General features: G+C 39.9%; 3 protein-coding genes across 5 annotated transcripts; 1 reads left to right on the top strand and 2 right to left on the bottom strand.

Annotated features, from left to right (window-relative positions):
• Positions 1–26,492: 26,492 nt before the first annotated feature.
• Positions 26,493–77,506, bottom strand: PPP4R2 (protein phosphatase 4 regulatory subunit 2). Its single transcript, XM_031605761.2, has 11 exons — positions 77,309–77,506; positions 76,669–76,750; positions 61,673–61,843; positions 57,075–57,168; positions 55,648–55,685; positions 55,294–55,368; positions 54,720–54,863; positions 53,886–54,154; positions 49,998–53,487; positions 27,573–27,659; positions 26,493–27,011 (listed from the first exon to the last, which is right to left on the bottom strand). Exons 1-9 carry the CDS (start codon positions 77,340–77,342, stop codon positions 53,174–53,176), a joined length of 1,221 nt encoding a protein of 406 aa, XP_031461621.1. The 5' UTR covers positions 77,343–77,506; the 3' UTR covers positions 26,493–27,011; positions 27,573–27,659; positions 49,998–53,173.
• A 5,917-nt stretch (positions 77,507–83,423) lies between these two features.
• GXYLT2 (glucoside xylosyltransferase 2) lies at positions 83,424–104,136 on the bottom strand. The gene is made up of 7 exons (XM_031605775.2): positions 103,907–104,136; positions 97,391–97,580; positions 97,059–97,190; positions 90,201–90,452; positions 89,059–89,182; positions 86,800–86,972; positions 83,424–86,209 (listed from the first exon to the last, which is right to left on the bottom strand). Exons 1-7 carry the CDS (start codon positions 104,119–104,121, stop codon positions 86,027–86,029), a joined length of 1,269 nt encoding a protein of 422 aa, XP_031461635.1. The 5' UTR covers positions 104,122–104,136; the 3' UTR covers positions 83,424–86,026.
• A 145-nt stretch (positions 104,137–104,281) lies between these two features.
• Positions 104,282–143,893, top strand: SHQ1 (SHQ1, H/ACA ribonucleoprotein assembly factor). 3 transcript variants are annotated; one of them, XM_090148447.1, is made up of 12 exons: positions 104,282–104,394; positions 105,873–106,056; positions 106,941–107,005; positions 107,781–107,903; positions 109,135–109,286; positions 110,217–110,329; positions 111,267–111,394; positions 118,929–119,083; positions 120,761–120,814; positions 122,640–122,763; positions 124,774–124,894; positions 142,711–143,893. In XM_090148447.1, the coding sequence occupies exons 2-12, from the start codon at positions 105,914–105,916 to the stop codon at positions 143,360–143,362; spliced, it is 1,830 nt and encodes a 609-aa protein (XP_090004573.1). In that variant the 5' UTR covers positions 104,282–104,394; positions 105,873–105,913; the 3' UTR covers positions 143,363–143,893. The 3 variants fall into 3 exon arrangements, with proteins under 3 accessions (XP_090004573.1, XP_031461651.2, XP_090004571.1); XM_031605791.2 differs by lacking the exon at positions 104,282–104,394 and adding an exon at positions 105,240–105,377; XM_090148445.1 differs by lacking the exon at positions 104,282–104,394 and adding an exon at positions 105,422–105,627.
• Positions 143,894–144,179: the final 286 nt, after the last annotated feature.

The raw sequence follows: 144,179 nt of genomic DNA, 5'->3' as shown, positions 1-144,179 counted from the left end.
CAAAGTGTGAAGGATAGGGAAGGAAGGTTAAATATACAAGATGCTAAGATTAGATTTGCTCTTATGTGAATAGTGAGAGAACGACTGATACTGCCTAATAGTTGTATCTAAATCTGTGCGCTTTTTTTTATATGCTTTTATGGCTGTCTGCTTCGTGCCAGTATGAGCTACAAACCATAACTTTAATAGCTTCAACCAAAGAGTTATGATAATATCAGATACTGTGGATGATGAGCAAATAACAGCAAAACTGTAATGAAAAGTATGTATTTATGTCCTTGCTATTAAACCCAAAGCTATAAACATTGACAGCCCTAAGAGTAGCAGTTTCTATTGTCATTGATTAATGCCTTGTTTTGAAGAACAAGGAGAAGGTGAAATGAGAAAGGAATAAAGAGGGCTTTTCTTCTCTAAATCTGAAAGAATTACACTGGCTATTTTAGGTGGAACATGCTTTTCTGGAACATTTTCATATAAGGCAAAATGTCTAGCAGCAGAAATACAGTCAGAGAGAGACCTTCTAAGGGCTTTGAACTATACTACTGTGCGTGTTAGCACACTAGTTAACCAATGACCATGCTCACTAACGTACATGCTTCACATTTGTTTCTTATATCCTTTCCATTAGTATAATTCTCAGCTGACAGTGTAGTCATATCCATCATGTATTCACTGCAAAGTAGAGTTTCTTTTAACACTTAAATAACTTCTGCCTCAAAAATCCTGGAGAAAAAGTCAATCCAGTGCCTTCCAAGCAAATCAAGGCAAAAAATAATAATAATAAAAATAAAAAAATTAATGAAATACATCACAATAACTACTGATGCAAAAAAAAAAAAAAAGTATAAGATGGCAACAGAGATGTAGATGACAGCTTAAAACTTAATCAGAGAACATTCTTATGTCTGCCACAACTAGAAAACAATGGCTCAGCACCTGGCTCCATTCACTGTAATGCTGTGTTCTCCCTTTCTCCCCAGCCACATGTTCAGAGGATTACGTTTTGCAGTACAAGCCTTATCCCCACATCTGCTTCTGAATGGGAAAAAAAAGGGTCACATACTCTTATTCCTGTAATGCTACCACCTTCCTCCAATCTGATAAGAAAGAAGATCCACTTCTGCTTTTTCTGCTCTGACGAAATGTTCATACAAACATATGCTGAGAGAGCACAAAAGATTTGTGCAATTCTTCCCTCCAGCACTGCTACTGAACTTGTCTTTTAACCTTGTCTTTCCCTCTCACCATACAAACATAACACCCAATAACCACATGGCAAATCCAAAATATATCCTCTTGAGATTTCCAGCACATAAGAGCCTAAAGGTTCTTTTTTCAATCATTTTAGATTTAAAAAAAAAAAAAAATGAAATGCAGAAAGAAAGGAAAGGAAGAGCTAACTAAATCTTATTATATGGCAAGTCTGAGACTCACATAAAGAGGTGAGTTTGCACCTTTTCCTGGGGACAGTCACCATGCTCTTAAAACACAGTACATGGTACTGCCTCAGTGCTACACACAGCATATTACATTGGCAGTTCATCAATTCTCCTGCCAGCCCACTGACCCTCTCCCATTAAAAAGGCATCAGCTGCTCCCTCTATTGACATTCCTCTTTCTCAAGCCTTGAAGCCCATCAGTTAGGGTTACACATATCCAGACCCACATCATAACTCACTGCAATTTTCCAGGTAGCCACGATGGGAATTAGTCTGACACTGTAATTCCACAGGTTCTCTCAACAATTACTCCAACAAGCTCAGCAGAGAATTAATTTTGCTACATTAGCAAGGGTAGAGAAGATGACCTTTGTGGTCACAAGCATCATATTTTTCCATAACTGAAAAAGCTGAAAGATAACCTATTTCTCCTGAACATCCAAACTCATAATCATGCAAAACTTGTATATTGTTATTTACATGCACTGTTCTTTCAGTGGAAGGAAAGATGCGCCATCCTATGAGCCTTCACTATGGACCTATGACTTTGTGCTACTCCTTAAGGGAATCATTGTGTGATGTTTGCTTTTTTTTTTTTTTTTAATAACCCAGATTGTTATTATTATTGCTGCTGTAGTTGCTAAAGAGCTCTAGGGGGAGATGTAGAAATAGCCTATTCCCTTGTGTAATGCCTGAAATCAAACCAGAATACATCCGCCTGACACTACGTGCCTGTTATTGCTTTAAAGCTGGTTATTAAAAACAAACAAAAACAATTGCTGTGGCACATCGGATTCCACCTCCTCCAAAATGGAAGGACAATTTAATCCACTAGTGAAATACACCTATTAGGATCGGGACTTCTTCACTATGTTATGACTCAGGCAAGTCAAGATAACCACATGTATTTATATCCTAACTTCTTTGTGATATAAGAAATACAAAGAGTTCCTAGCTCAAATGAATCCCACTTTCTTATGCAGTTCTGTATCCGTGCTGTTTGCACTGGAGAATGGTGCTTTTTATAGAACATAACAAAGCACAAAGACATCAGTGACACAGGTCAGTAGCCTCACAAAGAAGCAGGTGACTAAGACAGTGACAGCCAGTAACTAGCTGAGACATATGTCTGCAGTTTGGTGCTACACTCCTCCCAGAAATGCTGGGCAGGTCCAATAATCACCTGGAGGGAAAATTTCTGCTTCCTCTGTGAGCAAATGAGGACACTTAGCAGAGGGCAGCAGGACAGGCTGCAGGGAGTTTCCTGTCAGGAGCTCCAGGGCTTTGCTGATGATTTCAGAGGAATTGCACAGATTAACCTTGCTGGCTACTATTGCACCATAATCCATCTCCTTCTGAAAGGGAAGAGATAGACAGTGAGAACAGGGGAGAAGGTATGTTCTGAGGAGAACGAGATTTGAAAAGCCAGAAAATAAGCAGTTTTCTTGCTTACAGAAAGAAATCAAGCATGAAGTCAGTTTTAAATACTTTGAACACACTAGCAACTCCATGAGCATGCGATACAGTTAGGCTGGCAGTAAGTGAAGTGAACAAGAAAGAGAATATAAATAAATAACCAAGTGAAGTACTAAGGATAATAGCAAATCTCTACAAACTTTAAAGAGATTGCTTCTCTTGAAGCACACATAAAGCACACAAAGCTAATCAGCCATTTAACGGACATTCCTATAAATTAAGGGACTATGGAAAGCTGGTGTTTGGAGATAAATGGATTTTCTTTCCTTTAACTGTTTGTACATTCAGGAAAGATGCAGCTGGTCTTTGTTTTCTTGAAAATAAATCATTTGGAGACATACTACTCTTCTACCAGCAGTGAAATTTAGAGGAAAACACGAGCAAATAAAGCCTGGTAAATACAAGTATGCTAACTGCAGTTTAGGAGGGTTTAGTCTAGGGGCCGGCCTTTTCAAGCACTTTCTTTCAGACCAACTTTTCATAAGTTTTGACTGCTAAAATAATGTGTCAAAAGGCTCATTGCATCTGTGCTATTATACATACTGCAAATCTGTTTAATTTATACTTTGCGTGCATTATAAATCTTACAGACAAACTGTGCTTTTACACCGTGACTATAGAAATCCTACTCTACGTTACTCTTAACAGCATTCTTACTAACAGTAATACTAATCCCAGTTGTGCTAGCTCTCTAATGTTGCTGTAGTTTTGACAGACACTTTTGATTTATCTTCTGTTCTTTTGGAGGTCTGATTGTTATTTTTAAAACAGAAAAATATAGCTTGCCACATTCTCTTTTTCTGTAAATTTGTTATTATAATACATGGTGAAGAACATTTCACAAATAAAAGTACACTGCTTCCTGTGACAACAGCTAAAGGACAATCATCCTCGCAAAGAATGCTACTGTTTAAGTGGTAGTTGAAGAATTAAGTAACACAAAACATCTTAAGGAAACACGCATACAAATTCTTAGACAAGAATAGTTAAAGAAATGTAATTTCTGAGCTTTGAAACATGCTTTCAAGCCAGTCACAGTAAAAATCTCCTTTAGTATCACATGTTGTATAACATGCTTTAAACATCTGAAAGCATCTTGCAAAAGTTGAAGTTCAGACTCCAAATCCAGTGTTGCAATTACTTGTGCACTGCTGAGAAAATGGCAAGCTCACCTCAGGTTTCCTGTCCTCACTCTCCTCTGCTTTTGGAATAGTCTCAAGCACCTCAGCTAAGAATGTGTTCCTAAGAATTGTACGAGAATGAACTGAACAGCTGCTATTTTCTTACTTCACAGCCATCTGTCTTCATGCATTTTTAATGAATCATTTTCGTTATTCATTCACAGAAAAGTTGCACTTAATTTGTTATTTGTAGATTACCCCATTATCAGTCAACATATTCACTGCTGGGAGGATAACCAACACGACAAGATCTTTAATGCAGCATGTATGCTCTATTTCACACGTGAGGAAGTAATACCAAGACTTTTTGGTGGAAAGAAGGACCAACTTTTTACAACTGCATTATCTTTCCCAGCAGTTTGATTTCACAGACCTAAGTAAATCTCTCCAGAGACCATCAAAATAGACTCAAAGACATTTACAACTACATATGAGGACAGCAGAATTCTTGTTATTTACACACATTTTTACCCCATTAATCATCTCTAGAAGTTCACATACATGCAAATTCAGGACAGGATCAACCCCCACTGAGCAATGCAGGCTGAAAAATGAATTCACTTTGGTGATTCACATTTTAATTACAGAGAGGTTTTTGTGTCACAAATGCTCACTTCATCAAATTTTAAAACTAGTGGAAGCCTTAAGCAGTGAGAGGCATAGAGCAGGTAGAGACTGAAAAAGATAGAGACAGAAAAAGAGGAGACTCAGATGAGAGTGAAGGCTCAAATCATACATGAAATCAAAAGAACTTAGAGACTGAAGAAGCGGCAGGTCTATAGGAACCAGCAGGAAAAGCGTGCATGCTTTTTTAATCTCCCAAGGTACAACGAGGAGTGGAAGTCAAAAAAGGATGGGAGCCCCAGTGGAGAGTAGAGGCCAAGAAGAGGATTGAGGCCCATTGGGAAGTGGAGGCAAAAGTTAAAAGGCCAAAAAAAAAAAAGTGGAAGGCTGAGTGGGGCAGGAGGTTCAAAAGTGGTGGGATACCCAGTGGCTGAAACAGTGGGGCAGTGGCAAAAAGGGTGGGAACTTCTGAGTGAGTGGAAGCTAAAAATAGTGGGAGGCCAAGAAGAGTGGAGGCTCAAAGAGCAGGAGGACCAGGGAGCAGTAGAGTCTGAAAACAGAGTAATTGTTCTTGGTGTAATCAAGCCAGCTTTGGTGGACTAGTATTTACAGATTTATAATTCATGAGTTTAAATGTATAATATCAGACAAATTTCCACGTAATTTCTTCCCATGACAGAGCCCCTATTTTAATCACGAATTCTAAGATAGGAGAGCGGAAAATGGCAAACACATCAATGTGATATATCAAAACTTTACTTGTGCAATAACAGCCATGGGTTTATGAACCATTGGCTAAAACAAACAACAGAAAAATTAGATCGTTTGGCTGTGGATGCTGGAATGTAATAGATGGCTCCTGAGCTGGGGTAACTGAGCACAGGCTGCAGTGATTAATGATTGAATGCATTAAAAAGCTTGATGGTGTAAAAACTATTGAACAGAAGAGAGCAATATGGCATACAAGCAGAACTAAAACCACCATAAATAACATAGGCACCCTTAAAAAGATTTACAAATATTTATTTTGCATATAAATCTCTTTGCAGTAATATCAGAAAGAGAACTTGCATTTCCTTAGCTTAATCATACAGAACAGAATGGAAATACCACTCCAGAAAGAGGAAAGCACCACTTTTTCCAATCCACACAAGATGACATATAACAGCATCTTGGCTAAATGTTTCTGAAAACTTAGTAAAATTAAATTCATTGGCACTTGTATAGTTTATTTACAGGGTCGCAACTAATAAAATAATGGAGGAAGAAAAACATAGAAATGAGTCTCATTCATAGCTTCAGAGGGTACTGTTCTCTTAAATGTCACAGCATTTAAGGCCATGCCTACATTGCAGGTTAGAAGTTTTTCCACAGGAAATGTTTCATGTGCTGAGCAGTAAGCAATATGGGGATTCTCACAGTCAGAAGAATACAGTTTGACATCTACTCCTAAGAAATGAATATGAGATTTTTGCATTCTGGCAAGTCCAATTTTACCAGCAGTTTTCAGTCAGGCAAGAAATAGTTACTTCTTCATTGTTCAGCTTCATCCTAGGACAGAACTTGCTGTAGGATGCCTTCCACTAACATGATAATACCTGCTGTTTTCCGTTCCAGTCTAGTAGCCAAACAGAACAGCTAAATAGGGAAGTACTGGGCCAAATCTTCCTGTCAATGCTCTAGAGATTAAATCAAAGGCTGTGAAAATTTGTCTAGCAGTTAAACACAATTGAATGCATTTTTCCAGCCCTATGTGTCACTGCCAAGCACCACGTATTCCTTAATTTGATTTTAAATTTTAAAATCTTTAGAATCTTGACATGAATCAATCCATGAGCTGAAGTGCTGAAGGCATATCACAGCTTTCTCTATATGCTCTAAGTTTGCTCTGTGAAAGTCAGGCCAACTTCAAAACAAATAATCAGAAAAGAGCATGAGTGGAGCTGAACCTTATGCTGCTACATCACTTGTAACATGGAGAATCTGAGAAAAGCAGAGAATTCAGGATATGGCACATCACAAAGCAAAGCATAACACTCCCCTAGCTCAAGTTACACACTGAGGGCACATCCTCTTTGCTGGGATCTGTGGCCAGTGATGTGGTTTTTGGCTGCTAGACATCACAGGAGGCTACAGTTAAAAGCCACAAGGCAACATTAAGACCACACTTGGCCAGTATCATAAGAGCAGCTAGGAAGGTAGAATTCTGTATGAAGACTTTATATATTTGCCCTGTCTATCCACATCAGGTACTCTGTAATTTCACCACTAACAAATAATGCCTTAAGCCCAAATTCTATGGAGTCCTAGTGCTTCCATATATTTGTAGAGTTCACAGCTGTTTCTGAAAACAAAAGGGGCCAAAGTCTCGCTTGAAGCCTAAAGATTTGGCTCATAAATACAAAGCCACATCAGAATAAAGCCTCAGGATTTTTGCTCATTTTATTGCTGCAAATGCTAAGAACAGTTTAAAATTAATATCAACCAGAGTAAAGTGGGAGAAGAAATAAAAGAAACATTTACTGCCTTAGATACAAGTCTATGCCCCTGACATTTCCATATCAAGGCAGTGTTGTCTCTGCTTTAGTAGCAGGCAAGCATAAAACATCCTCTTATTGGAAACACCATGAATTTTTCTGTCCTTTTAAACTTAGCTGTGGAAGGTTGCATAATATAAAAAAAAATAGAGAAAGAGAATTGAAGACTTTCATTCTACATAAAGCAATTACCATGGCTGTCAGCAAGAACAAGATTTACCTACATGGAAAGGGTAAAGAGAAAGGAATGTTCCAAGCAGTTCTGAGAGAAAAAAAAGACAAAGTTGCAGTACTTTCTGAATCCCAAATTTAATAGAGGTCATAGAGATGTAGAGTAGCCTACATTACCCCAGTTACCCCATAAGTCTCTTTCTGTACAGGCAATCTCATCAACATTAGGACAGCAACCCAGGGATGTATAACTCTTCAGAAGATGCATGTCTGGCAGAAACTGTGTGACCACAGAAACAGATCAATTCTCCTCCAGGACAAGGGGAAATGGTTTTAAGTTTAGGGGGGAGATTTAGGTTGGACATCAGGGGGAAATTCTTTACAGAGAGAGTGGTGAGGTACTGGAACAGGCTGCCCAGAGAGGTTGTGGATGCCCCTTCCCTGGAAGCGTTCAAGACCAAGTTGGATGGGGCCCTGGGCAGCCTGGTCTAGCATTAAATGGGGAGGTTGGTGGCTCTGCCTGTGGCAGGGGGGTTGGAGATTCATGATCCTTGAGGTCCCTTCCGACCCTGGCCATTCTGTGATTCTGCAATTGTGATCGATATGCAATTCTGAGGTTATCCCAAATAGTCAATTGCAAAACTGGAAGCTGTTACAGGAAGTCTTGGAAAGAGACTTCTCAGAAAGTTGTACTAAATCTATACACTCCAGGAGGTGAGCCACAAGTTTCTCCAGTGTTGCCACCATGCTACTAAGGTTTACCAGACAGCCCAGGTAAAGCAGATCACAAGCAGTGTGTTCTTATGCAGTGTTATTACTGGATATCAAAGGAGATCAAAGGGAAACTATTACTCTAACTCATTCAAAGCACTTTTAATTCTGGATGACTGAAAAAAAAAAAAATCGATTCCTACATCACAGCCTGAAAACTTTAAAATATCCATAGACCATACTTTGAAGTAACACTATTTACAAGATAAGCTCTTTCTATGGTTTTAATCATGGCACTAATATAACTAATAATCAAACAGTCTCATTCAAATCTTACTGCACTTGAAATTTAGGTATAACTAATAACATGAAATAAAGGTAATTGCTGGAAAGATTCCTTATGTTTGTAAAACACTCCTGGCTGGAGAAAGTGTCTTCCAGGGTGTTTCTCAGCCAGTTTAAACTGCAGCACCCATACTGGACAGCTGCTGAGGCTCTACCTGACAAACCCCTATGTAATCACTAGGTTTTCACAATGTAAGACTTTCTTAGTAGTTTCTTAGACTTTAATAAGTCTATTAAAGACCTTAAGATGATCTTCAAAATGGTGAGAGAAAAAAGTACTGAAAAAAACACCGCAGTTCTTACATGAAAAGACAATCAGCATTACCAGCCTGCAGAGAGCAGAGCAAACAAAACAGTAAGCCAAAGGCCCTTGACAAACTCTCAAAGTAGGCAAATGCAATGGAAGTCTCAGCCTAACAAACTGCTTGCTAAGAGTGAAAAAAAGAACAGTTAGGAATTCATTCCATGTAGCATGCAAGTTGTATGAGTCCTTAACTCTGAATTGTTAATTATTGCAGTGGTTGCTGATATCCATAATTTCAAATTCACAGCTAACCTAGACAACAGATCCCTGAACACAAACTAATTCTTATCACAAAACATACCCAGTGCCTGTACAGCCAGCAGGAACAGTTAGTTTCTGAAGTAGAAATGCAGGAGTTAAGATAAAACCACTTTTAAATTGCTAAGCTACTGTTATAAGAGATTGCACTTAAATATTAACGCCTCTACTGAGCATTTGTATTTCATATTCCCGCTTGAAGCAAGTTTTTATTGCTCAGTTGTAATTGCCTGAAATTAGCACCTTTCCCTAAAAATGCTGACAGATCATTCATTGTAGCAGTGCTGCCAGGCACAAAACACAGCTATAACACTCATACCAGTCTGTTTAAACAGAAAATGAAAGGAAAATAGAGATCTGGATATTAGTATCAGCCAGCAAGCCCTACAGCAGTCTGTCCCCTTTACCGGCCTATGAACCTCACTATGTTGATCAGTTCAGCTGCCAAAGGAGGGCAATGAGCCCATCAGCTTACACTGCCTGAAAAGCTATCTGCCATGGCTTGCATTGCTACTGTGTGCCTGTTCCTGATCTGTGGAACCAGTGTTGCTGTCAGAGGACAGCAGGTCAGCAAAAGGCCAGAATTCAACTGGATGCCACAGATGAATCAAACATCCTACCAAGAACAATTCCACTGACTGCTTTCATTTTTCAGGAAAGATAATAACACAAAGCAACACGATCATCTTGGTCTGCTACCAGCAGATTATTTTGTAAGTGTTCATTCCTTTCTCCTTGATTCATGACACAAAAGCAGCCAACATGAGGCATCTCTTGTCCCAAAATAAACAGAAGGATGAAAGGAACTAAGAAAAGGAAGGAGATGGTATTGGATGCTAAGCTATTTCAGTTTTTTGTCATGGTTTCAGCTGGGATAGAGTTAATTTTCTTTGTAGAAGCTTGTATGATGTTATGTTTTGGATTTTTGATGAAAATAAGGGTGATGGCAATAACAAAAACATCTGTGTGCTAAGTGGTACTTATGCAGAGCCAAGGATTTTTCTACTTCTCGTGCTGCCCTGCCAACGAGCAGGGTGGGGGTGCACAAAGAGCTGGGAGGGGACACAGCCAGGACCCAGACTGACTCAAGATGCAGCCCGTACCATATGGCATCATGCTCAGCAACAAAAGCTGTAGTAAAGAAGGAGGAAGTGAGGAAGATGATATTCAGAGTGATGGCATTTGTCTTCCAAAGAAACCATTACCTATGATGAGCTCCTTTTTCCTAGAAGCAGTTGAACACCTGCCTGCTGATGGGAATTCCTAGTGAATGAATTGCTAGTTGTGCTTTGCTTGTGCATGCTTTTGCTTCACCAAGTAAACTGTCTCCATCTCACCAACCCATGAGCTCTCACTTTTGCCTTTCTTATTCACTCCTCCATTCCACCTGAGGAGAGCAAAATGTTGTGTGGTGCTGAGCTGCCTACTGGATTAAAAAGCCTTTATAGTTCTCACCTTCTCTAATTCCAAATTTTACTTGTATTTCCTTCTAAAAAAAATTACAGCAGAAATATAAAAAAAATGAAGTTTCAAATGCACTGATATATATATATATATTAAAAAACATACCTTTATGTGCAGAAAAATCCTTGACTCTGTGATTGCCCCCTAAAACCCAAGATATTTCAAGCAGACAACTTTGTAAAGTTAGAGACATAGCATTTATTTCTTCTGCAACATAATGTCCTTAAAGTCCAAACAGAGGGACCTCCAGCAGAGTCCCCTTGCCTCCACTGCCAACCCTTAAATGAGGTCTGGGAAGATGTGGATCCTGGCTCCACCCCTTCCATCACTCAGGTACATTGCACACACCTGAGCTCCCCCAGGTTGGCCCTGCCTTCCCACCAGGTGTTCAATCACCATTCCAAACGATAACTCAGCATTTCCACTACAGTCTGGTAACATATTTACTCCACTGTTTGGAGAGTCAATTAAAATAATTGCATACATTTTCTTGAGAAGCACCAAAACTAGAACAATTTGTCTGCTCTGACTGCTACCATGATCTGCAATACTAGCATGCTACTCTGTGGCACACTACCCAACCACAAGTTCCCAAGCTACCCATCTGTTATATAGCACAATGTCTCTTTTTTCAAAGGTGGCCAGAGGCACAAGGAACTCAGCAGTGAGGTTTTCAAAAGGCTCATAGCACTGACCTAACTCCAGCTCCTTTTGATTTCAAGGGGAGCAGAATTATGTCAGTGTTTAGAGTTACTTTGGTAATCCAGGCCTGAACTCAGCAAGTACTGGCAAACTCAGTAGGATCTTGACAACTGTGAATCTTTTTTGTTGTTGTTTTTTTTTTTTTTTTTTCAAAAAGTAATAACATGCAGAAGAACTTTTTTATTCTCAATGGGTCATTCTGCATCATTTTTTATGAATGCTTGGATTAACCTCCTGATTGGTTCTAATCCAATTGCAGGCCAGAACGCAACATATAACCCTGTACACACAGCATTGTTTTATAAGGAACAGACTTCCTGATCAGTAATCTTAAAGTTCAACATCTGCTTTTAACAAAACTTTGTGTAAAATATCTGGTGAAAAAAGCCTCTACTTCAGCTCATCAATTTGCTTTTCAGCCACACTGGAGTTTAGTATCAGGGTTCATCTGATTTTTCAGCTTTCAAAAGAATGAAGGAAAAGCTTAAAATCTCAGTGAAATGCATAATCCATCCTTTGCCTAAACCCTTCAAGTTACAACATGCTCACCACCTGCTTTACTTGTACACAGGCAGCCTGGGCTCAGCAGGGAACAGTCTGTTGTAGGGAGGATTTCAATACAATTGCAAGGAAAAATGCTACAACTCAATCTAAAGTGGAAAGCGGGAAATATAAACAAGACCTTCTGAGAATCAAGTTTATAGCCTTTATCAACATATTGCATGTACATGCACCTGTGTGCTTGCACACCTGAAGTGCTCATGGACTTGCCTTGTGGCACTGGTTGTAACTGAGGGGAATTAGCCTATTAGCACGACTCTTCAACATACTTCTGCAGAGCTGGGAACAAAACAAACCTATGTATTATATAATAGTACAGTAATTGTATATGATATAATATTAGATATTGTTAAAGGCACACAACACTGCCTCACTGCCCAGTATTTTGCTAATAACCCAATGAAAAATTGTGTAATCACAGAGTGACAAAATCCAAACCATGAAGGTCTGAAAAACATTGGCAAGTACTGACCTTCCCTCATGTTCCTCCCTAACCAGTGGCAGATAATCCACGCTGTAGTTATTAACAAAGACAGCCTTATAAGCTTGATAGGGTCAGATGATTTAGCACCTCCAGGTAAAACCTTTATACTGCATCTGAATTTACTACCCAGTAGTGACTCCACTTTTTTTTTTTTATCAGTTGGAAGAGGATAAATTAGATCTTCCATGTAAATTTTATGTTTTGTCACCTAGATTTATGATCTTAGATGCACCTACTGCATTCAATGAGGAAAAGCTGTTTTAAGTGCTGTCTTCTTACAAGGTATGATGCTGGAGAACACTGCCCTTTGGCAAAGCACCAAGTACTAGAGAATGCAATCAGCCAGAACACAGGCAAGGTTTGTAGAAGTCCAGAAGGCAAATAAGAGGCACATTACAACAGCAAGATTCAAACAGACCCTACCACAGTCCTAAGAGCTGGTCAGAAAATTTCTACCAAGATATCAACTCATTTCACATTACACAAACAGAGAGTAAAGGGCCAGCCTGCTTCCAGCAACTAGTAATTTATCTCTGAACAACAGCACAAGTGCAGGTGGGTCTGAGGTAAAGACACTGCCACACAGGACTACCTGGAACTAAAAGAGGAATTATTTCCTTACCATAAGACAGTTCCTGTAGGGTGGATAGGAACGAAGAAGAAGAGGCCTTGTGTTTTATTTTGTTTGTCTTAAAGACCTTAATACTAACAATCTACAATTGGTTGAGGCAAAGACTTGAACCTCTCTCATGCATCAGGGGACTACCCTAATCGCGAGGCACATCCCTATTTATTAATTGCTCTTGCTAATGCCATATTTATATATGCAGATCATCAGCTTGGCAACTGTGCAATATTGATGCAGTGAAACTACTGTGTTCCTGTTTGGGTTTACTTACACAGAACACTTCAGACACACTGAGTAGGTCCTGCAGGAACACAGGCAGGACTTAGAAATATCCACAAATCCCAGTGCATGTAAAAATCATATATCCCAATTCAGGCCAGAGAAAACTTCTGGATGGCTAAATAGAGCGTACCTGAGGAAACCCTGATACATTGCTATAGCAATCAAGTTCACATGGAAGAAACTGCCTTATCACAAATGGTGTTTGTATTTCAGGCTGGCATGAGTCCAAACAATCATTTTTCATTAAGGAGAAAACAGCTTGACATTAAATATCATTTTTAATAAAACTAATCATATAAGTACACGGCCCCTCGACTCAATTAGGAACAATAGCACTGAGTCTCATAAGTTTTAGTCTACAGAAGCACTGGAAATAAAACATTGCAGAAATACAGACTGCAAGATTTGTATATGAAGAACTCTGCTATTGAGAGTGAAAGTGACTAGGTTAAAAATCACATACTGTGTCTCCCTAAGCAGGCACTTAAGTATTGCATTTTAAAGAGCCTAATACAGATGCTGATGCATTTGTAAATATGGTGACTGTAACAACTTTAACCACCATTAAAGCATGAAACCAAACTATCTTTCATTTCAGAATATTACCTGCATATCTTCTTCCACAGCCCCGCATTTGTGAAGATTCCCAAAGCAGGGTATTTTGATCAGCTGGCTGGCACACCTACTAACAGGTTAATAAAAGGATTAGCACATGGCTTTTTCTAATTCCCCTTGCATTGCAGTGCCAACATTTTCCATATAAGGAATAAAAATTGGGACAAGTGACAGTTGTAATGGGATGGACGGGTGTCTGATTATAGATAATATTGCCATTGTTTACTAAGTCACATCTGAGCTTCCTACAAATGAGAAGGTAAAAAAAAAAAAAACAGCTAAGCTCTTTGTAATTTAGAAAGACAGATCCTTGTTAAAAGAGAACTCTTACCTCTACATTTAACCAGGATGGATTATGAATAGTAGGGCAGTTTAGCGTGCAGTGTGTTATCAATCTTATATCAAATAAGCTCTCAGAACTTTCTCCTAAAATCACTATTTATACATAAGATTTTCAGAAATTGAATAAAGAAAAAACTTGCTTAAAAATGAGTTACATGAAACATGAACTGAAGCATCAACTATTATACACACACTTAACATATGAGGACTAATCTGAACATAATGCCTCCTTCTTTATTATCTGCCTTGACATCATGGGCCAGCATATCGATGGTATGGCAGCTGACATGGAAGTACACATGAAGCAAATGTGTGTCGCTGAATTTCCTACATGTGACAAAAATGGTACCTGCTGACATTCACCGATGCTTGCTGAAGGTTTGTGGTGACCAAACAGAGGATGTTAGCACAGTGAGGCAGCGAGTAACTCATTTCAGCAGTGGCAACAGCAGATCACATCTGCTGGTACAGATCTTTATTTATTTTACAAGCATAGTATACAGTTTCTCTCTCGTTGCTGGTGAAAGTGCACAGCTAATGGTGGTGATTATGTTGAAAAACAGTGTTTGCTCTATCCAATAGTGCTATTGCACTCTAAATTTGTTGTCATTTCCATGGGAATAAATAGAAGACAACTTTCAGAGCAACCTACAAATAATACACCAAAAGCATATATTAGCAACACAGATGTGATGGATCAACATTTTACATCTGTAAATGACAAGTGAAAGAAATGTCATATGAGGTTTTGAGTAATGAGGTATAATTAAGTGAGAATATCTTAAAAGTTATCCACTTGCCATCCAATTGTTTAAAATCAAAACCATAGCATTTGTTTTATTTGGAAAACCAGTACCACTCCAAGTAGAAACATCATCATAACCTAATTCCAGAGCTGTACTCTTGTTTCGATGGATATGCTTCTTGAAATTGCCAGCATCCCAAACACTGCAGAGTAATGAGTTGTATTTGATTTCACTCAGAAGGGAGATTTGTGTATATCACTCTCCTGACCAGACAGAAATAAATTAACTTATCACAGTACCTGGGAGTTCACAAAACTAGCTTCTGTAAAGCTGCTGATTCCCCATGTAAGCATTGGATATATCTATTCCAAATTAAAGTGCATTATACAGTCAGCCAGCTCTGCACCAAAGCAGTGCAATCTCATCAGAAAGCGCTGAGGCTGGAGAGCAATAGATGAAGTACAGGCATATGCTGTCAGCCTGGAGCCCTTGAGTCTTTTTTTTTTTTGTCTTCTCAGGTGGATACTGATGGTCTCTGCATCCCATGCCTGCACAGAGCACCAAATCAGCAGTGACCATAACTCACATGCCACTATCTTGTGCATCAGAGCTACAGCCAGAGGTAGAATAATTCATTGATCTCAACCAAAATACTGCCTCAGTATGTCTGTACAACTCCTCAAGTAATGCTAATCAACTCCAACTGAAGGAAAATACATATGCATACACAGAGAAGTGCTAAAGGTAGTGCACAAGCCAGTTTCTTGACTGGTTTCAATTATAGTTCTGAATAAAGTCAGAAAAAAATCCCTGCCATATGAATCAGGAAGAACCCTTGGCAAATATCTACTCCATTTTGATTTTTCCTGCAACATTATCCTACTGTAACACCACACCTCACCACAAGCAATATGTAACAAGCTATCCCACGATACCATTATTCTAATCTAACTTCATACAATTACATGGCCACTTTCTTATTAAAAATTACTTTTAAAGTGAACTCACAGAATCACAGAATCATAGGGGTTGGAAGGGACCTCCAGAGATCGAGTCCAACCCCCCTGCCAAAGCAGGCTCCCTACACCAGGTCGCACAGGTAGGCATCCAGGCGGGTCTTGAATATCTCCAGAGAAGGAGACTCCACAACCTCCCTGGGCAGCCTGTTCCAGTGCTCCGTCACCCTCACCGTAAAGAAGTTCTTGCGCACATTGGTGCAGAACTTCCTATGCTCCAGTATGCTCAGGTATTGAGATAAGCAGCATTTTACTATAGCAATTCTTATACAATTGTATAGATGCAGAATTGCTAGTAACACATGAAATGTCATTGGAAACATACAATCCTGTGCCACCAACTTGATGAACAAGAAGTGCTGTCTGAAGTGTGAGAGCTTAGTAGATCATTTGATCTTTCTTTCACCCCTTCATGGAGACTCCCAGCTCTGATATCACAGGCCATTCTGCTTTTTGCTCTGCCAGCATCTTCTAGGGACCAAACTCCAGTCATTAGCTTATTGTATAAATACATTGGAAATGGAGCATTTCAGTTATTACTCACCAGGATCACAACTCAAGTGAAAGAAAAATCTTCTAATTTCTTTGCCAACTGCCAGAGATATCAAGGTCCTTTTTCACACATTGATTTTTTGATGTTATTTACTTTACAATAGTAGGAATATCCCTTTTGCATGTTCCAAATATAAGGAAGCTAAAGAAGTAATCTATAAGAGTGTAAGATAGGATATTGAACTAGATTCCCTGAAGCAGAAGTCACTGGCATAGAGGTAATATTTCAAAAGGATGTTATTGATTTCTGACCCACACTTCAGCATTCCATATTCATGAGAGTTCATACTGGATGAAAACAAGTCGATACAAGAGGCATATGAGATTTAAAAGGCTACAAAGTACAGTAGGATAACAATGGATAATTTACACATGATGCTTAATAAGCAACTACAGATTGCTTTTTTTTTTTTTTGCCTATGCCCAGTGCAGCTTTTCCTTTTCCTTAGAGTTAAAAAGTAAGCTTTGAGACTGTATATAAAGTTAAGTCAGGCCACTATCTAATACTCAAGCAAAAATCTCTGGTTTTAAGGAGATTGTAAGCTTCCTAGCAGGACACTATATTTATTCTTACATTTTATTAGCCAATAACAATATCAGCTAAAGGGTTTCCAAGTAAAAATATGTAAAGCTCGCTTTTGTTAATTCAAGCAGTTTAGGATAGTTCAGATGGCTTGTTTGACAGAAATGGGATGCACTTCTTTCACTTGAAGTGTAGCCATTTAGAAAACAAATGCTCCCATGTCCATATAGAAGAGTTCCAGGGAAGTCATGCATAAGGTGATGCTTTCTTGAACTGAGCAGTGTGGTTTAGTGTGAGAGAATACATGCTGAGAACAGTACTATGAGATATTTTATTACTTTCTGCAGTACTGAATACCACTTTCTGGTCCTGTTTCTTCCTCACTAAATCTTGATCAGTGACAGCCTTTTCAATTTTATCTCAGTCTCAGGATTTATAAGCAACTGAAAAAGGAAATCTGGCCTACTTACCTTTGTTTGATTTGCCAAAATAAGCAAAATGGCTCATAAAAATCTAAGTAATAAGACTCTTTCATGTAACTTCCATTGCTATTCAGCACAAACAAGTTACCTAAAATCAAATGCCAATCTGACAAAAAACCCTCAAACCTTCATTTTACCTCTTTAAGTAAGCCTACATACTAACAACACCATGTATTGCCAGATTAAAATACGAGACAAATTAACTCTCATTAAGAAAATGCACCTGCAACACAGCCTACCAACTGTGAAAAGCAACTGTTCACTAGATTTGCATTTGTATTGTCTTCACCACTCATTAACCAGCCCTACTGACTTTTGCTGATCAGTCGCTAGCTGCTGTGTTCAGCAGGAGACATCTTTGGAATTATGACAATTCTGAAAAATCAAATGATTTTTGCTAAAAAAGGAGTTCTAGTCTTTTAAAAATCATTCCCTTTCACCCTTTAAAAAATTGTTACACAAAATGACTGTTTAGCTGTAGTAAATGTTTTGAGAATTGCAATCTACTTTCTAGATTTTTTTTAGGATTTATTTTTGATGAAGATATTTATATATGGCAAGGAAAACAAAAGTATCCCTAAAATACAAGCTGGAAGCATCACAACAACGTGACATAAGAGGCTGAAAATGAAAACCGGCTTCAAACTCCAGATCTAATCCAGGCAAAAGCGTTTTCAAGCTGCTCACAAAAAATAACATAAAACTTCATTTTGGATTAAATGTTGCCCTGCACAGCAATTGTTTTCATCAGTTTCTGAAGGCATGAAGTACAAATAAAGTAATAAGATCAAAGGTTAAACAGCCCAGTCTTTGTTTCTCACTCAAACTGGGGAGCTTGCAGCATAAAAAAGTCTATCAAACCATTTAAACACTTTCAACTACAATAATCTTAATGACACCAAGTTACCATTAATAAATTTTAACTAAAATAACTTCGATAGATTTCTACTACATATTGTACATACTGAAAGCACCAAATTTTAATTGAGAAACCTAAAATCAGGATCAAATCAAGAAACAGGGATATCAGACAATGTAGTAATGGGTAATAGAAAAAAATTATTGAAAAGAAGCTCAGCCAGCTTAAGTTGCATTATCCAGCAATTCTTTTCACAGAAAAAAAGAAATATGTAATTGTTATAAAAGTCTCAACCCATTGCATGTTACATACATAACTTAAAGCACAGGAAACCATTCCTCTTCAGTGAACATTGAAATAAACTTCATATTTAATTCAGAGCTTTTAAGACAGTTTTTTTGTGCATTCCTTCCCCTCATCATCCTTTTCAACATTACCATATAGTTTAAGTGCCACTTTTGTCTGCTTGAGGCACTTGCAAGTAAGAAACATTTACAACCTCTTTCAATAAAAAAATATGATTATGTGATGAATAAATGTATAGCAACATTTGAAACATCTACAAAAAATGGCAGCCAGTCCAGAAGTTCTGAGCCACGCACTGAAAGCATCTGCAAACAGGTGAAATAGCAGGGACAAGAAATAAGAAGAGGCTTGGCTATGATGTTCACACCTCACCTGTTCCAATAGTCCAGCCTAACTCAAGTAACTGGCTTGTGTCAGAGTTCTGCAGGCAGAGAGCTTTCTGGATCTGACCCATAACACTCCTATTTCATTTTTGTCAAATATCCAGCCAAAAAATTCTGTTTTCTTCAACCAAACTCAGAGAGCACAGCTCAGTTGTACTGATTATTCTCAAGAGACTTGCTCCTTAAATCCGAGCCCACCAAAACATTCAGCTTATATTTTTGAAAGACAAACACAGGCATCCCTTCCTCTAGGAGGAGTATTCTACCTTGTCCATCAGCTTTTGTTTACAGACATTGAAGTGACATAAACACACGACGTGTGTAGTGATATTTCTCATAACCACAACTCAGGTACACCAGACCCAAACTTTGTACTTTGCAGCCCACCACACATTTTTGTTCTGTGCCTTCCACACGTCATATCTAACACAAAGTTGGCTTTTGGATGCTTACTGCTAAACATCTCCATACACTTGCAAGCACACATACCTATGCACTTTGACAAACACTTTGAAGAGAGCTCCTTCACAGATGGCAAATGGAAAACTAATGCCTCATGGACTTCATTTAATTTCTCTGTGTGCACTTTCCCCCTGCAACTCATAGCATAATTAAGTTGAAAGATTTAATACTCGTGGATCATTGGGTGGGGAGGGAAAAATCAGAGTAGAGATTTCAACTTATTCAACAAACCCTGCTCGCTCTACATTCATGCATCAACCAAATGGTTATGTTATACATTATCTGAAACAAAGAAAAATTCTTATGTAACGCTCTATCAAGTTCTATATCTCCGTAATTTTCAGATGTATTATTCATGCACATCTCACAGTGGACTCGCAAAGATAATGCATCAGGCATGAAAAATACATCACTGTCTATGAGATGCATCTACATTGGAATCAAATGTGAGTTGTCTTTAAATAAAAGATGTTACACGGATATTTTATACCTTTATAGCCATATTGAGATCTATCCATATAGCCAAAAACTGATAGGACTGCTGTTGCCATGTATTAGGCCTTTGCAAATAACTTGTGGTAATTTCTGTTCCAGGCTTGTGACTTACAACAGATACGTTATTTAGAAAAGCTGTTCATGGGAGGATTTCAGATCAGGACAAGTCACCCAATAGTCTGTGTTCAATTACCTGTGTTATTACACGTGTTTTTTGACATGATTTACCACACTATCTACATACTAGACTAAGACCACATTTTTCTCCAAAGATGAATGAGATGCAAATTTATTTTCATATTTCTAGATGATTATTTTTGCAAAACCAGTTGCCACCAGGAGATATAACAGCTTGCACTTCAAACACAAGGTGAACATCCTTGGTAGAACTTACAATACAGAGTAGACCGCACCCATGAGAAAGAACAATGTGGCACAACTCCAGAAAAGAACAAGAGCTACAACAGTCATAAAGCAATAAGAAACTACTGCAAAGCACATGGTATTAGCACAGGTAAAATTAACAGCAGAGGCCACACATGCACATGGTTGTCCTGGCCAAAACAAAGGTGCAATGAAGACTGCCAAAGAGCAGAGGGCTAAGAAGTAAGACAATCAAAGACAAGAATTATTCAAAGAGAATGTAAAAGATGTAAACAGAAACAGACTCAGACCTCTGAACGAAGGCAAAAAGGGTTCTATGTAACCTACCTTTAGAAATAAAAAAAACAGTTCAGCTATTGAGAAAATGAAATTAGAGGTTGGACAAGTAGCTTAGTACAGGAGAAATTCACAGCTAATGGAATATACACCCTGGTGTCATGACTCAAAGGACACTGTTCAAAGCCTGATTTTTGTTTGAGATCCTGATTTTACTGCAAAAGCAGTAAAAGGCACACTATAGCTAAGTACCTGCTGCTGGGTACAATTAGATATTTCACAGCTTTTCAAAATGCTATAATGGTGATCTCACTAACTCTACCCTTTGTTTCACAGCACCTTTGGCATGCAACCCTGCAATAAGTGGGAAATACTTGGAAAAAGTGTTAAGATAACAGAAAAGGCAATAAAAGCATTCATTTCACTCTCTTAACATCCACGATGACACAATGCATGTGAACAACTTGAATGTTTCCTGTCCCACTACTGGAAAAACATGAGATAAAAGCTGTTCTTCTGCCTTTACAGGAGCACAAATGGCTGATGTCATTTTTGTTTATTCCAGAACTAGTGTCCTTTTTTATTTTATTTACTAATAAATAGTTGGACTGGATGATCTTATAGGACTTTTCCAACCTTAGTGATTATGTGATTAATTCTCCTCCAAGACTCCATTTGAAACTGTGCAATTCCACCTTTCTGAAACATCTTTTGATGCCAGAAATCAAGTAATTGTATTGTTACCTGTGAACATACACCTACGCAGAACTTGATTACCAGAACAAAAATACAAGATGCAACCTGAACCCTTCATTCTCCTGTTGTGATGGCAGATCTGTTCACCTTGCATTTGCAGTTGTATCAGAAATGAAGCAAAATACGTAGGTACCTGAATGAACTGGAGCTGTTCAGAGAAATGAGTTTTTCTAGCCTCTCATGAGCTGCAACAAACTTGATTCCCAAAAAACAGCACATTAACATAAGTGTTCTTGTGTTCTTCTATATCTAAAAGACACAGGTTTCTCCATTATTTCACATGCAGAAGGTATTATCCACAGGTAGTTTTAAAAATGAAATACATTCAGACTTTGGAATGGGTGAAACCTCACAGTGTTTTCTTTAGGTTTAAGTTACTACTCTTTAAAAGGAAATTCAATACAAACATCCTTAATTACTTGAGAATTAGTCTTATATAAATATTAGACTGTAAATTAGGCTGTTCAAAAGTAATTATTCTGCTTCCTGAGGTGTACTGAGGAATAAATTACACTAAAGCAGCAGTGTGCCTTCATATTTTACCATTTGAAAGAATGAAAGATTTTAATGCTTTAAGTTCTCCTTGAAATTCAAAATCATGGGAAAGACCACCATATATAGACAAATACATGAACCCTTATGTACTGGTAGCTGTCCTGTTGCTTTCAGAGCACTATTTTACTACGATTTTAAAAACTCACAAGCAGAGGATTCTCTCTCCAACTACCAGTATTTTCAGGTAGGTTCTAAATTTAGGAAGCCAAAAGAGTTGTGACAAGTTCTAGACGGGTCAGAACAGATTCAGATCCTTGTTATTTCAGATGTGCCAGTTAATAACTACTGAAGCATCAGTGACAGATGGAACAAGCTGCATCAAGAGAGTAGCAACTGAACTGCCAGTCTCCAGGGGGATATTTAGCTACAGATGGGCACATATGTAGAGGAAGACTTCAAGTACCATTTGTGCCATGACATGCATCTTCAACTTGTAAGGGATCTTAACAGAACTGCCTCTTGGCATCACACCACTCTGAAGACCTGGGTGTTCCCTCAAAAGGCGCTATCAGAATCCAGTAAGGGAAGAATATATTTAGTAATTGATCTCTACTAGCATAATATTGACTACTAGCAAACTGCAAATGTTGAAGATTGATCAAAACAGCTGCCTTTTTGACAGGTGTGTTTGCACATGGATAGCCTAACCAACAATAGTCCAAATAAGTCCTTAACACCACAGATCTGCTTTAGGCTCGGATGATTGATAACAGTTAAAAATGTGCAGCTGTGCCTTTACCTCCCCACCACTACCAATTTATCTGAAATATTTCAATCTTTAAGTACATACATGGAAAAAAAAAATCATATGTAGTCATTACTTCACAGATAACACGTAGATAGACTGAAAGATGACCTGCTCTCATCCCTGATACTGCCAAGTTGTTTCTACATCCTGCAGTGCAAAGTGCCATGGCATTCTAACTGGAGTTCCTTTGGTGACTGTTTCTACGGCACAAGCAACCTTCGATTGGCAGAAAGGTACAAGTTCAGTAGGAATTGGTCTTATATATTCAGTAAACATACCATGTAATAATGCTGTTAACCTTGATTTTCCCTATAAGGACTGAATAAGATTGGTTATTTAATCAGTATCATAAATCATAGATTATTACAAATTAATGAATGTGCATGATTATTCTTCACTCCCACCTCCATGCAGAACTGTGCTTGTCTTGCAGGCATCTCCTTTATCTATACAAGAAAGCAATCCCATTCAATATTTTTAATAAAAATCCCTACAATATCTTCCAAGATCTCTCCGTGAACAAACATGAGCTGTGATTATTTCTATCTCCTTGTAACTGAAGTTGTGTGCTTAAGTCATGATGACACCAAGTTTTATCTAACAGTGTCTCATTAAAAGAAATGAAGGTTAAGAAGGTAGTTAAAAGCACCCCTTTACAGCTCATCATCAAACCACTGCCAGTTATTTTAATCACAGTTAATGTCATCTGCTGTCAGGAGAGATTTTTATAATACATTGTCACCAAGATTAAAAGTGTAGCATCAATTCTATATTCATTTTTAGACTGTGGAAAAAAACATATGAAAATAATTTGATAAAAGGACAGTCTCTGTAATGCCCAACAGAGAAAAGCCTATCAAATAAAAATATCCAAGAAAATTACTAGCTTGTGTGTTTGTGCTTACAAATGAGTTAAATAGTATATTCTTCATTTTCAACTGGGAATACAGTTGCATATTTTTGTAGATTTCAATTAAAATATCATGTCTAAGTGATATCTAATACACGCTTTGTACAAATAGCCTGGGTGTCTCAACCAAATCTTGTTTGGGGATTAGAGGCATAGCAGTTAAAGTGAGGCACAACAGCATCTGTGCACCTGCATTCTTAACAAAAACCTTTGTGCTGGAGGAGAGAAAAGCTCCAGTGCTTTTCAGTACTTCATCTATGCAGTCCTGCAAAAAGCAGCAAGCAAGTGCATGTGGGAATTCCTACACACTGAGAAGTGAGGATTTACTGTTTTTGTTTATTTTGTTTTTCCCCAAGATCCCTTCCAGAAAACTATTTTTATTTAGCTGGATTGGCTGTAAAAATCCCTGGGCAAAGATACTTCCACTGTTTGGAAGCAGCAGTCACATGCTGTCACATCATATTGATGATAAAATGCAGAGTGCATTGTGGGAATAAAAGGCATAGCATCTCAGATTCTGCTGCGACAAGGTTTATCATGTTCTAGCAAGTGAACAGATGTTTGCTAATCATTTGCCTTGGTCAAACAGTAACATCAGTATTGGCCTTACCACAAATGGTAGAGGAATACTGAGTTCACTGTAAGCTGGAATTTTATTTTGTGCTGATCTCACTAATTTTCAAACTTACTCTCAATAGCAGAAGTAGGATCATGAAGGTATTTGCAGCATCTGGAGAGTAGACTAAAGTCATGGGGTAGGGGTTGTTTTTTTTTTTTTAATTAAGTGTTTGAACAGTGCAATGAAGCCTCAATTAAGATCTCTAGAGGCTACAACCATCCAAGTAATAAAGCCTCAATGGTGATGTAGCTTGCCACGTGTATTTGGCAGATTAGATCCCAGCACACCAGTTAATTATTTTGATTTACAAGAACACACATGCTCACTATTAAGGAGTGCTTTGAGCTGCTCTTATTCAATGGATGCTAGTCTCAGCACACTACAGACTATGACAATATTCAAGTCAGATTTCAAGTGAATTATCATACACGAGCACTTGGTCTGGCTTCCCTTCGCCATTCGCACTTTCTCCCATACTCTATGCTGTATTTAGTGGAATGTAATGAAGCTCTCTTCTGGTCAAGCATCACACATTTTCACTGTGTTACAAACCTGACGCTCAAGTCATGGTCACTCTGATCTCTGGTTCATAAATCTGAGTAAACTATTGCTACATTTCAAAGAAATATGAATTAAAGCTGTCCTGAAATTTCAATACTAGAGAAGATTGTTTTGAGTAGATGGCATATAACTGAGACAGAAGACATGCAGTTTTTGACCCAGCATGTTTTACTAAATTTCAGTTCAGATAAAACTTTAAGCCTAAAAATAGGAGTCTGGAACAGGATAACCAAGACCAGAGGAAAAATACCTTTCCTCAGATCAGACTTCTGAAGATCCAGTTTCACAAAGCCCCATTAAACATATTAGGGTAGAAACTAACAAAACGCTGCTGGGTAAATTGCTGCTGACAGTTGGAGCTTTTCCAATGAAAACGTCTTATAAGCAATAGGGACATCTCAAATGAGAAGGTTATTGGAAATCCTGCTCTGAAACAGCTGCTATTTCTCAGGTTATCACCCACTTGGGAACTCATGTCCTTGCACAAAATGAAATTTTGCATGGGTAAGGCATGGAGCTGATTCTAGAATGCTCGTAACTGTACAAGGTTACTCTCAATCTAGTCTCAGATGTGATCCATTTGGTTTCCTCCAAAAACACACATGCCAGACAAGGTTTTGGCATGAAGCTGCCCACAGCCTGTCGAATACACTGTAATGATTTACGATGAACATGTAACAGGATAAGTTCCTACATGCCATCCATCATCTTTGCTTCTGTGCACAACAGATTTGGGATAACAAGATCATAGCAGCCTTCGAACAGCATATAGAATTTTTTCTTCCCTGAGGAAGTAACCACTATAAATACTAGCATGTGCTTACGTCCATCATCTTGTAGACAACTTTCAAAATCAAGCATGAAGATTTCTGTGGCTGGATTTTATATTTTGTCCTCTGTGATTGAAGTATTTTTTTCTATGCTTTCATGGGTTAGCAGCATAGGAAACTGCATATTTAGCTGTTCAGTTTCTCTTACAGCTTAAACACAATTAACTTTCATTTGATGCATTCTTCCTGTCAGCACTCATAATGCTCCCTCAGGAAACAAGAACCAATAAGTCCTACACAAGAGTAGAAAAGTAGGGTACTGACCAAATATTGTATAATACTGTATTATAGGCCTATGGGAAAAAAGTTAATTAAAGACCACAGCTATCCTTTGGGAAAATGTTTAATATATTAAGCTCCTGCAGCAGAACACACCACAACATAAACAAACCCTCTCTCTTCAGGAACTCTGAGTATATCACACATTGAGGGGAAAAAAACAATCAAAACCTGACACTATTTCATTGGTCTTAAGCTACAAATATGTTAAATAAAATATGCAAAGAACAGTCTTAAAAATACCACCTTCAAGAACTGCTGTGGAGTAATATATTACAACCTGAGTTAGGAACCACTTTGTCTATTTCAGGTGCTGAAATTCCAGAAATTCAACAACAATTAACAAGCATTTCTACATGGTTTCTAGTGCTCAGTAAGCACAGCAACCCAGCTATCACTGCTCAGTAGGTCAGTAGCTAAGTCTGACACAAAGGGACCCAGGCAGGGAAAAAAAAATAAAAACTACATAGCCAAAAGCAGGAGATGCAGCAGAGATGTGTGAGATTACAGTGAAATGCGTCTGTTTCTTAGGGAAGGCACACAACACAGGAGTCATTTAGAACATTCACTTTTCAACATCTTTTTTAAAAATCCGAGCCAAAAACATTGACAATTGATCTGGAAGTTGAACTCTGAACTTGTGTGTTTAGCACAAGTGAAGAATAAAAACACTTGAAGAACAGCTCCATACACACAGCTGAACTGTGACTTTTTTTTAATTCACACCAACATTTTGAAAAATCACACAACATGCAGCTTGCAGTTCTTAGCTAGGACATCTGGCATTTTTTTTTCTAACCTTGCCATAAAAATTAAGTGATGCTTGCAGCTTCCATCCCAAATACATACTTTAACCAATATATAGATAGATGTATAGATACTTATTTGAATGGATATTTCAAAATAGGGTGAATTAAGATGTGGTCCATTGGGCTACTACTAAATCTGTCACATCTGCCAAAATCATAAGTCAGGGCTGTATCCCAGAGGCAATGCTGCTAGCTCAAATAAAGAGGTCAGCCCCCTGCCCAGGGTGCTCAAGGGACTAACAGCAATGACAGTCTGGTCACCTTAAAAGAATGTCCTTCTTGGAATTTGTTTGGAAACTTCTTTTCAAACAACTACCCACACACAAACGCTTTAACTGTACATGCCTTATTTTTCTGGTTTCTTCTACATACATCTGCAACTGGGCCACCCACAATCTGAAACAAGAGACATTTGTCTAGCAGTTTGAGAGGAATATATAGCAAGAAAGGCACAGTTTCTGTACTAAAAGTACGTATATTCAATAAGTTTGAAGTTTTAACCCAGCTCCTCTCTGAATAGAGCTATTATACCTATGATTTATCAGCAACATATTGTGTTTACTCTTATAATTACAAGGAACTTTCCCCACAAACACTCAGAGGATTGTTTCTTAAAAACAACCTCTCATGAAAGAAAGGTTAAGCACAAGATGTTGTTTCATTAAGACCACTGAAAAATTTTGCTAGATGTTCCATCAAATTTAACTAGCATCTTTAGTATATACATGTGCATACATATAATCTGTGTCAGATTTGTCAGCTTTTGATGGATGTTTTTGCTATCACAGTGTTATCATTGCTCCTATATAGTAATACTGGCAGAAGGGACCTGTAGTTTATTAGGCCTTGTATTGCATCTGTCACAATGCCCTGGGGCTTAAATATACTCATCTAATCCAAATATTATTCCTTGCAATTATACTTCATTGTTAACTGTATATATTCAGTACCACTTACATTTAACTGTTGCTGTTCTGAGGTTTTCTTCAGATGGGTCATGTTTGGGCTCCCAGGAAGTTGGTGGTATAAATCAGGTAATTAGAACTGAAATGCAAAGTTAAAATGATATATTAATATAGCTACAACTGGATTAAAGCATCAATAACAGTACAGAAAACAGCATGATTTTGAAACCTTTGGGTCATATGTTTTAAAAGCAGAAGGTTTAAAACTTAACTTGGAACCACATGGTAATACCACCCCAGCACTGCTGTGTCAGTTTAGCTGCACTCTATGCTATGCAACCATTCCATACACTCAGGCTACACGTATTCCACCATCCCTCCCAGAGACAGCCATCATTCCCCTTCACCCCAGAAATTCTTTACAACAGAATAAAAGTCTAATGAGATCAAGCCTGAGATTTTCAGTAACATGAGATGTCAAATGTGTGTTTACACAGATGTGTTCAAGTATGAGTTGAAAGAAAAAGGGATAAGGTCTGTCATTCACCTCTGAGGTGACAAACCTCCAAGACTCTACCAGTAAAGACAGAATAATTTGATTCTCTTGGTTGCTGTGTCACTGCCAATTTATACCAGAAATCCAGCTTCTAAGAGAAGAACCTACCCTAATTGTCTCTTGGACTCAAGAACAAGGAGCACAAAACTAATTTACCAAATGTTAGCACAAGCCACAGCACAAAAGCTGCACACTGAGGTTCTTTGGGAAGTAAACCATGGTAAGAGCACCCATTGCTCCTCAGTACAATTATCTTCATTTTGCAGAGTAAATGAAATAACCAAAAAGGAAAGCAAGTCCATCCAGAGCATTTGAATGGAAGCTGTGGAGCTGCTTTGCAGAAGCATTTCACTAAGTCACCACTAAATCTGGCTGCTCAGCCTGAAAGTGTAAGAACACAGCTTTATGCAAACTATATACTACTTCAGACTTGCGATTTCACATTCTTTTATTTGCAGCTAAGAGACAGCATGCAAACCAAAAGGCAGGAATAAAAAAAAAAGAGGGGAACTTAGTGACAACATTTGCTTTAATTACCAAGTCAGAAAACTCTTTGCCACAAACTACATAAGCCTCTGCCTCAGGAACAGTAAAGAATCAACGAAAGCCCAAGACATGAAAACAAGCATTTGCCACTACCAAATTATTTTGTCAAGTTACGCTTAAGGGATGATTGATGCACTTTAACATGAAATAACATTAAGTTTGGAAGCTCCCTGAGATGCAGAGTCATCATTCATCGGCAAAGCTTAAATTTTCCTCTCAATCAGTGTGAGAAAAATTAATTTGAAAGCTGTCAAGAATTCTTTGTATAATTACCATTCTGTAGCAACTAGGAAGTAAGGTTACATTATTTATTAAAAGACACACCATTGCTAAACTTGTTACATATAATAAGTTTCCTTTCACAATTTGTTAATTTAATAAGCACTTACATAGGCATGTTTACTCATGCAGCATATTCACTCATGCAAATATTCGCATTTTTCTGAACAGTCTTGCCTAACTCAATACAATGAGTTACACAGTTTGATTTTATATTCAGAAAAAAGTACTTTCTAGTAGTGCCAGCAGGATCACTGTTTTATCGTAAAAATAGACTAATTAAATAATTAGTAGTACCAACAGACAAGCAAAGATTATCTAAAAAATATCAAAAGACTGAAAGCATAAATCACAATTACAACTCAAATAATCTTTGACCTACACACAAGCTATAAGGGTCAAAGGTGGCATTAGATTATGTATTTATTGCTTGACTAAGCCATTATTCACCAGTCTTCATTTTAAGAGGTGGGGATGATGGGAGTCTTGTATGGAGAAAAATATATCCTGCAATCTTCCATACACAGGATGGTACAGCTAATTTATCTTTTGTTGCTCTCTTCCCAATTTATGGCATGACAACTTTTTACAACAAGAAGATTCACAATGTAACGCAAGAATTGAGCAGAGTACAGCAGTGATGAAGTTTCCTATAAATTTGTAAGAAATCCATGAATCCAAAGTGATTTGGACCTGCACTGCACTGTTTTCACCCATTTCTTCCAGAGTTCCTAAGTTCTCAAAGGTCTGTGTGCAGACCCTCTGTACAGAGGAACTGCACATTTGTCAGGTATTTAAGAAAGCAGAGATCAAGACTGGATCTTCACAGCTTTCATACAGATTGAGAAAGACAGGAACTCCATTAGATACAACAGTTCTAGAGAACAGCTTCAGGGTCCAGTTGACACAATCCTTTTCAAGGTTGTGATGATAGAACAGAGCAAAAGCCTTTTGTGCATCTCCTATGAAAGAAATTTACTAGTCTGAATTATTCTAAGAAAAGAAGACAGCCAGCATCACTTAGAAGCATTCAACCCTAAAACAAAGCCAATTATAATGTGTAAACATTAAACCATGGCATGACTATATTCTAGTTAGAAACAAATTTAAAAATCTGGGTTCTTGTCTTTGTTAGCAACCAGCTGAACAGCTCATTCTTTCTGGTTTCAAGTGAAGTTGATACTCCTGAAGCATTCAAAAAACATGTTTTCTTATTTCATTCTGTATTTATGGCTCAATCAAACAGCATTACGCAGTCTCATCCTCTTCCTGTTCTAAAGGAAGGCTTTCAATTCCTGTCGAAGGCATACCTGAATCCCTGCAAGTATTTTGCTTTTATTCTACTGAGGATTACCACAGAAAGCCTGTGGGGAAACAGCTGCAACAGGTAACAGAGTCCAGCAAAGAAGGGGTAAAGTAAAATTGATCAGAAAGGCAAAAATCATTAGACTGGTGCCACAAGAAAATGCTCAGGAAAAACAATTCCTTTAAGTATTAATTGCCTCCAGTCAAAATAAGAAAATCTAAGTAATGTATCTTTTTTATTGAGAATTCACAAAATCCCTGGGGTGATGTTTGCACATTTTAGTTGACAAGCATCAGGTTGAATATGAAAGCCCAACTTCATATAAACTAAATTACACTACTGTTCCCACTTTTCACATTTCCTACTGGCTAAATGCCCTTGAAGGCCTGAAATGGGCTCAACCTATGGCTACACACTGTGCTGAGGGGAAACTAAACAGCAGTTGAAGGTGGTAATACTGTGCATCTTGAACAAGCAGGGAGTAAGCAAACAAGAATTACAGGGAGAAAATTTGGAGAGAACCACTCATGCATTGCAGGCAACTTCCCACATCAACACAAGGCTCTGGTGCCCCCAGAGAAAACAGACATCATCTGTCAGGAAGGATCACAGTGCTCTGAGTCTTCTAATTACTAATAATTTGAGTCTCTAGGACTAAGTCTTGGAGCCCATTTTTTCTCCCTTTAAGCATGTTCAGAAATTTTGCATTAACTGCTCAAAGTTGTTTGAAAGAAATATCAGTCTGGTGACACATTGCAGGGAAAATCCTATTGAGATTCATTAAATCTCAAATCAAAGGGTCAAGTATGCTAAGTGCAACCACTTGTTCCAAAGTTTCTCAAAGGGAATTGTCTGTGCTCCTGAAAGTTGACAGAAGCACTATATTCAGCTTCTGCTATATTTGAAGTGCGATCTTATTCTGGTGGGATCTGTGGAGCCCTTAAAGGGCATGGTTTGTTTCTTATGAAACTTATGAAATGGAAAAATAAGCTTTCCTTCACTCCTTTAAGTTAGATTCTAATTACTCTTGTGCTGATATTCTACTCTTTCCAAGAAGAAATCTGTATGCCAGACACCTTAATACAAAACATTCATGAAGAATGAAAAAATACAACTTATGTATGAGCGTGCATTCAGTTTCCTTTGTATTCAACTCCAACAGAGAGAAGCAGCAATTTCTGTAAAAATCATTTTTGCTTCATGGTTCCAAGTGTAGTTATCTAGCACACCCTCAGGCAGTTATTTGCAGTATTTACATTTTTTAACAACTTATCAAGAGAAAATCCAATTGTTCCTAATCACAGTGACTCTGCGTGTCTCCTATTCTCATATATGGAAAAGTGTTTATTACCCATTTGTAGTAATTAAGGCACCGTTATATAGCTCCACAAAACCAACTTCCTTCAGCAAACAAAGGCTTTTTCTCCCAAATTTACAGCAGCAAAAATACTCATCTAAAAATAAAAGCTGAATTATAACATATAGCATACTTTGAAGAATAAACTAACATTGAGATTAAAAAGAACCTTAGAATTGCAAAACTACAATACATTCTGTAAAATAATTGGTTTTACAGCATTGACAAGGAAGTAAAATATTTAACAAGCTGACAATGACATTGTGATATATTTGACAACGTCTGTGTTTGAGCTTCTTTGTTATGAAATGGTTAAGTAAACTTTTTACAACTACATACAGTTAGGAACTGAATGACTCCACCAAGTCAAGCAATTTGTTTGGAAAACCCAGTGAAGTAATAGAAAGTGCCAAACCAAAAAACCTGATACAGAATACTTAAAGGTTAGGTTTCATTATTCCTCTCTATTTACCCCACAAGCTCCACTGGTCACTCAGAGCATCTTACAACCTTGACTGATTCTGTAGTACTCACATAATACTGTGCATTGCTTTATTTGTGGACAAGCAGTGCTATAGGAACATCATCAGCAAAACTCATCCTACAATAACAGAGCCTCAGTTGTTCATCCTCCCTAATTACAGCACTAAATGAGATATCAGAGTTAGGTGAAATACCATAGTGGGAATCGAGTAGCTGCATTAGCCAACTGTAATTATACACACGGAAGCCAGTGAGACCAGCTGAAAAATCAATGTAGTCACATCTAAGTTAGCTATCAGGTCAAGACCTGAAATCCCCACAAATAGGACTCTCACCTCTACCACACTACATCTGTCAGGACTTCAGAGGACTAATGGTATTCAAACAATCACTACAGGATCAGAAATGCCGGGGGGAAATTCCAAATCCATTTAAGTCCATAGGAACATCTGCATCAAGCTTTGGGTTCCTTCCACATATTCATTCTCTGTAGAATCACTGCACAACCACAGAACATCCATTTGTAAGTCTTCTTACTCCTGTGGAATGACCCCCAGATCACAGGCATTTCTCCAAAAGAAAAACAGCATAGCATTTCTTGAAACGCTATCCTGCTCTACATCAAATCCTATTGTATTTTCCTCTCTTGGCAGCGTTATATCTATGAACTGTAACACATGAAATCAGAACTGCAATACTTCATAAGTGTTTTCATCTTCCAGCCATGAGGTAAAACAAACTTTGTTCCTTTGTAAAAACCCCTGCTGTAAGCTCACATACAAATCCAGCCACCACAATGTCCACAGTGACTTTCTCCTGGAGAACTGTGGAAAGAGGGAGTCCAAGTTTACTCATGGCATAGAGCTTAAATGAAATGTTTGAAAGAAGTGTCTCACTCAAGCTGTACAAAGGTTTTGTAGAGATGCCCAAATCCTAACAAGTTTAAATCTCAATATAATATGTGAGACCTGGACTGTGTTTTTGAGGTTAGTAAACCCCCCAGGCAATCCTGCGCTTCAGTTCAAGCAGACCTGTACTGACTTATACTTTATTTCAAATGATGCCCAAAACTATAATTAAGAATTTTCACCAAAACTAACTGCATCTCAATCGAGCGCTCTTATATTTTCCAGTGAGATGAGTCCTAATCCATTCACTCAGTAAAAAGAGCAAAGGTGAAGAGAGCTTTCTCTTCTCATATTGAGATAACCAAGAAGAGACTCCAAAGACAAAAGTAATGCAGCACACAGCCCAAGTACCAAAAAGGACACAAAAACAGCTTTCCTTACATTTCTCCTGATTCCAATTATAGAGAAGTACACATTTCAGCCTTCAGCACAGTGAGAACGAAATATTTGGTAAGGGGAAAGCAATTTCCTGGCAACATTTCTATTTTGTTTTTCCTCCTTTGTTTGCAAGAGTACACAAAACCAGGTGCTCAGCAAGAACAAGTCAATAGAACACTGAGGTGAGCACTAACCTAAACCAATGGAGAACTGTTGAGGAGGAGTAAACCCACCTCCACAGCAGGGGTGAACATTTTCTGACAGCCTCTCCAACCTTCAGTTACTGTCACAGTAGAACAAACTTAGAGGTGTTGTGACTTTCATTTGGGTAATGAAGACAGTCCCTCCAAGGCTCTGAAGGTCCCTCCAGACTGAATGAGATCAGGTGGGATCAGGTCAAGGTGTGCTGTCAAAACTGTTACACACTGTCTCCTATGCAAATTTTACTTTAGTAGCTTTAGTAATACTCCATCTTTTATCCCCAGATTCAACCTGATGGATCCAGATACCACACAGAACAATGACAGAAATAAAAATGTCATCCTGCTTTCATGTTTGATTTTAGTATATGAGTTATAGCTAATCACATGCTAGAAGTGTCCAGTAAACATCCCAAAGGAGGTAGTAAATTTTAAGGGTGACATATATAACAATTTTAGGGACAGCTCCAGTCTTTATCGAAAAAGAAAAAAGCCTCCAGCATGAGGGACTTTATGTCTAAGGTGTACTGTCTTTGTTACTTCTCAAATATCAAAATCCACTTAGCAGTTTAATATCATAATGTAAAACATAGCAGAAGTTAAATTACTAATGATTTCATTTATACAGAATTTTATCTCTGTGAAAAAGGCTATTTGCATATATATAAGTACAGTCAGCATTTAAAACTGCAGTAAGTTTACATATTAATGTTCTGTAATGAAGAACATAAGCATATAGGGCAAAAGAGACCTGTAATAGCTAAAATAACAGGTTCATTCTTATCAGTCTGTAAACACATTAAATGTAGATAAATAATAGTTACAAGATGTCATTAATGTATTCCAACTTCACATTTAAAAGAACTTTGTTATAATGAAGCAGGAATTCATCTGATTAAGTAAAGTTCATCTACAGAAGACATTCACTCCAAAGCAAGATGGACCATACAGTGTGAACTGCTTCACACAGACTCACTACGAAAAATCAGACTGTGTACCTAAATATTGAACATCTTAGTGCATTGTACCAACAATGCATACCTAAGCACCACACGTAGGTAAATGATATTGATTACTCTTACACAAAAGACTAGGGAAGTTAACCTCAACAACCAAACTGATGCATAACAATATACTTAATACACATGTAGTCCCCATCTGTCTCCAACAGCCTCCCCTCTGTCCCTGGAAAAGTGATGGAACAGCTTGTGCTGGATACCATCTCCAGGCAACTGGAAGTAAAGGAGGTTATAGGAGTAGTCAGCATGGGTTCACCAGGGGGAGGTCATGCTTGACCAACCTGGTAGCCTTCCACGATGTTGTCACTGGCTGGGTGGTTGTGGGGAGAGCAGTGGATGTGGCCTACCTTGATTTCAGCAAGGCGTTTGATACTGTCTCCCACGACATCCTTATAACAAAGCTGAGGAAGTGTGGGATAGATGAGTGGACAGGGAGGTGGGTTGACAATTGGCTGACTGGCAGAGCATAGAGGGTCATCATTGGCAGTGCAGAGTCCGTTTGGAGACCTGTAACCAGCAGTGTTCCTCAGGGGTCAGTGCTGGGTCCGGTCTTATTCAACACCTTCATCAATGATCTTGATGAGGGGATGGTGGCCACCCTCAGCAAGTTCACTGATTATGCGAAGTTGGGAGGATTGGCTGACATGCCTGAAGGCTGTGCTGCCATTCAGCGAGACCTGGACAGGCTGGAGAGCTTGGCAAAAATAAACCAGATGAGGTTTAACAAAGGCAAGTGTAGAGTCTTGCATCTGGGGAGGAATAATTGCATGCACCGGTACAGGTTGGGGGATGACCTGCTGGAGAGGAGCTCTGCAGAGAGGGACCTGGATGTCCTGGTGGACGAGAAGTTGGCCATGAGCCAGCAGTGTGCCCTTGTGGCCAAAAAGGCCAATGGCATTCTGGGGTGCATTAAAAAGAGCGTGGCCAGCAGGTCAAGGGAGGTGATCCTCCCCCTCTACTCTGCCCTGGTAAGGCCTCATCTGGAGTACTGAGTCCAGTTCTGGGCTCCCCAGTACAAAAAAGACAGGGATCTCTTGGAAAGAGTCCAGCTGAGGGCCACAAAGATGGTGAAGGGCCTGGAGCATCTCCCCTGTGAAGAAAAGCTAAGTGAACTGGGTCTGTTTAGCCTTGAGAAAAGACGACTGAGAGGGAACCTGACCCAGGTCCATGAATATCTAAGGTGTGGGGGGCAGAGTGGTGAGGCCAGACTCTTCAGCAGTGTGTGGAGTCAGGACAAGGGGAAATGGCCAGAAGCTGGAGCATAGGAAGTTCCACACCAATGTGTGCAAGAACTTCTTTACGGTGACGGTGACAGAGCACTGGAACAGGCTGCCCAGGGAGGTTGTGGAGTCTCCTTCTCTGGAGATATTCAAGACCTGCCTGGACACCTACTTATGCAACCTGGTGTAGGGAACCTGCTGTGGCAGGGGAGTTGGACTCCACCCCTACCCCTACAGTTCTGTGATTCTGTGAAACCTGGTCCTGGACAAAGGGATGCAAACATGGGAGAAAACCACACAGCACAGAAGGCAGGGGAATCAAAAATGCGTTCCTCTCTCTACACTGTTAGTGGCAAACCTGTGGAACACATGTGCTGGGCAATAAGTACCTAAATAAGTCATATTTTGGATAGGAGGGTGTCTCAGCAAGCAGAACAAAAAGCATCTGTCACTGCAACTCACAACTTCAGTGCTAAAGGAGTTGCAGTTCCAATCAAGAGTTTCTGGAGAATATAGTAAGAATCATAGATTTGTTCCTTCAAAATCTCATCATCTCTGCAGGTGAGCGAAGCTTGCAGTGCAAAACAAAATACACATCAGAATCAATTTTATCAAAGATGTTAAGATATATCCAATATAAAATAAGCATTTCATCTTCACTGCCTCCTAGAAAGCAGTGAGAGGTTACTGCAGAGAAAAATCAGTACTGTGGCTCTATGACTAAGATGTCAGTGCACTCAAACTTCTAGACTTCAGCAAAACAGGAAGAAAAGTTGTGTTTCCACCTGTTCACATTCCTCAGTGTGGACAAGCCCCTTCACAAAAGCCTTAGCAGCTCACATTCATATTAGCAACACACTACCATGCAGCCATTATCCATGCCACCTATCTTAGTGACATCCTAGGGTCACACTGTTCTCACATGAAAAAGAGATGGAAGCTTTATGTCATCATCTTTCTCCCTTTACAAACAGAAAAAAGGTGTCTTAAAAGCATAACACAAGCTACACTGAAATCAGAGGACAGCCCCCAGTTAGGAGACTTTCAGTCAAGACTTGACCTTAAATTCACACCAAGTAAGGATAAAGTTGTTTATTCTGTTTTCAGCAGACCTCCTTTCAATTTTATTTTTTTGCAAAGGAGATAATATTAGAGAAACTATTTTACAATATGTACCCTAATTTTTTAAACCAACCTTCACTTATTTACATAGTGGGTCCTTACTGAGTCATAGCCTTGTCAAATGAAAAAAACAATCTAATTCTTAAACCAGAGATAAAAACCACACCTGCTTTGCCTGAAATGCTCAGCATGGTATTTCCAGTAACAGTTCTTAGGAACATAACTGCTCAAATTATTTGCTATAATGGTGCCACACTATGGCTCCCAGCAGAATTGGAATTGCTGGATGCTAGTCGCCACAAGGAAGGAAAGGGTAGCATGGTGCTTATGTGAAAATTCACTAGTTTTCTGCTATCAAGGGAACAATTTTCTCCTGTGATAATGCTAAACATAAACACATTGAGTTTTAAGACTACTGAAAATAAAATTGAGTTGAATAAATGATTATTCACATAAAAATGCACAGCCAGGGCTGCTATCATTTCTCCACTTTGCTGTAGCAGGCTAACAGAAACTACTGCCCACCTGATGTTGGCTTGTTGTATTTGTCCACATATGGACCTTTATCATATAGAAGGACCACTGCCTGAGCAGTGTTTGTATTTCATTTTTTAGGGGAAAGCGAGTTATAGCTCACTCCTAAAGCAGACATATTTCCAGTATGTGCAGCAAGACCAGCTCCACTCCCTGAAACATCATTCGTTTTACTTTTGCCTTTGAATAGTACATTCCTCAGTCATTACTTGCATCATTACCAAGAATTTAGAACAAAGAGAACACACTGCAGCAGAAAAGGGATTTATTTTAATTTTCCTTCTTTAAGTGGCCTCTCATGCAAGTCCTTGCAAATTCCCATCCTCATTTTAAATAGCCTCTTCTTTAACTGAAAACTCTTCAGAGGTAATACCATGCTGGAGATGCTACAGATGTTATGAGGCAATCTATTCTGGGAATACAAGGTTAAGTTTTATACAAGTGCTAATGACACAGACTGTTCCTTTAACATTACACAAGAGTTTTATACTAGTTCCAATAAAGGTTTGGTTTCCTGTTATTTTCTAAAAAAGTACTATCAATTCTAAAAGCATAAACAGGAAAATGACTTTTGCTTAACTTGGGGTCCACAGCTGAAACACATTATTGGAACTTTTCTGCAAGTCAGGAGTTGCTATCAGAAAATATACAGAAGTTTCTGGAAGGCTTAAGCTTAGTGTGACAGTTACAGGAATAGACATAAAATACTTCTGACAAGCTACTCTCCTAGACTTTGATTCAGCAAAGCACTTCAGCATATGTTCTTGAGCTTTGCTGAAACAGAGCCCAGAAGTGACACCCCTTCTGACAGCTTCCTCATAACCACTGCAAGTTAACCCTCTTATGGGAAGCTCTTCCCTCCCTCCATCAGGATGGAGCAGACATATGGTGCAACAGCCCCGCAGTGCTGTGGGACTTGCACCTTACTGGAGGACAGCATCTACTTGCAAATGGAACAAGAGTTGGTGCACATGGCTCTTCTGCTTTGTTTTAAGCAGCGCAGTTTGATCTGGCACAAACAGATGAAAACACAAGTCTTACTAGAACTAGCTATATAAACAAGAACTAGCTATGTAAAATAGCCCCATAAACAACTGCCTTAAAAATCAAAGTTAATTCTTTCTTGACAGCATTTCAGTAACACCATTACTGACTTGCCTACCCCACTGCCTGTTAACAAGATGATTATTTTGACAAGCAAAAAGAGAAACTTCAACTAACTGCCTACTGGCTTCTATTATTTGTATTCTCCATTGTGCTATCTACTGTTAGATACTGAGCTCCCAGCAGCACGCTGGGCCTTGGTTTGCACTACAGGCTGGCAGCATCTTCCTCAGGCCTGACATCCACTGCATGATTCAGGACACCCTGAGGGTCAGGAAACCTGGCACATTGCAGACCTAAAAATTTGCTTTTAACAGAATTCAGAAAGAAAGTAATGATTGAGAACCCACCTTCCCTTCTTTTATTTTGATACCAAGCATCTCCCTTCCATGCAGCTCAACATTGACTGGGGTCAATATGTTAGCAACAGGAAAGGCTTATTTGTTCTGGGGCCAGATCTACTAAGCAGTCAGGATTTCTTGAGGAACACAGAGGTCTCCTGCAGCCTCTCCTTCTTTCCTGAGAATTACTAAACTTGCATACCCCACTGAAAAAAATTAAAGCCTGCACTGGGCAGCATCTCTGCACATTTCCTTAGGCAGGTGTTCTTCTCTACAGTTCATTAGGGAGATGCATGCAAGTCAGGTTAATTCAGGAGGAGTCAGGAAGCCCAACACCAAACTAATGAGAAGCCTATCAGCAGCCTGATACCAGCATCACTAGGAGCATTTTCTTCCTCAGATGCAATGCTCTGAAGCAGCTGATACCATCTGCACTTCTCTAGAAGTACTCCATAAAAAAGTTAACAACCTTATTTCTTCCTTGCTGTTGTCCCAGTCCCCAAGTAGCCTCAGAAACCCACAATAATTCAATGACTATAAGCATCATTTCCATCTACAGAAACATGGGAAAAGCTAGGAAGAGGGTGCCCATTCTTTTTGATTTCAGGATTAGAAATGTTTAGTCTAGACTGACACAGAGTTTGTAAGTGACAGAAATTAGGGTCTGCTTCCCAAAGAGAAAAAAACAAGGCTGTTGGACATGTGTTACATTCCCTGAAGCAAGATTTAAAAATCTCTATCGATCCAATAGTTAACCAGCAAATATTACACTCTACACTCTAAGGAGGTGATTTACAAGAGACCTAAAGAAACTATAAAAGGAAATAATACCATGACCTATTGCTTAACACTTGCAAGTCAACACACATAATACTTCTTTAAATCCCCAGTTCATTCAATTCCTGACAGTCACCTTTATTGAGTGGTTGAAGACTTCATGTACAAACTAGATTTTCATTCCCCACCACTATCCCTTAATACCTGTCCAGATATAATACTCTTTGTGCTAGCATTTTAATTGAATACTAAAAAATAATAGTTCACTGAATGCAAGATTTACTATAACACATAAAAATAAAATGACAATAAAGTCATACATATAAATTAAGCTAGAAGCCCTGTAATCTAGTCTGTATCAATGCTATATTTTCTCTCCTGTCAATGTCTCATTCTTCATCTCCTTTGTAGCGTAATAAATTATACCATTATTGGTAAATATTTATATTCAGTTCTGTAGCATCAAGATAGTGACAGTTCATGCAAGTCTCCCAAAAGAATGAGACCACACAAATATTTATCACATTTGCCTTTCTAGGGTTTATGCCTTTTGGGGGATGACTTCTAGGATCATCTTTATTCTTGTCTCAGCAATTTTTAGCTAAGAAAACTAAAACAAATTAGGACTTTGGTAGCCACATGCATACTAGCTAAAATCAATAGCTTTAATTTCCACATTTAAACCTACAATTTTCATCTGACAGGCTCAGCAGGTTTTAATGCACACAGCAATTTACTTTTACTGTTTTAATTGTTTTTAGTCAATCACTTTTATTGCTTCTCTGCATCTGACTAAACAAATTAATAGAGCTATGTTCATAAATGATTACTCTGTGAAATGGCTTGATAGATATATTTGCCAGTTTCACCTCCAATTACTGCCAACATTAGTAATATTTATACCAAAAGGTACATTTATTCAGGTCCTATAATTAAGTGAGCAACAGGAATAAAAATAGCCAGAAAATCTATTTTGTGAGCCCCACAGTAGCAAGTCTTGTCCTTCTACCAGCATTCTCTCCAAGACAGATAAAAAACCACAAGACCTGCCTGCATAGCGGGCTGAAAAACATCTGTATCACAGGAAGACTCCCGCTTGTATTCTTGCATGACTTCTTGAGAAAAAAAACAGTGCATATGTCTGCTGAAGTAGAAGAGCCTGATTCACTAAATGAAGCCCAGTGTTATTCCATAAACCTTCAGCTCTTCCATCCCTTGAAGAAAGAGAACACAGCCTTCCCACACACAAGAAGCAAATTACCCCACTATCTGGAAGGACCTTCACCTGAGATGCTCAAATCCATACCTCTAGAACTTTCATTTTTAAAATATAATGGGAGAAAAAGCTGAAGCCAAAGTATCTTTCATCAATAGTTCCAGAGTCACCCTCCCTCTAGCAGGAGACTCTTCAGTGCGTTTCTTCACTGTGTTTCAAGAGGCAGGCTGCAGACTACCTCTGCTACAGCCTCCAGCCAGCACTCGGGTCTTTTACTAGCAGTATCAGGGACTGAACACCTTTAAAGTTGAAGATTATAATTTTCCCCTACTTTTTGGATATCTAATCAAATCTAACCACTAAAACAGCTTGAAACTTCCATGAAAAACACTCTTCTTGAAAGAGGCAGCTTTGGGCTTGATACAATCAGGTAGAGAATGCCTGAATTTATTTTTTCCCACCTTCTTTCCATCTCTGAGAAGCAAACCACCTTGAAGATCTCCCCTCTTCTTCCACAGCCTACATTCAACTAAGGAGAAATGAAGCACATGGCAGAGCAAGGCCACAAACTCCAAGTAGGAGAGGGTATTTCTTCTTGCTTTCTGGACTTAAGCAGCAAGGAAGAGGAGATCCAATGGCCTCCCTGGCCTCAGCACAGCACTGTGAGTTAACGTACAGCAGGGTGCTGGAGCACACCAGACTCAGCCCAAATAATGTGCTTGGCTCTCCAGAAATACCTAGACATGCTCCTCTAGAGGATAACTAAATGCTTCATCTGTAATTAACACATCAAGTTTTCCTTCAACCCACACCTACTTTATCTTCACACTTGTGGTGTACTATAGATTAGGCAAATATACCTTTGGGAAGAGTACGTCCTTCCCTGTCACTATGCTTCTCAAACATCTTCCCTTGTGAGTGCAGAAATACTTGGTCACAAAGCTCCCCTCCCCACATGTACTGAATGTGTTTTTTCTGAGTGGCCCCTAGAGTACTTAACCAGCTGCTGCTTTTGTAGAAAAGCTAAAGTGATTCTACATTGGTCGAAACTGCTGACATCAAATTAGTTTTTCATTTGATATTTCTGCATACGATCACTCGCATTTGATTTAAACCTTCAGTGAACACAAGCCCTTGGAAAGATTCTGGGCTGTAAGCTGTAGGAAACTGATAAACTACATAGGCTGGTTGAAAGGCTTTTTACCTTTCTTTTAGAAACCTGCATAAAATGTTATATGAAAGAACCTGGATTGCTAGCTGAGGCTGCTAGAATATAACCTCATGAATATAAGCCAAATATATCAATTTTTCAGTCCGTAAGCTATCAAGCCTACCCTCTACTGCAATAACGAGAAAAACATTAAAGTATGTACCACATCAGAAAGGTGACTTACCACACGTGTAAACTGCAAAAAATGAATCTTTCTTGTTGAGGTTCATGCAAAAATATAATTTGGATTTTTTTCAGGGTTTTCCATTGACTAAAAAACCAATTCAAGGTCTAAGTAGATACCATTTTTATTTTACATTTCTTGGGATTAAACAGATACTTAACCCACATGCAGTCTGTACAAACCCATCCTCCACTGCCCTTCCCACAGGGAGGCAATACAGCTGCTCTATAATCCCATTTTTTTTTTTTATCATCAGGCAGGACAGCACTCACTGAAATGTCAAACTGAGAGCAACCAGTTTGTTCGGATGACATATCCCAGAATATGCCCATCTTCAGGACACTTCAATAAAAACCTAAGTCTAATAGAGAGCTAACTAAAGAAATCATCCATCACAGATTACCTGAGTTGCTGCTACTCTTAGCAGAGATTGCAGGAAGAACAAATAAAGCCAGAGGTGGTAACAGCATATCCAATCACAGCCAAACATGTCCCCTTTGATCATACAAAGTCAGCTCCTTCCCACCAGTGTTTTACAGCAGAGGCAAGTGATGAACAGAACAGCAGTCACAACAAAGCCTGGGCACATCTGTATTCCTGTGGAAAAGAACTAGCATGATCTTCTTAACTCTGTGCCCCGTGAGGCAGCTCAGCAAGGCAGCAGCCTCAGCTCAATTGTAAACCTCCCTTGAAATGGTAACAAGCTGCAAAAATACCCAGACATTTTTCTACAGGCCAACACTGTGGGACATCAGCCCACAGAAGCCTTTGCAGAATGATTAAAACATTATCCCAGAGTGAATTATTTTGTACAAAATGCACATATGCACTGCTGGGCTGCCTCATTAGCACAGAAAATCTGTTGAGATGCTGTTCTTGATCACTTGTTCTCAAATGTCAGAAGATCTCAAACAAAATCAGCCCTACAGCAGGAGCCATACCATGCAGAAGAGCCTTTACATCCTTGTCAATCCACTCTAAATTAACCGGACCGGTAAGTAGGAGTTAAAAAATAACTTGTCCTAAGTCACATACGAAGTCTACAGCAGAATGAAGAAGCAGGTACAGATGTTGATTTCTCATCTTGTATGTTTAATACAACCCCTTCAAACCCCAAAGAAGGAAAACAAATATGAAGTAAGGCATCAGCCTACAACATTACTGTAACTGTTACTCTCTTGGGAAGTATATGTACACCAAAGACAGCACAATCTGTATTTTGGAGCAGGGGACAGAAACAAACACTAAAACTTGTTCAAGCTTTCAACAAGTTCGCTGCTTGGCAAGGTCCTTCCAGCTCTTCTACCTGAAATGGAAAAGACTTGATACAATGCCCAGAACATTCAATAAACTTTTACAGAGACATTACATGGTGTATTTCCAACACATATATAATTGTATTAAGAAAGCATTTTCTTACGCCCTCCAAACTCTCTTTAGCATAGGAACTTATACAGAGCTCACTTTAATGAGCCAAAAAACCACCCAAAAATAAAAATATCAAGATCAGGAGATCAGTACATTGCAATTAAACACATTCCAAATTCTAAATCCAAGAAAACAGACTTTGTAGTGATACAATTGCTGACTGTATCTACCAAAAACACTACTGCTGCCCTTCAGACGTGCTCTTCCATTTCTAAAGAAGTTACTTTACTGCCAATACCTCTACTGATGGCACATTTTATTGACAAAATACAGCCAAGCCACCTAAAGCAATTTCAGCTACAGAATAACCTTTCACACAAGAAGCTAACCAGTTCTCCCATCCACTTGCAGTAGATTTTGATTAGCAAACATCCAGACGCATTCAGATACTTTGAAGTCTCTTGTCAATTGACAGTTAAGGACAGGGTAACACTATTACAGTACTTTATCCTTTGCGTGCTGGGAAGCAGAGCTTTCTTTCCTCAGACTGAAGGGGTCTGGATTCCCCCTCTGCCACTGTTTGATCCATCTATGCCTTTTCACTCTCTTCTCCAATTTCCCCTTCCCTTTGTCTCACTGCTTTCTTGAATTGAGTTTCTCATTACAGTTCTTCAAAAATTCTCCTAGAATATCTAATGCCACTTAAAATCTGCAGTCTTTCCACTCCTAGAAAGTGCCAGATCCATACAAGTCCATTAAGAGTTTGAGTACTGACTTGGAACTGCTGCACCTAACAACTAACCAGCAAAAAGCAAACTGTAGAGCCACAAGCAGACAAGTTCCCCATTGCATAAATACTACCACTTCTAAAAATGGCATGCTCCAACATAACATTATATTTCTCTTAATTGCAGTTGTATAAAGGAAGAAAATATTTGCTCTAATATTCATGGAAGAAATCACAGATCTTAATGCATGCCAAGCCTTGGAGCTACACATTAGACAAACTTTCTAGGAAGTGTTTTAGAAGCTACTTTTATTAGGCTTAATCCTGCACTCCTGTTTAGTCTGTCCAATCAAAGATCTTATAGTTAGCCTCTCAGATTTTGTCCATAGATCACTCTAAGTGCTTGTTTACTACCAGCTGCTTCTTCCATCTATCCAGTGCTAATTGTCATGCTCTCTCCAGCTTAACGTGCTGAATAATTCCAGGGCTTGATGGGAAAGGGGGAGAAGCCATACAGCAGCACATTACCCCCCCTCCACTTCTATCACACACCCTATCAGGCAGGTTGATGAAAGATGCATTCCTTAACATACCTGTACTAGTTTAATCCCCAAGCAGAGACTGCTACAGGAGAAGTAGAGCAGAACAGTGCCTGGCATCACTCTGCAAGAAACAGGAGATATCCATGGATGCAAATACCTACCACACGAGAACATCCATGGCCTTGCATGACCACATCACACTGTTCAGCTCCACTGTTAGGCTGAGGGCACACACAAGTGCTGGACACAGCAGCTAGCAGTCTGTCACTAGTTGCAGAAGAAATATAAGTCTGCAACAGATATTTATCCCTGTAAGAAGGTGCCATATGGGAAAGTCATTTTAGCCAACCATTTTAGGAAGTCGGCTGACTTTTCTCAGACTTTTCAATAAACTCCATGAAAAAGACTTCAGAACTCACATTCAAGACCCTTCTAGGGTTTGTAGATCAAACCCAGCTTTTTTTGGGATGTACACACAAGTTGAAGCAGTTACCATCCCAGATGAGCTGCTTTTTTTCACAGCCCAGTTGGAGCAAGAAAAATCTGGTTATGTATTCCTTCAGGCTGGGAACTGACAAAGTCACAGGTAAAAAATAATACCAAAATCAAAGCCAGATCTAATGGCAAAATACTACATAAACACTCAATCAATATAGTATTTACCAGGTCAGGATGCACACAGAGCAAGAGAACAGTGTGCCTACAGGACACGTATGTCGTGCTATCACACCTGGTAGCCTGGCAGCACGTTTCTCCTCCCTACACAGCTAGTCCAGGTCACTAACAGAGAGCTCAGACACTTGCTGCACAGCTGTTCTGGAGAGCACAGATGTATCAGACAGCCTGGAACAGAACTCATCTGTTTTTCCACCTATATTTCTCAGTTCAGCTACATAATATCGAACCAAAACAATTACTTCATGCTCCACAGTAACCACTTGGTTCATACTTTTTATTTATTTATTTATTTTCACACTTCACTTCCCTAAAGAAATGACTTGGTTGCTTTCTGTATAACCCAGTGGTAACACAACAATCCTGCAATGATCTTAAGACTACAGAAATGCTCGCTAACACCTCATGAAGAGAATATACTTCTATGTGGAAGTGAGTGTATTGTTGTGCTGCTTCTCTTGTTCAGAAAAGAACATCAAATCCATACTGCTCACTAAAGATGCTGCACTCCATAACATTGCAGTTTCCTAGAACACAACATCAGCATAAACCCAGACAGCCAATACATGGTATACATTCCTCCTTTCATCCATTTTCAGATCCTTCTGAGAGGGGGGCTATTTCCATGAGTAGAAGGTCTGGAAAGACCAGAATTACTTAGCTTAAGCTCAGTTGGAGCTATTTCAGATCTGTAGCTCTTCCCTCCTTTCTCCTTTAGAATGGGCTACACTTCCCAAAGCCACTGAAGAGTAGCATCACATCATACTATGCCCAGAGTCCTTCCATCAGATTTCCTAAAGTGTGCCACCTAACAAGAGAGCTAAGTTAAAAACCACCACTTTGTCACAAGGCATCTGATTCTCTAGACCAGAATTATAAAAGTCAGAACTCTCATCCCTCCTTCCAAATCCACATCCTTCATTTGCCACATTAGTGCCCCAGCCATTTTATTAATGCATCAGATCTTAATACATTTGTAATGCAACAGAAAGCACAGCAGCAAGGTCCAACGCTACAGCAAGTGAGAACACATTTAAATGCAACAACCATAGGCACAGAAATAAAGGAAAGCATCTGCTTACCTTCAGAAGGCCTCAGGCACACAGGGACCTCCAGCAAAACCCTCTTGCCTCCACTGCTAACCCTTAAATGAGGTCTGGGAAGGGGTGGATCCTGGCTCCACCCCTTCCATCACTCCGGTACATTGCACGCACCTGAGCTCCCCTGGGTTGGCTCTGCCTTCCCACCAGGTGCTCAATCACCATTCCAAACCATGATTTAGCATTTCTGCTACATCACATCACTTTACTTCAGCAGAAACAGAAAAAGCAAGTTTTTTTGAATTAAAAATAGTTTTTGTTTGTTTGTTTGTTTTTAAATAAAGGTCAAGCCCGAAAGAAGACATAATCAGCCTTGCCGATACAGAAACAGCAAAAATTCCACTGTATTCAAAAATTCAAACACTGTAGAAGTCCAGCCTCTTTCTGTTCTATTCCAGCACTGCTAGACTGATGAATTTCTCCTGCTACCAGCTAACAGACATACTCTTAGACAAAATAAATGAGATACTAACAGGAAAGATCCTCACTATACACTCATGTGTACAGAAGGGTTGCTTTCAAAGTCCACAGTTTCCAAGGTCCAAAGAAGTTTGAATCATTTTTGAATTTCTGTTTTTACTTGGGTTACTGTAGAAAGCTGTGACTGATCTGTGGCTGCAGCCTTATTGCTAGGCACTACAAAAGGCATGCCTACATGCTGCCCCTTTTACAAAGAGGTTGAGAAAAATGCAAAGATTAGGTTAATGTTTTTTCATTCAGTTTCTAAATTGAAAGTTCATTTTAGTAATTAAAAATTATGCAAGAACTTAATAATCTATAAAGGTGATCCTTCACTGTAAACATTTTAAATTGGCAGAACAAAAATATTTATGTTCAAAAGGTGGTAACTTAGCAACTAGAATGATTTAGCTCTCAAACTTCATAATTCTCCAAGTTCACACACAGATAGACGAGACAGCTCCAAGTGCTTATGGAGGGTATTTCCTCTGAGTGAGAAAGCCTGCCTAAGGACTCTGTGAATTCTCTTGCACAGTAATGCAGAACTTCTGTGCTTCGAGAACAAACCCTTTAAGGTCACATAGCCAAGTTTTCTATTTTAGCAGTGCAAATGCCACAGCTCTAAACAGAGACTCTGCTCTGTGTCCTAGTCCTTGCCACACGCAGATCCCTCTGAGTGCCTGTATCTAAACAAGACAGCCAAGACCTGCAGTTAGAAAGAGAGATCTGAAGAGGAAGGCCTTTGGTACATGAAGCACAGCTCTTTGACTGAGTTGAAAGTCAAAGAGAATGTAGAAAGGAATAAATAATCAAAAGAACAGAAGTAAAAAGAAACTGATAAGACTCTGAGAGGTACAGATGTATTCTGAGATTCCTAGAGCACACACACACAAAAACCAACAAACAATGCTTTTCTTGTTGTTGTTTAAAGTAGATTTTGTTCTAAGTTACAGCATTGTACAGAAAGAAATGCATCATAATAAGAGAAGCTATGTATTGTCTGCAAGATTTTACTTTACTCCCTGCAGAAACAGAGTCCAAGTTGTATGGATTCAGGAAAAAATGAAGAGCAAGTTTGGGCATTACCCAAAAACCCAGCAATCAGAGCACTTGTGTTGGTAGGGAAAAGATACATGTCAGCAACCTACTCCAAGGAGTTTATTAGAATCACTGAACATGCAGTGCAGTCATTTACCTGGGACTGCTGAATGAGGACACCTCAGCATCATAACATGTAGGCAAGATCCTGGGTGTGGTAACTGCACGGAGTGAGGCCCATGTAAACACGGACAGTCATTCCTTGTTAAGATTCCCAAGGAGATAACTGACGCCAGTGGAAAGTGGGAGTCTGTCTCACAAATAGTTATTTACCCTGATGGAGAACCTATTGTGTCTCTTTAGCATCTTTATAAGTTATTAATTAAATGCCACACAGGGCTGAAAGTTCAGAAAAGAGCACTGGGACTGATTTGTAAGCAAAGATATATGTAAATAATATGAAAAAAAACTATGAAACAAGTGATGGGAGTGGCTCCAAAGGAAGAGATCTTAATACCAAAGCTACTCATCTTTCACTTGGGATAAAGGTAGAGGTTAAAAGAGAAGTTTATAATGCATGAACCTAAAAGGGACAAGATTTAAAATGTTAAGAGAATCCCACGTTTGTTAAGTTAAAAACAAAGGCAAAACAAAACAAATTTGGAAGCTGATATCCCGACGTGGAAGAAACCAGTTTAATTTCTCAGTAGTAAAGAGCACGGGTTTTGGCAGCATTGCGGTTGCAGCACAGTTCAGCGTCTCAGCAGAGCGCAGTGGGCTGAAGAGCGAGGCGAGGCTCAGCAGCGCTCGGTCGGCGCGGAAGGCGGCTCCGGCTGCGGTGCGTTCCCGGGCCTATGGCGCCCCCTGCCGGCCACCCCGCGCAGCGCCGCGCTGCCCATCCCGTAGGGTAAGGGACACCGAGCCGCCGAGCCCGGAGCCCCAGCCCAGAGCCGGTCCTGCGCAGCCCTGTGACTGGGGGGCGTCCCCGCAGCTGTTCCCTGACAGCAGCGCCCGCTGCTCGGTGCCAGCCGGGCACCGGAAGGCACTGCTCGCAAACAGGATGAAAGGAAGCCTGAGGGATTTCCAGGTCTTTCCTGGAAGGGTCAGCTGAGTTTTAGTGTCGCTGTCAGCTGTTGCAGACCTCTTCCCCATTTGGCAGACTGAAACGTAGCTGCTGAGCTGTGACAGAGCCCCTGGCCTCCAGGACGGCCCTGCTGCAGCTCTGCCAAGTGCCACAGCCATGTGCGTCACCAGGGGAATTCGGGTTTCCATCACTGCCGCAGCCCAAGGCCCGGCATCTTGGGATTCTCAGTCCCTTCCTCACACATTGCCCTCATGTTCCAGAGAGCAACTCTGCATTTTCCCCTCTCGGGTTTCTCTTTATAGGAACTAGGCTGCACATGAGTGTTCTCTCCCTGCTCACTTATTTCAGGAGTCCCTATCTTCTGGTGACCTCTAGGGCAGTACCAGTCCTTTGCTGGGCTAACCAACTCCACACCCATTGCTGTAACATATCTCTGTGTTGCTGCCACAAAAGATCCGTATTTTTGTCAACCTTTTGTATTTTATGCTCACATTTTGTTTTCCACAAGATTATAGAAAAGAAAACTGCTTGCCAATCTGCAGCCTGTCTTGAATCCTACAGGTGTTCCAAAGACAGAACTGCTTATCCACACAGAAATGCATGGCTGAGAAACAGCTGCACAAGAAAACCCCTCTTCTCCATCCTGCTTTTAAGCTCCAATTCCCCCTCCCTCTTCTGTGACCAACAGAAGGGATTGGAATGAGGCAGGGAATATCAGCTTGCTTTGCTGCTGAGATTACTTACCTTGAATGCTTGGTGAAATTCTCACAGCAGGGTTGCCCATCCCTGAGGTTCTGTCTTGCTGTGTCCCCACTGTGCAGGGAGTCAGGCCTGGTGGGTGCTGTGCTGTGCTGGATGTTGTGCTGGGTGCCGTGCAGTGCTGGTTGCTGTGCTATGCTGCACTATACTGTGCTGGGCAGTGCTGTGCTGTGCTGAGCTGGGTGCTGCCCTATGCTGGGTGCTGTGCTGGGTGCTGTGCAGTGCAGTGCTGGGTACTGTGCTGGGTGCTGGGTGCTGTGCTGGGTGCTGTGCTGGGTGCTGGGTGCTGTGCTGGGTGCTGTGTTGTGCAGTTCTGGGTGCTGTGCTGGGTGCTGGGTGCTGTGCTGGGTGCTGTGTTGTGCAGTGCTGGGTGCTGGGTGCTGTGCTGGGTGCTGTGCAGTGCTGGGTGCTGGGTGCTGTGCTGGGTGCTGCCCTTGGCGGGTCCCTCGGTGATGTAAGCACACCCCGCTCACCCCGTCCTGCTCCATCACACCTCAGCTGGATCCCCGGGATCCCCTCTCAAGCGTCACAAGGGCACAAGCTGGGTTTGGTGGCAGCAGACCCCTCAGCACACATCCCGCCCGAAAGCGGGGTAAGCTCTGGGGTAAGCGGGACTGCGGAGCTCTCTCGCTACAGCGACGTTCCAGCAGCTTCCACCTGGGAGCAGTCCTACAACGCGCGGCCAGCACAGACAGCCCCTTTTTTTTTTTCCAGCGGGCCAGCCTCGCGTCCACGCTCACCGTGTGACAGAACCACCACACGGTACTGCGATGCAGGACACGAGCGAGCAGAGCGAGCCGCTCAGCGCCGTGCCTCGCGCAGCCTCCGCGCTCCCCTCACGGAGCAGCGACCGTTAGGACCGTTGGGCGCGTGCCGCCAGGCGGCGCTGCCGGGCAGCAGCACAGCGCGGGCACCGCAGCTGTTCGCGGAGCCTTGGGGCGCTGCGCTCTATTAGAAAGCCGAGAGCAGCGCAGTAATCAGCGCAGCTGAGGTTTAAACATCAACACGGCAGAAATCTGAGCTACTGTAAAGAAGTGAAGCTCTGACTTCAGTTATAAAGCCGCTGCTGGCGGACACGCGAACAGAGCCGTAGCACAGCGCGTGCACAGCAGTGAAAACAAACGTAGCAAGGGGTCACAGGTGCTTAAAGAACAAGTTTATTGACAATACCATCACAAATAAACGTCCTAAAAGAAAATCTCAGAGATCTCTAAACTTAGAAATTTTAAAATTTTGTTCTCATTGGCAAAATACACCCCCCTCCCCGAGGAAAAATAGAAATTAAAGAGAGAAAAGATGTCACTGCATTTTTTAAACTAATTGCAACATTTTGGATCAGTCTTTTGTCATACACGTCCAACCCTTCAGCACAGTGAATGTAAGTCCAATTTGCCTTCTGGTTGAATCTGAAGAGGGTTTTCCTCTCTGCAAGCATCTCCACAAATCCTCTGCCTGCTTACAAACCAGTAACACCAGCAGGGCACAACTGCGATATTCAGCCTGGGCCAAACTGTCCTGCTAACAATCACAAGCAAGGTTCCTCCTACGGGACACAGAGCACACCGTGTGGTACAACAAACCATCAGCATGCATCTCAGGTCGTTTCTGTACTTCAGGTATGCGAACTTAAAGCCAAAAAGGGACAATGCTGATAAAAATGTACTCGGATGTTTCATAACATTTATATTTATTGCTTTATATGAATACTGTATTGAAAGCCCAAGCATTCAGTTTACACACAGAAATTATACAATTATATACCGTTTCACAATGGCAGTGAGCACTCATTACAATCTACAAAAATCTACTTTACAGAAATTTAAAAATCCTAAATATCAAAAAGGTACAGTTGAAGAAAACAGGTATAAATTTGGCAGCCAGTAACTGTGACCGGGAGGTTGCAGCTTGCATGTCTTTAAATATGGGAACTGGAAAATATCGAGAGGAAAGCAGTAGTTGTGCTTTGAGCTGGTCTGAAAAAAAAACAAAAACGTAACACTGGCTGTCAAGGTAGCATGTTCAAAAATATTTAGTTCACTTCCAAAATGTTATACAAATCATGGTGATTTCTATGCACATCTAAACCTTAGTTATTTAGCTCAGGTACGTAACTACTGTCATATATTAATTCATCCAATACGGTGGCGTGATCATATCAATGCCATCTGCATACCTTAGAATAACTTTGAGACTTCTCTGTAATATTCACAATGCTCCAAGAAGCACTCAAAAAGGCAAGTACCTGTTCTTTCTCCCGAGATACTTTCTTATTGTATTTTCAAACATCTCTCCTACAAAAGTTTAAGCTAATGTTTCGATTACAACGTTCTCAACATAAAGCACATTTTCTCATAAATAAATGAAATCCTTTCACTCAGGCACCTCAGAAGTATACAAAAAGTGTTGTAATTTGAACAGTTCTCTTGGAATGTGTTTACTCTGGTGTTTTCAACAATATTTCCAGGGTTTCATATGGGCCAGATCTTATTTGCCTTTTTTTTTTTTTTCCCCAGAGGCAAAAGAAAGTGCCTTGAAAGGTGAACTTAGTCTTCTCCGATAGAAAAAGTATTTGCTGTATTTATCTTTTGTAGAAACAGAAAAATATAACATTTCCCCCTTAGAACAGTGAGGGTACACATACGTGTGCATGCGTGCATATATGAGTGAAATGCAACACATTTTAAACACACAACATAAGGTTTCATAGTGTGTATTCAAATAAAAATCTGGAAACCAGCATGAAACCCCATAAATCACATGTTAAACGTTGAAACTGTAACCAAAATATGAAGTAACTGCTATAGCTGTCAGAAAAAGACGAGACAAAAAGCTTTCTTGCTTACATACAACTAGGTGTGGTAATCTCCAAAAAAGTTGTCAAAATTATAATTACCTTCCAGTTTAAAAACTTTTATTCTAAATTAAAAAAACTATACACAAACCACTGATTTGACCAAACGAAAGTTCAGCGGTAAGCAGGACCTGAAGGAGCTGGTATTCACAGTTCTCACCATGTACAACTCTTTCAAGGTTCAATCCAAGAAGTTTATTTTACAACCTGCTTCTTTTGTAAAACTAAAGGTCCACTTTATTACATAAAATTATTTATACAGTGTAAAACCGGAGCCTTATGGAAAATACTGCATCTAAGTGTATTTAAATTAGTCTTGCTCCATAGGTTCATCTGCAACTTCTGTGGCTTCCTCACTGTTTTCCATAGGGGTTTCTGATGAAGTTTCTGGAGTTTCACTACCATAGGACCCTAACTCTTCAGTTTCACTGCAGTCAGCTCCACTACTGACAGATCCACTACTTTCACTGTTGTCTGAATGTAAATCCTTCTCTGCTTGAGACTGATCAGACTCCTCCATTTGATTGCTCTCCTCAGAGGGCTCTTCATTCACAGTTGAGGACTCTGTGTCCTTTTCTTGATCTTTTCTGTCTGGACCAGCATTTCTTGGAGACATGAAGGACTCTAGAAATGATGAAAGGACAATAATTACTACAGCATTTTTAAACAAATTTGAATCCTGCTATTTTCCATTCCCAGCTATGCCAAGCAAAGTTCCTACAATGCAGAAAAAGAGACAACCCCAGATTTTATGAGATGTAAAATATTAGCCAACATCATCACAAGAGCCAGGATCAGGATAGTCAAACTGTCCTAATCTGTAATAAAGTAAAATTTTGGATTGAATAAGTAGCCTCACTTTATTAGTGCCTCAGAGGATAAAGACACTGTAAAAAAAGCCACTTTTTCTTGCTTCCCCACATTTCCTTACTTGTCTTCTGATAATGCAGTCTTCTGGAAATGAAGAAAGGAAATCCTAACTCCTTGGAAAATGCACAAAGATAAAGAAATATCTCAGTTACCTTCCTCATCTTCCTCCGTACAGTGCTGTCTTGCGCAAGTAGAATCTTTCTCTTTATCCTGAGATGTAGAGGATGTTTCTGTTTCTTCCCCCATGCCTAAAGAAACTTCGCTGGAGGCAGATTGGTTTGGTGCATCCCTGGCTTCCCCTTCTTTGTCGAATTTAAGTCTTTTTACCTCATGCCCTTCCGCTTCTGCAGGATCATCTTCAGAGTGCTTATTTTTTACTGGGCTGCTCTGAGCACCATCTGAGTCAGATGCTGGTGAGTCACTATAAACAACAAGAGCAGCTGTAGGGTTTTTTTTTTGTTTAAGAAAGACATTCTATAGCCTGTCACACTTTTTTTTTTTTTTTAGTAGCTATTTCAAATCAAACATTCTGCATGAAAACAGTAAAACTTCCTTCATGTACTACAAGACAAAATCTCAAAATCATCACTCCTGCTTCACCTGATTGTTGATGAAAATAGTGATCACGCTGCTCTGGTTCCAGACAGTTCCTACTGTCAGCTTTAATGGCAAGCATTTATGAAATATCACATCCAGTTACACTTTATCATCTTGGTACAGATATGATAACTGGATTTCTGAACTCTATTAATATTCACTCTGCATTTTTACCACACATTCCATGCACTTAAAAGATACGCTACTTTGAAAATTGGAGCTAGTAGTTATTCAGCCCAAAAAGCAGTCAGCAAATATTTGAACCCTCCTGCAGATACTCCTCTAGTTACACGTAACCTGGAAGACCATTCCCTTTTAAAGTATTTTCAAATGCAAGTGAAAAAAAGATGAGAATAATAAAAACTCAAAATGCATTACTCCTCACAAACCTGTGTTTCTTATCTTCTGTTTGCTGCAAACTTGATTCTTTATGTTCCGTGCTGTCTGGCAAACCGTTTGTTGTCATAGGAGTTGACAAAGAAACCTTCGGTCGATTTACTGGTCTGGGAGTTCCAGGACCATTTACGTTTGATCTTTAAAAATAATGACAATAAATTAATTATCAACTACAGAAAAAAAAACAATAACAACCAACCAATCCTTTTATAAAAGGAATTTGCTCCTAACAGGTAGAAAGCAGCTATAAATCAGTTCGTAAAAGATCTTGAGAGATACAAGGGTCAGGTGGGTGCACTTTCCTATTTTACTCGATGCAACTTCTAAGCCTCCAGTGGAAACAGTATCACAAAAACTTTACAGTAAAAAAAATTCTAAGCAACAAGGTTACAAAAGTATCAAATAAGAGTACGGCATGTATCCCTACAATCCTTCTTCTATCCTCTGCCAGTATTCACGCCATGACTATCTGTTTGGGTTCAGAATAAGTAAAAACATAAGGGACTTGAGCCAGCTATTTCTATAACAACCTTGCCGAAAGAATTAACTCCTGATGGTTAAACTTACCTCTCAGAGTAACCTGGTGAATTTCCTGGGAACATTACACCATTCATCCGATTTAAACTACTGGAATTATTTTTCCTTAAACAAATAAAATTAAAAAATAAGAATTAGAATGTTATGAATAAAATAATATTTCCAAACTACTACGTGGTATATATAAACACTTGCAGATCACTATTACCACTGTCAAACTAACTATTTAGACTGAAAACCAAACTCTGTGTACTTTTGTATACAACTACTATCAGGAAGAGAAACACATTACACAGGCACTCATTCTTCTGTCTACTTACATATACTTATACTATACTTATACAATGTTGAAGTTCCAAGGAACTGAAAAAACATCATACTTACTCCGAAGATGGATACACACAGCTGACAACCATGACATTCTGTAATACACAAAAAACGTGTTAAGTGTTCAGAAGTGCAAACTTCTGCTCTTGACAACAGTCCAGAACTTCAAGGGTTACAGGATTTGGTCAATTGCTGAAGTGCTTACAAACAACTTTTCTTTAGAGATATCAACAGATGGAAAAATAAGAGAAAAATTATCTTGTCTTGGCTCCCCCTCTACAAGACCATAACTACAATAAAGGCCGGCATTTTTGTGAGTGGATTCCTGTCAAAGATAACCATACTAAACCTCAGGCCTAAGTCTTTGTACTTTCTAATTGAAGTGTACTTGTAAAGCAAAACAAAATGTTCTGCAGTGCTGGAAAACTCCTAAATTGCTGAAGAAACTCCATTTGTACACACAGGGTCCTACATTGACATCCAAGCACGAGTAGCTGATTTTGGCACAGTCACACTGCCACTGCTGCACTGCTCTGAGCCCACATGAAAAGGGCAGAAATAATGAATTGTGTTTTGTTTAGCTACCTCTCTCATGAATGGCACTGAAAACTAAATCCATTTTAACACCTGGAAACCTAGCATAAAAGTTTTTTTTTTTTTCCAGTGCCACCTAAATTAACCTCAACTAACCTTAATGAAAGATTGCCACAGAACTTGAGGTATTGCTTCACAGACCTCATTTTGGCTGATCACTGCTTTGCAAAATCTGTATTACCATTTATTACTGACTTCATTCTTCCAAACTTGCAAGAATCCATCTGACTGTATCCTCCATAATAGTGAAAAAAGGCCCCTTTAACAGTTAACTCTCAAAAAGTTAAGCTTTCTTTGACTGAATATTCTAAGTAGAAACTTAAAGCTAATTTTGCTATCAAGAAAATCCAATGTGGAATCACATTCTGAAATTCTGATATCTACTTTTGAAAGATCCCAAATTTCAACAAGACAATGAAACACCATTAAATGACATCTGTGTGCTTTTATGAAGGTACACTGTGTGACATACAAGGATTTAAAAACCTGGTACAAAAGACACTGTGGTGAAGAAAGACTTCTTTCTCCTCCATCTAATCTGAATCCAAATGTGAAAGGAAGTAAGAGATAAAAAATTATTTCAGCTGATTATTTGATTGTTTTCCGTTCGCATTCAATACAAAGAGTGGCATTATACCCTCCAGAAACTAGTTTGAATACAATACACTGATTAGGAAACACAGCTACAATCCTGACGCTCAAGTTTTACATAAGTTGTTTCGCATGTTCTTTTGATGTTAAAACGTGCAGAAGTAACTCATACAATTAAGAGCAGCTATTCTATGACTACGAGCCATTCTGAAACCAACAGACCTTTGGCAGTAATTTGAAAGTTACTCAAATAGTAATTGTGATGGTTTAGCTGCGTGTTCTCTCAGAAAAATACATACCTTTTCCACACCTCTTAGAAATTTGTCAGTTCCTGTGTAATTCCTCCTAGGATCTGTTAGCAACTCACAGAGTCGCTGAATAGTGAAGGGGATGCTGCAATGAAATAGATTTATAACAATTTAATTTTATTTTAATGAGTATGACTGCAAGGAAGCAACAATATTATTGCTTCCCCCCCTTATGGAGAGGACTGAAAAGAAAAAAAAAAAACACTGAATTTGTTATTATTAGCAATACAGGATAAGTCAAAGCCTTATTTCCCTTAATTTCATATACTGAGTTATTCTTTTGTGCTCACCATGACAATCTTAAGTAGTATCCCAAAGAAATCATCCCACAACTCAATCCATTAGAATGATGAAGAGGAAAATATTTAACTTCAGAAATCAGATAATCAACAGTAAAATAGTTGAAAACTGTATTTATTAGATAGAACAGAAAGGGAAGTGATTCAAAACAAATTTGAGTCATACACACTAGATCTAAAAAAAAAAAATTCTCAACTTGTAGTTTATTTCATGTTTTACAAAATACATTTACAGAAAAAGCATTAAGTGTTGGAATTACTGGAATCATTAAGCTTTAGTCATTACAAACACTGTATTTTGCCACAACTGGACAGTACACTTATCTATCAAGGAACATCTCAATAAAAATAATTAGAGTAAGATATACGAGTCTGTAATGTCAAGTTTGTACTTCGCTTTCTGGCAAGGCTGCACAGTTTCATCCTGCTTAGATGAGAAACTGACCTTTCAAGTATGCAATGTTTACATATGTTGACCTGAGATGTCATACACTTTCACTGTAAATTCATATACAAGTCACAATTTAAACAAATCTGACTTCTCACAAGATGATGAAATATTTTACGTTGATTCAATAAGATAATGATCATTTATGCATTTTTACAGTTGACTATTTCAAGTCAGACATCAACATTTCAAAAATACATCTAAAAGAATATTTGATACAGCAATACTTAAGAACCAGTTCTTAACTGAGAATGACTGATACACCAAATGCAAAGCATCATCAATACAAATATGCATACATATACACGTGTATGTATACAGTTCTGTGCTGTTATTTTTTTGTAATTCAACTTTTATTTTCTGAAGAACTGAGTACACACAGCATCTTAACCCTAATTTATTAATTAATGCAGCAACTCAAGCTTATTTCATTATAAAACCATATTGTTAAAGATGCACAGATCTACCACTCCTTTGGTGAAAACATGTCAGCACAGCTACCATTAATCATACTACAGCACAACTCTCCAACTCAGACAAGGAGAGTGACCAAGTATGAAGGCTCTAATTACACTGTCCAGAACTGTCTGTGCATTTATATGTTACTGAGGAAGTTAAATTTGAGAACAGTAAGGAGATATGCTGTAGTGGAACACCTTTAGCTCGACTCCAACAGAGCTACCTGAAAAATCAGACTGTCCACCACATTGACCCTGCTAATTAGTTAATAACTTCTATTTACCCTAAATTACACCATACTAATTTATCTTTACTTGACTTCTAGGAATGGGAGATGGTCAAGCTAATTTCCATCAATAAGCTGCAGACAGTTAGCATGCTGCCAACAAAGCACTGAATCAAACATTGCTGCTGTTCAGCAGCTTCTGGTCACCCAGTGAGTGTTCTGACACCCAAGCTCCTCAGGACACAGTTTCTGTGTAGTGCTCGCCTTCAACCAACTTCCCAGCTCCCCCACTCAGTCACACAGAGCCATTCACTCTATTTGTTAACTGCTCCACATAGGTACAGCACTAATTGAACCTACTGTTCCTCATTTTGCCTTTGGGATGAAAAGTTTTTAATAAGAGTCTTCCTGAAATTTTTAAACTGTCCATTCAAATTCAGGTTACTTTAGAGAAACAACAGAATTGTAAATTATCTTTCATCAACCAAACATACAAAAAAACCTGGAGAATCTTGGCCTGGCTCAATTCTATTCAGCTGTATCTAACGTGGCATGTTGGGAACTTCGGGAGTTCAAAGACATGACACAACTTCTGCACGTTGGTACAGTTTTGGTTACTCAAGAAATAAGCAAACTCAAGAGTGTGAAGCCCAAAGTTGCACTCCTATTTTACTATATTAAAAGTTCAAATAAAAGCTAAAACCAATTCCATTTCCTCCTAAACTTTCCATAACAAGCTGAACTTTGTTTACTGAGCAGTAGATGGCACCAAGTGTCACAGTATCACATCCTTTGCATATAATTTATTCAATATTTATAAATCTTTTTAGCTTGCAAAATCCAAACTAGCTTAACTGCTGGTTAATTATGAATTCTTCCACTTTAAAAAACCCTGTAATTTAAAAATACTTTAGCAGGAACTGAAATTGGTATAGGTCTATACACAAATACTAACATGACAGTTGTAGCTGTATGAGCAGTGATCTTTTCCAATGCTTAGAGAGATCACTGGTTCAGTGTACAAACTGCATGAGTGGTCCTGATCTGTCCTCTTCAGGTAACCACCTGCTGTCTTAAAATCCTAAATGCCATCATTACAGCTAAAATATTCAGTCTTGTTCAAAATGAAGACCAAACTACACATGCCACACATTTTAATTATTACTGAGGAAACATAGAAAGCAGATGAAATGTCTAGAATGCAAAGCACATTAATTGAATTTGTATTACGATTATAAATGTTTATTTTTTGGATGCTATGAAGACTCCCCTGCCATCTAAGGTCTCCAGTGACCAACTTGGGAACTTTCTGCTTCACCAACAAAGGTAAAGAGAGCAGTAACTCTTTCAAGAACTTCCTACTTCAAAGGAATTCTGGAGCACAGCATGAGAATCTGACTCTAGAACAGCCAGGTTAAAACAGCCAGTCTCAGATCACTTTTATGAAATCTTACTGTTCTGCTTTTAAACAATTACTAATAAACACATCCTAACAATAAACTCATATCAAATGGCTTCATTCTCCACCGTGGTACCCTGCAATGACATGCATGGCTCAAAATGGTAAGAAGCCTAAGTACAGACAACTGCATAAACTGAAATCAGATTCTGTTAAACTTTTGGGCACATATTCATATCACATATGAGACAGACTTCGAAATCATATTCTCACTGCAGGAGCTGTAGTTTTTACTAAACTAACTACTGCACAATCCTAGTTTCTGAAACATCCTTATTTATTATTTTCTTCAAGACAGTTAATGTACACAGTTTACTTCCTCAAAGACTCGATTCACCCAGAAAAATGAGCAAGTCAGACACTCTTCTCGAGTGGTACAGCAATACAAGAGAACAGCACAGCCACAGAGTAAGCTCCATGCCTGGGTCACCCAGAGCTTTGTTTAGTACACTTGGGAACAACAGGAGATAACAGCAGCCCATTCATTAGCATCCTCAGTGTGGGAACGTTACAGATTTTGTGGGCAGCGAAGCATTAACAAAAAGCTGGGGGAGGCAGGAGATAGGCAGACTGGCACACAGAATGGATTTATTTTTAAATTGCTTCAGTGTAGTGCAATATTGGGTAGCAGAGAACACGCTGAATTGCGTGTTCTTAAAACTGTCTTATATAAGAGCAATTTAAAGCTTTTTTTCTTTGTAAGGGAATCAGACCTGACTTATAAAAGACACATACACTGCAAGTATATTAATTTGTATGGAAGAATGACAATAAAAATCATTAACATCAAACCATGGCACTAAGAATGTGTTAGCAGCACCTCTAAACTGAAATCTGAGGGTGAAAGAGTAGGCAAGTCTTACAGTATGCCCACTGATTGACAAGCTGAGAAAAATGCTGAGTAAGTCTCTCATAAGCAAAATACTGAGTCTCACAAGCAGAAGGACTCAACTTACAGCCAAGTACAAAATCCAGTTAAGAAATAAGAGAAATACTATGCAAGCTATTAAAATTACACAGCAAATAAAGACACCCTTGACAAAAAATAAATCAGGAGCTTTATTTAAAATAAAACAGAATTTCCAGAATTACAAAAGCAACAAAGGGTACACACTTGAAGACACAGTCAGCAATAGATTGAACAGCACAGGTCTCTCAGCCAGTGCTGCCTCCACTGTGAATTTGAATCTGGCAGGATTTAACAATTCAAAACCAGGTATACCTTGCCTCCTTGCTGCACCACGTTTATCACAGTGTTAGTTCTTCAAAGTGTACTGAACTGCCACTGGTTTAAGAACTGAACACCTAAAGAATCCGTTCAACTAAGTATTTCAAAACACGTTGAAAGAAATCTGACTTTAATTTAAGCTAATTTACCTGCAACATGAAAGTAGCGCTATTATCCCTCATCAAAGTATTTGCTATAAATCTACTGATATGATGAAAAACCTGAGATAGTGGATATGCCACAGAACATCAACATTTTCATTCAAATACTATAGTATAAATTACTATTGTATGTATTTATTTTAAAAGCATAACAAGATGTTATGCTATGATATTTCCAAGGTGTACATTTGTTTCTGCTCACTGATTTAAGGAAGTGGAATGAACTGTCAAAGACAGAGCAGGATACTAAGGTTAAAAAAGGATCAATTATTTTCCTAATCCTGAATTTAGGCAACAAATATTACATACCCATTAAATCCAGTGACAATTTTCAGGATTCTTTCTTTCATCTCTTCGAAGGGAATATACTCCACATTTGGATTGGGAGGCCCTCTTGGCTCAGGAGCTGAGGTTCTGAAATCATCCATTACTTTCTCCAGTTTGAAAATGAAATAGCCTTTAAATTGAGACCACTGAACCCTGCACAGAACACAAGAATCAAGATATATGCAAGTCAGCCATAAAGCCACAGAAAAAAACAGCATAACTTCATGACTGTAAAGCTAAACTCAGGCTAGTATGACAACTGCACAATGGATGAAGTAACTAAGGTAATCTTACTTTGCTTACTAAATTTAAAGCATGATAATTATTTGACAAATGACAGCAAAACACTGTTACAAAAGTTAACAGTCATTAACAACAGGGGGAGACAGTTCCCCAGCAAAACTATACAAACATAGAATTGTCCAGAAATTACACATATTTCACACCACTGGGCCTGCAGTGCAGCCTCAAGTTTTTCACTGAACTTGCTGGGAAAGTTTCAAGTCTGGGAACCATACAGCAATTGTACCCAGCATTCTGTCGTCTGTTACAAAACCCCATGAAAGGCCTTTTGTAGTTGACTGTTCTGCACCTAGGCACCCTCAAAAGCATTCCGTGGAACCTCTTTTTCTCAGAAAGGCAAATATATTACGTATCACTGTTACCATGTCCTCATAAATAACTGAGAAAAACATACCCACAACAAATTACCTGGGAATACTGATTACCTTCTGCATTACCACTGGGTTTTATCATTTAGGAATTCTATACATTCAAGTTTTCAAGAATATGAGTTTCTGAACTGCACAACAAACAAGGACAGAAAGCACTGAGAGCCACTCTGCAGCACTGCCCACACAGCAGCACAGAAATCATTTTGGGCTTCTGATAGCAAACACATTTCATAACAGCACAGGAAGCAAAATGAAAACAACCAATTCACTTCAGTCACTACTGCTGCATTACAGAAGGATTTCCATAATTGTATTTCACCGCGCCTTAATTATGTGTATTTAACAGAGAAACTTACCCACACTTGTGACAATTTACTACAAAATTTGAGCCCCATCATCCTCCCTTTTTCTTAACTTTTGAAAGACTACACTCAAACCACAACACTCAACAATATCTGGCTATGTATCTGAAGAAAGATATTGTTAAAATAACAAACTTGCTTTTGACAAAAAGATAACCTCTTGGAAGGCAGGAAATTGTTTTTGTTTGTTTCCTTCAGTGAAAGTAATAAAAAATTAGTGTCAAGGCAGAAAAATTTGTATTCCTGTTTCACCAGTCGATGAAAAGGACAAGCAGAAGCTGATATCAGCTACTTTTCAACTCGTGAAACTCACATCTCCTATGGAGCAAAACAACCAGTTCACAAATGATGGGCAGAAATCTGTTACCAAACACAACCCAAAAATCAAGATGAAAAATGCCTTATCCTAGGCCTTCACAAAGCAATCTATAGCTACCCCTCCAAGTACTTAAAGTCACCAGCACACGCTAGAAGACGAGGCACTTAGCCAGACAACTGTAATGAGAAGAGAGAAAGACAGAATTCTCTGTTTTCAAGGAAAAATGCCATACTCCACATTGCACATGCTCCCTGAGAATAACTTCAGCAGTAGCATACAATGTCTCCTTAATAGCTGCATAGTTAGAATGGGAGACACTGAAATGAGCAGTTTGCTAAGTACTTTCCCTACTTAAATCAACACCCAAATGGAAGTGAAAAACAACTTCAAAATAGCTTTATGTACAACCTCATTAAGTTTTATATACTAGAAAATAGCTGGCAAACAATTTAAGCTCTGTAAGGAAGCCAAATTGAAGAAATTCCACAGAGAAAACACTATTCATGCATTTTCCTCTGCAGACTTGTTTATAAAAACTTGTTCTTCCCACTCAGCATTGTACAGAATCAGCCTTTTCTAAATACACACTTACATCTTCCATCCGTGTTTTCACTGCCTGCTGACCTGTGACCAGACACAAAAATTCCTCTGAACACTGATCTGTAGAAATAGCCTCAGAAGCAATGCTTTCAAAAATGAGTTTATCCTAAGATGCTTTGGTTCAATGTATTTGCATTCTAGATTTAGCTTTGCTAAATACTATGTATGTATATATATATATAAAAATTATATACATTTTATGTACATTTAAAGCATCTTCACTACAATACCTGGGTCATCTTGTTTAGTCACATCTGTACAAAGACAGCTGCCCTAGGCTAATGAGTCTGTGATTCACATACTCTAAATCATCATAAGAAGGCATTTCTGCTTAAAGAAAGAGTCCTCTTGCTTCCCTCCCACCAACTCCTGCACCATCCCTCCCTTATGTTAGCCTGAAGGTTTTGCTCAGATACACAGAAAATTAGAGGGAAAGACAACAAAACCTGATGATAATAAAAAAGTACCCAGCCAAGAAAGAAGTCACCAGAGGCAGGAAGGAATGAAGCAATCACAGCATGCTTCCCCAACTACAGTTTGAACAGCTGCATGTATCCAAGCAGAATCACACATCACAAACTCTCCCAAGAGAAATGTAAATACTGATATTATATACCTAAAAATTTTAAAGTGAAGAAAGAAAGTTTAACAGTCAAGTCACAGATGAAAGCATAGAAATTAACAGAGTGCACCAGCCTTGTCTGCCTTTGTGAATTGCTTAAACAGATGATATGCTATGTCCTACATTTGCTAGTAATTATGCTAGGAGGTATTCACAGTTTTTTTTTTAGTACTGTACCATTGTACTTGATTGAACAGACAACAAAATGAAAATTAGAAGAAAGATTTGAGAGAATTTACATGTAATTAAAGAGCAAGCATGAGAAAGGGCTGGGGAAATAAACTAAATCCAGAAGATACAAAAGGAGCACAGAGTTGAAATAAAGTGCAACCAAATACCCAATGAAAGAAACAAAAAAATATGTTTAAAATGCCCCCTTCTACTTCCAGAACAAACACAAAATCCCAGGATGGAAGCAGTTCTGTGAAGGACACAAATTTAAGACCTGTGAAGAAAGGCACAAAGGAGTACAATGCAACTCCACAGTTACACCAATACTACAAAAATGTACTTTGCCACTGAGAGCGGATGAGGCACAAAAGATCTCTGCTGCACAGAGAAGGAAGAGTTTAAAAAAAGACATAGCTTCACAGCAGCAGAGCTGAAACAAGAGCTAGCGCAACCTTAACACTGTTCTCTAATAAAAGCAAACCATTTCATACCTGTACTTAAACTGAGTGCTTGTCCGTTGGAAGTAATCCACTGCTACCCATCAACCAACCTGAGAAATTCACCAATTCCTCTTTCATAAATAGCACTCCTCAAGAAGGGACAAAGATGACCTTTGGCAGAGAGTTCACATAATCTCATGCTACGCTTTTACTTAAAAGAATTACAAGCTAAAAACCAGCTCTTTCCAAGATTGCTTCTCTGCTGATATGATTTGCACAGAAGTCATCTTTCCAAAAACGCATAGCAAAAACAGATTGCATTTTAGATGGATATAATTTAATCTTATCACTCCCACATCTCTGGAATGGAGGAAAAGAAAGCAGCTGATAGGCAGAAGAACTTTCCCTAATTCCCTTATCTCTTGCTTACTTAGCATATTTGTACTGATGAAACTGAGAAAGCAGCTTTGTCCCTTACTGCACAGCTTACCATAAGAGAGAACCCCCAGCAATAGCTTGCACTATTCAGACACACTTGTATGTCAGAGAATTAACTCCTGTTTTCCTCCTACCACCCATAATCGATCCTACTGCCCTAAGCATGCACTGCAGGAGGCAGGAAATTTCAACAAGAAGAGCAAAAAGCCAACACTGTTTAGCAAAGCTGCTCAGGAAAGATTTGGCAAATATTAAAAAGCAAACATTAAGTGATTGTGAAAGGCTACTGGGGAAACTGAAGCCTGGAGGATCACAGGAAAACACAAAGAACTAGACCAAATAAAGGAAACCAGGCAGAAGCTGCAATCCTCCTACCCCTCTCACACCAACACAGGTCCTTTCCAACTGTTCTCTAGACAAGCTATCCACATTGAACAAACATACTGTAGCAGTATTTCTTCATGTATTTAGTACTACAATGGAAAGCTTTCCAAAACACGGTGATCCCTGAACTCACTAAATGACTAAATGAGTTTTACATTAAATGTAGTCTGAAGTACAAACACATCTGAAAGTGCAGAACTACAGTAAGTTATGTAGCTCCTTTCCCAGAACCTGTTTGCAAGTATCAGATACAACACTGAGCTTCTACATGTGGTTTACATGTTTACTTCAAATAAACTAAATAATTTTAATTTACAAACCTCAATAAGATGTGGAAGGTAAGTCAGCACAACACCTAACATTAACTGAAGAACAGGAGGAGTAATTCAGTATGCCTGAAATAGGGCTATCTCCTGAAATGGAAGTACTGCAATTATTTCATAAATCTTTCTGGAATTGCTTCACAGATTACAGGTGTAATTAATAACAACATTATATTGGAAGGACATTAAGCTTCTAGAGACTTAACTATGTACTTAAAGCATTAAGAGTCCCAGTGGGATGTCTGCCTTCAGATTTCACAGTGTTTAAGTTCATTACAAAATCACTTGGTTTAAATTTTAAGAGGATGCCATCTGTTTTGGATAGATACTATATGCCAGAAATAACATAATACGAGAAAAGAACCAAGAAAGGATATTGAGCAAGACCACGAAAGAAACATCAGAATGTAGCATTAGGTAAAAGCATGGAGCACCTCCTTTCCCACCCTTTGGGAATACTACTGCAACCTGGAAAGCAGAAATTGAAAATAAAAATAAAAAGACTGCAGCAAATGGTGTACTTTGGATGCACACAAACAATATTCAGCTAAACTGATTTTAACATGAAGTCCCCAAGACACAGAATGAAAGAACCAGTGGACAGTCACAGACATAAGTCTGTCATATTAGCTTCCCCCAGTTACTGCTTATTTACATTACATTCCCACAGAGACTTGCTTGTAGGAAACAGTGGTAGCTTTTGTTTTTTTCCAAGTGAAATGATTTGTCAACTTTTATAATTGTTTCTTTCTTCTACACCTTCCTCTAGATCTCATAGAAGATATAAGATATGCTGTAGAATGTAATCTCTCCATGCTGTAAGAAGTAAAATTAAGTTTTCACCCAGGATGATTCCTTTTCTATTCTGATCTACCAGTGAGATCTCCAAAACCATCCGAAAAGTCAAAAGACACAGAAAATGAAGTGCACCCAGCAATCACGCATCCCATTCAAACCCAGTGCAAGTGCTACACTTCCTAGAGTGCTCTTCACAGCCCTGAGGCAACATGCAGCCAAACTAGATCACTGAGGATCAGAAGGAATATGGCAGCTCTCCAACCAAAGGCACATCTCTGCCACCAGGAAATACAGAACTTCCCCTAAACCTGAGATACCTCAGTGCAATCCCCTTCCCCCAGTCTGTGGAACTGATGGACTGCAGTCCTCTGGGTGAACAGAGACTGAGGCCACTCTTCCTCACTCATCTCCATCACCGGTGATCGCTGTTCTCTCAGATGGGAGGCACTGCCCCACCACGTACTGAGCCCTACACCTGTCATCTGCACCTACAGGGCAAGTCTGCTCTGCTGCCATCCCACAGACGACTATTCTAACCACAGTCATAATGCTACAGATAAGGAATAAGATGTGTGATGAATAGAGAGCAAAGCCATTCGTTGAAGCAGCTGTCCTTACATACCAGAAAAACTGAATATCTTACTTAACTTCACTCTAGCTTCAAATTCACTCAAGTTTAAACTTTTCTACTTTCCATGTTACAGCTTAAAACTCACCACCGTTAGCAATTAATTGTAGTCCCATCATTTTGCACGCTGCTATTTTCACCACCAACACACTGCGGATGAAATTCCAAACAGTGACACTAGATTTACACACAGATTTACATGCCAGAACTCCCTGTGCATCAGTGAAGATAAGTTTCTTAAATACTTCTGGCAAGCAGACAAACTCTCAAACCTAATAGTAAAACTAAAGCCACGAGCAAATGCTAGATTATTTTTCAGCATTTGTGAAGGTGCAATTAAGCTGTAGGTGAGAGCACTGTGAATTTGCTGTGACACTGTAAAGCAGTGCTGCTCCTCCTGGGGGAGGAGTTAGTTAGTCCTGTTAGTATCTCCACCTGCTAACTCATGTAACATTGAAGCGCTCTCAAATTATCCTCAGTAAGAATTGCCCTCATTTTACCTTTCATTTTAATTAAACACATTGAAAAGTTCAAAAAAGGGAAAACTGCTATCTCCTGCAAGCACAGAAGACATATTTCCATTTTCATTCACTGATTACTGTCAGCCCAAATGAAATCTTTGAACACCCCCCCCCCCCCCTTATTTTTTTTCCTTTTTGCGAGCACAACAAGCTCACCCCAGAACCACTGGAACTGGAATACATCAGAGATCCATCTCCTACAGCAGTTTGAGCGTTCACCTCTCTGCTACTTGCAAATTACTGCTGCTATCATCAGGAACAACAAAGACCAAAACTTAGCTATGGAAACAGACAGCTGACGAAGAAGAAATACCTGTAATCATAAAAGGACTAATTCTGATCTCTCCTGATAAACATTCAGCTGACTCCAACAGAACACAGCTGTTACACAGAACAGAAAGGGCATGCACGGGGACTCAGAATTTCTCAAGAAGGATTACTTCTTAATATATTCATCTAAAGACAAACTCATGCACATTACATTTCATTTTCTTTTATTTTAAAGGACAAAACTTTAATTGACTCTTCATTCAGAAATTGAATTTCTTATAGCAGAGATGAAAGCGATGCGCAAAAGTAATGGAAAGCCTTCAAAACACCCACAAACCACAGGCAGCTGCTGTCTATAAAGATAAAAGAAGGTGATATTTTCATTACATTTCCCCCATTCATTTGAAAACTTCAGTTTTCTTTGGCTCATAAAATGAAATGGTATATTTACTAACCTGTTCCACTTACTGTGCTTCTGCACTGTGTAAATTCTTATCTTACTTTGATTTCTTCCTCATACAACGCCAATTATGCACATATCCAAACATTTACTCTAAATCTCAGGTTCTATTACAAGTAGAACAATCACCTCAGACGGCGAGGTTAAAACAACCAAGTTTGAGGGTGGGGATGGTGCCTGACTTCTCACTCTCACAAGTTACAATCATATGAGACCCAGAAATATTTCCATTCAACTGCACAGATAAACATGGCTGCATTTGAATAGCACTGGCCAAAAAGACCAGCAGTAGCAGGCAGGCATCACCTCTGTGCCAAAATACCTCCCAAGAATCACTCATGCAATAGTCCAGATCTGCCTTTAACTGGGCATTTTGTATAAATTTAGCCAACCATACTCACTTCAACTCTAACAATTCTCTAGATTCTTCCTAACTTCTTTTATTTCAAATCTAATTTCACTGAAGATTAATGTTGTCTAAGGCAGGCTTTAAGAGTGATGCTATGCATTGTGCATTTGAGATTCTGCAGGAAATCCATAGCACAATTCAGAGTGCATTCCATAGAACAGATATTCTGCAGAAAAATAATCCATCAGGCAAAGGCACAATCACAGTATTCTAGATTGATGCATGGAGAATACAGAAACATAAAACAGGTTATTCTTTCTCAATAAACTTGTGCAGCAAAAGTCTGGGAGCCAACTTTAAGCAAAGTATTAAAGAACAACCACTGTGCACTTCAAAGTCTGCCTGAATTTGCACATAAAATGACCATCTCTATAGGAATGGCCTCACAAGTAAAATCATTCTGAGTAATATAAATATATATGAAATTATCAAAGTAGTAAATATGTCGACTCTTTCACACAGAAACTGAACTCCACATACTGAATAATAGAGGACACTGAATTTCTTCCAAGTTTCACAAGTTTGCATAAAATAAGCAAATAAGCAATGACAACTGCTCTAACTCTGCAGCTATCATGTTAAACGAGCAGAGTGCAGCCAGCAGTAACCTGTGGGTCTCGAGAGCTGTAGGTCACACTGAGATAATACTGCCAAATCTTTGCTATGTTGAGCTGTGAAAACAGATAAAGGAAGAGGCATCCTGTATGACTACTCTGTTGAATTTACTCTGCACTGTAGTACAGCATTTGTCAGCTCACACACCATCCCACAAATACACAGATTTCACTCAGATCTGAAAGCAGTGTAAGTGAACTGCACTTCTGTTACTAATTCCTTCCAAAATCAGGAACAAAATCCACCCAAATAATGGCAGTTCAGTCCCCATACACTAAGCCTGGGTTGAGACAGGGCACCCCATCCCAGTATGACCTGATAAACAAGCTTTAGGTGTTTCTGTATCATCATACTCCCCCACCACTTTTGAGCCAAGCCTCATCAGCTTCAGTTATCTTACCAAATCACTACTCTATTACTTTCGCATCTCAGCTACCACTGAAATCTTGTAGCTGTTCTCAAGGAGCATTATCTCTGAACAAGGAGACCTGCCAGATACATTAGCTTGTGAAAAAGCATTATCAGCCTTGTTTATCCACAAACCAGACAAACCACTCCCTACCAAAACAACCAGACTTCTGTTTCCCTCTCTCTTAGATGTTCCATTGCTTTGTCTCCCTCTGACTGTGTGTGCCATAAGGAACAAACCTTCCCAAAATCTGCAGGCAGGAACACAAGGCTCAACTGATGAGCAAGTCTATCAACTACACAACCAAAGCAAAAACAGACATCCTAGTCTCTGTAAAGGGTAATATGAAGAGGAACAATACCCAACCTTCTGAAAAGTACTTAAATAGCAAGGATCAAAGTCAAAGAACAGCAGAGTTGAGGCCCACTGGAAAACAGAGGTAATACTAAGGCAGATGAATAAAGAATGCAGAAGAAAAGCTTAATGAAGGACATCAACAAAGGAAAATTAAACATAACGATCAAAAGCACAAGCAAGTACACTAACTGGTATAAATTAACAGTGGGGTGGTTTTCAGCACTAAGTAACAGTGAACTAACTACCTGCAAAAAGACTAACACAAAGGCTGCTCATAAGGATGTGTATATGTAACACAGATGCACACAGCAGCAGGGAAGAAAGATGCATGTGCAAACAAAAACCTGCACACATATTGGTACATTCGTAATTACAGAAGGCTGGTCACTGGGAAAAATTAGAACTACTACTGGGATCTTGCCTTTTGTTCTTCCACAGGGAGATGCAAGTTTGCTAGGATCAGTTCACTAAGCAAACCTGACACTGGTAGCTTGACCTTTATATTACAAATCCCCCCACTCCCAACAGATATGAAGTGACAATGTATCAAAATAAAACAGTACAATAGCCCGCATTTCCTCATGGAGCAAGTGATTTCATCAACATCACAATGACCTCTCTGAAGTACCACAACTGTACGCTTGCTACATACGTCATTTTTATAACAGGATGCATTCTAGCTCCTTGCTTCTCATCTTTCAGTAAGATAAATCAGCTCGCTGTTTAAACAGTTTCCTGTCCTTTGGAGGCATGAGTGGATTCCGAGACAGAAAACACAGTATGGGTGGAATTAAGAGTTAGTGGGGAATAACAATAGGAAACAATGCAAGGAAGTTTACTCACATCTCTCTAGGTTCACTTACCAGCATGGAAGTAGAAGAGGCCTATACTAACAAAAACATGCAGCTTTTTTTCAGAAAATAATAACTCATGGCAGGAACTTGAGAACTGTTTTATTTCATTTTAAAACCTTCCTAAAGAATTGCATTCCTCCATCAGTTTTAAACATTTCAAGAAAATGATTCTCTTCTAAATAAGATCAAAAAAAGCTAACATACACAAGTCAAGCAACAAAACGATAGTCAAATAAAACCCAAAAACCCTTATGGAAAATCAAACAAATTTAAGCACGATAGGTGAATTAAAAGTCATACGGCTATAAACATTTATATATTTGAAACAAATCACTGCACAAAAGGTCAGAATACATCATTAAAACACTCAAGGTAAGAACAAGAATTTACTCCTGGATGTCTTCATTGCAACCATCTCCACTCCAATCTTTTGTGCAGGTGGCAAACTACTTCAGTGCTGTAACATAAAAGCTGAGCTGATACAAGTTGAAGAACTGCTCCAAAAGCCTAGTAGGAAAACACATTTACTGCTACACTGGGTATGTGAAACAGTATGAAATGGCTGAAAAGGCTTTTTGCTGTTATCTCTGAAAGAACTATGGTTATATAACTCACATTTACAGTTATGTAATTTAGCAACAGCAAACCATGCCTGATCTACCTGACTGACTTCTGTGATGCAATGACTGACTCTGCAGCCGAGCAAACTGTTTAATTGGACTTCAGCAACGCACACAGCACAGCCTCCCATCATATCGTTGGAGTCTACAGACTCAGAGGAAGAGGACACCAGCCCAGTAGTGGTCAGTGGTGTCACACTGGTGGAAGCAGCTCACAGGAAGAAGAGTATGAATGTCATTTGGAGGAACCTTGGAGAACCGGAGCAGTGGGCCAACAGGAACACTATGAGATTCAACAGAACCACGTACAAAATTCTGCAGCTACAATGGAGCAAGGTCATGCAAGAGCCAAGGCTGGGAACCAGCAAGGTAACTTCTCTACAGAAGAGGATCCTGGTGCTCTGGACAGCAAGATGAACATCAGCCACGTGGCCTTGCAGTGAATGACAGCTGCCACCTGCACACCGGGTGTGTGTCAGCACTACCAGCAATGTTACCCCCTGCCTAGCACCAGCAAGTCTCCCACTGCTGCACTACATCCAGAAATTGTGCAAAAAAAAGAGCAGAAAGCATGCGAGAAAACAGAAGGCCGCTAAGATGGTAACAGCTGCAGCACGTGGCCTATGGGGGAGGCTATGGAAGTCTGTCTTCTTCTGGGAGACAGAAAGCTCAAAAGAATTTAACTACTGTCTTTCACCACTGAAGGTGTAATTGTGTATGGACAAGATGGCAACAGGCTCCATTCAGGATGGCTCAAATGAAGGGTAAAAGGCAGTGGATCCAAATTACTCCAAGGAAATTCCAACTGGTTGCAAAGAAAGCAGTTTCCCAGTGTGCATGGTTACGTGGTGAAAGTGATGCAACAAACAGTTTACGGAAGCACCATGAGACATTTCTGTAAGAAAACAAAATTTGAGAAGCCTTGGCCTAACTTGAGAGTTAGCTTAGTTAGCACTAGGTCAGACTGGTTGGCCTCCAGAACTCCTTTCCAACTTGTATTATTCTGCAGTGACACTAAAGATGTCCCTATCTGCTCTACAATCACATGTATTAAGCTTGACCCAAGAGGCTTTGCAGAACTGCATTTATGTCAGTCCTCAAAGAAACTTCAACATTCAAGCTCAGAAGAGGTGCAAATTCATATTTCAGGTCTTCTAGGGAAACTAAGGGGAAATAATCTGACTACACAAAGAAATGGAATATGTTGTAATGGCTCTTTATACTGTATTCAGAGCAAGAACTGGTACAATAACATGACACCCTGACCAGGCCAGCACTCTCTGCATAAGCCTAGAGCTATTTTAGTTTATCATTTCTGCACATTTTTTTTTATTTTTCCAGATTTGGTACATTACCACTTATTTCTGCATTTCTTCACTGTCAGGAAGGAGCTGTATTGTAGCTTGCGTTAAAGCAAGACATTAAAACTGTGCTTTTTAAGTTGCCTAGCCTGAGGGCAGGGGAAGCACAGAAAGAACTAACAAATGAATTTTTTATCTCATTTGTTTTCCACATTTTATCTTCAACTTTAGAACCAAAGGAAAATTCCATCAAGAAGCAAGTTCTTGCTGAAATAACCAAATAAATGATTTAGAAACATTTTTGCTACTGAAGGCCGGTGACTTTACATCCAGGAAATTTCCTAAGAGTTAAGAAAAGCATTTTAAGGACAAGACAATGGCAAGTTATTTTCATTTCATGCATCTTGCTTCTAGTATCACAGTGCCATGCATTGTTTTCTACCACTCTTAAAGCTGTTCCTACTTTAAAAAAGAAAGATTTCTTTAAAAAAATAATAATAACATAAACAGATCATGATTTTAAAAGAAGTCTTTTAGACCATGAAGTATTAAGAATAACAAACGTCATCTATTCATTCTCCCCAGCTTTTCAAGCCATGCTGATCTTTTACATTCTACAGAAGAACATGTTAGAACGATCCTCGCTGGCTAACCTTGGCCTCACCAAGGAAACTCCACGTTAATACCTTTGTGAAGCCAAGTCAATGAAGGAAGGCAACTCCTTTGGAAAAAAAAATATATATATTCCTAAGACTTAACACAAGATTAAAAAGGGTTGAACCATTAACTTTATATTTCACCTAAGGCTAAATCTTACCATAGCAACTGTTAAGAAACAAAGCTATTCCAAAGTAATCAAGCAATCAATTCTCTGATTCTGTTCACGTATAATAAAAGAAGTTCAGACTGACTCTCGTAAGTGCAGCTCATAATCTTATGAACAATTAAGTGAATGGCTAACCTTGCACAAGAAAATAGTCTCAAGCTTCAAACGGATGAAATTAAGGCTGTGGTTTCACAATCAGGCTTTTCCATGAGGCACTGATAACATAACTTAGGTTACACTAACAACATAACCCAATTTAGCAACATTTTTACTCCAGAACAAGGCATTTAATTACTAAAGACACTCTGGAGAGCCTTACACAGCTGTAGGGCTGCTTTGCACAACCCACCCTCTGTCCCTGCCTCTTATCTCCTCAGCTGTGCTGCCCTGTGCCATTCCCACTGACCTGGACACAACAGGGTGTACCAATGAGCCCTGTCTTGTTAGAAACATGATTGCCAAGAGGAAAGTTACAACTGCCAGCAGTTCCCTGCTCCAGGTTTCCATGCAGCCGTATAAACAGTTGAACAAGCACAAGTGAAACAGTGACACGAGGGCTGCATTAGCCAAGTATGCTGCCAAAAGAAACAAGGGTGAAATTACAGCTTAACCTATACCTTGTGTGCCTGCTCCCAGTTCATTGGGATGAATAAGAACACTGAAACCAACAGAGGCAAGGAGGTACTCAGTGGCTTACAGGAGACATGCTTCCAACCTGTAAGACAAGTGACGCATGCCATGATCATGCTTCTATGTGAACCTTGAAAAAACCATAATAGTTTACTTTACTAGCACCACTACCAAGTAATTTGTTGTTTGTATTTTCACAAGAACTGCTACAGTGATGTCTGGAAGGGCAAGAACACTGCTTTTTAACCCAGGACAGAAGAGAAGCAGTAGCCGTCAGAGCAAGTTATGAAGCAGAGAGAACCTCCCCAACCACAATATTGCACTACTAGAAACAGCAACTCACAGAAAACCACATCAGGTTTCACTTGTCCCTGTTTGCCTCGGTCCTCACACACACACAGGTACTTTGTGGTACTCCAGGAACAGGCTGAGCAAAGCCCACTGTACTTCAGTAGGCCTGCAAATTGTGCCATTATCCCACTTAATCATGTTTGTTTTATTTTTCAAACTGAACTCTGAACTTTGAAACAATCTTAATAAATGTTACTACAGGGTTATGTTTGTGGAATTCATTATCTTCATCCCAAACAATGCATTTCTTACTGTTTGAGATTTCTATTATTTTTGCATAAAATTAATTAAAGAATATTCAACTCATTTCAAATTGATACATTTAGTAGGTTACATATGGTTCTTAGAAACACACTAAGGCTCTTTACATGGATGACCATCATGAAATTTTAACTTTCACTGATTTCCTCTTGATATTTAGATGTATAACATATCAGTGAAAACAGAAGCATGTTAGATGAAATAGAATTCAATAGACAATGGGAAGCAAATCAAATAGCATAGAACAGCATTTCCATGTCATCCTCCAGATTATACTGAACACTTCTGATGCTCATATCTGACACTTTTAAAAAAAACTGATATAACTGAAAGGTTTGAAAATACTAAAAAAATGTTACAGGTCAGGGAAAAAACAAACAAGTAAAAAAACTGAACACACAAAAGGCCAGAATATGAGGCTCCTGATGGCTCCCATTCAGGTTAAGGCAATAGCTTTTAATAATTTTAAGAAAAATCTATTACACAGAGCCCGGAAGCACAACTGTGAGCCCACAATGAAAGAAGTGCTGTCCCAGAGCATCGAGCATCACAGCCATGTATGTCTGCCTTCTATTCAAAACCAAAGTACATTTCATAACTTATTTTTCCTTCAAAACCACTGATTCCAATAATACTAGGAAGAGAGGAAAAACAAAAAAAAAGAAATAAAAATTAAAAAAAAAAAAAAGAACAATCGGTCGGGGAAGCTGGGAGCCAGAACAAAGCGCGGCGCCGGCAGGGCACGCCGCAGCCCGGCACTAGGCCTCGCAAACAAGGAGCCCGGCTGCCACAAAGTGAGCCAAACGCGGCAGCGCGCGCGCAGACAAACCTTCCCGCTTCCTGCCAAATACAGAGTAAACCGGAAGTCACCCCGCGCAGCCCGGCCCGGCCCCGAAGTGGGGTCACCCGGAGCCGCGGGCGGCGAAGCTGGGCCTGGGCTGTCCCCGCGAGGCGTCCTCCGGGGCGTACGGCCTTCCTGGGGCACAGCCCGGCGCCGCTGTGCACAACGCCGGTACGAGCTGCGGATATTACAGAGGTATGCCACAGGTAACATTGAGCAAAACTTTCCATTAAAAAAAAAAATAAACGTCGCCTAAACTGTAGAAAGAGCAGCAGGTTTCCTGTGCTGGGCAGGGTCGGTAACGCCTGGAAGACATCCCTGACCCTGTATGAGAAGAGGCTCCTTATTAGATAAAACTACCAGCAAAGAGAACAAATCCACCCGGAGTCTGCATGCAGCGAGGGCAGCTCGCTCAGCCCAGGACAGCAGCCCAACGACTGACACAGCTCCAAAGCGCCCCGTTCCCCAGCGCAGTGCCCCAGGGCCGCACTTACATGGTCTCTCCCGTCTTGGCAACATGGCAGAGGAACTGGTCTAGAATGGGGCACACCTCCTTCTTCCCCCTCTTCTCAAAATCTGTCGGCGTGAGGATGGCACGAGAAGAATGGAAACAGAAAACAGATAAAAAAAATTATATTAAAAATCGTAACCACCGCTGGAACTATCAGCACGACTCCCTCAGAAACATCGTCCTGCTCCAACAACGCCTCAGCTGATCCCAACAGCTCCTCCAACTTTGCAGCCCTGGGAATCGCCAAGATAATTTCTCGTGGAGAAACGCGCGCACCTGGGCGGCAAAAGTTGGTGCGCGACTTCTGGGAGCGGCGGCCGGGGCCGCTTCCCAGCTTGGGACCGGGCCGGGCCAGCCCGCAGCGGCCGGGACGGGGCGAGCTGAGGCGGAGAAGGGCGAGGGAGCGCCGGGAGGAGCCCCGAGCGAGGGCAGCCCGGGGGCAGCGGGCCCAGGCTCGGCCCTCCCCGTCCCCGCAGCGAACTCCCGGCCGCCCCCGCCCGAGGGACCCCGCGGCCCCCACCCCGAGGAAGGAGCGCTCACCCCGGCCCCGCACCGGGCGGCCCCGCACCTCCCCTCAGCGCGGGGACACCGCTCCCCGCCCCCCGCCGCTCGCCCCGCACCACCTTTCAGCGCCTCCTGCAGCCTCTCGACGTCCATGATCCGCGCCCGCGTCCCCCCGTCGCCCTCCGCGCCGCTCCCCGCCGCCGGCCCCCCCACCCCGCGCAGCAAACGGGCTCCCGGCGCCGCTCGCACAGACACAGCCCGGGCTCAGCAACCTTCCAACATGGCGCCCGGGCCGTCCCCGTGCGCGGCCCCGACAGCCCGCCCTCCTTCCCGCCGGGGGGGCGGTGGCGCGCGGGGGGCGGGGCCGCGCGGGCCCCGAGGGAGGCGGGAAGGGGCGGGAAGGGGCGGTGCGCGCCTCGCCTCAGGCCGGGCGGGCAGCGCTGGGTGCTCGGTGCCGGGCCCTGCGCGAACAGGAGGGAAAACTGCGGCAAATTCCGTGTGTGGGGAACTCTCTCTGATAAACGTGCCGAAACGGGGTGCTTTCTAAAGTGCAGCGCTGGAGCGCTGAGTGAGAGAACTGGCTGTTGGTGCCACGGGCCAACTGTCACCTTTCACGTAACGGTGGACGGTGTTTCCTGCTGGACACAATCCCATGGGAAGTCCCAGCGCGAGGTTCTGGCACTTCTACCTACCTGTTCGTGTCCTCAGGCAGCATCAGTAACCGTTAAGCAAATACCTAAAGGGACAGAGACACGTCTGAACTCCTAGAAAGAAAATAAACACACAGCAGGAGATGGCATTGAAACCGTTAGTGAATTTAGCTGCCGGTTTTCTCCTGGTCACTTTGCTCATCACAGAGATATGATGGAAGAATCAGCAACGGCAGCACAAGGGAGAAGACAAATACTGTGTGGTGTTTCTCTGCAGAGCCAACAAGGACAGCCAGACCAACTTAGCCTGGCTCCTGTGCCCGCTCAGCCCTGCCATGCCTCCCTGCTGTACACTCGCCTTTCTGGCACAGAAACCTGCCAGCTGAAACAAGGCAGACAGCAATACACTCCCTAGAGTTGTAAGAACACTGTCCCTCAAAACATCAGTCAATACTTCACACGGTGAACAAGTGATAAATCTCTTCAACACAGACAAGCTGTGTATTGGGCTGATACACCAACAACAGAACAGGACAATACAATTCAGGTTACAGGCTACCATATGTACTCTTCCTTGAGGTTAACTTTATTATTTTTAAAAAGGTACCAAAGTCCAACTAAAGCAACAAAACTAATAGCCTACCTTTGCGACCTTAAGCACAACAGAGGAGTGGAGAACGTACCTTTCCTAGAACACAGTTTCTCTGACCTAGCTTCCACACCCCAGCAGTAATTTCTCCCAGGCACCACATGAGCTCACCTCCACTGCACAACTTGCTCTTTGCAATAGTTTCTGGAGGTCGTCACATACTCTCCATCCCACCAGTCAAAATGAGCCTGGAGAGGCATAAACATACATTAAAGTTTCAGTTTTACAGTTCATTACATCTTCGGATCCTTGCACACACTGCCAAGCCAGAAAATATCTACTTTCTTTAAGTCCTCTTTTACATACTAATTGATAAAGAATGTGTACAAAAATCTATACAAACTTTCCCTTTACACAAAAAAAGTATTTCAAGGAGACAGCAATCTTTCATTTTTTCGAAGTGTCATTGCCCAGCTCATATAAAATAGTAAATCCAAACTCCCCATGTTTTTCAGCCCTATCTTGCCTCCTCCCTCTTCTGCAAAAAGATAATAATTTCAAAGTATATACTTCCAAAAGCTTTTGGTTTTCTATAGGAAAGGAATTTTCATTGAAATAGACTGTTTCGTTTTTTGTTTTGTTTTCAGAATGCATTTTAGGATGAAACTGAGGGTAGAGCAGCCTTGCATGTTTCAAAACCCACATCCCCTCAGCAAACTGAAAAAAAGTGTTTCCATTCACAGCAATTTGTCTCTCTCTTCTATTTTCAGGGGATAAACATTTAAATACAATCCTAGAATACAAAAAGCTTGTATGGAGTTTCATCATTGATATGTTGTGTGATCTCAAGCAAATGAATTAGGCAATAACACCTGAGTGTCTTTAATAACAAAACAGAAATGATAACTACTCCTCTTTGGAAGGTATTTGGCACACCTAGTAATAGAAACACACACAGATCATTTTGTTTAAATCCCCACGCTACCTAGGGAGTATTTAGTGTGGAACTATAATGAAAAAACTCATCATGTTAGGAAAGAAAAAGAGGCATTTTTAAACACTTAACGAAAGCATGAGAAATTGTTTTCCAATGCAGATTTTTCTCTTCTTGCAATAAATTTACATAAAGCCTATTTTAGATTTGCATTTTGGATTTCTTTTAAACTTCTGCAAAGCACTCTTTGAGAGTTTTCAGAGAGAGCAGGACGGGGTCCAATATGTTAACAAGATGAATCCACTTCTGCCTGATGCAACTGAACAATTCTTTTTTCACTTGATCTCACACTTGAGAAGTTCAGCTCAAGCACTGATTTGATAAGAATTGTGTTCATTTTCATCAGCACTGAAGGAAAATGTAACATACAAGTTATATAGCATAATATACTTCTACATTCTCCTCTTCCTGCAGTATCAGCAGAAATTAGAACAAGCTAGAAACCAAGTGAGAGCAATCCAATCACATCACACTCCACAGACAAAACAAACAAACAAAACACCTCTAATATTGCCAGTTCTGATGGATCTGCAAGAGATTAACTTTGCACTACCCAAAAATGGTCTTCCTTCCTGTATGTCCCATTCCTTCCTTTGTATCAATCCAGTTGAAAACGATTCCTTTTATGGGGCTAGCTCTCACCGCTATCAGCCACTCTCATGCCGGGCAGGGGAAGCAGCAGCAGGATGTGGAGAAGAGGAGGAATGAAGGATTTCTACACTCAGCAGCAGTTAGGACTCAGCTGTGAGTTTATTGCACTGCCCTGGAAGGTCTTCACAACAATGAACACCAACTGATTTTTGAGCTTTAGGACTAAAGCACTAAAGAAAATTTGCACCAAATTACATACTATCAAACCCCTGGGCACAGATCAATACCCTAATGCTGAAGACAGCAATGCAAGGTGTATGACCAGCAGATTTCAGTAATAAAGTTTAGATTAAGTATCGAGAGAGTCCTGACCTAACCTGAGCCATAAAGTAATTTAATTCACTGATGTGAGACAGCACTTTGTAAGGTATTTTCACTAGGTTTGAACAAAAATTGATTAGCAAGCTTTGAAAAAATCTGTAGCAATTGAATACAACATCAAGCATATGCAGTGCAGCAGAATACGAGCAAAACAGGTTTGTTCTCATTTCCTTATGCTCAAGGCCAAGCATCAAGACTTCGATCTTCTGAAAATATTATGCTTCAATATACATCAATGGATTTACAAGAGAGGTCAGGGTTTGGATGTTTTCTGTTGTTTTCAAGTCAATAGCTGCAGGAACTCAAGCGTGGTACAATAAAATGACACTAAAAAGTTGTGCATTTCTGAACCACACAAAATAGTTTTGTTTTTTTTTTCCATTTGAAGTACCTCATTGCCACTTCAAGTCCCTCCTCCTCTGAGGAAAAGACTTTTAACAGATCTGGAAGGCTTGGGAGTATCAGAAGGCAAAATCAGTTCAATCATGGTGCATAACATCTAGAAAAAGCTGGTGGTTGGAGTTTTACTTTGAGTGTACAAACATTAAAATTTAAAAATATGATTATACTTCGTAAATACTGTAGGCTTTAGCTAAGTTAACCAGCAGCCCCAAAAATACCACACATTAAGTTCCCACACGTTTTCTTGAGCTATGAGAGCTCTTGGCAACTCAATGCCAGGTGTAGCACTCATTCCAAGCTGACTTTCTCATACCTTCCTCCCAGTACATAGATAGAAAGCTTCTTTTACAACACTCAACAAACCAGAAGATCATTCAAATTAATAGCAGACCTGTTTTTTCACCTGGAGCCTAAGGTGTGAGGAATCTGGTATTCAAAACAATCTGTCCTTCAGAGGCACTGAGCATTACAGGAAGGAGATTTTTGAGAGGTGTGTACTGAGAAGGCACCTCCTTTGCACAATCCTAACCAGCACAGCAGGTTAATTAACCTGTGTTAGAAAGGTTTAGGAACAGCATCCCTTTTAGGGAAATGCATTTCTGCAGGAGCAGCTCAATCTATGACACTTTTCTTGAAAAAGCATCACGTCAGTGTGATCAAAGTAATTTAATTCTAAATCAGTTAAACATTTTTAGACTATAATGTAATTTTTAGAAAATAACACAAGTATTTTTGGTATATTTATAGAGCTGTGTAAGTCAAACCAAAATATTTTACCTTACAAAATGAACATGTTTTGTTAATCTTAAGTGCTGATTCTCATGTTGATGTTTTGTCTCAATTTTCATTTTCACTTCAAAGGAGGTGTTGACAGTTTGTTTCTCATTCTGATCCAGAACAAAAGCAAAATTTCCAAACACTGCCATTTCTTCTGAAGCACAAACATTTCCTTACCTCATATCAACTATAGCTCTCCAGGAGGCTGCAGTCTGTATGAATCCCAGGGTAGATACAGGAACCTGCTTTTGGAACACTCCCAATGCATCTGGGCTGTCTCATTTATGAGTGGGTACATAGTCCAATATTATGTGGGGAAATAGACACTATATCTGATGCAGAGGAGCAAAACATTCTGAGAGCTGGCTTCCTCATGGTTACAGGCATCTGATCCTCAAGAGAAGAAAATCTTCTTGAAGCACTTGGAAGGGAATTATTTGAAATTAAATGATCAATGGTTTGTGTTAAAGCTGATAATGTGCCAAGATTCATCCTACTAGGAAAGTCCTACTTTTTTTTCCCCTGTCTAGGTAGTCGTATTTTATTCTCAGCTACAGATGTCACAGGCAGGCAGAGAAGTCACCTCTGCTATGATCATACTTACGAAGAGGCATATAAAATCTTTTCTGAGCTCCATTAATGCTCCACACTCCCCATAGGTGTGACAAGGATGTCTCCTAGAGTCAGTCACAGTTGTCAAAGCACCTACAGCAGTGAGAGCATGGCAGAAGAAACTCTCCCAGCACCCAGATCCTTGGCTGTGGTAACTGAGCACCAAGGCCTTGCTTTGAGGAACTCAGAGTTTATTTGTTCCACATAGGACAGCTGTAAGCAATGAGATTCATATTGACACAAAGGATCCAGCTGTATGGCAATGAGGATGTGAGAAATCACAGTTCAGGTTCCATCCCCTGAATCACAAAGGGCAGAGAAATGCTTGTCCTGTTTGCTATTGCATCCATCTTGCTTCTGCCTATCCTGTACTTTGGAAAATCTGTGCATGTCCTCCCCACATATTTCAGTACTGAGTAAAGCCATGGTTGCTAGTGAAACATCTTGGATTAGAATAGCATAGACAAGGCTGATTACAGAGCATATAGTGGAACACCACACAATTACACACTTCTCATGCCTGAAATGAAGAAATTTTGTATTGATTTACAGCTGGCCTTACCTTTTCTCATGAATTTCAATTGGAGTTGTAGTCTCGACTTCAAAGAGAATGTGACTGAGCCCGACATACCACACAGTTGAGTAATTTGAGCAAATGAGAAAACAGTTTCATAACCAGGCAGACTACTGGCCTGTCTGAAGTGACAGCTAACAAACTTCTATCACACAGAGGTGCTGTAGCAAAACCAAGGACACTGCAGCAATGACCATACAAGAGTAGCAAAAAAAATAAATAGATAAATAAAGGGGAGGGGGGGGAGAAGGCAAATGATGCTAAATGAGCAAATCCCATAAGTACTACAGAAGAGATTCAAGAAAGGCCACAAGTACCACTGCAGGATGCAGTACAGCAAGGTGAGAAGACATGCATTTTAAATCCAACAACTGGTTAAAAGAATACATTTCCCTGCAGCTATACCTCTGCACATCCTTTAACAGGAAAAGGTCAAAACATACCAGAGGGTATCGCAGTCTCATTGAAAGCAAATTTAAGAACAGACTTCAGAATTCTGGTGACTTATATAGTACAGTATATAAAGTAACTAAACTCTTCAAAAAGGGCATAGAAAAAACACTAAACCAGAAAGTTAACATAGCTTCTACTAATCTAACTCAGCAAGACCCAGTACACACACACTTAACAAAAAAAAAAAAAAAAACAGCACATAATACAGAGCTTGCTTAAAATTTCATTTATTTGTTCTTTAAGCCAGAGGATCTTAACACAGAAATGCACTGCTATGCCTCCTTGGGAGCTATAAACAATTGGTGCACTTGTCAAATAAAAATACACAAGAATTAAATGATACAAGAAAGCTACATAGTTCCTTACACGTACACCCACGTTGCATAGGTGTACACATGCATACACTCACAGAGCAGTTTCCAGTTTCCACTTGTAAGAAAAAGAAATGATAGCAAAGCTATCTAAGCCCACTTTGTAATATACAGGCAAAGAACCTAGAAAAACTCTGACCTTTTAGAAACACAACCAAGTGCTTCCTACTCTGGCAGTTCTTTGTACAACATGCATTTGTAACCTGATGCTTTCTTAAATGGCTTTGGGCTAAAAGGAGGTGCTCAGCAGCTCTTCATGTAAAGCCCCTACTTATCTACCTTCAGCAAGTTCAAGTATAACATAGCAAATTGAAAACCTGAATATTTGACGCTGATACAGCAAGGTCTTGGTTACATGCTTAAATTTATGCACTGCATATAAGGCTACCAACTAGAGACAGAATTCAGAGTATCAAATAGCTGCTAGGTTAGGGCTTACTTTCACACAACCAGGACACAGTTCTTTGGGCTGCACCCTGTTGTTTCTTTGTCAATGTGCAAGGAGATTTGTTGTTAGCAACACATTCAGTATGTTGGAGTTTCTACTAATTTACAGAAAAAGATTTTGGTTTTCCTTTCTACATTACAATGACACTCCTCAGTGTGACACACCACTGGAAATAAGTAAGATATGAAAAGGAAAAGAGGATAAGGCCCATCTAAGTTTTTACACATTCCATTGCTGAAATAATGGCTGACTAATTTACATGAATTAGCCACAAGTACAAAATAGGAAATAAATGAAAACTGGTTTCTAAATAAGATTAATATTAGAGCCAACTACTGTTAAAATCAAATACAATATGGTTTTGGAAGCTGTAATAGAATATAAATTAATAATTCCAACAACAACAAAAATCAAAGTTAAGTAATTGTTTTAATACATTTTGGAGAGCTCAAATTACAGCTTCCCCCCGCCCCCCAGAAAAAGCACAGCGGGAAGAACTCTCCCATTCTTCTGGCAAGTGGTTATTATACTAACAGGAGTCTTCATGTTAAAGCATATGCTTCATATATTTTAATAGCTTTCTGAAAATAATGTAGCACCTCCTGTAAACATAAAAAGCTCTGTTTTGATCCCTAAACATCTTATATGAAATAATGCCTTTGTTTTGTAATGAATTCCATTCCTTCATTTTAATGTGCCCACAGCCAGAGGGTTCTGCTGAATCATAGCTTACATGGTCACAGCTTTCTAAACTTCAGAGACTTAGCACCAGAGCTAAAATGTCTGGGCAACAAGGCTTTTGCTCTGCAACTTTCTGTGGCTTATAGACACCATGGAAATGAGGGATTCAAAGTGGCCAGCATGCGTCTCATCTATCCTCATTTGACCTACAGTCAGCTTTACTCTGGTATTTGAAAATAAAATTAAAAAAAGCAAACTAAGACTTCTCTATGTTCCCCTTACTGCTAAATTAAAAGGCTTACCTCTTATCATAGGCTTACATTATCTTAAAGTTCTCAAAACAGCGTGCTGAGTTTTCCCTTCATTGCCTTCTGGTTTTTGAAGGTTAGTTTGGGTTACATTTTCAAACTTCACTGTATCCAGAAATACTGTTTCTTTTTTAAGCTGCAACTAAAACTTCAATTGAAATAGTAAATAAGACAAGCTGTGAGAGAGGGTGACATCTACACTTAAGTTTAAATGCCAGTCTGGCTCCCATTATGAATCTCTGGGCTTTCCATCAAAATAAATGCAGAGGTGCCTCTGTCCTTTATGAGTCCATTTACACTTCTGTGGCAAAGCCTTTAAGATAACATCTCTGAGTCACAGCACATGCAAACTGTTGATTAGCATTTGCAGCACAGAGGTGAGAACAGCAAACTGATTCTGTTTGTCTGCTCTGTGCTGTTTAGGACCAGCACAGGCCTGCTAAGACAGAAGGCTCCCTATCTTAACACCTTCTTGACTCAGATGATTCTGTAGCAATGCAGTTTGCCATGTTGTGTCTTTCACACATCACTCTTATGGATGTGTCACAAGCACTTTCACACCTCACACGCTTGGAAAAAGATGCTTGCCATGTCATTTGAAGTTATATTCCATACATAATAGCTCAAAATGCCACTTTTTTTGTTGAGCTTCAGTTCAGAAGGAACTTCTGCATAACTTGAAAGTAACTAAAAAGAAGTTACAGTGAATATTGCTGCTCTTAAACAAATAAAGTAAACTCATAAACAAAGTGAGAATCATCAACTCTTCCTGTTGCAACTAAAAAGAAGGAACAAAAAGACAAACAAGTAGGAAAAGAACAAAAGGACTGTTAAGGTGGATCTCTAGGACTTCTTCAGACTTTGTAATTTCAGAGATTTACTAGGAAATCGAATAAGGTTTTTTTTTGAGTTTAAGACAAAGAGGTAACATCCTTCATTTAAATGCTTTAAGACTTCTAGGCACAAGCCACCTAGGTGCAAGTTTCATGTAAAAATACAACTACATTTAGTATCTGTGGTTGGCCCCCAGGTAGACAATGACACGATTTTCATACACCTTCTTCATAGTTTTCTCAATTTGCTTCAAAAATACTTGTGGAATTCTCCCACATAAAGTGTGCACTGTATCCAGGAACTTAGACTGAAGAGGATAGTACAGAGACTGGAAGAGATTGTCTTCAAATGGAAACTAAAGAAAAAAAAGAGAAAAATAGTTATTAGTTTTTAGTCCAGCTCTCTTTTTGGTAAGGACAACAGTGGGGGGATACTGCAATGTTTTAAAAGAAGGGAGAATTCTGGAATTTCAGCACAAATTCACATGTCCACACGCATGCAGATTACATTAACTGATGACAGTCTCTCACTTTGCATATGGACCAGGAAGCCTACAACTTGAATTCCCCCTCAAAGAGGAAATATGGACTTGTGTCTGTATGCAAGCTACTGAAACAATTATCTGCCTTCTATGTGTGTAGAGGCTCCAGCTGCTTAGGGAGTACAAGATTTTATTGGGCATTTATGAACCAGGGACACCGTGCCAGCAGAAAGAACTCCATTCAATTATTCCTCCATCCAGAAAAGCAATTTATCAGACTTTCTGATTACAAGTTTACCATAATATGAAGGACTGTGAAACGGGACAGGCCACAACACCTTTGTCATTTGTGCCTGATGGGCATGCTCAGCTTCATCTGCTGTAATAACAATCTGAGTGACCTGGCTAAAGATACAATCTGCACTGAAATAAAAGGACATCCCCTATCAAAATAGAAGACTTACATCACGTATCACTTCATAGAGTGCCTTGAATGTAGGCTGCTTATCATCATGGTAGACACCTCTATTTCCATGCAGAATAGAGACACCTTCTTCTTCTGCGCCTTTACAGTTACTTCCATACATACAGTGGTCAGGTCGGTAGTTCCACTGACATGGAAACACATAGAGACACTCTACCAATGTCAGTCAGAGGCAGTGGGGAGAAAAAAACAACAAAAAAAACACATTAAATGAGTTACAAGTTACATTGTGTTCTGTAGAAAAGTGGGAACTGATGGTCAGGAAAAAAAAAATATGCAATTACTTCTTTTGCAAAGGTCCAAAGCAGCAACTAGACATAAAAGCTTCCTTTCCTCTGAGGATGGCTACACCTGTCTCAGCACTGTCAGACTGGAACTAACCAAAAGAGAAGGCAATGCAAAGACCGGGTGCAAACAAATCAAGAGTTCATTTTACAAAGTTAAAAATGACTGAATCAAATCTAGAGAATGTGGCTCTGTTCTGAGTTTTCTGCCCTAGGAAGAAGTTTTCAGAGTTACAGAAGTGTTAGGCAAGCACACAGCACTCACTGTTTTCCAGAATCCTGAATCCTTCTGGAGACAGCAGCAAAAGCTTGCTATGCATATCCAGTGTTTGCTGATGGATCTCTCACTGAAGCTACAATTTTTTATATGGACACAAAGCAGAGCACAAGAGGTGCTATATATTATCCACCATGTTCTCAAGAGTGGTTATCTGTTAAATTCTAAGATCTAGGCTATTTTAAAGATGAGTCTAATTTCTCAAGAGACCTTGAAGCCTACTGATTTTTTTGTTTTGTTTTGTTTCCTCCATGCATGTATTTACAATATGCTTATAATAAATCGTGTCAGTGCCTGTGATCCTTTCCTATAGAAATGGACTACAATGAATCACTGCACTACGCTGGCAGTCTCTGTCAGAAGCACTGAAGATGGAATTCTCCATTTGGCCTTTCTTAGCTTCCCAGAAAATCTGCAGCTGGTCCTGTGTGTTTGTTGAGGAAGTAAGAGAACACTATTCTGAAACACTTCTTCCCCTAAGGCTCTCCAGCAGAAGACTGCTCCAGAGAGAGCAAATTGTAAGTGGTTTCCATTCAGTATGACCTATCACACATCCAGAATTACTCCCCAGTGTTGCTGAAAGCACAAGAAGAGCTGCAGTGCACCAATCCAAACCCTGCTGCAGTTAACAGGGATCTTTCAGTAAGCCTGAACAGATGTTTGTGAGCACAACTCCTCAGCAGGTTATTTTGGGGAAAGGATGTCATCAGGTTCTTATCAGCTTATTACATGTCATTTGATTATTCTTGATCTTCTTCTCACCATGGCTCTTCCACACATTTTTTGCTGTCACAGCTGGACTTGGACTCCAGCTGCTCTACAATCCTTCAAATACATCAATCATCAAAACAGCTTTGGGAGACAGGAAGAAGGGTGCATCTCCTCAGATGCCAGGTAACACAGATCCATGCAGTTTTAAGCCAGCACACTGTATCCACAGAAAGCCACCTACAGCAGTCTCAGGTGATTTCTTCCCAGGCCAGTTTTAACAATCCAGCAATTTACCTCCAAAGTCTGCTCTGCTGTTTTAGTAGCATCCAGTTACTTGGTTTTCTTTTTCTTGTGCTGTCTAATGTTTGTTTGTAAAACAATTATTTACAAGTTACAAGGAAGAGGCACACCACAGTACAGAAGAGAATGCTTATCATATTGTTTTTTTTTCCTCCTCCACACTTAAATTAGCAGCATGAGTTTGACTTCACAACTAATCTGATTTCGTGTTCTTCCTCCAGAAGACTAACATTTCTGTGGTTGTTTTTTTTTTTTTAAGTTAATTTATAATCTCATAACAAAGATTTTCCTCACTTTATTTTTCCCCCAAGTTTGAGACTAGCACATAGCATATTAAGGACACTGATGTCTGGCATCAGACTGTAATAAACAAATGTTAGCTTGCTTTGCTTTCCCTTATGTTAGCTGTATTTGACTACATCCAATTACATATACTATGATTCCTTAGTACAGAAGAAAAGAAGATGAAATAAATAAAAATAAATCCAATCTGATTCTGTTCTTAAGTTCACCTAAGGGAATACAATCCTGGCTGTGCTTACAACATTACCTTCTTGCCAGAGTACACTACACATAGCAGAAGTAACAAAAGGCACTTTTTTGCTTTTAGTAAAGTCAGTAAGTGTTCTTAGCACAGGTAAACATCACTTCAAGAAAGCTTACTTACCTGGGTTAAAGTAAAAAATAATATTTAGTAAATCCTGGTCTCCCCATGTAATGTAGTTTTTGTACTTTTGATATAACGGATATAGCATTTCCTCCCAAGTCAAACCACTTGGTATCATGCTGTTCTGCAGGGCAGAAAAACAAAAACAATGAATTACTGCTGTCATTGTTGATATGATGTATGACTCAGAGCACGGTGACCACATAATTCTAAGTCTGCAAAGCCATGTCAAGATACCTAGAAAAAAAGAACTGCTAGGAAATATTGCCCTGGTTAGGGCTGGAACAGTGAAGCTGATTGTGCTCTATTCATCTAATAAACAGGAAAACAAAGTCGAGCTTTGATGTCAGCTCCTGCTATTCAGAACCTACCTATACTGAGCAACACTAGGGAGAAGTGGAAAATAAATGCAGGGATGAGCTGAAAATTGAGGTAGAGAGGTGAGAAAAAAAGCAAACTGAAAATTATTGTCCTTTCTTAGGGAACTCTGATATTAAGAGCAAGTTGGTTTAATTTTTTCAATCAAATTGCTCCTGAAATGTTACAGGCAACTTCAGGCCTTGACTGAAGAATAAGATCCCCTCAGGGGCAAATTAAGTTTCTTAAGAGGTTACAGAGCACATGCTCAACAAAACAAGCAAGATTTATCATGATAAGCCTTTCATAAAAAAAGAGATGGCAGTTTAGGCAGTGAAAACATTCCCTTTTCATTTTTATCAATTCACAGAATCATTTGGTCTGCAGCAGAAAGCAACATTTTATTCACTTTGGATGCAAACAATTACCAATTTCTCTGGATATTTACATCAAGCTTCTCAATTTTAAAAAACAGTGATTGCACTGAAGGTCCCTGAAGTTATTCTTTAATGTACCTGTGAAGAGAGAGCAAAATGCTGAAGAAGCTCAGTTTCACTACTGCAAGAAGACTGCTTCATCAGCAAGACCTTAATACTTCAGCCTCATGAGGATATTCCTCATGTTTTCACAATCATTTTCATTTAATTCTAGAAGAATTGCAATATACATTCCATATTTTTCAGATTCTTTATAATCTAAACTTCATTTAATTTTTGTACTAAATTTTAAGAGATGTGAAGAATCCACAAGTCACCCGTTACTGCAACAGCTGTATTCCTTCTCACCCTGAACTGAGTGTTGCGTATCCGTGTTAAATTCATTAGCATCACTCCAGAATTGACTCCAGTTGTCCCATAATACGGGTGACGTGCAAACCGACTGTACCAGCCAATCTTTGGTATTTCGTGCTCTGGGGCCATAGCAGCTAGCTGCGTTGAGTTGAATTCTTTCAGGATGTGCCAGATGTCATCGATGGGCCTCAGGAAGAGAACATCGGTGTCCACATAAAGGAGAGAATCCACATCCTTTAAAATAACCTTTTGGGTTTGCACAGTAAGAAGAGATGAAAAAGAAACCAAACAGATAACAAAAAGGAAGATTACTGGCAAAAGGTACTTCTACACTGAACTGCTAATATAAATTAGTTGCTGATTTATAGTCTAAAATGTAATTACATACAGGAACAATTCTTCTTATTACAACCACGTGTTCCTACACAAAGAAACTTACATTCAATGTTAACACATAAAAATGTTTTACATTAATTAAGAAAAACTTACTAATCACAAAAATGCATAATTATACTCCTGAAGAATAAAACATCCCTTAGTGAGTAGAAATGTTCTATTAAAACTCATCAGGTCAGATCTCTGTTATCAGACTGTATCAGGAGTAACAACAAAGTTAGTCAAGTCACAGGGGTGTAAATGTAAATTAGATCCAAAATATTTCATCTATTCTTGTTAACAATGTTCCCCCTTGTGGCTATCCAAGTGCTTACATACTCATTCCTCAATTTCAGTAGGGCAAATTATATATTGCTTCAATAATTGAGAAAACTCCCTTGCTGTCAACAGCAGCTGTTTGGAAGGTAGTAAATATCACTTGCTCAGGTTGACCATCAGATTCAACTGAACTTTTGTTGCTCTTTATTATTTTAGAAAACTATTCAAAAATTCCTGGATTTTTACTATGCTCTCATCTCCAAATCTAATTTCTCTCCCTCTTTACCTGAAAAGCAAATCCAAAGGGCTACTGATTTGCACCAGGCATTGGACTGGAACCATCGGTCACTTGTCTGATTGCAGTGATGCTAATGACCACCTCTCCTATTTACACACATAACTTAATACTACCAAATAAATTGATTTTTTACACGAATTGAAATGTAAAGGTTATTTGTGAAAGACAGAGAGAACAATTAGATTTTGAAAAAGTGTTTTGTTCACTTGATAAGACATGGTCAGACATTCATTAATTACATTGCCAAATCTGTGAGTACTGATCGAGATTTTTCACCTGATGGAACGCTTTACAATTTGAACTGACATTCAGCCAAGTTTAACAAATTCCTGACATAACTATATGTTCTTTCTACATAGCAGGACAGGCACAAGAAGGCAAGTGTCTGTACATCTGGCTTACAACAATCATATAAATAAGTCCAACACAGTCCAGACCACTTCACTGTATAGGAGATAGCAGCAAAATACACTGTCAATAATTCTTTGACACAAAACAACATGTGAAGATATCAATAAATGAGTGACATTAACTCAGTCATGCACTAAAGAGCTGAAGTCCAATACTTAACAAAAAAAAAATCCTTTAAGTCAGCAGAGGACAGGTAGTTGAAAAAAGAAAAGGGTTTTTAGCTTAAGGATATTTTTGATACTGCATATTATTATGTAGCACTGACAAGACCTAATCCACAGGGATCCACCGTATTAACTCATAAAGTGAAAGTATAAGGAAAAATCTCCCCAAATTTAGTCCAAGATGGGAGATAACACTCAAACACAAAGAGCATGATAAAAAGCTATTAGATTCTGCCTGAGGGACAGCAGCACACTGCAGAGCAAATCAGGATTTTTGTTTTATTTTTTTAAATAATGCCCCAGCAGAGAGACAGATTTAGGCATTTCCCAGCAGAGAATTAAGGGGAGAGTTCAACACATGCACTTGGGAACCCCTCTCAGACCTAAGTGCCAGGGTGAGCACTGCCTCTTCCATCAGAAAAACATAGGTGTTTTTCTTTCTCCAGTAACTGCAAACATACAAATAAAACTCATTCTGTGAAAGTCAAAGGACTGTAATAGTTTTCCTGAATATAAATAGATTCAAGCAAATTTTCCAGTTCTTTGTACAGTGAGTGCCTACTGGTATTCAACTCCATGTTTTCCATCTTAGTCATCCTACACTTAGATTCATACACCTTCCTTTCCTGGTCTGCCAAAAGATTCCTGTCTCTCCTGTCCAAGCTGCTGCCCTGCAGTAACAACAGGCTGAAAGAAAAGCTGTGCTGATCCTTGTAAGCCCTTCACACTTTCCTCTTCACATGCAAAGTGTTAAGACTTATTTAAAACCTACATGTCAGTTTGAATTGATCACGTCCCCTTCTGGCTGTGCATTTAACTTAGCCTTGGGTGGAAGAATTTAATTTCAGAAATCACAACTCTAAGAGATCCTTGCTTAACTCCCTGGATTTCAATGGAGTTACACTGGGGATAAAAATTCATTTAAATAATTCTGGCATTCCCCTTGTCCCATAGCTTTCAGGTAGTTCTGTTTTCAAACATTGTGTTCCAAATCTACATACAGCTTTCAGAAAGATGTTATGCTTTCCACAGAACTCAAAACAATATTTAACTTCTAATGAATCAAAAGCAAATGACAGAAGCATTTTTGGCTGCTGATTTTTGATGTCAGGAGCAGCCATGCAACACAAAGCAGGTGGAGGTACCAGACCTCAGTCCTTGGGCTCTGCTCCAGTCAGGGCAACTGACTGCAGCTTAAAACAGATGCATGTCTGACCTGCAACAGAAGCAACGCAGGACTGCCTGGTACCCTGAGCTTGTCTGCTGGCACAAACCATGTAGACATACCTGACAGTCCATGACATTAAAATGAATGGTCAGAAATATGGGTTGACTGCACTTATCTCCTGCACTATGGGTGCTTGAGAAGGCTGGTGTTTTTTTCCAGCAATAGAGAGTACTCTTAGTAAATCAAAGTTCTGTACAGAACTTGCTATATTTAGCCTGACACTTCACTTAAATACTCAATTATCTGTAATTTCATTTCACAACTTCTCTCTGTAGATTCTCCCGTGTTAGCAAGACTGGCAAGTAATAACATGCTACTGTGTAAACACATATTGGAATATTGAGAAGTTGTGTTACATGATGGCTTGCAACAGCTAGCGTGTTAATTTAGCTGAGCTTTATCCAAAATTACAGATGAATCAGTGAGCCACAATTAAGTTTGCATCTTGATGCTAATGTAGTACCACAAATTAGAGTTACTAAACTGTAATTAGCAATTAACTCAAGTTACAACAGAATTTTGTCTTGATAAGGCCCTTACATCTATCCCCAGTGTTACTCCACTGATCCATTGAGTAGGTTACTTCTTCATTCTCAAGAGAACATGGGGATAATGTTAGTCTACCTTCTGTAGATTCAGTGTCTTGAGAAAAGGCTCAAGTGTTAGTCACTACTACAAATAAAATTATCCAAAAATCCCAAAAGGTTTATTTTACCTGGTTGTTTCAGCAGTTCTGTATTGCTGTCTTAGAACCAGCTGAAAGTCAGCTCTGTGGTGCAGTATTCATTAGGTCAGAACACATTGCGTTTTAACATCAATGTTAGTACTACAAAGCAGTTCAAATGTCACAACTGTGCTCTCATTGAAAAAAAAAACACACAGATATTTAGGATTATCCTCAGGAATCTTCATGGTCCGGTCAGACTGACCCTTCCACCCCAAGCTACCCAAAAACCAGAAGAAAATATGGTGTTGGCTGATATTGATTGGGGTGTAGGAAGAAGGAGGCAGGAAGGAGAAAAAGCCATAACCCATTTGGCATACAACAGGAACTGGATAAGAATTAAGTCTTAGCTTCACATACACTTCTTGCATAATTTTTGGGATAGAGAATATAAGGAATTTTCCTGTTTCTACATATGTAAATGTATGGGAACTGCTGAATAACAGCCTGAACCTCTGATTGATCACATGAGGCAAGCAATGAATCAGCCACAGCAATACAGGTGAAGGCAATTCACCTGTGCTGCCAGAAGGGGTGGAGCCTGGCTGCACCTCTCCTAGACCCACTTAAGAGCTGACTACCAGTGGGGAAGGATCTCTTCTGGAGATCCCTCCTCTGGAGTTTTGCAGCGAGCCCAGGACATGGGTAAGCTTTCTGTCTATTCTCTTTTTGTTATTATAAACTGCTTTGCCAAACTCTCGTTTATTTCATAATTATAACATTTTTCTATTCATTGACAATACAGTGAACCACACACAACATCAACATGTATTATAGGGCTACTTGAACACTGAACAGGCTACATTTTGCCAACCTTCCTAGCATTGCACAACAGTTTTCTCAGGCCATACAGAGCTGCCCATCATCACCACATCCCTGAATTTGACAGCACATGAAAAAAATTTCTCCTCAGTAAAGAAATTTTTACCTTTCTGTTTACAGAAGATGTCAGGTGACTGCTGAGAGCATTCCCCTCTAGTGTGGGTTTTTTTTTTTTTTTTAAGTTTCATCTTTTTTAAGCATTTAGAAATTGTGTTAAGATCCACATCTTCCTTACTCTGCCTTTGAAGACCACATTGATGGTTTTATTGAAACAGACTGCAGCAAGATATTTAGACTTTGAGTTTCCATGGAACCTACCTACTCAGAAGATACTTCCTCTCATTTGTGTAGCAAATATAAGATCAGATGTCACAGAATGGCTCTACAAAAAATGCAGGCTGCCATATAATCTTACTAAATATTTGAGTATCTCAAGCTGATTCAACAAACTGCAAATATATTCATTAACCTGTTACCCAGTACAAACCAATTCATTACTACAAGCTGCAGGATCACATCCCATAGCTCTAGTTTTATCAGCCAGTGAAACCCCTAAAAGATTCTCACACAGTTTTCCTTTAACACATTCCTCATCCCCTCCTGCCTGCTTTCACATGCCTGTTGGTGAAGATTCTTTGGCAGGAAAGGCACTTGTGAATCAAAGGCTCGCATTCCACTCAGGCTTAGCATTATCAGGAACAAGACAATTTGCACAACTGAGGGCTAAACAGCTGATAAACTCAGCTACTGCTCTTCTGGGATCCTTCTTAAATCCAGTCATTTTCCACTGCTGTGGAAGAAAATGCTGAGCACAGGAAAGGATAAGCAATACATAAAAGTCAAAACAGTCCTCTAAACAACAGCACTAAAGATTATCTGCTCCCACCACGTGCAGACAGGACTTTTGCAGCACTGTCTTATTCAAAGGGGATATCAGAACCTGGTTATCAAATAACAGTAAAAATAATGGTGGCTGAAATTACCCAGACTGAGGCTGTGGACCTGAACAGCAGAAATCTAAGTGGACACTTGCCACCTCAGCTATCACTACAACTCATTTTCCTCATTATATCCACATCAACTTGCATCAGCCACTGCTATTCTCAGACAGCTCTGCTTACTGAAAGCCTTAAACCTCAGCCTGGCTACACACAATATCTTGCAACTGCCCCAAGAGAAACAGAGAAACAAACATTCACTGTTTGGTCTGCTTCACAGTTTTCCTAAGAAAACAAGCAATGATCTAATATTCCTTGCAAGAAGTTACTAGGGAACTCTAAACTTTAGAAATGGAGCAGGCAACAAGGAAGGAGCCAGAAAAGCACTGCCCAGCTTTAATGAATCAGCATGAATGCATAATTCTTCTCTATCATCAGAACGCTGATAACCATTTCTGTGACAAGTGTCTCTACCAAAATGACAAATATACTGCAGATATAGGAAGAGCAGAAAATTGTGTTTGGCTAGTGAAAACAGCACCAGAGTAAATCCTTACAACCAATCTGTACAGAACAAACTAACACTGAAGGATTATTTTCCAGGTGATATAAATATTTACTCAGGGAACAGAGGATCCCAGTTGAAGATGGAATTACTTCCAGCCCATCTGGCCTTTGTGCATTTGAAAGCCCAGCCCTAAACAGCAGATAAACAGAACTGCTGACAGCACATATTTTCTCACATATGTATTCATAGTCTAAAGTATCTGGACATGCAGCTGTCTCCTGATTGTTTCCATCTGAGAAAGTAAAGATTTCTTTGTCCCCTTATTTCTCAGAAGATGGCAATGAAGAGCTCTGGACTGTGTGAGCAGCATGTCACTTCACTGGAGTCACCCCAACCAACCAGCAATGCAAGAGATATTTTGATGTCTGTTCTCAATTTCACAGAAACTGCTTTATTGCATAAGTTCTTTAAACTCTGCATATGCAAAACTGTTACCAACATGTTACTTCTCTCCAGCAGCCTTAAATATTTTCCATATTTACAACTCTAAGTATTATACAGCAAAGAACACAAGTTTTCTGGGGATGTGAGTATTCCATAGCACATGAGGCACGTGCACGAAATCTGACCTTGCACACAATGGAACTATTCTGTAAGGGCACACCTTACACTCTCACACAAGAGAAGAGATTACTGAAAGCATCATTCTGAGGACCAACATAAGGAAATGGAGATAGTGGATAAAGAGATATGATGACTGCACACTGAAAAGAATGTTATTTATGGAAGGCATGCAGCATCTACCCTGCAGGAGCTCTCACACTGAGTCTTAAGTGGAAGTTCACTGAGAGCCTAGTGGAACTAGAGACAAATAAGAACCATATTCCTCACTAGGAAAGAAAAGCAAGGCTGGATTTTCTGGTTTGTTTGTTTTCTTTTTTTTTTTTTAAAGCAGCGAAAGCACAGATTAAAATATCTTTTGGCAGATGTTTCAGCCCAAAAATTGTTTTAATATTACACCAAAGTTTCCTTCCCGTGGAAATCTTTTTTTTCCCCCCTTTTCTCTCTCTCCTGAAGCAACCTACTCAGAAACCAGGTGCCTTACCGGAAGAAAAAGGCGCTGGGCAGCACATGGTTTGAATAACTTCTTCCATTCCTGAGCATTTCCTACTGAGAAGGTTATTGGGTAAATGTTGTATTCAAATTTCTTTGTATACGAGGAGGGCCATTCCTGTAACTGAAAACATTCACAGAAGAATTAGACAGTACATACTATATAAGGTGTTGTTGTTTAATAGGCATGTATAGGGAATTTAGAAACCACTTCCAATAACAAAATGCTTAGCTGTTACTTGTTGATGTCAGTGCAGTTGTGCTCTGGGATCTGCAGCTTATAACTAACCCATGTATTTATCTACTGAACAACACAGAACTCACTTTCTTGTTGAATTCAGGCTTAAGGGAATCCTCAGAAAAAATGTGAAAGCAGAGCCTCCTGTTGCTAAAGAGAACTGCTGATTTCAGCATGATGAGAGTCTCTTCCAGCCGGTCCCCACACGCCACAACTGCCAGATGCATGCATTGTAAAGATGAAGGTTCTTTTGAACGCTTTTGTTCTCCAGGCTTCCTGAAAATTCATAAATAGACAGAAATAAATTGAGGTAAACATGAAGAGATTTCTGCACCAAGATACATTTTTTTTTTTTCTCCTTCCTTTCCATCATGTCGAGGATCAGAATGTTTTTTCCCTGATTAGACATCCACAGAAATGTAATTGGGTGCCAGTTCCTGTCAGTGGTACAAACCAAGTATTAAAATGACTTCACAAGTAAATACGCTATTTTAAGAATTTTCCTACCTTTCTGATCTTGCATAAATCACCACACTGCACCCACACATGAAACCAATTCAACAGCACTGCAAACCAGACCACAGCTTACCAAGTGCTTTCCTTCCTAGCTTTGAGGTTACACAGCCAGGATGGCCAGTCCTCAAACACAGTGCAGGTTACAGAACTGTAGCCAGTAGTTTCATTACCAGGATCACACCTTCTAGTTAGATTGGAACAAGACAACTAGCCCTTACATTAAAAAATCATCCATCCATATGTAAATTATTCTAACAGTTAATTTTGCTTTTAAAAATGCATGCTTCAATCCCGGCCTGAAGGTACTGGCATTGTTTCAAAGGACTGCTCTGCATTTTACTGGGTGGAATCCCTGAGATTTGGCTAAAATATGGATTTTTTCAAAACAAACATCCCTTTGTCCCAGATGAATCAGACTACATTTCACAAGCAGTTTAAGGCAAAGCTGTAGGTTTTTCCACTTAGCCCCAATGTGTAGGCTTTAATTCAATTTTATCTGGCCTGAACCTGCACAAACACAGCATATTCAGGCTATTTGCTACTCAGAAACATCAGAGTCCTTTCAGGGGACTTAGAGATGTTTTGAAAATATGGCCTTAAGGTTTTATGCCCTTCCCCTACAGTCAGTATGGAGGTAAAAACCACATCCTCTGATAATGATGCTACTGTATTGTACTCACATCCCAACAGATGGCATTTATGCTCCTCTAGATGGATTAGTGGTGATAAAGTAAGGAAGTCACAAGCATTGTAATCATTATAGTAGAGTTTGAAGGCTAATCATAGCTCACTAGCAGCTCTTGACATACCACTGAACAGAGGATATCAATCCCTGCCTGTTCTCAGCACACACTTTATATATATATATAAAATCAGTAAAGTTAACACTATTAAACAAAAGCTCTAAATAAAAGTTATAGTCAATGAAGCTGTAATTATCTTCTCCAGACATTAAAGTGCTATTCAGTATAACAGCAGCCTTCTCTGCGATGGAGTAACCAACTTTTGTGTTAAGGAATACCAAGAAGTGGTACTTTACTTGCTATACAAAGCAATGTGTTTCATTAATGGTTTAAAGTCTTGGGCTTTAGCCTTAATTAAACTTCAATTTTATCAGCGTGTAAGTAATAGAATACCATGTCTATATAAAGTGGTATTTACTTTCCAACTTATTAGTGTAAAAACCACTGAATTATTAAAGTGAATAATTAGCTGCTCACACAGACCTGCTTCCCCCCACCCCCTATCTCCTTAATGTTTCCTCTTAATTGAGTCTCTAAATCAAGCCATATGCAGGATGAGAACTGCTTTAATAGGGCCTGTGGCAATAAAATTCACTGGGAGAGGGACTGAACTCAGAGCTTTAACTTCTCACAGCCCTACACCAAGTCACTAAGTTTTTGTTTTGCAAATTTTAGCCACAGCGAACTCCATCCTGCAGCTATTGCACATTGACAAACCCAGTATGTGTATACAGGGCTTCCAAAGAACAGACTCAGCAGAAGAAATCCACTGACAGCAGAGGCAGTCCTACAAGCCCACAGGGGGCAAGGATGAACAAGAGGAATACCTTCTGCCAACACAGACACCTTCCTGGCCCCAGAGGGGAGGAGAAAGCTGGGCTTTGGAGTCATTACAAATCATGAGAACCTGATCTTAGCGGGAATAAAAAGATGTAAGTAGCAAGAAGTTACAAAAGAACATTGGGAGATCACAGCACAAGATTTTGTATCTCTAAGTACACTAGGAAACCAAGAGGACTGTGAGAACAAAGGTGAGCTAGAAAGGGAGATAAGAAAGCACCATAGCAGGAAACATTTAGAAATATCTCAGCTTGGTCTTCATAGAATCATTATTATCTAAAAGCCTTAAAAAAAAAAAAACAAAACACACAAGGAGTACAGAAAAAGTTAGGCTTCAGGGAAGGCAAATATGCAGATCTTGTCACCTCACTCTTCATCTCCCTGATTCAGTACATAAGGGTACCTTATTAATATATTAGAAGTCTAACTAAAATAACATTATGTAAAACTCTCCTGCTCTGTACTCTTTTATACATCTGTTTAAAGAAAATTATTTGCTGTTCCCCCATTACATTATTATATGTGTAGCAACTGAACAGATCAATACAATGGGAAAGGCATTACAACAAAGGCACGATGACAAAAGGACTGGCACAATAGAGAGGTGCTATAAAGGAAGGGAAGAACATTGCTCACCTGTACTGGAAGACTCCAGGTTTGCAGGGAAAAGCTTCACCAAGGAGAGATCTCCAGGAAGAGACCCTTCCCCAGAGGCAGTCCTTAAATGAGGTCTGAGAGGTGCAGCCAGGCTCCACCCCTTCCAGTCACACACCTGAATTGCCTTCACCTGTGCTCCCAGAGCTGACCTGGTCCTTTCCCCAGCTGCTCAATCAGTGGTTCAGGCTGTGACTCAACAGTTCCCATACGTATGGCTTCAAAACTAAACATTTGCTTAAGACTAAGCATTGCAGAAAGCATAACAAAATAATTGCAGAATAAATCCCCGTGAAACAGCTGAAAAGCCTGACTCGGTGAGATGTAGCACGATACGATGCTATAGCAAAAGCTTTCCAACAAAACAGACCAACTCCCATCCAGTTACCCAATGGCATTTTATTTACTGCATACATTTTTTTCAGGCATGGTTACGGACATCACAGAAGCCTGAGTGCCCAAGCACAACAGCGTACATTCCTAGGCCTTAAAGTTTTGATTACATGCAATTTTCTTATTAGTCACAGGCAAAGTGTCTCAAACATAATTAACCCCAAACCTGTCTAAATCAATCCAGATCCATTCAAAATAACGCATTCCCATCTCATTATAGAGCCTGCTAATCTATTCAAGCCTTCAAATTTATTCCAGAGAGAAAGATAATGCATGCAGATTCTTACAAAATGCAATATAGTTAGCTTTTGAAACCTTCTTCTTATTATGATCTCATTTGCTCTCGCAGCGTAAACAAGGTTAGATTTAGGCAATGTATCAAAACGGGTGATTCACTAAATGGGCTCCTTTCCTGAGAGTCAGCGCTGAGTCAATGCCCAACAGTGGCTCTGTTATATGAAACACATGCTCTCACACTCTTTAAAATATAAATTAGAAAGTGTCAAAATGTTTTTAAAATAAAAGTTCTCACTTTAATGCAGTTGCATAAAACTCACTGTAGGCACTGACAATAAAAAGAACTGTTGAAATTTCAACCTCCTCCCACCGCTCAGACTAAGAGGGAAAACACTCAAACCAGAATGAATGTTTCCATCTTTTTTTATCAAGAATGTTCTTTGTTAGTGAAGTACGAGGCATTCAGGCCATCAGCATGATATTATGGCCTATCAAACTCAAGCCAAACTTGCATGTGTCTTGCACACAGGGAGCAGAGAGAAAAAATATCTTGACCGGTTGCCATAGAAGATATGTTTAGCTTTGGCAAAGTTTCTATTAAGCATGTTTAGTTTCCTGGAAGAAAGCGTGGTCACATCTGCCCTTCAAATGTGAAAGAGCTTTTGTGCTTTATGATACCTCACACACACTGATCTGGCACATATGTGTACTTCTTCATAGGAAGAAAATCCTGTTGAAGCCACAGAACTTGCCACTTCCAAAAGGAATCATCAGTAAAACCACCATCAAAATCTTTCTTTCCAAGCTAACCAGAATGTGATGCTTACCTTCAGATTTGCCCAGGTCATCTAACAACCAAGACAGGGCACATAACGGTTTGCAGCAGTTGCCAGGCACCAGCCAACTGGCAATGCACAACCAGTAGAGCTCTTATCACGTATGACTAGAGTGGAAGAAACATGCACGCCTTAAGAATTGAAAACAAATGTCTTCTCTTGTTCTCATGCAACAGAAAGCAACATTAGAGAATCCCAGTGGAGCTACAGCTCACCACGCCTGCAGCACGACCTTGTAAACCCAGCGCACATCCATCTGCTCAGACAAAAACCTGCATTCTTCCGGCAACACTGTATCAGTCAACGTGGGAAAACAGAGCTGAACAACTTTTCACATTCACGCAGACATACCTTCACTGAGGTTACCCGAATTGCTCACGCAGCCCACAAACACACCGCCAGCAGGCCACAAGATCTCACATCATCAGATCTCTGATCCTGAAGGAATCAGATCACACACCACCTCTCACACTGATCTAAAAAATCTCCCTTGGCTCACAAGGAGCAACTAAAATAATTGTTATTTTATAGGAACAAACAGGTAAGAATGCCCTCGATTCAGCATATTACATTTGATGTGCTTTACTGTAAGCACCTGCATGAGGAAATCCTCCTGAAGGAACGGAGTGCTCACTCCTGAAGCTAACACCTACGTGAATTATGTCACACCTGTGCACTGCCTGTTTCCTCTATTTCAAATTCAAGCCTCTGAGAACAGTCTCCGCACTGCTTCCAGTGTATTTTGGATCAGACTCGTCAAGACAAGCCGGCCCCACTGCCTGACACCTTTCCGTGCTGTGTGGATGTGATCTGTACCAGCATAGCACCTGTTAGCAGACTGCTTTTCTTTCCCAAGAAGGCAGGCGTCTCCTCCAACCACTTTATTTACATCATTCACCAAAAATTATTTTTTTAAGGTACCCTCAACTAAGCGCATTTTCTTGTGGTATTATCTAACAATGTGCAGAATTTTTCAGTAAGCATCAGAATTGGACACTCAGAACTGGACTTCTCAGTAATGCAACCCTCGCTGGTGTCAGCAGCACAGGCTCATACACTGCCAGCAAACACGAGGGGAAAAAAACCAACCCAAAGTGGAAGCAAAGGCAAGGTTGAAATCTATCATTTCACTCTGTTGCTATGATTGTTCTGTGTTGCAGAACAACAGCAACAAAAACTCTACAGCTTTTGTAAAAAGTACTTGCAAAGTCATTAAATAATAGAAAAGCCTGATAATGTCAACTTTTGGAACATGAAGATGCTCGGTGAAAAGTTAATTGAAATGGAGCAGTTGTTTACACTCTCCAGCAGTTTCATACTTTCTGTGCTCCCTCCTTCAGGGTTCTTGATTTCCATGATAATTGCAAAGATATGCCTTAAAGAAAAATGACTTCAGGAGGTACAGTTGCTGGTGGAAATAATCCTGCTTTAATACATGCATTTGAATTCTGTCCATGATGCATTCCCAGCCACAGTAAACATCTCCTGCATTCAGCAGGGTAACAATGCTTGCACGAAACCCACTGCTTCAGTAAGTTAAGGGATAAGAGCTCGAGAAACAGGAGTGGCCTTTCATTCAGAACATCTCTGTGAAATCATGAATCAAAGACACAAAGACATACCAAGTTAATTAGATATGAGGTCACACTAACCATAATATAGTTGGAATGCAACAGGGAAAGCAGTCCTCCCACCACTGAAAGCACACTGCCCGTATCATTTCTGAAGCAATGAGAATACTGTTTTTCTTAAATAATCCATCCCCAAGGCCCTGAAGAGGGGAATACAATACACCACAATTTCAAACTCTTTCCTGCCACAGTTACGTATCAAGAGCGTTCAAAACAAAATACGGATAGCTTGAAATCTGACGGTGCCAAGCCGTTTGGAAAGCAGCAGCACAAAAGGAGCCGGCCACCTTTCATCTCCCCGCAGCATTAAATCAGAGCAGGTCTCGCTCTCAGCGCTGACAGCAGCTCCTGAGCCAGCGAGCGCACGGCAGCCCTCGAAACAAGGCCAGAACTCCGGGAAAAGCCGCCGCTTCGGAGAATCGCTGGCACGCAGAGGCGCTTCTGCCCGCACAGCGCAACGCCTCCACTTATGTGGCACCTCCGGCACACGCGTTCAGTTAAACCACACACACAAACCCGCACGCTTAAAGCAGAGCGACCGGGGGAGGTTTCCACCGCCGCGCAGCTCGGGGACTCACACGGGATAAGGGAAAGAGTGCCTGGAGGGCCGCCGAGCGGAGCGAGTTCGCGGGGCTGGGCGGGCAGGGCAGGGCAGGGCAGGGCACGCTCAGGGCGGGTGGCCGGGCACGGCGAGCGGCGGGTGGCACTCCCACCGGGGGCGATCGCGTGGGGCTCCCGAGCCCCGCCGTTACCTGGCAGCGGCGAGTCCGCCCCCGGGCGCGATCCTCCGCGGCGGGCTCCGGCTGAGCCTCGGCTGCCGGCGGCCGAGGGGCGCGGCGGGGCGGGCGGGTGCGGAGGGCGCGGGCGGCGGGCGCGGGGGCGCGGCGGCGCTGCCGACCAGCAGGTAGAGCAGCAGCAGGCTGCCCAGCGCCAGCAGCGCCGCCGCCACCTTGCAGGACAGCCGCATGGCGCGAGCTCAGCGCGCCCGCCCGCCCCTCTGCGCGCCCGCCGCCGCCATCGCCCGCGGCCCGGCGCGGGGACGTGGCCGCCGAGCCCCGGCCGGCGCCCGGCAGCAGGGGCGGGGCGCGCCCTACCGTACTCTCTGGAGTAGCCGCTCCACTGCGCTGCGCTCGCGGCCAGAGGAATGGGAGCGCGGACGCTTCGTGCGAAGCCCGACGCCGGTGAATTAATGCCGATCATCGCGTCTCCCGGCGGGAGGAGGAGGCTGGGCTATCCAAAGGTACCTCGGGTTTACAAGTTCACAGCGTTCTGCTCGTGTCGGGGCTCGGCGCAGCGAGGGGCGCGTGTGGATGGGCAGGTGACGAGCGGGGACGCGGGCTGTGCTTCACCTCCGAGGAACAGCGGGCTGCTGCGGGCGTCCTGCAGCCCAGCTGCCTCGTCCCACCGCTGGATTGCAACGGGACCGGCTGCAGAACAGCGAAGGAATACGAGCATCGAGATGCTGGGACTTCGGTACACCTTTTCATCTCCTTTCTCCCCCTTTCGTGGTTGATGTTCAGCGTCTGACGGCAGAACCGTTTGAGTTGGAAAGGACTTTTAAAGGCCATCTCATCCAACTCCCCTGCACGGACAGCAGCGCTCAGCTGACAGCCGATGTCCGCAGGGCGCGCTCCCAAATACATCCTAATAGCCGGCCTCGGGAAATCCCGTGGCACAGAGGTCACGAAGTTCTCCTCGCCGAGCTGTGGTTGCAGGCTGGGTTCGGGCGCGGCAGCCATGAGCAGCAGCACACACCGCCAGGCGGGGGGAGAGCAGCGCCAGCGCGGGTATCGCCTGTCAGTGGGGATGCGTGGGGTTGGGCTGGGTGATTTTGTTCCACGCATCACTTCTGGGTGACTCGGCACTCATCCCCGTACGGCTGATGGAGTCACGCCGCCGGTTAGACGCCTCGCACCCGGCCGCCACTTGTTTCATGAAGTCTGTACTCGAAACCCCTCAAGCCCACGCGCAGTGCGGCCAAACCCCCCTCACGGAGCGTGAAGAACAACCGCGCCCCGCGCTGCTCCCGCCGTTCTCTGCGGGCGGGCGGTGCTGGGGGCGGAGCCCTTCCGCGCATGCGCGACGCCCGCCTCGGCGCCGCATGGGCGCGGTGAGAGGCGCGCGGGCTGTGAGCGCTGCGCGCTGCGCGGTTGGGGCGGGACGGCGCGGAGCTGCGAGCGGCGCTCGGAGCTGCCGGCGGAGCGCTGACCGCGGAGCACTGAGGTGCGGCCTTCTGGCGGGAAGCGGCGGGGTGGTTTGCGGCTCCCTTTCGCGTGGCTCCGGAACTGCGGCCCCGAGATCGGGCGCAGCCCTCGTGCAGCGGGTCGGTGCGCCGTACGAGGCGCGGCAGCGCTCGCTGTGCGCGTTTGTGCGGTGGTTTTCACCGTTAGGCGTTGGCTTACGGTCAGCTCGCTGCGAGGTTTGAAACAGAACTTGCAAGAAATTCTGGGGCTGGACGTGATGCGCTTGTAATGTGCGTGATTAATTCCATGTGCTCCAAATGTTTCTGTTTATTGGCATAAATTTGTTTTCTAGCGGTGCAGCAAGATGGTACCCTCAGGTCATCAATGAGAGTGCGCTTTTTTCTTGCTGTTGTCGTAAATGTTTTCTTCTTGACTCTCTGAGAATCAGAAGTGGCCATAGAGAGTCTTCAGGACACACTTCTTACTGCCATAAAACAGCAGCTGCAATAATCTTTTCCTGCTCCCTCTTCTTTAGGGCTGTGCTCCTGCTGGCAGGTTCTCCTTGCTGGATTCATCATGATAACCCCAGATTTTGAGCTGAGCCAGGATCCAGATTTTCTTACCATAATCATCAGAGTGCCTTATGCGAGAGTGTCAGAGCTTGACTTGTTTTTTGAAGGGGAAGATTTTAAGTTTTATGTGAAGCCTTACTTTCTCAGGTGAGTGCTGGAAGCATTTAAAAAATGTTGGACTTCATAAATGCTGGTAGAAGATGACCTTTGTTTTGGGTCCTTCTGAACCCTTGTCTATCGCTCTCACACTGTAGGCTGCATGCAGCCTATTTTCTGCATGGAATTGTTTCCATGGATCTGGTATTTTTGTTTCCAGGTGTTAAGTCACCTTAAAAAGAGCTTAATTAAATTTTTACTTTTACCTGAGTATTGTTTTTTAGTAATAAACTGAGAGCTGAATTCTTTGAGTGCACTTAAGTCTTACAGAGTGTTTCTTTTCCCCATTGAGAGTCAGGTGCAATGCATTTTGTGAAGGAAGACTTCAGTGCACTCCTGATAAATCTGTGTGGTGTAGGTGCCAGGGAATCATGTTCCAGGCTTTGTCTTTTAGCAACTTTCTTGCTATACTATAGGAATGGAATGATCATCAGCTCAGTATGGAAAATTTGAGAGAGCCTTTGGTGTTTAAGAGCTGGTGAGCCATTACCCCCTTCTTATTTTCTATTTCCTCTTTTGTTGGATGTACTTCTATAAATATATTAGTAGACCTCAAAGGGTTTCATTAGATTAGTAGAAAGCTCAGAGTTGGCTGTCTCATGTCCTGTCTCTATGGGTTAGTTCAGAGTTTTTAAAATACAGAATCTTCCAAATGCTGAGAGACTGCCAAGGGTGGTGTGTCTGTGCTGGCTGTGACTTTGTCATTGATTTAGAGCCACAGAGAGATTTTACTTCCTGACTTCTGTTATTACCAACAGGAATCATGTAGTTATTTGTACTGCCTTTGGAATGTGCCTTACATTTTTATGTGCTGAAATGTGAAGTTGCAGAATTAGTTAGGCATTCAATGAGACATCTTTTTTTTTTCCATCCAGACTGACACTTCCTGGAAGAGTTGTGGAAAATGGCAGAGAAAAAGCATCTTATGATACAGAAAAAGGTATCATTTAATATTTTTCATATAGTTATCTTGAGGAATACTAACTCTTCAGTTATTTGTTTTCTTGCAGTGAAAATGCACAGAACTTTAGCACAGTGTATGATCCTGTAAAAAAAAAAAAAAAGCCTAACTTCTCCTGTGTTGTGGTATTAAAAAAAAAAAACTTCCTGAAGATTTGTTGCACATAGGCTATCATTAAGCTCAAATGACATGCCTGCAACTGTCCTAATCATGAAATGGTTCAAGCCCATTGGAGGCAGGCATGCCATTGTTAAAATATGTAAAATCTTCCAAGTCTGTGAAGAAGAGTAGTAGTAAGCAGAAATGAGGTAGTCTGAGACATTCTCTTCTCTAAGACTTAAGAGAGAACACTTTAGCCATACTTAAAGGTGGAAAGTGTTTCAAAAGGTACTTTATTCCAGAAACAAGTGTATTGATAAACAAAAAAGCCTACAAAGCCTTTGTTTCATACTTGAAACAGTAATCAGAAGGTAGAATAGCTTCCTATAGTCACCTGTTGATGACAATTCATTGAAGTTTGTTTCTGTTGGTTGTGTGGGTGATCACAGTTTGTTAAATAATCTCTTCCATGCTGTAATATCTTTAATTTTTGTGAAATTTGTTATGGAAGTTTAAAAACATGCCTGGAGATTAATGCATAGTAAATTGCTACTTCATGTATCTCAATTTCTGTGAGCCTATTTCAATAGAGGGGAAAATAGCATTTTTGTTTGTCTTGATTATTTTAATGTGATAACTATGTTCTGCCTTTAAGGGACTTTTACAATTCAGTTACCTAAGGAGAGTCCTGGGCAGTATTTTGAAGGACTGGACATGCTGACATCTCTTTTAGCACCGAGGAAATTGAGGACAGCAAAACCTTTAGTGGAAGAGATAGGTACGACAAAAACTTGTGTTATCAATATAGGTTCAAAATGAAATAGTTATGGAAATAGATCTCCATACTAATTAATAAAAAGTGTATTTCTGATGTTGTCTAGACCAAGGTAGAAGCACAGTTTGAATGAATGTGGAATTATTGTGGACTGTTGAAAGGAATGTCTTGTAAGAGTTAATACATGTTCTATCTGTAGGCTTAGTTATGATAACATTTTTTCAAAATATATTTAATATATGCTAATCCTCTGCAGATCTTTGTACCCCTCTAGTGGCTGTATGATAAACACACATGTGAATCTTCTGCAAGGTAGCACAACTGGTCTCTTGGCTTTAAGGGCAGAAGCTAATTAAAACCACACATTCTAGTGGATGACTTGCTTAACATAAATATTTTTCAGAAAATGTGACTGTTTAATTTTGTGGGTATCTGTGTTAAATTATGGGTAACTTAATTATGTTCCTCTTGTGGTTCTCTTAGAATAAAATCCAAATCTTGTTGACATCAGTGGAACAGTTGTTTTAGACATTGAGCATGTATACTCAAAGCTTTAGTTTTCCTGGTCTCTATTCTTGAAAATCTTTTAATTCTAGAGCAGGACCTGTGGCTCACTGATGTGTGCACCTGTTCTCTTAAACACTTGAGTAATTAACCTGTGATTTTTTTTTTTCCTGTAGTTCACTGAGCTCCTTTGTGATAGAAGCAATCTATTCAGTGTGAACATTTAGGCATGTACCACCCTTCAGGGTTAGGATGGAATTGGAAAACGAGGCTTGTGTGTTAAAGCAAGTGATATTTTGTATGTTACAGTTGGTAAGAATTAAATTTTTGACCAGGCTGCCCTTTGCAGAGGGAGGCAGCAAAGGTCCAACAATTCTGAATGTCTGTAGTTGGAAATTCGTGTGTTGCACCAATGGAGGAAACATGTTTGGCTTCCTGCTTTCTCACCTTTGAATAAAGTCTGCTATAGCTGATTTGCCTTCAGACTACCTGGCTTACTGCATCGGGAAATTCTCAGGATATTCTCAGTTGACTAGATAAGAAAGTGGGATTTGAAGTTGTGTAGTTCATGTGTTTACTTCTTTTCCCCTTCTGTTTAAGTTATAGTTAGCCAAGTGTTGCAGGAGTTTTCTTAAAAGATTAAATAAAAATGCTTATTTTGTTATCCTTTTTTTAAATCATATGTATTGCTTGCATAAGCTTTCTTTCTCTGATCATGCAATGTACCCAGGTGTCCCTGCTGATTTGGAGGAGGAGGAAGAGGAAGAATTTGACTGGGAAATAGAGCAGACCCTTTATAAGGAAGCTGCAGAAAGCCCTCTATCACTGCAGTGCTACTATGGATTTGGGAATCTGCGGTCAGGGGTGTTCCAGCGGCTGCAGGTACAGGCATTCTTTTGTTTTCTGTCATACAAGTTCCATGTACCTTCCTCTTTGAATGGGCTTCCTGGCTCGTTCTGTAACCAGGAGAAGATTGTTAGGTAACAATTCTTCTCCTTTGCCCAATTCTCAGTATATTTCTTTTATGGATTAGTTGGTAGAATAGGATCTTTAAAACATCTTTACTTTGCTCCTGTACGTTCAGCTGTTCATTTTTTTTTTTTTAAACAGACAAAAGCTAATCTTCAACCAGTAACATGCTAGGTAGGGTAATTTTCATAGCATACAGAGCTTTTATTGAAGTAGTGGATTATATTTCTTTAATTTTCTGCTTAAATTCTTTCACCAAGTGATTTAAGTAGTAACCATTTAAAACAAATCGTATAACTTTGTAAATCATTATTGCATGAATTGTAATCATTTAAGGTCTCAGGGCAGGATGATTGCTGTGTGGAGAAAGTATTTGTATACTGTTAGGATATATACATTGGCTTATTACTGTGAGATTTCTGAAGTAGTCAGTTTCTCATCAGCATTAGTGTACACCTACATACTGATGTTCCAAAGGGCACTGCAATTGCCTGTTGATTAATGTATGGTCACTTCAGAGTGGAGAAGTCATAAGAACAATATTTGATTTTTATCTCTTTGTGGTTGTGTATTTTTGCTAAACAGTACAGTTTTCAAATTAATGTGAAATAACCTGGCTGCCTTGTGGAAAATAAACCTTAATATAACTCATAACATTTGAAGGTACCTTAGAATTTCTGATAATTGCAACTGCTTGAAGTGTTGATGTTCTATTTGTACAATAGAGACTGAATTTGAAAGATATATAACAGGAAAATCAAACAATATCCTTCCTAAGCTTTTACTAAAGAAATCTTGCTAACTTTATCTGTGGCTTTATCACCTCCCTTTTGTTGCACCTAGGATGAACTTGGTGATGTTATAGATGTTAAGGATCCAGACCGAACTCCAACAGATGAACGTAAGATGAAGCGCCTAGAAGCTGAAGCTGCCAAGTTTGATCCTGATCACTACCTGTGAGTTCTGATTTATTTCACCTGGTAAAGGTACTTCAGTTGAAATGTATTTGCTTTCTCTATGGATGCTTGGGTTTAAAATAACTTTAGGAAATAATAACTTCACTTTTCATCTGCCTTTGTCTCCTTAGACTGGGCAATGTGGGATAGTCAAAGTGTGACATTGACACAAGGCATTCTTTCTTGTTTTGAGGTTACTCTGTTGCTTAATTAAGCTTGGAAGTCAGTTGGTACTCAAGCAGGTCTGCTGTGGACTGTGACTTCAAGGAGAATCTACACAAGCTAATATGTACATATTTGAGACACTTAAGGAAGGCATAAAAAATCAGTGAGGATAAAGCAAACTGCAGTCTGTGTTCAGGAGTTTGAGCAACTTTGGGGTGATTGAGAAAGTATTAAGAAATGTATTTTTTTTTGTCTGTCTCAGTATTTATGCTATTGTTTGACTTGAAGAGAAAGCTAGAATGATAAGAGGAGGCTTAGAACTTGAATCCTTTAATATAAATCCTTGCAGACTTAACATATTGAGATTTTACTACTATTGCTTTGTGCTGGGATGTGCCTCTTCCATAATTCACATACAGCACTTCCTTTTTCACCTTGCAAAGGCATACATTTTTTTTACTTAAAAGTCAGTCCTTATCTATGCTTTATCTTTGCTCTTTAGCCACACACCATTTCTCTCCAAAGTATACTTGCTTTGAAAATGAGCAAAGTTTTACCAATAAAGTCAAGTTTGTTGCTGGTGTGGCACTCTATGAGAAGTCTTCTCTTTGGAGTAATATCTCTTAAGGTTAAAGAACAGATGATGATCAGGTTTGTTCTTATTTTTTTGGAGTTGTATTTCTAAGTTTTGGAAAGCACCCTAGAACAAAGTTAAGTATATACTGTGTGTGCATTGATATACACCCACATGGAATTACCTTTTCTTTCCCAGAGCTGACTTTTTTGAAGATGAAGCTATTCAGCACATTTTGAAGTACAAACCGTGGTGGGTTGATGCTCATGAAAAAATGATGGCCTTGCAGGGAGAAAGTAGTCAGAGCCATGACAGTCATACGTCTGGTGAGAACACTATATATTTACCTGTTACTGAATGATAATTGCTATGGAGCCTTGCTATGTTCTAGGTTATCACTTTTCAAGAAAAAAAGTATGATTTCACTCTACAATCTTCAGTCTAGAAGAAAAGTATCCTGTTACTATCTTTCTGCTTTTTGAGGGACATTTATATAGTGAAGTATTTAGTTTGTGGTGTAGTGTGATCTCTTTGGTGTCTGTAATAAGTGTTGGAGTGAGCTGTTGTTAAAGGCCATTCTAGAGTTTCATATATCTATGGAAGAAGATGCCTTTTAAGAGTATGCTGTGAGCCTCAAAATTTCAGAGGAGCTGCCAGGGTCAGCAAGTCATGGCATCTGAATACAAGTCAGATCTCTCTCTCTTTTCACAAGTGAGTCGTTTGTTCTTGGTTCTTGTCCCACTCCCCCCTTTTTTTTTAGTCTAGACTTTTCAAGTGGTTGTTCCTTTCCTAGTTGTATTTTCAAAATAATAGTAGTTTGAACTGGTTTTTGTGCCACTAATAAATATGGTATAGACACATGACAGTGAGTTTGAGAATCAGCTGTGGATGACTGAACTGTTATCAACCTTTATCTCTATTTGATGAGTGCCTGTAGAATACTTTGTTTCATTTACAGTATGACAGATGTTCATGGTACTTACATTGTATTGCTGTTTTTATGGTTCTTAGTGTTTTGTGGAACATGAAGAAACCAACCCAGGGAAAAATGGGTTTTTCCATGGAAAAATGGGTTGGTTTCAGGCTTAGCAGATGACCTTGTAACAGTGCTGTTAACAGATCACAGATAACCTTTCTGAACACAATGATTGCAGAGAGTATTCTAAGCTATTATGCACGTTCTTTTATTCTCCTTTGCTCATTTCCTATACAGTATGAAAACACTGTTTCTGAAGTTGATAATCTGGTTAGCAGAGGTGCTGTAACAAATATGATATTAGTCCGCTAATAATACCTGCACTTTCACATTCCATATAGGAGTATAACAATGGAATTTATGTAAGTTCCCTGTATTTTACTGTGAATGTAATCTGATCTTCATTTCTGATCTCTCTTCAGTCTTTGAATCCAGAAACTAATTATATCCATCATAAGCATGTGGTTTAGAAAGCATTGGACAAAAGTACTACAGGCTTAAAAAGAATAGTGAGGATTTCTTTTGTTTTTATCCATTCACTCCTTTAGTAAATGAAATATAACGTTTGCCTGTGTCAAGGAATTTAAGAGAAATGAAGAGCTGCTGGATGGTTTTGTTGATAAGGACTATTTTATTCCAAATTAAAGTTCTGAAGGGAAGTGCATAGACTTTTGGACTTCTGGGGCAGCAGCAACAATAGAAAGTGTACAAAAATCTGGCAAGCCTGCTGATGAAGGTTAGATGGAAACTAGGGCTATGCAGAGGGTCACTTTCTCTAACTGATTTGTTAAAACCAACTTTTTTCTGAAATAAAGTTGACTAACAAACTTACTGTGACCTTCATGTTGCAGAGGCTTATGTGGTTTTGGAGATCTTGAGTAAATTTAACAGGAGTGACCATCTGTCTTTGGGTTGCATAATGACAGCCTCCATAAATCCTCCCATGCCCCCCCAACTTAGACCTCAATTTTGATAACGCTGTTTGAATGGTAGCAGCAGATAGTGATGGCAAGCAGCTAAGTAAGGACCTGAAACCAATGGAGGATCTTAAACTGGAATGAGTTGTGGTGAGAGAAATCACCATGAGAGGGAGTACAGGTTCCACTTGAAGTGCCCTTATGTGGAAGTAAAGGCAAGAGGGGGCCCAGCCTGCTGCATCTGGGATCTGATGAAAAACAGGATGGGTTACAGGTGTTCTTGTATTGTTTTTATGCTTTATCCAGTCAAAGGGGTTGGATAATCTACCTTACATGTGTGGATAATATGAGTTACAGATCCAGGAGTTCTTTCAAACTGAGTACAATTTGATTATGTACCTGAATTAATATGTATTCCAGTATGCAAGTGGGAGTGACTGAAAGAGGTCTAGCACATACAGGACTACTAAGTGAAAGGCCTTTAACCACTGGAGCAATCTTGCATTGTATCCCTTAGAACTGGGGAGAAATCTGAGTGTATTAAGCCAAGGTTTGTTATGTGCCTGAAAGGATAAGGAGGCTGTTGGTAGTGTGTGCTTGGAGTAAGAAGCCTTTCAACACTAGAGCTCAGTCATAAAGTGGAAAACAGGAACTGCATACTGCATTGTGTTCTAAGATGTGTTATTGAAGTGATGCGTAGTGATTCTTTGAGCCTGTTTAATTATTCACTTGTTAAGTGTCAGGACAAACTTATTTTTGTAATAATCAGATGCACTAGTTCTCTGTTTGTTTATATCTGTCTTAAGGATGTGGAGGACGAAAAATACAGCCTTCATGCAGTAAGGAGTACCTAGATTTAGTCTTCATGAGTTCCAAACTTGTGTCTGATCTGATTTCAATCATCTTTCTTGATGAGGTGAGGTACTTCCAAAACATTCAGCTTGTAAACAGACTGCAGATTCTGTGGAAGTTAAAACTGTTTACAACTCATGACTATCATAAGTGCAGTACTACAAACAGCTTGCAGAAGCATCCCTTTCTTCTGTGGGAGGAGTACCTGCAGGGTACTGGCTATAGAACTTGATGCTTGATGGTTCTCTGTCATTCCTTGTATTTTTTTTTCCCTAGATGTGTTAGCTGCCAGGCTGCTGTTGGTGCTGCCTTTGCAGTATCTCCACAGCAGAAGAACTTTAGAGATCTCAAGTATCTGCCTCCTACAAGTTCTGTGAAAATGGCCCCACGTACAGCAGAGCAAGTACCTTCATTAAATCTTTCCTACCATCTTCTAGATATTGCAGGTTTCATAAAGGAAAGAGATGTTATCAGTGTGTCAGCACTGCAGGAAGTTTGTGACCTTTCATACCTAATCAGAAAGTGAACCATTGGAGCACAAGAAACAAATCAATAGAAAATCTGCTTTGTTTATTCTGTTACTCACAGGTTTAAGTTTACAGTGACTTTTTTTAAGGCAGCATCCAACACAGGGAAAAATGCTGATTCTAAACAAAGCCCCTGGCATCTTTCTAGTCAGAACAGTGATGCCTGTTCTCTTTTCATATCTTGGCAAGAGCTTGAAGAAGAAACATGTTTGCTACTGATTAAAATCAAAAACTAACTTGATTTCTGATTTATCTGCCTTCTACTGGCTAATCTTCCCCTATATCTAATGCTGCCAGTTTCTGACCAGCTGAAAAGTACTTATGTAAAATCTTAGTACTGTGGCACAGCATTTTAGTTAACATTTAGAGCTCAGCAAGTTTTTTTTGTTTCCTTTGAGCAAGCTATGGAAATTCAAAACTTGGCTTGACAGGCCCCATGAGCTAAGGCTTCTGCTGGATGGCTGGACAAGCTGATTTTCAGATGTCCTTCCTGACCTAAAGTTTCTGTGGTTCTAGGAGGCTGAGCACTCAGTTGGCTCCTTCTAGGGAGCATGTTTCATCTGAGTACCCCTTCACAGCAATCTTGAGATGCCTGTGTTACATTGGACTGATTGCTGAATACCCCCAACCTTATCTAGAATTTAAGTGATGTGATCTTTATAAAATTTCACCCTACTGTAACAAAGTACCCTGTAAGTGTCAGACCTGCTCACCTTGTTTAGAGATTAGATTGTACTTGGGCTCTGTCAGTGAGGAATGGCTTGTACAAAATAAGAAAATGAAGTACATAGTGAGTGAGAGTGATCTTGGTAGTATTGTCTAGTGGTATGTTTATGATATTTGTATGATTCCTTTATATATCCATATATGAACATGCAGCAGTGCTGTTGCAGGAAGATGTGTGGTTTATGCACCAACAGATGTACAAATTATTTTTAAATCAAACTTAAGAAAATCTGCAGACTTAGGATTTCAGATGCTGCTTTTCAGATTATTGCTTTAATTATTGTGGAGGTATCATTAGACAAAGCATTGGTAATTCCAGTGTACGGAACGCAGGCTTCATATAGCAGTGTAGTAATTATGATTTTACTTGTTTTGATAATCTTCTGCTATGCACTTTTATTTTTGAAATAGGAAAACAAAGTAGGTGGTGATTTTGACATGTTAATAATTAGTTCCAGGCCTGGTTAATTTATTTCTCAAAATCTTTGAGGAATGGATAGATCTTTGTTTGTAAACTTGAATTATTTTCCCCAGAGATTTATTTTATTAAGAACACCTGGTGCTTTGCAGCAAGTTAACGAAACATCTTGTCATGTTTACCTTTGGGAGTTGTCTGATTTTACATCTTTGCTCTTGTCTAGTAGACTTGTTTTCAGCTGTTACGGTCCAGCTGTATACATTACAATACTTCAGTTTCTGTTCAAAGGAGAAAAAGCTCTTTCATGACAGGGATTTAATGAAATTCACTAAACTGAGTTTGTGTTTTCTACTTAAGTGTGGTTCACGTATATGTATACCTCTGGAATATAGATGTTAGGATATCTAAGATTTTTGTAGTGGAATGCAAGTTGTGGCTTGAACCAGTGATTGAGCACCTGGTGGGAAGGCAGGGCCAACCCAGGGGAGCTCAGGTGCATGCAATGTACCTGAGTGATGCAAGGGGTGGAGCCAGGATCCACCCCTCTACTGACCTCATTTAAGGGTTAGCAGTAGAGGCAAGGGGATTTTGCTGGAGGTCCCTGTGTGCCTGAGGCCTTCTGAAGGTAAGCAGATGCTTTCCTTTATTTCTGTGCCCATGACTGTTGCATTTGAGCAAATCCTCACTTGCTGCAGCCTTGGACCTTGCTGCTCTGCTGTCACTGCTGTGCTTTCCATTGTGTTACTGATTTGATAGTAAAACTTTTGAACATGTCTTTGCTCTCAGCATTGGGCTGTTTCTTAACCGACTGTTATCACATGGGTTGATTTTGATCATCTGTGAGACAAACTTTCACTTGAAAGACACTGATTAAGAGCAGTGTTATGTGGGTTCTCAGTGGCTTATTCAATTCTGAACATAATGATATGATATGTGGAGAAGAACAGTAGTTGCATTCCTGGTATGTGTACATCTTGACTGTCAGCTGTGCTGAGCAGGTTGTGTTGAACGTAGAGCCATGAGAGCCCTGGATAACTGCTCTGCATTCATCACAAATCCTGTTGTCTGTGATGGATGCTCATGCTAAGAAGGAATTATTTGTTTTTTTTATAAGAAATTGCTCTACTGTTGTAGTCATTGAAAGTGATCTTAAGCTTTGTGACTGTGATCTGGGGTAGCAGCCTTTGCTTACACACTTCTGACTAGTTTTTATTTAGGCTTTCTTTTTCTTTAGCTTTGGTTTCACCTCATCTTGTCCTTCCCTTCAGGGTGAAAGCACCATTTGCATATGTTCTAATAATAATTGGTGTGTTTGTCCAAGAAGGGCTTTTCCACAGAAAGCTTGCTGAAGATGGTATGATATGTGGAAAAGAACCTCTACCTTCAATATATGATTGAAGATACCTCTTTTATTCCCAGTTGCTCTCTTTTCTACCCGCCAAGCCCCTGATGTGGTACCTCCTTACACCTCCTCTGCAGCCACTTACAAAGTGGGTTTATTCAGTGTTCTTCTAAATTTTTTTCAGATGTGCTCCAATATTGCACATATACTTGCATGGATAGCTGTAATACAGATGAGGGAGGTGATTTGCTGAGCAATCAGCACATTTGAAGAACCTACCAAGAAGTTCTGTGGTAGAATATAGATTTATGCTCTGTGTTGGTGATTTAGGGGATGATACTGAACTGCGTTGCATTAATGGAAAAACTCAGAATTACCACAGTTTTACTAAATTGCTGTTTTTTATTTGATCGTAGCAAATGGAAGAGATCAGCTTTCTTTAGATGACATAAAAGTGGGAAGTTTTTTTTGTGGGAGCCTGTAAATAAATGGAGGCTGGCTCGACTCCAGGGAAACGTTCAGCTCGTAAAGAAGTTTCTGCAGGAATTTAAATCAAGTATTTCATGGTTATGAAGCCAATAGAAACAATAAGAAAGTTCATAAAGGAGAAATGCTCAAAACTGTTTTTCCTAATTCGTAATTTGATGCCTTGAGATGAGGTGTGCACGTATGTATGTGCCTCTGGCATCATAAGGATTTGTTTCAAAACATTCATAAAATGAGGAGCCTCATAGGCAGCTCCTGGGATAAAGGCAACCTCATATCCCTGAGAGCGTGGGTTGTGTGCAGTGGTTTGAGGACAAACATCTCTAACATGTTTGTGTTCATCTCCCTATCCTAAGGATGACCAACAAGGGATGGAAGAAGCAGCTTGGTTGTCTGGTTTAAGTGTCTAGGTAGAGCAGGGGCAGGTTCTGGTGTTGCTGATGCTTGCTCATATAAAGAAGTGGGACTTTGCAGTGCAACAGATATCTGCTGTCATGCTGTAGCATGACACTGTCACTTTGTGGCTGACCAAAATGTGCCTGCTACATCTCTGGGCTCAGGAAATCAGAGCTTACTGACTGTAATGCCTGTGCTCCATGCTGCCCTGCATGGAGACCTCATAGCTCAGGCTTCTGGCTGCTTTAATTTTCTGAATGACTTCTTGATTTACTTCAGGTTTGTATGGAGGTGGCTTTTAGTCAGTTATCTACTTAATCTCTGCTGTTATTTTTAAGGTAATTCTGTCATCTTCTCTGAAGTGCTTGGAGTACTCTTTAGAAGCTTTACCATTCAGTATTCTCTCTCAGCTCTTCGTGCCCATACCACAGCTCCCTAGAGAACTACTGTGATGCATTATCACTGCATGACAGCTGTGGTAGTGGTGGTGTTTTTCTCTTTATGAAACACAGAGAAGGTACTGGGTGAGATGGTTCGTTGGTTTGGCTCAGTGCAGCTGTCTTGAACTGAAAGGGCTTTGCTGAACATAAACCAAACGTGATGGTTGCTGGCACTGTAAACCACAGCTCTTTGGAAGGAGCTGCTGTTTGTACTGACATCAGTAGGCATAGGATTTTGATCTTTTTTGTTCTCCTTTAGATGTCAGAAGGATTTAAGCAAGCAGTGTAAATGAAGCTCCTAAATCTCTGCCGAAGTCTCAAGGCGAAATTAATGAGGTTTAGGAATACAAAGAATTGTATCTTTCCTTTTCATCCTTCTGTTCCTTTAGTCCTTAGTCTTCTAAAATAAAAAATGCATTTGTTTTTGTTCTCCTGTCTTTATCTCATACACTGTGGACTTAAGGAACTAGTTTACTGAGGTCTCAGTTGTGTATTTGTCTCTGCAAGACTCTCGTGCACCCACGTAAATCCTTGGTGCTTTCAGATGGCTTCATGGTTGCTGGTGTGTACACACAGTACTTGGCAGGCTGGAACTTCACTTTGAAAAGACTATTACAGAATTTAATAATGAAAGTAAGAACGATTTAGACTTTTTTGAGTGATAAATGACTTGTGATTAGTAATGCCGCTTCTTAAAGAGACTATCAAACTAGTATGATCACCTCTTGAAATGAAAGTGTCAGCTTTACATTCATAATAATTATCCTTTACTTTTTGTAGTGGTCTTCTCTGAGGAAGAGAGAGAACAGCTGAGGAAGTTCACAAATAAGTCCTATCTTCTGGATAAAAGAAGTCGTCATCATGTGTATCTGGGTTTAATTGATATCCTTCTGGCATATTGCTATGAAATCTGTGTCAATGAAGGAGACAAAAATGTAAGTAATATTAAAAAAATAAAGGAAATGTCAGTTTTACTGACCTACTGCTGGACCCTGTGTTGTTGTTTGGGAAGCTTACCTTTTGAAGTGAAGTTCCAACCACTGAAAATATGTGATTAAGTTAAAATGTAAAGCATTATCTCTAGATTGTGGTGCGTTTAGGGGTTATTACAACTCTGAAATACTACTTCTGGAGCAACATTTTAGTTGTGCGAGAGAAGTGGAGGGAGATGGAGTTTACCAACAGTTCTGTTTCTTCCTAATTCATAGTGTATTGATTTAAATATAGATTTCATGAAATAATTTTTATATTGATTTTTTGGAACCACTTCATAACGAGTGTTTGTGCTGATTTGGATTATGGAAAAGCATACGAAACCATTAAGTCTGTAGGATTGAGACTGGGGTGTAGTGTTTTATATAGGCAGTCGTTACGTGTTTTTAACAAAACAGATTTTTTTAGACTGATCTAGTTTTGGTTTTAAGCTTGTGCGTTGAATATAGAAGAGATTTTTCAAAGTATGCTGGAAAATACAGTGAGTTATTTAAGATCAATAAATCTATGCACATTTTAAAAAATATATCAGTTTTCTTTTTCCTGGTATTCAAATGTTGGAGGGAAGTAGAAAGGCAGATGTGAATCTTCAGTATTCCAGTGTTTGCCTACCTCTTGCCCAAAACAGCAGCCTGTTTTATTTTGTGTTGTTTCCTAGACTTTTTATAAGCTATAAGAATGAGGAAATACAGCAAAAGTTAAGGACAGGTTTTGTGCAGTCCTTTGCAAACTTGTCTTTTTAAAGTGGGCTTGTTTCTCAGTTGCAGCATTGTTCCTTACATCTCCACTGCTATTAGCCAAGGAGATGTTTCCTCTGTTCATTTCATTGGTCGGAACAATTCAATCCTGATCAGACTGAACTGTGAACCACGGATTTTTAGAATTGCAGGCAGAGTGTACAGACCTGCCTGTTAACAGAGGGGTCGTAGGGCTCTGCACTGCCTGTTACTGTTGCATGATATTGCAAATGAGTGAGGAACTCATACCAATCTTGATCCTTTTTGCAATAGCTTTGTATTGTAAACGCACTGTCTGTCTTTGGCTTCTATTTAACAGGAGAACCAAGACATTGAGACCACACAAATCTTTACTAGAGCCAGGATTATAGATCTAGGCTTCCTGGCTCTGAGCTTTAATCATCCCACTAGACCACACTACCACAGAAATATTATGAATCTGCCACCCTTTAAGAATAATGACACTTTGTTTACTGCTGGCGTTAGGATCCTCTCTGAAAGCCAGAAGTCTTGAGCTGTTTTCACAAAGCAAGGCATTTTAGCTTGAGCTGTTTTGATGTACTGGACAGATTTAAGCTTCTGCGCTTGCTGAAAAGGGACAGAATTCCACTAAAATACTACACCAATCAAAGAATAGTTGTGTTTTAAAGGCTTTGTGCATGAGCTAGATATTCCCAATATAGAAACCTTTTCATTTAACATCTGCATTGCAATATAGTTTTTAAGAGTGTCCTGTGACCATTTCAATGCATGCAATATAATTACTCCTTTACATCCACAAAGGTTCTTAAATTGCTGCCAGAACTTTATCTTAAATAATTTGCCAGTGGTCCTGAATGTGGAATTAGATAATACTTGTTCTATGTTCTCCATTTAAATCAGGTTGAATCATCTTGGAATGTCAGGAAACTGAGTGCAACATTGTGCTGGCTGGAGGTAAGTTTAAAAAAAAATACATTTTTGTGCTTTGTATTTGGTGTGTTTATTTTTGGCCATATGTGGATCTCTCTACTTGAGGCAAGAAAATGAGCCTTGTAGCTCCTTGATCAGAAGTCATAGATCTCTTCCCATTTAACTGGCTAAAGCAGTGCTGAGTGTTAAGATGGAGAAGATGTAAAAAGCTGGGATTGCGATTTCTTTTGTCCTGTAAGGCTTACTCTGTTGGCAGGCCTCAGTCAAGCAGTTTATTGGCCACTTCTGAGAGTGTTGCTGCTGCACTTTTCTTCAGCCTTCTTAGTTTGTTGCTCTGCACTTCTAGCTTGCTCCTTCTCTTGGCTGCAAGTGAGGTGGCTTCTGGCATCTCTGTTCCACTGCGTGGCTTCAGGTTGTGTTGGAGAGTGCAGCTGGGAAGCCCAGAAGCATCTGCAAACCCAGTGATAGGAAATGTTCTTACAGGGCATAACTTGGCCAGCAGACCATTACTTCTCATGGGTAGCAAGCCATAAGGGCCTGTTTGTCCCTCATTCCTGGTAATACCAAGCCAAGTTCTCAGTTTGCAGGAGCAAATGTGAGATTTCTGCTGGGTTCAGTGCCACAGTCATTTCTAGGAGTGGGGGATGTTATATCTGGTAATAAGAACGTGCTTTGCTGACTACTGATGTAACAGTGTTCATCTGCTTGTAGCTAGGTGTTCTGCAGTCACAAAAGAGTACACCTGAAGTACAGCAATTACCCAAGTCTTGAATTTCTTCAGTTCTGTGTCCTAGCACAGAGGATGAGTGCACACATCTCCTTCAGTAACGTAGCAGTTCTTGGCGCAGCCTGTGCCAACAGTATACTTCACACCCAGCAAATGCAGTCTCCTGGCACCAAGCTGTTAATATCTATATCTGTTCCACTAACCATGTAGAGGCGGGTGTTTGCATCAATCTGTAAACAAGATTGCCTCAGCTATGGGCTGTTGGAACTGACTGCTGTACACATACACACCTTAGGCTCTAAATGTTAAATAATAAAATAGAAATGATTGAAATGATTGAGATCCTTATGGGTGATCCATTAAAATGAAAAGTGGGCTGAGGTACGTAGTCATAGAATGCAAAAAAGTGCTCACTGACAGCAAAGTATTTTTATTAATTTTAATAAATTGTGAGCTCAAGATGGCATAAGTATTTTTATTTGAACTCATAAATGGAATAATTTTTCTTCTGAAAATGAAAGCTGGAAAAGAAACTGCTCTCTTAAGAGTGTGTAATAACTCACTAATTTGTCTGGTCTGAGTAAATTAGGAGTCTTCCTCACTTGCAGAGGAGGGCAGTGAGCTGCTTTCCCTGGGCAGATATATTTATCCTGGCTGAGATATCTGTAGCTTTCATGAGGCAGACTCTTGTATCATTTTTAGAGATCTTATATGTACACATGTATTTTGTTAATATCATGTGGTTTTAATTTTTCTATATTCTTAAAAGGCTTTTTATAACTTCCCCTTATATACATAGTAATGTGAGGCAGATGTAATTTATTGCTTTAATTTAAGGAATGGCAAAGGCTTAGGTTAGATGTTTAATGTTCCCTCAATTCTATTTTTAATACAAAACCACCAAAATGTATAGAACTTCTGTTATCTTGCCATGCAAACTAAATGTGCAGTATCTTATTCCTATTTTTAGTACGTTGATTTTCATCAAAGTACAGATTTCAGATGCATAATACCTAAAACTGCTTTTTGTTTACTCTACTAGGACTTTTTATTTAAAGAAAAAGTAGTAATCCTTTGTGTTGAAAAATACATGGACTAATTGAGATTTTTCTACTGCCACAGTGTTTCACTAGCATTCATGATGTCCTGGTATCTTTTGGAAGAAGAGTGGTATGCTATCCACTGTACAGACATTTTGGATTGGTGACGCGTGCCTTCAATGATACAGTCATGATACTGCAGCTAGGTAAGTTTGTGTTCTTCTAAAAATAATCCTTGTAATTTTTGGGCCACTTTCAGCAGAACTTGATGGCTGCATTCCTGAACACTTTCTGTTTTTGGGGCTTGGGAGATAATAAAATTAGTGTACTTACCAGGAAGGAGCCTGTAAAAAACACTTGTTTACTGTGCAGTGGATGCAGCTGTGGTCTGAGTTCTTTCCAGAGTTAACACAAATGTTATGAATATCAAGCATTTGGGACCAGGCTGGATGGGACTTTGAGCAACCTGGTCTAGAGGGAGGTGTCCCTGCCCACAGCAGGTGGTTGGAACTAGATGGTCTGAAAGGTCCCTTCCAACCCAAACCATTCTATGATCTCAATCTTGGAAAAAGCTCTGATCAGAGCTAGTATCTTAATTAGATGTAGTCCTACTGTGTTTTGTGAAGCTTTAGGAGAAAGGTCTTCCGAGAAAGCTAGAGTGTGTATATTGAGCAGGCAGGAGCTGAGTTTGGCTAGAACTGTGACTCCTCCGATGACAGACCTGTTAAGGCCCATTAATATCGTCTAAAATCATGATTTATGAAGACTTGTTGAGACTTAGTGTCACAGTCACTAATTTACATTGTTACGTGGCAGATGAGTAAATGTAGTGGATGTTGTAAATGATTCAGGCTGGCAGCTTGACAGCTAGAACCAAAAAGTTTAGCAAAATCTTAATTCCACATATAATTTCTTCTTAAAAGAGCGTACTTCATTGTAGTCAAAATAGTTGAGTTTGACAAGCCTGGCTTGACAAGCATTGAAGGTGATAGAATCTCAAGTTCATCACTTATACTCGGGATTTTTTCTTTTGCATTCTGTCCTAACTTTGTCAATTTCTTCTGTTCCAGACCAGTGCTACTATTTCAGTTCTGTTTGCTTTATGCTTTGCAGGTCTTTTCTCTACCCTGCCATCTTGCGTGTCTTTTCACTTTCATTCTCTGTCAATATTTTTCAGCCTGGATTTACTGAACAACAAAAAACAAATTTTGTGCTCAGACAGCAGGGGGAGTTCTGATCTCTTTTTTTTCTATATATTCTGTAAAATGTAACTTCATCCATGTTGAGGTTTCATAGCCTAGGAGGAGCCTGTCTCTTGGGAGGAGGTTATTAGATTCCATTTGCAGTAGTGGTTATTTTCATTTGAATGTTTTTCTTTTTCCCCTCATTAAACAGGGAAAATTTTTTTAGTGTTCCAACACTTAACCCCTTAGCAACTTTCAAGCTAAGGTAGGTGATTCCAGCTAATTGAGTTATATTACTCAGTTCTCTTCATAATGATTCATTGTCTATGGAGAAAAACTGACTGCGGAAGGACTTCTGTCTGTGGCATGAGATGATGTTCAAGCTTTTTGTTTTTGAAATCATTTATCAGCTTTATGTTAAGTGACACTTGAGCCTGAAATGATTTTTTTTTTTCTGGAGGCTCAGTTGGCTAAATTACTCTTTCTCTAAAGAGTAGAAGTTCTGCTTGATTTAAAACCATGGTTGGGTGCTAGCAATGGTGTTGCTTACATTGGCTTATGTGATTGCTGTGGTCCTGGGTACTGCATCCTGCAGTGGGCTGTTTGCAACCTGTCCTTTTTTAAGACTGATATTTGTGTAGACAAAGTTAAATTATATTTTGTTTTTTCAGCAAGGGAATGATGGGGCATAACTTTGTGAGTTACTTTACAGCTTAATCTGTATGGTTGTGCTGAAGTTTGGGGCAGCACAGTGCAGAGAAGAGGAAAGGGGAGGCTGCAGGAGGGGGCTACTTCAGCTGTGGAGAAGTACTGGCATGGCTGTACCTCCAGGCTGAAGTCTTGCAGAGATTCCTGCTGAAGTCAGGCTCTGTGTCCACATGGATGTGGATGCTGAGGGGTACAGTCATCTGACTGCTGTTCTGAGACTCTGGGTCCACTTAATGTTATGTGGGTGTGGGTAGCAAAATTACTAATGCCTGAGAGGGGAGAAAGATGATTTAAAAAAAATATCTAATGAAAATCTATTTCTAGGAAGAGCTGCAGTTTTGAAATGTTTGCTGGACATTCACAGGATTTTTAGGGAGAGTGACCCTGCCTACATCCTTAATGATCTCTTCATTACAGACTATTGCATCTGGATTCAAAAAGTCAAGTAAGTTCTGAAGTTGCGATTGGTGAGGGAAAAGTTTTTAGCATGTTGTATCTATGGGCAAGTATCAGTAAAACCAAAGAAAGTGGTGTGTCATATAAATGGAAATGTGTTTGGTCCTAACATGTAGTGATGTTGATTATCTGTGTATTCTTACAACATGGGAGAAAACAGTGCCTTTTTTATATAGTGGCATCTATAGAGGAGTTGTATTTTTATATAAGATGTGAATTTTCATTGATATTGATGGTTTGGGAAAGAAAAGCTGCTGGGAAAATTCGTGTTCAGGTTGAAGTTGTCTTGAAAAATAAATTCAGGAGAAAGTTATTTAATGCATCTTAAATAAATGAGTTGCAGAGCAGCAATATCACTGCTACATGTATCAGTGAATACAGTGTCTCGGAAGTCAGCCATAAAAACCAATTTTTTTTAAATACAGCAGAAGAAAATGTATGCTAGATATAAGTGACTGATGCATTAACACATTTACTCCAGACAAATACATTATGTACCAGTTAAGCAGAACTGACAGCTTCTGGAATGAGGGCAATTAAGTTATCTTTTTGTCATAATGACATGGCACAATAGTTGTCTGTCATTAGGAGAACAAGAGAAAGAGGAACTGTAGAAATCATTGCCTATTTTTAGGATCTGAATTGGGAAAGCATTTAAGCATGTGCTTAAGTCATTCTTGTTCAGTTTATCAGTGAAGCAAACATAAGCTTGAAGTTAAGCATGTTCTAAGTGAACAGGGATGCCTTTTTACACGTGTTAAAGGGAAGTACTAAGTTGACTTTTTTGTTCAGAAGATGGTTGGTCTGGTGAGAACAAAGGTTTGCCTTTGGCTTCCAGTTTCCCAAGGTGAGTGGCACACACTGTCCAGGGAAGGAAGCTTGTTTCATCTCTGGTGATTCTTTCTAGAAGAAAGTTTTGGGAGTGGGAGATGGTGATATCTTCATGGTCTTTTAATGAAATTATGTGTCACTCACTCTGGATACTTTCTCTGTTTTGTTTCTTAGCTGTTCCTTACTCCGTGCAAGCTTAATAAGCATTCTTAGTTTCCGTCTTCTCCATTCAATCTTAGTCCCAGGTCGCTCTTCAAAGATCTGTGAAGGGCTCTTTTCTTCCCAAAGAGATCGGGGCCTCTGCTTACAGTTGAAATGGATTGTGGGTTGTTCTTAAGGGAGGATCTGGGAACTTTACAGTTGAAAGCAGTGTTTTTCTCTCACCTGTACTGGTGGAGAGAACTCTGGGAGACACAGGTTTAGGAAGAAAGCCTGTCTCAGGCAAAAAATGTGAAGGGTATGTCAAATGGTAGTAAGAGAATAGCCTTATTTAATGGTAAGTTTCCAGCAATGGAACACCACTGCTGGTTACTAGCTTTTAAATTTCAGTGTGGGAACAAAACCTTATAGCCAGCAGTCTGCCAATAGCTGATTACAGATTTGGTTTGAGATCATCGTTTGGCTGTGGCTTAATTAGATGAATAAGTGAATGTGTCACTGGACTGGCAGAAGATGATTTATTTTAAGCACTGTGTGTCTGGAATTGGAAACAAGCTGCTGAGTAAAAACAAATGCAGGTGGCTGATAGTCAGTTGGATATGGTGAGTTTATTCAGGGATTTTTCCAGATAAGCTGATTTTTATTCAGGTACCTGTTACTTAAGTAAAAGAAGATTCCTGAAAGTATTAGTCAAAGTAAAATATTGGCAAGTGAAGTTTCATCCTCCAGTTTGCAGTCTTAAACCTAGTTTTACCTGCTTTTTAGGTTTTTAGAATCACAGAATCATAGAATTGCAGGCCTGGAAGCATCTCTTTGAGTTGCTTGTTAAGTTAATATTTTATCTACTGTGTAAAATGCACTGTAAAATTGTTTTAACTGTTTGTTGGTTTTGAAAAAAGGGAGCATGTTGCTCAGCCAAATCAGAAGAAAGGGAAGAGTAAATATTAACCTGGGTAACAAAAGCTATACAAAGACCTATGGAGGCAGCTTGTAGAAAGTCTCAGCAGGTGGTGTCAACATTTATGTTGAAAAGCCAGATGCAACCAGATGGAAAATTGCATCTTTAACCCCTGAGGTCATAATGACATGTCATCACTTCATTTGATCGCCCTGCTAAGTGAGCTTATCATCTGCCCTGCTGTCACTTCTGTTATTACTTTCATTTCCATAATAAAATTAAATTTAATTTGTCTGGTTTGCATGCCTCTTTCTTTCTGTAGGTCAGAGATTTTACAAACCACTGTGATACATATGGTGGCATCTCCAAGGTGAATTTAGAACCAAATTTGTATTGCTAGTCTGAGCTTTTTTTCCATCTTTCACACTTCATTGTGGTACCAAAAGCAGGAGACGAAGCAGAGATGATCTTTGAGGAAACCAGTGGTTGGTTGTCTGACAGCTGCATATGGGCTGCTGAGAGCAAGGGAATCAAATGTGGGATAATGCAGAACTCTTTCCCTTCTGGAGGAGAGTTTTGCCTGTGACCCCTTGCATCCTTTGTAGATATCAGTTTGCCCACTGACTCATGCTGTGGGTTCCCTTACACAGCCTGATGTCTTCCTCCAGTGCTTTCTTTGTCCACTGCTCCATGTATGTGCCCTCACAGAGTGGCTGTGTGATATCTGCTGGCTGTACCACAGCCGAGTGCAGGGCTGAGCAGCTTCCCTGGAGTTGCTGTCTAGGCAGGCAGTTAAATGCATGTTCTGTATCCCTTCAGAAGAAAACAATTGAGCCCATGCTAGTTTAAAATACCCTTATTTAAATACATGCTTAGTGTTAGGCAGGTACCACTTCATTACTGATAACTGTGTGTTTCCTGTAGTCAACTGGAGGTGAAACTGCTGGGGCCCCTGGAAATTTTCCAGGGATTACTACATCTGTTTGTGCATGGTTTTGTTGTTAATGCATCCCTAGATTTAATGGTATGAGGAATCAGAATTACAGAATGGCTTGGGTTGGAAGGGACCTCAAGGATCATGAATCTCCAACCCCCCTGCCACAGGCAAGGCCACCAGCTTCCCCAGGAAAGCAGAGGAATAAGGTGTTTGGTCTCATAATTTATGTATCTTTTGTTAGAACTCTTTTTCTTTAACTTGCCATTTCATCTTATTGCAAAACATTAGAAAGTCACAGTTTGTGTTGTGTATTGTTGTAGTCCTCATACTTGTACAACAGAGGAGATTTATTATGGTAAGAGATGAGCTGCTAAATTACTTCAGCATGTCCCATGGAACTTAGCCTGACACTTTATTTTTTTTATATCTGTATATAGGCAGCTTTAGGGTATACATACTCTGTCACATCTTCATGTTGCAGAGTACATATACTTGTACCTGAAACTAGTGTAATCCTGCTAATTTGGGTAATGTGGGTACAAATGCCATTTCAAACATGGACTGTTTACTTTAGAGTTAAGAACCATAATTCCTGGTGGCATTTGTGCAGTCTCTGTAGAAGCTGATATATTATTTGAATTAACTAAATAAAAGCTAACTCAAGTATTCCTAAACATGTTGAGCCTGCTTCTTTTGATTTGCAGGTGATACCTACCCTAAAAGGTAGGCTAGCTTCATAGCTCTGTTCTCCTTTTCATCTCTGTTATAATGGAAACCTAGTCCTTGTTACAACATAATTACCTAGTCTGAAGCCAGCAGGGAGTTGCTGCTTTATGTGTAGGGTGTGAAGTTCTCTAAGTAAATGTAGGATTAATTACACTCACAGCGTGTCGTCGGGGTGATGAGATTGACTGTGATTGTTCTGCCCCCCTTTTCCTTTTCCCTGGGCTGTCTGCATTACTGTTTTAATCAATACAATGCAATGCAGGCCTGAAGTTTTAAAGTCTGGCATTGCAAAGGCATCAAGGAACACATTTCTTCCAGGAAGAAATAAGATCAGTGATGTTAGGAATTCTAGTGCCACCTGTCATCTCAGATTTTAAAACAGGAGTAAGGATCTCTATCTCCAGCATTTTAGTTTTAGTGCATTGCATTGGTAAAAGTTTAGTAGTGGGAAGATTCTTTGTATTTCTTGTGACTGTTCTGTTGGCTCTAATGAATTTAAAGACTTAAAGGTATTTAAATACCTGGGGAAAAAAAACACTCAAATCCTGGGTTTGGATGTGTAAGGCAGCCTGCTGACACTTCTTCTGTAACCACACTGATAGTCACAGTAGTGCAGATAGCTTGCTGTTGTGCCCATCCAAACACTGTACCACTGAATGTTCAGAAGTCTTTCCTCAGTTGAAATATTTGTGCAGCTGTCTGTCTTATTAATTTACATTGTTCTCTATGGAGAATCCTAGCTGCAGTATCTTCCTTGCAGCTTATTGTCATATAGGCTCCCTCATACAGTGTTCTGTGCTTGATTTAAGTGCAAGGAGATTTAAGTGCGTGCAGATCATGTATAGCAGCCTTCCTGAAAAGAACTACTACAGGCTTTTACTGCATTTGGGAAAGCATAACATGAAAGCATAACATGTAATGTATTTAAATTTGTGTAGTGACATATGATCTTTTAGTTAATATAACTAGAGTTTTGATATATATTGCATATTAAAATTATTTGTTAGACTGACCACTCATTTGCTAACTTAGGAAACCTGACCCAGTTATTTGTGAAGATGTAGAAAACTTTGGGAAGTAGAAGCTATTCTGATTGTGGCATTTGTTTTCTGTAGTGGTCTGGGCCTTTGTGAAACTCAAAATATTTTAATAGAGGAAAAGCAGCCTTTTTTGTCTTTTTTTTTTTTTGCTACCTTTAGGGTTGGTGTTCATTAAATCCTACTCATTCTTTGTGGTTTTGCAGTGTTCTTAAGAGTAACTTAGCTGTGACATCCAGCTAAGGGCTGTACTGCCTAATGAGAGATGCATGGAGTAGATGTTGACTGTGAACATCTGTTAGGAAAACACAAAGTTCAGAAAGGAGGATTCAGGAACAAAACTGCCTTAACAGATCTCTTAATGATATACTACTAGCACGTTAGTTTATTACTTTTTCTATCTGTACGTGTGTGTGGGGGGGAAATCCTTGACAGAAGGATTACTCAATGGTTTAAAGCATTCCCAAATGTTAGAGGAGTATGCAAATGTTCAGCTGTTCACCTCTTGGATTCAGCAGCCACGATTCAGAAGAACAAAGGCACAGCAATTGTATATTCTGGATGAAAATCCTGCTGCTTGGATCTGTGGGATTAAACTGAGCTGCTCAGTGTTTAAAGTACTTCCTGCAGTTTTATCCTTACTTAAGATCTCAACTCTCAGTGATGTATTTTATGTGAATTAGTTTCATGCTCAATGGTACTCTGCCTTGGCTGTAGCTCAGGTGTCACTTCTCCTTGTTTGCTACCCATGGTAAGTGAAGGCTGTGACCATTTCAGCTTTAAGTTCCAGTTTTTAGTGGTGATGCATAGAAAAAACTACTTTCATGTTGCTGCTTTGAAAGCAGCCTTGCCATCAGCATCTGCTTTTAGTGTCTGTTCTGATGCAGCTGGTTATATTATTTATCAGACAACAGCCTTGTTGCCATCCGTGGTACAAGAGATAAAGCAAAAAGTCTTGATGCTGCTCGTGATCACACCTTTCAGCTGAATGCAGTAAGAAAGCTGTTTTATCTGGTTATATAGGCATTGTTTTCAGTGTCCTGTGATGACTTGCAGTGGTAGCTCACAACTGCAAGCCTCAATTATTGTAATTCCTTCTTAGCAGGCTTTACGTGCTGGCATTACTGCTGCTGGCAGTGAGTTCAGCGTGCAGTGCTGTGTGTGCTTACTGCTCCAAGTAATTGGGCTGCATTAGGGTTGCTTTTCATTCACTACTTTGGTGGCCTGTAGCAGTGTATTAACTGTCAGATGTCCCAGCTGGTTTTCAAGCTTCTACTGAGCATGGGAGTGGCTGCTTCAAATGGTCTCTTTGCAGTCTGTTTTGGTTTGTTGGGTCTGTTTTCTGCATGTTTCTGTTTACGTACTACCAAGTGTTGGAATCCCTGGTGTGTGTTATAGGAAATACTGGGGGAAAAAAAAAAGGAACTGGAAAGAGATGGATTCTTCTGTTAGTTAATGAAATTAAGATCATCCATGTTTTCAGAGTTCTTGTCTGAGTACTGTCCAGTGTCCTTAGCAATCTGTAAGAAAGTACTGTGCATCTTTTTATAGATAAAAATTAATTAGAAACAGTTCTTTTTTAGGTAGAGGATAATGATTTGAACAGATGAGTTGCACAGACTGACCCAGATTGGCAACATATGCTTATTTGAACAACATGTGTTTTAATACAATCAAGTCTAAGATGGCACGCTTACAGTAAAAGATTGTAGATCATAGTTGAGGGTTGGAGAACAGGAGATAATTAAGGGCAACAGCTCCAGGAAAAACAGCTTGGGTCGTGCTTGAGAACTGCTGGAACCTGAGTACGTGGGCCCCTCTCAGTAGGTAAGAGAGCAGTGAGTGCAGAAGCAGAATCGTGTCATCTTGCAGAAGGTGGCATCGCCTGTGGGACAGCTCACAGTAATTCCAGCCTCTGCTTCTCAAATTGAGGTTGAGAATTGGAAAGAGCAACAGGAGCAAAGGGTCCTTGAATGTATGTCTGATTGACTTGTGGTATGGCAAGAGCAAAAAAAGCTGTAGTTAACTGATGAAGTTAGAAGTTGATGTGGGTGTCTGCCAGGTATGATGGGCAGAGACTTCTGCCTATTTGTCTGCTATGTGACATGAAGTTAAAATCCAAAAACACTCTGAACATGGAACATGAAAAATTCAGACCAGGAGTACGTTCTTATGTTTTCCTGGTGAAGGGTAATCATGAGTTGGCTCCTTCTCCATAGGTTGAGCTATTCTTTACAGTTTTGTTTGTTTCAATCAAGGTAGCAGTTCAGAAGCATACCTTGTATTTCAAATGCTAACCATGGATCTCACACAGAAACAATACGAGGTTCTTTACAATTTATTTTTTTAAAGCAGCCTTTTCTAGCCTTAAAAAGCCAGTGCTGTCATCTAGCACATAGAACCTATGTAAGGGCACACCAGTTTATTTAAGAGAGCGTTGGCTGTTGATGCTTGAATTTGGTAGAGAACCCGCATTTATTTTCATGCCAAGTCATTTGCTTTTAATCCTCAGATCACGGTTCTTTGATTTAAAAATAGTAACTAAGAATTTGCAAGCACATTGTGCTTCTCATCTTTCACTGTTTTGATGCATGTTTTTAATATGGTTTCTTTTTGTTTACTGTCATCCTGTGCTGCTGTGCTTCTCATTAAATATTGCATCTTATTTAAGGCCTGAGCTGTCACTTCAATTGTCTGTAGAGCAGTAGGTGTGTGTGCAGCACTTTGTAAATAACAATACCCAAGTAATGTAATATATTACTTAAGAGGCTTAAAGCAAAACATTGTTTGCCCTGAAGGTTGAAAAGTGTGATAGACAGGTGGATATAATGCCAGAAATTCTCCTTTATATATGTTTTAGCAAGCCCTGTAAAACATGGATTTTTAACAAGGGATTTAATCTCTTTTCCCAGCTGCTAGCTGCAGTTCCCTTTGATGTTTTTCTTCTCCTTTCCTCTGTTTGTTTTTTTTTCCATTTATTCCATCACTTTCCTATGGCTCATATTCCTCCAAGCTGTGTCTGAATGCACCTTGCTGTGGGTAGAGAAGGGATAGAAGAAAGCCATTTTTTTCCCCTTCAGGCTATTGCTTTGATTTCCCAAAGTTGTTGGGAGGCAGCTCCTGCCTGCCTGCAGAAGGGTCAGCAGTGGGTGTCACATCTTTCAGCCTGTGCATCTCAGCTGGCTCCTCTGCCTCCATTTGGGGAAGGCAGTGCTTGTGCTCGCTGCCTCTGAGCAGGAGGAGTGTGCAGCTGTGATCAAAGTGGGGGCTGATCTGTGGGCTGTTAATGCCTCCCTGCTTTGTTTTCAGCCCTCTCTGGAGCAGGCTTGGTTCAGTGGATGGGGCATTATAATTACAGCCTAAAGGTGGAATCTAACCCTGGAGCCCCTGATACTAGGAGCCCTACAAGCATGGTGGGATGATGGGGAGGAGGTGGGAGCAGGCTGATTGGTTGGGGTGCCTGCAGATGTGTGCTCACTTGCCAGGAGCTTGCAAGGTGCTCAGGTCTGATGTGTTTCTCTGTTGAGATCATGTGAGTTGACAGGGTCTGTGGTTGGGATGGCTGCAGGTTGGGGTTGCTGTTGGGGTGTTGTGTGTTGCAGTCAGAATGCTGATCTACCTCATTAGGATTTCTGCTGTTAGGTTGGTAAATCCCATTGCAAAGGGGCAGGATCCTGTTTTAATAATGTGTTCTTAACAGTGCCTTTAAGTCTATCTGTTATCATTGTTTCCATTATTTTTCCTCATGCATGATGACTTCACCAGCATTATTCTGACATTAAAATTCACATCTTCTGCACTGCTTTTTGTGGTTATCTTTCATTACCATGTTATAGTACAAACTATGATTTACAGTGTTAGGAGTTCAAGATCCTAGATCATGAGAAGTGGGAAAGACAAAGTTGCGTGTAATGGCAGTTGAGATACTTAAGAGCAAGATGAGGCTCATGTAGAATGAGTGCTGGCATTACATTTCTGTAACACAGTCAATATTTGCCATCACAGTTCATGATCTGTTCCTTTCTCTGCATCTGTTTTGTGGTGATTTACCTATTCACCACTTGTTATTTTGTCATATGGAACTTTGGAAGCTGTGCCATTGTTAGATATTTAGGCTTGTTTTGACTCACTGAAGCTATTTTGACAACACTGAACTGTTTCTAAGCTCAGTTAAACTATTCCTAAAGTATAAACAGTGATTCCTTTTTATAGTCCAGTATTAATTACAAGGTTTTTTTCTTATGAATGCTTTCATAATAATGTATACATAACTAAGCTGGACTTGATTTCTTTTATAATGTGAAATGCTTAGTTGCAACTAACCAAAAAGACCAAGTAAGACTAAGTAATTAAAGTAAAATATTATACTGGAAAGCTTCATCTTTGTTTAAAATATTTATAAATGTGAAGTTCAGCTCATACAGTATTCAGGATCATTATAAAAGGAGTGCTGTGGAATTTCAGAAAAAATATGGGAAGTCACTTGAAATGCTCAGATTTATTAACATACAGTCACTTAAATTGAAATGATGGTGCAGTGCTTTGTATTTGATTTATGTTTAACAAACTGTAATACTTTAAGCTATGTAGATAGCAGTTCATGTTTACAAGGCTGCAAGTTGGATTGCATCATATCACTCTTAACTCCCGAATTCATGCAGTGCCCTTTGAAATGCAGAATTTCAAGATGAAAGCATTTTATATTTCCCTTAAGCCCATTGGATTCTTCCACATCAGCCGTTGCTTTGTCTCAGGACTGCTGTCTGCTACCTGGAGACATATGGTAGGTTTCTCTTGGCTGTTCTCTCTTGTACAGAGAGATGTATTTTCCAGACTACGCCTTGAACTCAGTGCCCCCATTTTATCGTGTGGTTTTCCTATGTTTAAGGTAAAGATTTGGTGTGCGGTGAATATTTTTTCCAATCTCCACTTTGATGTCTACAAGGGAAGAAGGGGGAAATGAGCCTGTAACCTTTGTACAACAATCCCAGTCTTTGTGCCCTGGTTTCTTCATGTTCTTCAACACTTCCACTGTGCAGGAGGCAGCACATACAGTAGCTGGTCTAAGCAGAGATGAGCTCCTTGGTATAGCCATGCTGTGGTCTCCCTTCAAACCATTGCACACATAGCTGCATTCTCCCTTTTCTTGTAGGGGTGATTATTTCGGATCTACCTCTGAATATCATCATCAAATATGTAGGAATTTAAAGATCTTTTTCAACTCGTAGCCTCTCAGATTTGTTTAAAGTTGCCTATTATTTCTAAGAGTTGTTATAAGGGAACTTGTTATCACTAAGTGTAGAGATTACCTAACTGCACAGACCCAATTTATTTAGGCTAAAAATCACAATCTATTATCTTGAGAAATTGAGAGAATTAATTTTTATATGTGGTTGCATAAAATATCCTAAGTAGACTGGACATGTTGTTTTAGCCCCTGGCTTTTCATAAGGAAACTTAGAAACTAAGTTGCTCTTAGCTCTGTGTTCTGGAGACTGTTCATTTCCTACAAAGGCAGTGGGTAACCTGGTACTACATCACATGAACAAACGTGTTGTGTTTACACTCATCTGTCTTTCTTTTGCTGCAGATAATGTGGAAGATTAGTTAAAGTTTAGGTCAATTTCGTACCTGAGTCCTGAAGAAAATTGTTCTGTTTCTCCTTCACAAACACATTAAATTCAGCTTTGTTCTTACATTACCTTTGGTGCTCATTGATCAGAGCTAATGAGATTTTAATGGGGTTATCTATTGGTTCTGCCTCTCGCTATAAAAACGTATGACAAACTAAGTAGGTGGAACTGTTGAATGGTGCAGTTTGCTTTATCTTGCTGGCTGGTGATGGCACTGCCTTTGCTGTGGTTCATCAGATCTCATAAGGCAAGTAGGATTCTGATGGACCGCCTTTAAGAAGGTTCATTTCAGTAAAAATGATAAAGTAACAACAAAAAATCTGGAAACAGTGATTTAGTAGATGATACTTATTCCATAAATAAGTGTTTTTAAGGAATTTTGTGGATTTACTCTCCATTTTTGTAGGAGGGAATGGAAAATGTTTGACTTTCAGACTTCTCTGCTCATTAGGGACCTGTGGTATTGTCTGTGCAAGGATAAAATATTATCTGTATTCTGAATGAATGTGCTTCTTTCCAAGAGAGAGCTGCCCTTTGCGTCAGTTAATGGGTGTATTTTCTTTTCCACTTCATGCCTCAGACTTGAGGGTAGTGTTGTTCTGCTTCATTAAGTTTTAGCCATGCTTTGCTGTTGAGGCTGGTTGTGTTCCCAGAACTGGGCAAAATAAAATCTGTGAGTAGTTCCCCAGTCTTGCAGGAAATTGGAGGAAAAGGGTATGTAAGGTACTTTGCAATAAGAGCAAATCATTATTACGGTCTGTAATATAGCAGGGCTTGCAGATAGGCAAAGTGTTTGTCGCTGTTTAAAATGTACCAAGACTACAGTCTCTGCCATGAATTACTTCCAGAGCTTGATTTGGTGGTGGGGTTTCACTGCTACTTCCTGCAAACAAACCTTGTGAGAAGTCTCTAAGCACTGCGGGGCTCATTCTGTGCTTGCATTCTCAAAACAATTTCTGTGTGGTTAGAAGTCCTTGAATAGTGAAGCACTCATTAAGAATGTCCTTGGAAGGGGAATAAAATGTGGTGAAATATAGCAAGTGTTTTATATGAGATGCCATAAGGTATAATTGAATCAGAGACTCTTATCTCTGTGCTGATTCTGAAGCTTGTTTTCTTTCCTAACCTGTGACTGTAGTAGTTTGGGCAAATAAATGGTGGTTTAGTGTGAGTTTCTTATGATTGCTGCTAAATGTCCGTTTGTAAGGATTATTTTCCTAAACTGGAGGATTTTTTTTATTATCTAATCTTTATAAGTGACCACTTCTGCTTGTCTCTGCCTGTTGACCCAGGTGTTTCTACATTAATGAAGTTATGTCATTCTTGTTATTGCTTCTGTGTTTTACAGTCAGAGTTGATCAAACTTGGCCTTTTTCATGTCTTGAGTATTTTATTAAAATCAAATTGTCCTTCAGTCCTGTATCGTAATAATGGAAAAACAATTTCAAACAGCTAGAAAGAAAAAATATATGTAATGATTCAAGTGTGGAGAGATGTTTGAATTTGTTGGTTGCCAGTGACAGTGCAGCACAAGTGACGTTGTATTGCAGCCTGTCCTCACCCAGTCTTGTTGCAAGGTGGGTAATTGTTATCCCTTATAGTTTAACTTGTGCTTTAGTGTCTTGTTCATACTTCCACTTCCACACCCTCTTCATCTGAACTGCTGGGACTCTGCTTTGGGGTAGCATCTGGTGATGCCTGAGATAGTATTAATTCCAGAATTGCTTTAATTCTTATGATGCCTCTGGCTAAAAAGTAGTTGTGGGAAGTTGTAATTAATGCTGCTAGGTGTGTAATTTGGCAATATTTAAAGTGGTTGTGCTCTTGGCTGGTTGTACTGCTTGTTATCTTACCTGTTTTATCTGAGAAAATGGGTGTGTGTGAAACTTTCCTAAGTATGAATTTTGCCAGGCTTTGTTGAGAAAGGTAGTTTAAACGTAGACTGAAGCTTTCTCCTTAAACTGAATAACTTCTCACACAGTAATCATACAAAATTTAGACAGCTGGGAGTACTGCATGATCCAGCAGTCAGAAAGAAAGGCTTTAGCTTAATGCAGCAGCTTTGCTGTAAGATGAATCTGAGGTGTCCAGAGTCTCAGTTGGCTGGAGGTAAGTTACCCAACTGCTCAGTTTGTGTTTGTCAGCCCTGCTGACTGGCACAGCGTGATGCTGGATTGTAGTTGAATGCATCTTGAAGAATTGTTGGCCTACCAGGGTTGGCTGCTTGGCAATAAAACAGGCCCATTTTCTTCTGTGGTAAAACTTACAACACTACAAAGGCAAGTCTGCACTTGAAGTATCTGCTGTTTCTTTGAGATGTGTTTATCTGGCCTGTAAGGCTTAAAGATAATTAATGTAAAGTGTTTTACATGTAAAACAGGGCTTGTCAGCTCTGTAGAGCCAAGTTAGCATTGCTAGCGTGGAGAACTGATTCCCATTGTAACACAATTAATAGGCCCTAACCACATTGGAACAGCATCATATAACAAGACTTCAGTTATAAATCTTGGTTCCAAGACCAGTTAGGTCACACTTAAGCACCAGGCTGGTAACCAAAGCTGCTGTCAATGTCTGATATGTAGGTTTGTGTACTTTGTTGCTTTTGTGCTGTACTTGGGCATGAACAGCTCAATCTGCCACGACAGCACGTGTGCTCTGTACACTGACTTGATTGTGATTGAGCAGTGGTAGACAGGAGGGAAATCCTATTGCATTGCAGCTGTGGTTTGCTATCTTTTTTACATCTAGTTTGCTCCACAAACTTCAGAAAAGTTGATGATTGTATACATCTGTAAATGCAAAGCCACACTTCTGTTTCAGTAGAAATAATCTTTATTGTTCACAAAAACAGGAGCATGCTACAGCACCCCTGCAAGCAAATGCTCTGTTCCACAGTGAAATATTACTGGCTCCAGTTTTTAAAGGCTGTCAGGCCAATTGACTATTTACTGCCATGTTTGCAAATACTTTGCACAGTATTTTCAGTATGCAGCTTGCATGCCATGATCAAGTGTGCAGTTCCATACCTCATATAGAATGAAGTGTAGGGTGCTGACTTTATATATTCAAGTTTTCTGGGTTTTGATTTTTTTTACATAACTGAACTGCTGAGACAAGAGATTTGGATGGAAGGAAGATGGAAAGGTCACTTTAAAACCTTTTCTTTTTGTGCTATTTCTCACTGAAGGTATACAGAAGTGTAGTTACTTAGTTTTACTGTAACACTTCAGGAAACCTAGAGGCCTGGGGACAGGATGTGTCCCCACGTCCTGTGTTTATTCTTTACCTTCTGTGGCAATGGTGACTTTGGTTGGTGGGCTTTCCTTCTGGCTGTTGTTGAACCTCCCTGCAAAGGCTCTTCTGATACTTTTTCACGCAATTGTTACTCTTTTACAATCTGGGATGTATGAAACATAATTTTCTAGCACATGGAGAAACTCTTCTGCTTTCTAGACCAGGATTATACAGCACCTCTGTCTTGAAATCTTAATTTCAGACGACCCGAGTTGCCTTGTTGTTACCTGTTCCTCAAAGCCGTGCCTTAAACAAAACACGCATCTGATCAGTTTAACCTGTAATTAAACATTTTCCTTAAGCAACTGACATCTTGATAACTAATAATTACCTTGTGTGGCACCTTTAAAGCCTATTAGGCAGGTTTATGTAAGAACACTATTACCATAATAATAAGATATCATTACCACAAATGCGCATACTGAATGAGCGTGTCTTAAAGTAATCATGCAATTCCATTAATCATACTTGAAAAATTAAAGTATTTGCTGTTTAATCTCTAAAATGCTACTCCAAAGATTTTGGAAACAGCGGGGCTTGTTTACAGCAAGTCTGTAGTGCATGATATCTCATTGCTGGTGTCTCATTTTTGTTTCCTTAATTATTGCTTGCTTTTCAGCCAAGGAAATCATCAGCTCAGACTCAGTACCTCTCATAGAAATGCTCTGATTCCTGTGCTTTTTGCCTTGTTCTTGTCCAGAGAGTAATATCATCTTTTCTTAAGGCTGATGTGTAATGCACTCCTGAAATTGTTTTCCTTGAAATTAGTTAATTGCCTTAATTGAGATGGACTGATATATACTAACTGTAATTCTGCTAAGGAAAAAAGAAGGGAAAAAAAAAAAACAACCCATAGTGCTGTTATTCAATTTTTTTTTGTTTCTTTCATAGAAGAAATTGGAAAGTTTGGGAGTGGAGTTCAGTTTTTATCTGTATGTTTGTCAGAAGCATGAGACTTAGAAGCTTTCCTTCTGTTTGAAATGTTGAGCTCTGCAGACTTCCAGTTTTTCCTGGAAGAGACTTGATGAGGAAAGCGGGTGGTGAGAGGAAGTGTTTCATCTACTGGGAAATCTGAGTAACCAAAAGAGGCTTTTTTGTGTTGTTTTAAATCCAATTAAAATCAAATACCTGATGCAGCTAAGAGCTAAAATATAGCAATGAGGCTTTGGGCAGCCTGGTCTGTGGGAAGGTGTCCCAGCCCACGGTGGCGGAATGGGACTAGATAGCCTTCAAGATCTCTTCCAACTCAAACCATACTAAGATTTGGTGAAGATAATGTTCTAGGTTTTTAATGACTGCTCAGAAGACTCTTATTCTGGTTGGCCTGATGTGATTTTGGGGTGTCCACACAGTTGGAGAAGGTTGCATAGGTCTGCCTGGTCTGCACCCTTGCTCAATTCTGAAACGTGTTCTGTGACCTTGTGTGTGGTGCTGGCTGTTGCTGCTCCATGGGACACAGCTGTGAGAACTGAAGCAAAGCAGTTGTAGGTATCAGGAGGACAGATGGAGTTGTTGGCTTTTTGCAGGCATTTACTCATTCAAGCAGAGTGTGCGTTTGTGCTGTTGCTGTTAGGATGGCAGGGCAGGCTGTTCAAACAATGGCATCTTCTGATAATCCTTTGTAAAGATGAAAAGCATGTCTTCTCCCTGTAGTTCTAGCCTAGCTTTTGAGAAAAAGGAGCACACATGAATCTTGAAGCCACAGTTGTTTTACAAGTTAATTATCATTATTTTGTAGTCTGTTTTGATCAATTAGAAGGTAAGCTGAGCTATTCAGAAGAATGCCTTTTGTAGCTCTATGCTGTCCAGTGAGACCAGTGTTTCTCTGCTGCTGTCAAACACCGTTTTCATTCATTCTCTTTGAATTCATTGATAGAAATGCACTTGAGTATACAGTGCTCAAAAACTTGCAGCTTTAGACAGGCCATTCTTTTATCTGTTGGTTGTACTGCATCTCATTGTAGTAAACCAGTGTGTGGAGTCAGGCACTGTATTTTCTTCTCACCTCTTATCATTAGTAATCTGGAGCACAGTGGAGTATTATACAATGCCATACATCTCCTAATACTTGACTCCTTCCTGTGGCATGTTCCTATACCTAAGGTGTTAACAACATTATAAGAGAACAGTGAAAGAAGAGGAGGGAATTCTAAGTGATTTCAAGGACTGAATATCTCATAGGAAACATCTGAAATATTGCAGTAGTGGAAATACAAACAAAAATACACGTAGTGTTTCAGGAAACAATGTGACAGGTGATAGAAGAAACGTGTGGATAAACAGAACTTGAAAAAGTGACTGTCTGTAATGGCAGATGTAAAACAGGTAGCTGGAGTTGAAGATGCACTGCCAAAGGAAATTGTGCATATGATTGCTCATGGATGTCCATGAAATTAAAAGGAACTGCATGTGAAAGAGGTACAAAACAATATTCTGTCACAGTGCACATTTAGGTTGCAGAGCCTGGCTGCCCACAAGGATATGACATAGTAGGACAGCCAAATGAACAGAAATTGCACCTTTGTATAATGAACCTCCCTGACATGGGAGGGGACATGCACACATGTGGAGTTGGAAGGAAGTAGGGAAACAGTTTCAAACACAAAGAAGAAAAAGGTTTTCTGTAAGGGATGTGAACTTTGGTGACTGAAAGCATAAACCAGCTTCTCTCCAGTGAGTTCAGAGAACAAGTTTCCCTACAAGGCAGATTATTCTCACCACCTACGTGTGAGGCTTCAGGAACCTTTCTACTCATCGGTTGTTTTTTTGTTCATTCTAGTTTTTAGGAAAATGCTCTCTTTTGTTCCAAATTAGGTTGAAAACTTCTTAAACACTGTGTAACTTAAAGTTCAAATTCTTGATAAAAATGAAGTATTATGCCAGAAGATCTACATGTCTATAATGCCAAGTAAGCAACTTTTGAAAATCTGGAACTTGTGCTTACATTGAAGGTTGCTTAGACTTGTGATTTAATTTTTAGCTTTAGAGTTGCTTCTGGTAAACAGTTTCCTTAGTTTTCCACTCTGTCAGTTGGTCTAAGGAAGGTTAATGATTGCATTCCAAGTTAGGCTTTGAAATGCTGCTCTGTGTAAAATGGGTAAGAAATTGCATTGTATTTCCCTTCCTCCACATTTAAATACAATTCCTTTAGGAGCAAAAAAAAAAAAAAAAAAAAGAAGAGTATGTTATACTGAGTAATTATCCCCCCTGGGAAATAGAATATAAAGATCTTTAAAATCATTCAGCTGAGAGAACGAGCGCTTTAACTTCTGCCTCGCAGGAGTCATGTATTACATTATCAGCTACTTGCTCCGGTGTCAGTGTGTCGTGCCTTGCAGGTTAGCAGGTTTTGGCAGAGGAAATGAAACCCAGTCGGTTACTGCAGGATTTATAGTAGACCTGCTGTTGCAGGAAGTGGTGAAAAGTTGATTGATAGTCTAAGGCAGAACTCTGCAACAAGAAACAGGATGTATGCTTGTGACTTTATACCCGCTTTCCCCTCTGGCTGCCTACCCATTTCAAGGCATTCTTTGGCCTTTTCTTCCTTCTGCTTATAAATCTGTGACGGGCTTTCCTGGTAAACCATGAGCTGACCTCAAAACACTTAAAGGGATGGAAATTTCAACTGGAATACAAAGAGTAAAGCACAGTGTGCAGCCAGTGTAATGAGCATCTCATGGCACTGAGGTGGCTGTGAAGAGAAGATATCACAGATCCAAAGAGTGGGAAGAGTGGGAAGTGTGGGATAAGTAGTGTGGTTGTAGGATAGCTTCTCCAACTTGCTAATACTCTAATTTTGTTAACAATTGTATTTTCTATGTTAGTAAATGCATGCAAGTTAAAATAAATCTCGTACTTTTATTGAACATATATTTTTAATAGGTGCTAAATGTGTGCATTTTGCAGGGGAGATTGGATTTAATTTCAAATAACCTGTAGAAGAGCTGGGAGGCTGTTAAATATGTAACCAATACAAAATCTGAAGACATCAAATAGTTCCAGGAGCATTAACAGTGAAAGTTCAGCATGTAAAGAATGAAAACCACCCTCAGAGGTGGACTTGTTTCGGGGGGATGTGGCCTAGCCTTGTGAGAAGAGTTACCCCCAACAACAGTAATTACACATTCTGATATTTTTTGTGCAGCATTTATTTTTACAGTCAGAACTGAAGGTAAGCAGTTGTTTGTAAAACAGATGACTAGCCAGTGGTTTAGGGCTTGTGTTCTCCATATCAATTTGGAATATTCTGTTTGTGAAGTTAAGTAATACGCTTTGTTCTTCTTATTAAAGGTCAAAAAAGTTGGCTGCACTTTCTGAATCCTTGCAGAAAACCACACTTGCAAAGTCCCACTTAGGATTTGAGCTAGAAGAGCTGGAAGCAGCAGCAGTGCTGGTACTAGAAGAAGAGAGCAAGTTAACAGCTGCTGGCATGGTTTCCAGGCAACAGCTGCCATCCTCTGAGTCGGAGACAAGTGACTCTGAAGAATCAAGCAGCACTTCATCATCTGAGACAGAAGGGTCTGATTCAAATGAGCGAGAGTCCTCAACTGCTGAAGATGGGGAAATAAATTCTTTACAAGGCATGCTTCAAGAAGAGAGGACAGCTCCACTTATTGACTGTAATGGATTAAGGCAAGGCACAAACGCTTCAACGTTTGAGGTTAGCGATGAAAAATCAAAGGCTTCTTTGCAATCTCCTTCTGTTCCTGGAAAATTGATAGAAGAATTAGAAAAGCAAATGCACACTGCAATGAGACTTTCGGAACAACCTGAAGAATTGGCCAGTGCAAGTGGCTTTGCTTTACAGGAACAAGAAGAAAACCATATATCTGAACCTGCCAGGTTTCCCAAGGTTACTACTGGGAAGGGGGATTTCCTGGAGGTGCCTTCAAAGACAAATCCACTGCTGCTTTTTTGCAGCACAAATGAAGATGAAGACTAAGGGGCCATGTTAGAGCACAGTGTGACTCACTCACACCACAGCTCAGTGCTGCAGTGAGGTCTTCCCAAGGCTATCCTAAGCTGCAGAGGGAAGTTAGTATTTTTCTTTGCGTTGACAGTTTCAAGGACAAGATTTCTTCTGAAAAGAATTGATGTGATTATATGGTACTCTCATAATTATTTTTAAATTTTTTTTAATTCAACAGAATGAGAATTGATCTCTACGTGTATGAATGTGGAATTCCAGTAAGCTTTTAGAATTTTTGTTAAGATATGTAGAAGAATGATGCTGTAATCAAATACAGTTGAATACATTTGTAGTGTTTTGGTTATTTTTACACATTGGTATTTACTTAAAATGTTCTCATGTTTGCAGAAACTTGTTTGACATTCTTCCACATTTCTTTGTATTGAAATACTTTATAGCTAACTACATTAAAAATATTGTTGGTTATAATATTAAAAATGTAATTAATCCTGACAAATTAGATACATTCTATTTTTTTAAAATAAAGAAAAGTTTCAGTTCAGAAAGGCCTATAATTTGTATTTCTGTGGTTTTCATGTAAAGTTATTTCAGCTTTTGACTGCCATTAATTCTTTTGTGCTGTTTTTGAAATTTTCACACATGAACACTACTATTGCTTTTTTAAAGAACAAAAGTTCTAATTACTTCCTCTGTATATAATCTTAATATCACCAAAGTAATATTAACCAAAATGATGAAACAAGGTACAGTGTACAGGACCAAAAGCAAACCTGCACTGTCTAGACATATCTTTGTTACTTGTTTGAATAGCTTTGGCCAACTCATTGCT

This window comes from Phasianus colchicus, chromosome 11 (assembly GCF_987193195.1).
Source record: "Phasianus colchicus chromosome 11, bPhaCol1.hap1.1, whole genome shotgun sequence".
NCBI lineage: Eukaryota > Metazoa > Chordata > Aves > Galliformes > Phasianidae > Phasianus > Phasianus colchicus.
This window is presented reverse-complemented; position numbering and strand designations above follow the sequence as displayed.

Coding starts and splice junctions, on each gene's coding strand:
- PPP4R2 (XM_031605761.2), bottom strand. CDS start 77,342: ATGGACGTCGAGAGGCTGCAGGAGGCGCTGAAAG. Junction 76,751..77,308: donor GCTGCAGGAGGCGCTGAAAG/GTGGTGCGGGGC, acceptor TCACGCCGACAG/ATTTTGAGAAGAGGGGGAAG. Junction 55,369..55,647: donor TGTGTGTATCCATCTTCGGA/GTAAGTATGATG, acceptor TATTTGTTTAAG/GAAAAATAATTCCAGTAGTT.
- GXYLT2 (XM_031605775.2), bottom strand. CDS start 104,121: ATGCGGCTGTCCTGCAAGGTGGCGGCGGCGCTGCTGGCGCTGGGCAGC. Junction 97,191..97,390: donor AGCCTGAATTCAACAAGAAA/GTGAGTTCTGTG, acceptor GAATGTTTTCAG/TTACAGGAATGGCCCTCCTC. Junction 90,453..97,058: donor CCCAGCGCCTTTTTCTTCCG/GTAAGGCACCTG, acceptor CAAACCCAAAAG/GTTATTTTAAAGGATGTGGA.
- SHQ1 (XM_090148447.1), top strand. CDS start 105,914: ATGATAACCCCAGATTTTGAGCTGAGCCAGGATCCAGATTTTCTTACC. Junction 107,904..109,134: donor ACCTTTAGTGGAAGAGATAG/GTACGACAAAAA, acceptor CAATGTACCCAG/GTGTCCCTGCTGATTTGGAG. Junction 120,815..122,639: donor CAACATTGTGCTGGCTGGAG/GTAAGTTTAAAA, acceptor CTACTGCCACAG/TGTTTCACTAGCATTCATGA.